General features: G+C 37.1%; 4 protein-coding genes across 5 annotated transcripts in view; 2 read left to right on the plus strand and 2 right to left on the minus strand.

The window, feature by feature from the left end:
• The first annotated feature begins 10908 nt into the window (after positions 1-10908).
• LOC129255906 (fibrillin-3-like) lies at positions 10909-86522 on the plus strand. The gene is made up of 31 exons (XM_064097939.1): positions 10909-11203; positions 31488-31580; positions 36535-36657; positions 40889-41005; positions 43708-43842; positions 45123-45254; positions 51205-51366; positions 53258-53386; positions 55986-56105; positions 60732-60914; positions 63677-63805; positions 64868-65047; positions 66430-66561; positions 67289-67462; positions 68023-68154; positions 69287-69457; positions 70369-70500; positions 71184-71354; positions 72162-72290; positions 72747-72917; positions 73386-73514; positions 73997-74176; positions 74397-74525; positions 75512-75664; positions 76439-76708; positions 77238-77369; positions 78213-78326; positions 80967-81152; positions 81866-82055; positions 82180-82433; positions 83584-86522. The coding sequence occupies exons 1-31, from the start codon at positions 10909-10911 to the stop codon at positions 83820-83822; spliced, it is 4986 nt and encodes a 1661-aa protein (XP_063954009.1). The 3' UTR covers positions 83823-86522.
• A 224-nt stretch (positions 86523-86746) lies between these two features.
• Positions 86747-93502, minus strand: LOC135153522 (uncharacterized). Its single transcript, XM_064096375.1, has 2 exons — positions 92838-93502; positions 86747-90304 (listed from the first exon to the last, which is right to left on the minus strand). The coding sequence occupies exon 2, from the start codon at positions 90263-90265 to the stop codon at positions 89552-89554; it is 714 nt and encodes a 237-aa protein (XP_063952445.1). The 5' UTR covers positions 90266-90304; positions 92838-93502; the 3' UTR covers positions 86747-89551.
• A 4263-nt stretch (positions 93503-97765) lies between these two features.
• Positions 97766-118432, plus strand: LOC129257830 (uncharacterized). 2 transcript variants are annotated; one of them, XM_054896241.2, is made up of 20 exons: positions 97800-98054; positions 98793-99167; positions 99475-99522; positions 103806-104126; positions 105128-105210; positions 106555-106675; positions 107805-107879; positions 108191-108353; positions 109037-109110; positions 109971-110054; positions 110663-110733; positions 111054-111131; positions 111695-111755; positions 112313-112415; positions 112886-113148; positions 114054-114278; positions 115196-115529; positions 115921-116066; positions 116686-116820; positions 117448-118432. In XM_054896241.2, the coding sequence occupies exons 2-20, from the start codon at positions 98817-98819 to the stop codon at positions 117622-117624; spliced, it is 2913 nt and encodes a 970-aa protein (XP_054752216.2). In that variant the 5' UTR covers positions 97800-98054; positions 98793-98816; the 3' UTR covers positions 117625-118432. The 2 variants fall into 2 exon arrangements, with proteins under 2 accessions (XP_054752217.2, XP_054752216.2); XM_054896242.2 differs by lacking the exon at positions 99475-99522 and having other exon boundaries at positions 97766-98054.
• Positions 118433-120203: 1771 nt separating this feature from the next.
• LOC129255905 (uncharacterized) overlaps positions 120204-144179 on the minus strand; it is a 27184-nt gene continuing 3208 nt past the window's right edge. The window contains exons 3-18 of the mRNA XM_064097940.1: positions 143862-143964; positions 143260-143334; positions 142081-142243; positions 141032-141108; positions 137449-137532; positions 136617-136693; positions 135954-136031; positions 134933-134993; positions 128414-128489; positions 127119-127292; positions 126131-126306; positions 125517-125619; positions 124318-124433; positions 123701-123763; positions 121101-121235; positions 120204-120614 (exon numbers count right to left, since the gene is read on the minus strand). Of these exons, the coding sequence (XP_063954010.1) occupies positions 120477-120614; positions 121101-121235; positions 123701-123763; positions 124318-124433; positions 125517-125619; positions 126131-126306; positions 127119-127292; positions 128414-128489; positions 134933-134993; positions 135954-136031; positions 136617-136693; positions 137449-137532; positions 141032-141108; positions 142081-142243; positions 143260-143334; positions 143862-143964 (1699 nt within the window). The 3' untranslated portion in view covers positions 120204-120476. The remainder of the gene's footprint in view (positions 120615-121100; positions 121236-123700; positions 123764-124317; positions 124434-125516; positions 125620-126130; positions 126307-127118; positions 127293-128413; positions 128490-134932; positions 134994-135953; positions 136032-136616; positions 136694-137448; positions 137533-141031; positions 141109-142080; positions 142244-143259; positions 143335-143861; positions 143965-144179) is intronic.

The raw sequence follows: 144179 nt of genomic DNA on the forward strand, positions 1-144179 counted from the left end.
CCGAATGTCTTCGAGGTGATTTTACTAATTGCAGTCGGTATCTGTCAGGAGCTTTGCAATCAGTTTCATTGATCTGAAGGCAGTATACCTCTCGCGACACTATAGTGTTAACAGGGAATGTTGTTGCAATTCCCTGGTGCTAATCTTCTATCTTGGTTTGGTTTGCTTCGCCCTCAAAGCCAGGCGGTCTCCCATTCGATCGGTTGCGGAAAACTAATGGCCATATCGGGACCTTCCGATTGGCACCCGAATAAACCCGAAGATCATCGGTCTCGTTGATCTTGATTACGCCGATCAGTCATGCCCACTGGGTTTGTTCAAATCAAACACACTCACACTGATATGTTTCCATTCGGGAATGACTGACCGTAACTTGGCATCACCGAAGCAGTCTCTTCGGACCGATGACTATACCTGATAGTAAGATCAAACCTTGTGATAACCAACGATTAGTCAATGATCCAAATGCTGAAAACCCAATGGGATGGAACCTGTTGGACGATTGTGTTTGGTGGTGGCACCAAAGAGTGACCTGGTTCTAATAATTGTCTTGATAACTTAGAATAATTGTTTCTTTTTAGGACAATCAGACGTTAAGAAAACCGGACACAATTCAGTCAAATAAAGTTGTATATTTGCAGATAAAGCTTAATATGGAGGAAGATTTTCAGCTGGATCCTTTGCATCAAATCTGTTTCCTATGAGTCTGATAATTGTCAAAAGTAGAATAATTTTAATATTTGCAAGGTTCATGGGAAAAATAATCCTAACGAAATTGTAAAGTGTGCTGCTTTCCTCTTTTTGCATTAACTCTGGAACTTGGACCATTCTCCGTTTGCTTTTGAATGTCAAGAGCATTATCTCAAACATGATTTGTTTCTCCCGAATTTCCCCAGACACCATTATTATCCTATGTTGGAGCTTCTTGATGTTTCGGGTAGATACCTCGATCTGACCGCTAGCACTCCAGGGACCTATCCAGTTCGCCGCCCGACGCTCTTACCACGTCCCATGTAATCAGTGAGATGTGAGTCAGGCCAAGATGTAGGTCTCCAGCTTTCCAAACTCTCCTCGGCTGATGATTCCAGTTAAAGTTACATGTTGCTCTCATGTAAACATGAAAATTACATACTCACTCTCTGGGATGTCTTGGACGCTTGGTGTATATATAGAGTACAATTTTTCTCTCTAAACAACGAAAGCCGAATCTCCAATTTAAAATGACGTAGGAGTAAGAGTTGGATCATTAAAATTTCGCCAATTTCGAAAAGAGGTTATAGGAGGAAATTCGGTAATTTGTACTATTTTGTGTGCTCCATATGATAAATACGAAATACACCTTTAAATTCTAAATTCTACATTTGTCTGTGCCGCTTTCCAACATTTCGAAAGTGTGATCACAATTATATAGGCCTTGGTAAATCATATTTACACTTTAAAGGGACTGTCCTACAGCTGGATATTCTCAAAATTAATGTTAGATTCTTGTGCTTGAGAAATGGGCATATGCATTTTGATAAAACTTGTAAAAAATATACTATAAATTACGTTTGGTGAGAATTAGAAAAGGGGAAAGTTTGAAGGTGATTTTTGAGCCTTTCGTTTCATAGCAATATATTAGCGGTATGAGAGTTGCAAAAAGTAAATTGACAAAATATTTGTGATCATTCATAGGTAGGGTCTGTATGTTATCAGATCACATCCACATCAAAATGTTGTATTCTGGCATTTCTGTGTAAGAATCCATAAACAAGCTCTCTTGACATTTCGGGACAGCCGATGTTATTCAGATGTGATTGTGACAAATTTCCTTCGAGTTTTATTTTTTAAGTGTAACTGAAAGAATGTTGTGACAAGGACCTCCATCATTCTATACATTTCTGCGTTACACAACTAACAAAATTTGTAATTACAAACTTACGGCACTTTTTATGATCTACTACCCCGGGCTATGCTTTTGTCAATAGACCATAAATGTCAAAAAATTTGCCGCCACATGCTCATTCATCTTAGCATTTTAAGAGATGTTACGACAGTATTATGATGCTAATTTTTTCTGCCCTGGTTTTCAGTGCTACTGTTTGCAAAAAGTGCATTAATCATCTCCAGGTTATTAGATTGAATATATAGGACACACAAAGCTCTTAAGGAGGATTTAATACCAGTTGATCTGAGACGATTGTGGGAGTATTATGACGATGCGTCAAATGGATTATCCTGCCTTTTGCAGGCATACTACAATGATATCCACCAAGCTTGTAACACTGCCGTCTCAACCGACAAAAATCTTGCTTTCCAGACGAAAAGACATAACGAGCGCAAATAACCCGAGGGCAGGACCCCGTGGATATTTTCATTTCAATATTTTGCCGTAAATATCCAAAAGGTTGTCCAGGTCAAATCCACGAACTCCGTCCCCAGTGCAGTCGTGAATAGATTTCTCGAGGCTCAAATCCAAATCTATCTTTGATCTTGGAGTTGTAGAAACAGAGGGGCCTGATAGGTCACAGGTGTCATTCTTGCCCCCACAGGTAGACCAGGGGTTGAGGATATACTTTCCGATATAGGGCCTAGACTTGGTAATAGTAATAGATTCGGTTGGAACTTACGAAAGGATCATGGCCAATTTCACGAGGCTTTAATTTCATCCACCGATGACTGCACTTGATGCGGAAACTAATGATGGTTTCCGGACGATCAGAGTTTCTTCAACTTCCTGCCGAGTTGAATTGACATTTCTTATTATATATACTGTATATATATATATATATATATATATGTATATATATATATTATATATATGTGTACGGCGGCCGTAGGGGAAATGTGACTGCAGCATAACTTGTTAAGGCACGTTGAATGTATAGGTCGATCATCTCAGTGACCATAATCAGTAGCAGCTCCTAGTCCTTGGAATGGGTACACCGGATGGGTTGCTATACCGGGATAGGTTGGTGAAGGCGTTCCCCCCTAAAAAAAATAACACCCGGATACACATGAAAGTGCAGCTTTCATGGGGCTATATGGCGGATACAGTTACTTTTTTAATAAAAAATTGCACATTCCCCCCCCCCCCCATTTTTGACGAAGGGGACAAATCATAGAGGATCAGTATTCCATTCGAAAATCACAACCCATATCATGCATATTAAGCGATTTCGCGAGAAAAAAAAAAGAGAGAAAATTTTCAATATTAGGGTGGAACACTCCCATGTACCTCGTCTCTATACACTATATGCAAAATAGCTATTCTGGTCCCTAATCACAGTCCTCTCAGATTGAGACCTGGGACCAGTCGTTTTCGAGTGGGATTTACATCTTTTGAGAGTGCATTTAAGAGTGAATAGTGTATTTTCCCTCCAGAAAGAGGTAAAATGCACTCTCAAAAGATGTAAAGATGGTCCCTCGTCTCACTGTGCAGTAGCAACATATACATGGTTACACTTCGTAATTCCGAAGCTTTGTAATTCCGAAGGTTCTTTATTCCGAAGGTTCGTAATTCAGAAACACGTAAATTGCCTATACCTCGATGTTCGTTAATCCGAAAACGAAAAAGGGTTCGTTAATCCGAACATTTGTGGCGTTATTCCGAAGGTTCGTAACTCCAAAGGTTCGATAATCCGAAAACGAAATAAGGTTCGATGTTCCGAAGGTTCGTTAATCCGAAAACGAAATAAGGTTCGTTAATCCGAAAACAAAATAAGGTTCGTTGTTCCGAAGGTTCGTTAGTCCGAAAACGAAATAAGGTTCGTTAATCATTTCGTTTTCGGACTAACGAACCTTCGGAATTACGAACCTCATTTTGTTTTCGGATTAATGAACCTTCGGAATTACGAACCTCATTTCGTTTTCGGACTAACGAACCTTCGGAATTACGAACCTTATTTCGTTTTCGGATTAACGAACCTTCGGAATTACGAACCTTCGGAAATACGAACCTTCGGAATAACCGAACCTTCGGAATAACGAAGCTTCGGAATTACGAATGTATGCGCATATGCATTAACCGAACTTGACAGAAGTGTGTTTATTCCAAACTATCATGATCCATGTCTGTAGCTGTGAGTCTGAAGGTTATTCACATGGTTACAAGGCCCAGTTGATCTTTCATAATCATACCTAAGGGGCAAGTTTACATTTAGAAAAAAAAAATCCCAAGTTATTCGTCTGAACAATCTGCCTCCATGGTCGGAAGTAAACGTTCAATCTTCACGCTTTGTTGTCTTTTCATTCGATAGAAGAGCTCGGAGGGATATGATATTGCTTGAAGATAAAAGAAAACATTCCTGATCACCAGAACCATACCCTAAACGAAGATATGATTGTGATTGACTGCATAGTGTTGTCATGGTAATGGAGAAGAATGATTGGCGAAAATGATATGTGAAGCTGTTCTGCAACGCATTAATAATGGTAATAAATGAATGTATGAACGAATAAATGAATGAATGAATAAAAAAATAAAAAATGAATAAATAAATAGATACATAAATAAATAAACCAAGAGAGTATGAAAAACGACGAAGAATGGTTCAGGAAAATATATTCATATTGATTTAAGAATGTGAATATGAGTAGAGAGAGCTAGTTTGCAATGCAATTATGAATGAATGACTGAATGAATAATGAATAGATGAATAAATGAATACAGATAGAAAGGATAATGATAGAAGGGTGGTAATGAAGAAATACAGAAATAAGGGAAGACATATTTCACTAAATCTTTCTTCATCACTAGACTTTTTTTATACAAAATGGACAAAATGTTAGACAGCCAATCAAAATCAAAGCTTTCATAGTAGTTAGATACCATTATCATTGGTAAAAAGCATCTATGAAATAGAAGAGTACATTTAGACATACATTTCTAGATTAAGGTTATATTTAGTCAAGGTGTAATAAATCTTCAGTGTACGCGTAGGCTAATGTGAGTCTGATAGACCGACAATCGGTTTCTTCCTACCGAATATATTTATTCTTATCAAATCTGCAATTTGATTTGTTAATTTGGTATATATACTCTGGTATATATTCATGGTTTTGCATGCAAATGATTGTATTTTTATTTACAATGATTACAACGTTATTGAGCAAAGTGAAACCTTAGAGAGCTGTTATTAAATGAACTCGGTGAACTGGCCTTAATCAAACTGTTCCCGTCATCTCGATGTGTAGCCTTGGATAAAATCGACATTGATTCAGCGGTGATTATCAAATATAAAAAATGCCGAATACATAGGAGAGAGAGAGGAGGGGAGGCATAGGGAGGAGGAGGAGGGGGGGGGGGGTCTGGATCTGGAGAGGAGAAATGGGTGTAAACAGTATTTGTATAAGAGTGTTTCATTTACGAAAAAATACGAAGAAGAAGATGAATAGAGAAGAGACAGAGTCTATACAGTTGCCACCCTTTTTGCCCTTGGCGCCTTACATTATACAGGAGATCCCAATCTCTGCTCTTATGGACCGACAATTGTATTATTCGGATCTGGTAAGAATCAAAGGCAACCTACCGTTTGGGACTGCCACACCTGTTTCAGCCAGCGTTTGCCGACGTTCTTTCCGTGTGCCCAGCAGTTTTCTCCTTGAAAACCCACCTCTTGCTATCAAGCATACCATTCTTGAATTACATTCTGTTAACAATACAAAATACCAAGAATTAATTCAAAGTCTCTATAATTATAAAGAATCATTTTTGTTGATAACGAAATGCAGTTCGATGTGAGTATGAAATGGGGCTTGTCATAGATACATATATACGTCGGCAAAGACTCGGCATACGATGGCTAAAATGTTCAGGTGTGATAGATAGTCCCTTCAAGCCCAAGTTCAAGTCTTTTTTAAAAATCAACATTTGATTTATCTCCCCTTATCATACAAACATTTTGTTGCAGTGTTTATTTACTACCAATGAATTGTAACTATTCAAGTTGTCTTTACAAAAGTCATAAAAATCCATATTTTCTTCGGAGATTGAACTTGAATGGATTTTGTTTGAGTGTGAGAATGCGTCCCGTATATCTTCAGGCCTATTTATTGAACTGGATCAGCCCCGGAAATATGTACCACAAAGCCAACCCCCAATGATTTATCATCATTCCCAAACGCCCGTGCCCTTTTCTATAGATTTTTGGGAATGATATTCTCTATTTTTATCCCACCCATGCACAAACAGCCATACCACGCAGTCAAAAGCCAAGTCAAGTTTTGTGTTCGAAATCTCCTTTATAATACACAAGAAAGAAACAAAGAGTTTTCAAATGTATATATTTTTATTTACGGCTCAGCTATTTTTTGTTGTTCTGGTTAGAGCATTGAGCCTGATTGATTGCCTGTAAAACGGCTCATAATAATGCACAAGAAAATTTTATTATCCAGCGGTTTTCATTCAGGTAGTGTGTAAGAATATTTTGTATTTTCGTCGGCTAATCCCCACCTGTCTCGCTTTTGTCTAAAATATTGAAAATTGTAGCAAACAGTAATGTAAGTATGTAACTTTTTTTTTCTTCAAAGTTTTATTTTCAGCCAGATGTCATAAGACATAAAATTCTCATTATACGTTTGGTATTGAAGTAATTAAGTTCATTGACGAATGACGATTCTACAGCATTCCAACTTTACTTATAATACTATCTAAATGCAAAGGAGCTTATCTGGTTCCTGATCACACTCCTCTTAGAGTGAGATGAGGGACCAGTTCTGGTGGAATGAGATTTCAATCTCTCAAGACAGAACTTTTACCTTTTTTTGGAGTGCTTTCAAGAGTAAGTTTTTACCTTTTTTGGAGTGAAGGCGTGCATCTTTTTTCACTTTCACTCCAAAAAGGTAAAAATTCACTCTTGAAAGATTGAAATCTCATTCCATCAGGACTGGTATCTATTTCACTCTGAGAGGATAGACAAAGACATGTCTCCATCTTTAATCTTTGCCTTGCCTAAAAACACAGAGGGTGGGTAATATGAAAAAAAGCTCTAGCATGGTTTATGCAGGGAGTTGGTTTATGATTCGGTCACATGGGTGAAAGTAAACCCAGACCTACAAAGCTATAGTACGTTACTTCCAATGTCATACTCTCGGTCGGTTTGGAATCGGTTTCGCTGGTGTGACTGTAGTCTTAGTGACCCGATTCTCTCTCTTCCTCGCTCTCTCTCTCTCTATGGTGTCTCCACTGTTACATTTTTCATCCACCTTTGATACTGTCAAAAATCAGCTGGTTTAACCTCAATAAAATGCGATGACCTGATCTCCGACCGTTCACCTTTTTTGTTGTGTGAATCACGGAATATATACATGCCATCAACCACAAAGAATAAAACTTCTGTTCATGAATCTATTTGGTGTTTTATTGATTTGTGGGCGACTTCAAGGCATCCCGAGATATAAAAATATTTTGACTTCTTTATTTGTCACCATTGACTTTTTAAGTCTCATTTGCTCGTGCTCATTCGATGAAACCTCGACCTTTTAATCGCGTCATTAATAAGTATCTGCCCATACAATATACACTACCACGAGTGGATCGTTGGTCATCAATTCATACTTAAACATTTTTAAAGGGTAAATTTGGATTTGGCCCTTCATCGATTGATCAAACACAGCAATAGATTTGAACAAATGATTTAACCAGCTAATCTTCGTATTTGACATTGATCGAAAATGAGCAAAATAGAGTTTGAAATCATTGTTTAAAAAAATACAAATTAGGGCCGTCTGCACCATCCCGAGTTTTCAAATTAGCGCGCTATTTCTGATCCGGCAAATTATCCCGATCTGAAAAATCTCGAGATAGTTGGCGGTGCAGACGCAATTATCGCGCTAGTTCGTAGGATTAATCTCGAGATTGCAATCCCAAGTCAACTCGGGTTTATTTGCAAAATAGCGCGCTATTTTACGAATTATCCCGCTAATTCGTCGGTGCAGACGCACTCGAGATTGGACTCGGGGTAATTTATTCATGACGTCAGTCCATAATGCAATTCGCGTTCCACTTCCGCCTTGGTCAAAACATAAACACGTGCGAAAGTCAACTTTATACATGCGAATAGCGTTCATAAGCAACGATGGTGTCCCACCAGTGAATGGATTTTGGGAGAGACCAGACCGAAGGGGGAGGCGCTCATCGACGATGGTCATATTCAATAACAACACTGACAGCAGTGTTGTCTTATTCCTTCGCAAAATGTGAGCAAATAGCATTTCTTTCCTCCTTCTCTCCCTCTCTCTCTCTCTGTCGTTGCCTCCTACTCCGCCATCATATTTAACGAAGAATACATCACTTCTTCACTCGCTGAGCTGAGAGGATTGTTGCATAACACCGGTTGAATTCGGCGAAAGCGCTAGTGAAAGGAGTACATTGCTTGCATATCGCGGGAAGTTATTCAAAAGCGCGGGCCGTTGAAACTCCAAGATCCGAAAGTGCGCATGCTCGTAATATCGGGCTTGTTGCCTCGCTCGAGCAGGAATCGCTCTTCGTGGGATGGTGCAGACGGGGTTTCTTGAATCTCGAGATTAATCGCGAAGAGGGCTGATCGGGCTAAAATCTCGAGATTGAGCAAACTCGGGATGGTGCAGCACCGCCTATTGTCACGATCATCATGCATGGTCGTTCTACTGGAATGCAACACCAAAATCTTGGATCCTACGAGGTCCATGCATTGATGAACCTTTCTAAAAATACATCAACTTGAAGAAAAAAAAATTCCTTCCATCACCTTATTTATATTGTGTTTGAGGGAGGGGGGGGGGGGGTTCCCGTCTTTTAATCGTCATTTTGCGACAACCATGATATCTTAAAACAAACGACTTTTCCATTCTAATGCCAATCGTTGTGATAATGAGACTGACCTACGAGGAACAACCGGGGGAGAAAAGGCTAGACCATTTTACACATCAATTGTATTTTATATCGATTTCTAAACTGATTTCATAGTTGTGTCCTTTGATAACTTTCAGAGGAATTATTGAATGACACTCACGCGGACTGCTGTTATGCTACTTTGATGCTGTTATTAAAATACTGGTCATTGAAGTTGTCTCTAGTAATGTGTATATCAAAGGTAGTTAGCTAGATGGTTTCGAGTATTACTAGAAAGGACGGCTTGTTAAAAATATTCTTCGGCATTGTCTCTGAAGATATTCATCAATAGAATGCAAACCACCCATGTTCATAACATTATTGAACATAGATGTCATGTTTAACGAATTCAGACAAACAAATTAGAGAAAGCAATGCCAGATATTCCGTCATACGGCGAAATCGCACTTTACCCGGCGTGTGGCGGCTCGATAGACCCCATTTTGGTCAAAAATAACGCCCCATCCCGCGGCTTTGATGGTTGGGTAACATGCTGTGTGTTTATGGTAACAATTATCGGGGCGGGTTCAAGAACGGAGTGGGAGATTGCTGAATCGTATAAAAACATATTTATGTCAAGTCAATTGTTCTCAGCTATTCCTCGAGGGCCACATCTGCTTGAAGCGTGGCCATCTATGACCTGGATTAGCACAAGCTACTGTCTTAGTTTCCTGTAAATCATTCATCGTGTTTTTAACGATGCAACATTCCCTTTTCGTTTGGCTTTTGTTGAAACGTGGTTTGATTAAATATGAAAGTTAAAATAAAAAATGGAAGCTGTAAAGTATTTACAGTAAAAAAAAATGTCTTCCAAGTTTCCTTGGGAAACGATTTTCAGTCTCAATCAAGATGAGAGCAAAAGTTAATGTGTCTGTTTCTCACGTACGTTAATAAATACGGGTGGCGCCTTGGCTATCGGGGGTAGATGTAGAAGTAGCGAAAATAGAAATCATTGTTACCATTACCCATGCATCATTGGTAGCAATCTGGTTCAACTTTGCAAGGTTTTGGAACGAGTAATCATCTTATTCTACAATATTAATTTGAATTTATACTTATATGTTTAAATATGCGACGACAACAATTACTACTACTACTTCTCCTACTGCGGACTTTGGTCAGTTTAAGTTAATTCACGTCGGGTATGTAATACTTATCAAATATATCTGTATTCTGCTTTTATTTTTATTTGAAAGCTTTGTTTCAATTTTCCTCAATTGGTGATTCTCTACCGGCATAATTTATATAATAAATATAGCTTTAATACCTACATGTAAGAATACGATGTATTTTGTATATAATATAATACGCTTTTTTAAATATAAATTACACATGCTTGTTGTCATACCCATTGAACTCTTATTGACCGTAGTTTTCTTCATTGAAGCTCATCATTGGTTCATAAGATTCAATAACTTATCGACGAGCTTGAATTGCGACCATGGGCTTGATAGGTTAAGCATGACTTGTAAGGTCCAATTGATAGAAAAGTCGGAAAGATTTAAAAGGGGGTAATAAACTGAGGCTGACCCGATTGCTTGCTAGGTCATTCCACATTTTTAGCAACTATTTAGTAATTGGTAGTTGCTGTGGTTCAGATCCTTTGAAAAACAAATATTTCTTGATATATAATATTTCTTTATATTATATTGGACTGTTATCCTTCGATATTTCGTTGACACGCGGTGACAGCTCAATAAAATGACTGAATACAAAATATTTAAGGCAAATAAAAGGGGACGAGTTCGATTTATCTTTGTTCATACTTTTTATTGACAATTCGATTGTTATCGAAATGAAGTTTTTGATAATACCATTTTTTGCTCAAGAAAAATAGCAAATACAAATATAATATATACAATGGTCAATGAATTCAACAGTTAAAAAATAATATAAGATAAGTGGAAATTTGTTATTGCACCAGGTCCACTGCTTTCGTATATATATATATATATATATACATATATGTTTTTTATGCATATTCACGACTAAATATTTGCTTGCTTATCAACCTATTAATTTATTATGATATTTTAGATGATTTGAAATGTTGATTGATGAGTACATCACTGTCTTCTTTGTTGATTATTATCATTAATATTAATATTAATATTATTCTTATAATTATTATCGTTATCTTTTCATGTTTCCCCAGGGGAGTATTCAGCGTTTACAACTACCGCCATGTCCCCGTACACCGCAGCTCTGCGACCGTTCGAAGGGTCGGCAACGTCTATGTCTTTCCATACTACAGTGCCACCAGGAGAAAGATCCATCGGTGCGGCTACGGGTCCTACAGACTCGGGTGCTGCGCAGGATGGGTGAGGAACAGTATAGCAGGGACTTGCACCCGTAAGTACACCTTGATAAAGACGTAAATAGAACGCATAAGTCTTTTTAACAACCCCTTTTATTGATAGAATGGATATAAGCTGATAAGGGTTATCTTTATCATCTTACGGTGCAGATATTGGAGGGGGGCATATCACAGGGACACCTTAATTCTCTCCCAAGTTTTAAGAAATGTAAGGTTCAGTGCAATGTCATTAACTACAATAAGTTATTATCGAGGAACCTGATCACATAATGGGAAAATGAACCAAACAAAACAAACAAGAAAAACGTCTTCTGTGTCTTTTAACACAAAGGTTAACGATTTATCTTACGCTTGGTTTTACGATTGTACTCAATGCTAGCAATCGTAAAAACATGTTCCACGATAATTTTAAAGCTTTGTGTTACGGGCCCTTGGTCTACCTTTAAGCTGTTGCAACAAAATATGAGGTTTATTTTTGAAATTTGAATGAATCTGATTTACTCAGTTCGAAGCTACCAAAATTGGGAATATTCTCTTCTATTTAAACTCAATTTATTAAAGCGGATCATTTCCACCGACTTCATCATGTGGGAAGTGGCATAAGCACTGACTTGTAATGAATATCTGTATAGACACTTGCGTCATGAGCGTGTATTCAATATTCGTAGGGAATTGCCTTACCGACAGTAGCTTGATTCCGTTGAAATGAGGTCTGACACGTTATACCGCTCAAAAGACACGCTTTCCACCCACGAACTCATCACCGTCTTTAGAAAAGGATGCCCTGATCTCTGTATCCCTGATAGATGTCGACACCCCCATCACATGCTTCTTCGTCTCTAAGAAAGGATGCACTGGGGCCCCGCAGCATAAAGGTTTACGATGAATTGCTAAGTATGAAAGACCCACTCTGATTGGTTGCTTGTCAGTGTTATGAACAAAATGCGCATGCTACAATGATCTTGATTGGCCATTGGTATTTGGCGATTTATTGCCAACTTTGATGCTACGCGACCCTGCTCTATGTAACCCTGATAGATCGCGACATCCCTATCCCATATACCTCGTGCACATCGGTTTGGTATAAATTCGACGGTTTTTTTTTATTAATCACTCACCATCAGCGCCATCATTTCAGATGTATCAAGTTTCACGAGGATAGGATGTTTGTGCAAAGTCAGCAATCAGGCAATGCACCCACGGTCTATCTGATGTTTCATCTACCCTTGCACTTCCGAAAGGTGGATGTTTATGTAAGAAGAGGAGCGGAGTTAGGGAAGGGGAACTCGGGGTTGTCAGAGGTCTAAACACGTCATGTTACAGGATTGAGTTTCCTTGAACATGTCCATTACCATTAGAATGTCCCTTAATTGCACATGATCCTTGCTTAGTCATTGAAATAATTAAGTTAAGAGGAATCTACTATTGTGAACATTACGTGCTTGTAATAGTGTTGGTTATTCTCTTGCTGCCATTAAAACAATATCTTCATGGATACTAACACTGGCGTATTGACGAGGATCTGTGTGGACTGTTCCCCCGCCCCCATTTTTGTAAATCATTATATATACATATATATATATATATATATAAACAACAATTGTGTATTGTATTTTCTACAATAATTGTTATCGAGTGCTCTAATGACATCTGGCAAATTTGATGTTAATCTTCCCAAACTCACTAACTTGAACATACATGATAAAAAGTACATAATTCATTTAGGGTTTTCTTTCTTCGCTCCCTCTCAAATCTGTCAAATTTCTCCACCATAATACGGCACGGCCATTCAATATTTTGCCTCATTACGGGCTGCCGGTCCTTGTTATATAATTCGTTTGTCTGATGTATGGGAGTGTTTGACGGTGGGGGGATGGGGGCCTTCCTACCAAATTTAACGATTTAATTAACCCAGTTTGGGACAAATCAATACGTGATTATTGGATTAAAGATCTCATTTTCTCTCAATAAAATAACCGAAGGAAATCGGAGATAATTGCTTGGAAGTCCCCTACCTGGGAGAAATCGGGGGCCCGTGGAGTACCAGACGATTTTTTTTCTTTTCTTTGCGGTTTCTCCTGGTCTGTATTCTTTCTTTTCCCTGGTTCTTTGAGGTTAGGGTTATTATCGGATATGTCCACAAAATGTGAAACCTAATAACATAATGAGATTTCCCCAAGTCTTGTTATTAATGTAATAAGTATTGTGTGATATAACCTGTACTCATATAGAAGCATAAATATTGATAATTTAACATAGTTAAATGCGCTTTTATTTATTTATTAATTTATTTATTTGTTTATATTTATTTTATTTATTTTTGTTTTATATTCATTATTATTATTATTGTTATTATTATTTGTTCATTTATATACATATTTATTAATTAATTTATTTATTATTAATTTTTTTTTTTTGGGGGGGCTACAAATTAATGAATTCACCATAAACCTAATAGGCAGAAATAATAAATTTACTTCGTTATGGTACCGTTCATTTTCCAGTTCTTTGGATTTTCGTGCACTTCTTCTCACATGTGAACTATATTTTCACGCTTCTCATTGAATAAGAGCGCCCATAAGAACGTCCCCATTTTTTTCGTTCATTTAGAATTTCTTTAGTATGCTAGCTGTACCCCTTTTCCTGAATATCATTGTGTGACATTTTGACAGCGTCTGTGATTATGGGACGGATAGGTATACGCCCACCTAACCCATAATCTGATTTTTATTAACCATCTCGGTAGAGTTGTGAACACTCCAACGTTTCCGCCAATCCTTTATGCATTGCGGCTATGTAGGTTAATAATGCCTATAGAACTGCGGGGGCTGGTGGTTCGGAGTCAAAGGGGTTAATAACACGATCATCTCCTATGCTATGTGTACAGTCACACCGACTAAACCGACTCCAAACCGACCGATGGTCTCTCATTTGTAATAACGTTGTAGCTTTTGTCGGCCTGGGCGTCGTAACACAAAGGTTAGCGATTAATCGCTAAATGAAATGACCAATCAAGATCCTCGTTGCATGCGCATTTTACTAAGTAGACTGACTATGAACCAATCAGAATTGTTCTTTGAAATTAGCAATCAATCGCTAACCTTTGTGTTACGGTCCCATGAGTCTGTCTAGTCTGTGTGACTGGATCTGGAGGATAGTGAGATAATGAAGTCATACATCTTCATGCCAATCATCTGCAAGGGAAGCACACGCTGCGATAACCCAAGGTGAACCCAATTATCATGCCTCTCATCTTCAACAAGGAAGACTAAACACTCGAATATGAAGGAAATTAGTCAAATCCCAGCAAAACGTCAAAAATTATGCTCGAGACATCTCCCCAAGTCAATCAGACTGACTATTCCGCAAACATAATTCCTTACTCCTTCCTTGAATTTGTTGGGGAGTTAAATGGAATCGGAACCGGATGGTATCGTTACGAATAATATCTGTTGCTATAAACAATCAACAATGTCCATCTTTTGTGATTTTTTAAAAATAGTCTCTAATTTACAACAAATTGCTTCCTACTGTGACCGAATGGGGTGTCATTATAGATTGACCTTTTACTGAAACGCAGTTATGCGGGACTACGTGCCTTTTCGCCAACTGGTCAATTTAACATCGATTTTCGGTCATGGAAATTCTCCCTTTATTAGGTTTATTCGAATTAGACTATGGGTTATTGTGAATACAGTTTTGTCTACAAAGGAAAAGGATCGTTATTTTGGTGTATTTTAATGACACGAATTGGGAATTTACTTGTAGACGATTTTTATTAAGATTTCCTAAACAGCATGTCATATTCAAAATTTGCCTGAAACAGACTCGAGTATTAGAATGTAGCGAAGACAATGCTGATATTATATTTTAGTGCCTATTTTTATTCTTTTCAAACTCTTCGATATAGTTATTTTACCACATTAATTTCAATGACAAATTAATCTGCAAAATGCTCTCTTGATTATTGTTCTTTACTCCAAATATCTCATTTTATGTGGCTCATATATCAGTCTGAGAATGATGATAGTTAAGGTTTGAATTTTGATACAAATCAGGTGACAAAAGTCCGTTTTCATACAAATGAAATTCGTCTTCACATTATGCAAAATTTCAGCTCAAAATTAATATGGCATGCAATTTTTACCTTTTATTACATTATGAAAACCACCAATCTTGTTCGTATAATTTGCCTTTCATCATCCCGCCCTTTTACTTGAATGCTCCCGAGTTTGGCCTCATAATTCTACGACTACAATATATTCAGCAGGTGTCGCCTCTCGTGTCTCGATGATTATTACGAAACGAAATATACCCATGCCATCTTTCGTCTACTCCTGATATTAACTCCCCGCCCTTGGGGAGTGTCGGCCCATCGCATCGTCGTCGTTTCCCCTATTCCTCCCTATACCGCTCTTTAAGCCATTAGTGTGATCATGCCTGTTACGCACGTACAGTTTGTGAGATCGTGAATGATTGATGTAGAAGCGATCCGACCGCTCGGCTACTAGCTTTCCTCGATCTGCTAATTATTCACGCATCTCATTTCAAGCCAGGAGGAAAATGTTAATGATTGGAGTATTTATGGTTTAAAGTCAATATTTCGTTAACACAATGTAATAAACTTGGGTGTTAAAACAAACACCAGTTGGTGTTTCTAAGGATCACTCTCTGAGGTGTTAGAATTGCACCCTAGAAATTGAGTAAAACACCGGTCTAAAAGTAACAACCAAAATCTTGCAGTAACGCTTATGGGGGTGAACGAACATAAGATATTTAACACGTGTCTTTGGTTGTACACCAATCAGCATGTCAACACGTAGTTTTCTGTGCGTCGTGTTTTTATTTATTTTTTTTCCATTTTGAATCAAAATATATCAGGCAAGATATATTTTGTGCGGGAAAATAAAGGATAATTTACTATAAATGGTGTGTGCTGGATCACATTAATAATGCTATTTCACGTCCTGACATACAACCTGTCCATCCAATTCTATATCGATTTTACATCGGTGCCAAAATGTCAGCGATGGTGCGGTGAAAGGGGTGATCGATGATGTCGTAATAATTTGACAAGTCCTATATTTGGGGGTACACCAAACAACATGTTTTGCTTATGCGAGAAATGACAATGAAAACGTAATGTGAACTGAAATCTTGAAATTCAACAGGATAGTATTGCAGTGGTTTGAACTTTGATTACGCCCATCTAATTTCCAACCAATATGACCAACTGTTGTAGTTTAGCTATCACTAACTTCGTCCCCCTTTAAATATCCAATTTCGGATGCGAGAGACTACGTTGCAATAACCCAGTCCTTGCATTCGCGAGGAATGGCGCTTTTACTGAAGTCGTGCTGTTGATATTTCCAACTGCACGCCTCAGAAGGACTTCTTCTCTGTCTTTACCTTCCATTACTGTGGAAACCTACCTGGATATTAATATCACACTTCCGGTCCTCTATTTCTTATAGAACAGAGATTACAGGATATTCAGAACTTAATGTGAAGTATTTTGAGGGCAACATATGTATCTGTGTTAAAATTCATAGAGTTTTCACATCGGCATTGATTCGGATATTTCTTCAGCTGAACCAGGGGTTGGGCAAATTAAAAATGGCGAAATATTGAATTCATACACGGTTAGTAACAAAAAATCAGATAGAATCAAGATAATTATGTTCATTTTCATAAATCATTTTTTGAAGTATGTATTCTTTCGAATACCCCATTCATGGCTTTGCATTTAAATTCAAAACGTCATTTGTAAGAAATGGAACGACTGTGAATTATCTCACCTGTAATTACAATTTATTTTCAAAGTCTGCCTGTCGAAATATACATGCAATCGATCACTCACTCTTTAGCAAATGATTATCTGTCTCGCATCAAGCAGTGTTGTCATGGAAACGAAATGTCCTTCAATAATGGCTTATATAATTGGCAAGAAGAGTCATTTGGTCGTGAATTATCCTTTGCTCTTAGTTGAGTGGAGCAGAAAGCTATATGATAATTCCCCAAACCCATCCGATACAGCTTTTCGAAAATAACAAATCATTTCCGATATTACTGGAATATGACCCCCAAAAGATAATTTGGATGATTTCTAGAGTAGGGGCATCCTTAGATAATTTTTTTTATGTAGACCTCTCTTTCTTCCCTTCTCGCCATTCTACATGTTATATTTAAACATTGAAACACTATTTTAGTTTGTTTTCCTCAAGCACGTCTCTGACTAATGATGCATTGTTCGATTGCAGTCATGGCCGTACGCAATATTGTTTTCCTGGGGGAGGTGTGTGGCAACATTTTCGAAGAAACTCGAAAGCGAGAGGGTGAAGCGACCTAGCTTGTCATGGGGGCGCTTTTGTATTTTCTAAAGTATGATAGATTTCGTACACGCGTTTTGGTGAATTTTGTAAAAACATTCAGTAAAAAATGTAAGTTTTTAAAATTTCTGAGGGCAACTGACCCCTGCCGCCCCCTTCCCGCTGCGTACGGCCATAAATGCATTATGCCCTTCGACTGTTATTCTCTGTACGCGTTAGTGCCTCGTGGATAATGTTTCATGATGGCGAGACAAGTTAACATAATACCACACAAATCGAAAATGTCGACATGATCGAAAATATCCAGTGGCCCGTTGCACAAGAGATACAATCAAACGCAATTCCAATAAATCAAACGTAACTTGTCTTTTTTAACCAATCACAGATGCACATTTCGGTCTTGCCTATAATGTTTAAACGCAACTTTCTCTGTAACAGGCCTTATTACATGACACGGACGGTAGTCAAGAGAAACTCAAAGCTTACTGAGAGTAGATATTTTATCAGTCGGGAGCTCGGGACAGGTTACACCGAACGGGACGTTCAATTCATGAAAAACGGGATTTATATTTTATCAAAATTGTCTCTTTTTCGTGAGAGCTTCTCAAGATCTTATTTTTTTAATTCCATTTTCTTTCAACCACTTAGTATTACTCTACAACCTGGGGCCCGTAAAAACAAAACTTTGCAATCTTCGTAGAACACTTTTTTTAAACGATTGACTGCATTGACTACAATGTACAATTAATCGTAAAAATCAAGGGTACGATTAATCACGAACCTTTGTGTTACAGGACCCTGTTCATGATTGCTATTATTAGCATAAAGATACATTTTCCAAAATATATCCGTCAAAATTACTAGTTAATCGAGTCAGCTTGATGGAACTGTTATTCCAGCCATATTTGACTATTTTCTATTCGTATTTTACTAGAACAGAGTTATATCTGTCTGAAATATACGTCAGAAATGTGACTAGACATACATCAGTTGCACCTAGCTGACTACCACTCTAGCCAATTTGACTGATTTGTTTTAAGAATGTAACAAGGATGACTCTACACGTATTGACAACGCATCTCAAAGTGATTCATCTAAATACTGTACATCTGAATTTCCAATGCTTAACAGATTCCTATAATGATCCCGGTAATAATTACTTAAAAAGATGTATCAAAAGCATGAGACAGTTTTTTGTTCTTTCACGATTTTTTTTCTTCAAATGCTCTGAGAGATCAGAGTTAGGAGAGATCTCAACTGTCTCTTTGGGGATATAATCTGCATAATATGATCGTAGTCATTGTGGATTTCATTGGATTGTGCGAAATCTGTCGTGGGTGAATCCATTCCCAACAAAGTCATGAACGTCATCTTCTAAAAAGACAGATGTTTGGTTATCTACGCTCATGTTAGCAATATTAGCAACACACTTTCTTGATTTCTTGCTCTTTCTGTCATGTTTTCTTGCTCTATTAGCATGCTAAGATTGGGGAAATGTCGCGAACCTTGGTCCTATATTCCAGGATCACTTTACGTTACACTCGACATGGTACCCGCAAAACGCTTTTCCCCATCAGTAACTAAGAGTAATGAATTCAATTTTGAAACAAATTCTATAAGCGTCAGCATCTAACATTGATCATCATTTTTTTCTTTTACTTTTTGTGAGAGCACGGACGGGGTAGGTGTTGGGTATGTGTCCGGGGGGTGCCAATTTGTTACATTACAGAGATCGTGCGTTTCACACCAAAAATCATCCATGTGTCGTTCTAGTCATCCTCCTGTTACATTCCTCTCTTTACTAAAAGGCTGTGAAAAGCATGAGAATGTCACCTAGTCAGGAAACCCTTTGATGACTGTCGCAACGAAATGTTCGCAATTTTGCTGCTCTATTTAACACTATTTTAACTAGAGGCACATATAGATTTCCTCATTTGATATTTCTGCACGCAGAAGCAAGAATGTGTCCAATATGAAAGTCAAGTTTTATAGGCAAAGACGGTTATTTGGTGAGATTTTTTGTCCATCTAGGGGGAGGGGGCAGACAATCCTCTCACATAAGCTGCTGTATAAGAAAAATGAAATCGGGGGGGGGGGGGTGACACGTCACCCCCGCCCTCGGCATTGCCGCCAATGCCTTATATTAATCTTAAAATTAACAAAAAAGAAACACCAGTAAGACACGAACAAATTCTGAAGACTTCAAAGCTTTCATTGGCCAACCCCCTCCCTAAATAACAATGTATACTTCATATATCTGGCTTGTAGACCTATCTTCACATGCTATTCGAGGGAATACTACTCAATAGTTTAGTGGATAATATTTCTGGCATTGCCTTCGCGTGGAGCTGTAACGTGGATGGTGTCCAAATATAGCAGGTGCCTTGGAATGGTTAGCGAGAAATGTGGCCGTGATTTGGACGGAGTGGTGAAATATTTCACCGGCCTTGAACTTGCTCCATGTGCAGATGCCTTGAACGTATAGTATTCAATCAGAGATATTCATCATTTTCTCACTACCATTCATCCAAACAAAATCCAACTGCCACATTCTGTCTCTCGCTACACGTCATGCATACACCGTTTGCGCCTTCTGAACGGCACGGGCTGTGTTGTGCTCAGAAAGTGTTTTTATTTTGCTACGTGTCTATCGGTTACATATAGAGTGATTGTGATTGGATAGAAGTCGTTGATTTCATTAAGAAAAGCAGTCCATGAATAAATATACCTTTGTGTCGATTGGAGTTTGTTTTGTCAAGCAGTAAAATAGAACCACATGATGTAAATAAAGCGGAAAATACAAATTAATGTTCCAGCTGAAATGTGATTTCGATGTTTGTAAATGAACAGCCCAACATAATTAAAAGATAGAATAAATATCATGAACATAGCAAATTAAAAATGAAATCATTCACCCGCTCTGATCTGATTTCGACATTGATCATGTTAATAACTGAAATAGAGCTAAGTGTAACACAACATGATTATGCATCGATCAAGTGCAGCTTTTGAACTGTCAAGACAAAATTAGACTCCGATATTTGGCATGCGGTTAGCAAACCTCTCTAACCCATGTTTTGTTTAACAGTTGTTTACCGTCAATGTTAATGATTTTCTGTACTTAAAAAAAGTGAGGAGGAACTATTGGTATCCGAAAAAGAGGATATCGAGATTCGTTTCAACCTCCAATTCATCCTCGTCTTTTCCACTTCCGATATTTGGCATTAGATATCCTACCACAACAATCAGGACAGTCGTGACAATAGACAGTTGAAAATTTGACAACTTGGGTTGACGGTTAGGGTGAGGTACCTCTGTTGTCACGTTATGATGAGTTTGGTTTATATTCACTTTGTGTTATTATTGGCTTAACTCTTTGGCTCGTATTCTGAACTCGGGCTAAATTCAAATTCCGGTCTAAAAATCTCGCATTACAAGTTCAGTTCATCTGCTCATTTTGACACTCAAATCATTCATACATCAGTCTGGAAATGATATTACTAAAACTGTTTTCTTCACCATGAATGCATGAGGAAAGTGCAAAGTAAACAGAATACACAAACTATTTGAGGCAAACTTTTGATATTTTCAGCGTCCCATATTAAAGTTTTAGTAGAAAGTTAGACCATGGTCTAAGTTAACCTTGACTTCATAATGCGGGCCATTTGGGTCTACTATCTATTGGTCTAATTGCCGTTTGGTCTAAACTACACTTGGTCTAGAGCCCAATCGGTCTAATTCTCATCGTGACTTATGCCCAGTTGGTGTATTTTCCACTTCGTCGTCTATACTAATTTCTACATTGTTTAAGGGATATCTGGTGTGTATTCATCTAATCACCCTACTGGTAAGAACACAGTGTCCCACAGTGTGTTCACAGTGTGGAACACAATGTGAACACACCTTCACACTGTTATATTTGAGCATTTCAACAGTGTGAATCTCATATTCACATAGTCGATCATGTGAACACGTCGTGAACAGTCACACTGTCGAGGTGTCCACAGTGTGAAATCACCTTCACACTATTATATTTGAGCATTTCAACAGTGTGAATCTCATATTCACATAGTCGACCACGTGAATACGCTGTGGAACGGTCACACTGTCGAGGTTTTCATAGTGTGAAAATATAATCAAACTGTTGAATTTGACCGTTATAGCAAGTGTTAATAATATCTTCAGATAGTACACAATGTGAACACACTGTGATCACACTGCGTGACACTGTGTACTTTGCAGCAAGGCATATAGACGAAGTGGTGTTGGACCAAGAGGATATGAGCCGAAATGGGTATTGACACACTGCAAAATAAGACATGGTAAATGGAGCAAGTGGCAATCGGACCAAATGGTTATTAGACCAAGTGGTTGTAGACGAAGTAGGATTAGCCCTTTAGGATGAGACTAAATGAAAAGTAAACGAATTGGCCCGTATTCTGAAGTCAGGTTTTACTTAGACCATGGTCTAACTCTGTGCTAAAATTATGGAAAGCCAAAAGTGTCAAAATGTTCCTTGCATCGTTTATTTCCTGTGATTACCGTGCTCTTCCCTAACTTGTGTGATGGTGAAGAAAGCTATCTTATTTATCCTTCCGAAACGGTTAAGAATGATTTGAGAGAAAAATGAGCTGAGACATTGAAATTATATACTGTCAGAGATTTATGCCACGATTGGCTATCCATAGTTAAACCATAACTTTAAACCAGAGTTTAAAATTAAACCACTGATCTGAATGCTATTGAGATCAGTGGATTAACCCTAGCTTAAGAATACGGGCCGCTGGATGTAGACCAATTGACAATGTACCTTGATCATCATGAGTTCTTATACATCCCCAAAAGTGGTTGGTTAATTGTGGATCATCTTCCCCCATCGAACGGACCTCGTCTCGACATGGCTATGGAGGTTAACCAATTTAGAAGGAAACATTCATTAAGAAAAATAAATTTGTTTTTGTGGAAGATTCATTACAGAAGGAACTGCTAAAAAAAAGAATTCCACATGATTGAACCATGACATTACAAAGTCTAGTGGATTTGAATCCAGCTCACATGAACACGAGACGTCTGCTCTGATATTAAAAATTGTAAAACGATTTTAAAATTTGAAGAATTATATCCAAAATAATGATTAAATAATTACACTGATCTGATCAGAAATGAATTGCAAATTTTTCAAAGCAAACCTCGATTTTACTGTTCATTTATTTCATAATCTTAATATATAGAGGGAAGTTAACTCCCACTTCCACGACTTCCCTGATACTTCATGCACGCAAATTATGATTTCGTATTACCATTGACACGAAACTTTTGCTTCTTGTAATTAGGATTATGTTTCTCGTTATTGAGCAATAAATCATTTTCTACCGTGTAAGGAGAGAGGAACGCAATTATATGATTCCAATTAATCAGTAACCATGTATTTGTAAGGGTGGTATAAATCATAAATGTAATCATAAGGGGGGGCATTTCATGGAAAATCAGTAGTCGGTGATTTTCTCTGATAATTTGTTACAAGCTACTGAAATCTTTCCACCTGATTGATTAAGAGCAAACGTGTACTTTTAAATCATGTATTTGCAAGGATGCTATAAATCATGATGGCAATCAGGGAGTATTTCATGAAATAAATATTGTTATAAGCTATTGAAATCCTCGCATCTGATTGGCTGAGAACAAACATATCAGTAAAAATCTCTGTCTATTTGTTTCGTGAAACAACGCTATTCGATTCCGACTTCCCATCGGTCCGACTGGGACACATACCCTAACTCGGAAATTCGAAAATTGGGTCAGCGTGACATGGTATTACCGATGTAATCTTGTTAATTATGGTCTGCTTTAAGCTTTACTTAAAAAACTCAAAACCATTCCCGTTCATGGTCAATATTGAGTCGAAATCCTATGATCACCCGTTCACCTTTTATAGCATTTAGAGTATAACATTCGACACGAGATGAACAATAGTGCAGCTATCAGGGGAAAATATAATAAGAAAATAAGAAACTTCATATATTTAGCCAATTTCGTTCACTCCAATCTGCTGCAAGATTTCACATTAATTATTCTCTTCACTAATAATTTCATTTTTTGTTTTGTGTGTGTGAGCTTTGTTCATGCTCATGATGTTTTTCGAATGTATTGTAATTTAGCTTCATTTTCCACGTTAAATTTACGTTCAATTTCAATTTCGATTGAACTCAATTACCGTTTATTTTTATCTATGATAAAACACATACAAGAAGGATGCCATAAGCCTATCATATAAGCCTACATTTAATATGTAGAAGATTTTTAGAAGATATTAGAAAGAATATCAATTACACAATCATTATTGCATTTAAATGATATCGACATAAATTCGAAAGAATAAAAGCTTTGAACATACATTGGGAATGCACTGCTCGAAAACCCATTTTTAATTAAGCGTTCTCGACATAATGCGCAGACCTATTCCGCCCACGTTTGTTATGACACAAATACTACGTAACGAGCAATCAAGTCCATTAGTCTTATATCAAAAGTCAGGAACCTTTCAAGATATTTGTCAATAAATTTCGAGACGACCAGTTTCCGTTTTCAGGTTGCTGTCTGCTTTTTAGATGTTGAAGTGGGGAAAATAATATCTGTCCCTGTGAAGTCGCTTGAACGACCTGTTTGCCCATCACGCCCGTCACATAGGATGCAATTACAAAACAAGAAATAAATACTGATGCATAAGATTAAGGCACGCAAATATTAGTCAAATGTCATAATCTAAAACGTATACTTATATATTTGAGATTATGCGCCATCTTGGTAAAACAGTTGTAATCACTGATATTCACTGATATAGTTATCAGAAGAAATAAAATAACAAAACGTTGTGGCATCTAGTTTCTAAGAAAGGAATTAATCGATGAAAATCCTAATTAACAGTGATACGACTTTGTCATGCGATGGGCCCATCCATCGGCGAAGCGAACATTATTCGTTGCAGGGCATGTCGACTCGAGTGGAAATCTAAAATAGGGGTTATTCTTGGAAATCGAAGTAGCATTCATGACGTATTGAGGTTTGATGATGATTTCAGCCAATATTTGCTCTGTCTGTGTCGTCATGATAAGCACATCTTCCCGACAACCGTTCGTACGGTCACCATAATACGTGCGTACTGTATCTTGGTACTTTATTGGAGGAACTGGTGCCCGTAACACAAAGCTTAGCAATGATCGTAGAACTAATTTTCACGATTGATTGCATTGACTACAATGTACAATCAATCGTAAAAATCAGGCGTACGATCAATCGTTATGCTTTGTGTGACGGGGCCCAGATGTTCTTAGTAAAATGAGAGATTGTGACGTCATTATTGCGATTAGCATCCTGACTTTTGCTTTTATAACGCCTCATGATTGATCTTTCTACCCGTTTTTCTAACATGTCTTCCATCTAACATGTCTATTTTTCTCATTTTTTTTTTACCATCTCTTGAATTTTGTTTGCCTAACAACATGAATCGATTTTCTGTGCCACCCCCTTCCATTATAACATCCTAGATCTGGGGGCCGTAACACAAAGCATAGCAGTTGATCGTGGATCATTTTTCTACGATTGATTGCATTGACTACAATAGACAATCAATCGTAAAAAATCAAGCGTACGATTGATGCTAACCTTTGTGTTACGGGCCCCTGGTCTCCGTAACACAAAGCTTCGCGATGAACAGCAAATATGAAAGAACACTTCTGATTGGTTCCTGGTCAGTATTTTGAGCCAAATGCGTGTGTAACAACGATCTTGATTGGTCAGTTCATTTAGCGATCTTTGTGTTACGGTCCCCAGGTCCCGTTAAAGATGAATATTCAATCATCTTGTAAGATTAATGTAGTTCATGGACCGATCAAAGTACATCAGATGATAATGTTGACTGTCCCCTCCCCTCACATCCCTACTTCTTAAATTATCTCAAATAAGAAGAACGTAATTTTCCGTCTGAAAGATGTATTTAAGAGAATCAATTCTGCATTCCTATATCATTTCAAATGGCAATCGATCGTATGTTAAACATAATTATATAATTCATATATTTAACAAAGATATTCTGATTCAGTGGCACGAGATATTTCATGTTGTTTCGGTGCAACTCCGTGCCGGGAAATATGTCGTTTCGAATAACAGGTGCTGTGTTGTCATGTCATGTACATGAAAAAGAAGAAAAAAATCTCTAAAAATATGGGCCTAATTGAAAACAGCCCACACGCATTCATTGTATTACGATTAGGTTCAATTACAGGGTGAAAAAGTTTTCTAAATGTTAGGCTCGTGTCGTTAAGTATGTTCAAAATGGTGAACGGTTATTTTCTGTTTTATAACTCCCATGGAAGTAATTTTTCTTGATAGGGCGGAGATTTGGATAGACATATATCTTTACAGAAATCAGATAACAGTAAATGATGTTTATTTGTTGACAATTCGAATCACTTTTTTGCTGTCAGAAATTTAACTGGTATCGAAAACGAATATTGTGGATATCGGGTTGCATCTGTATGCAGTTATCAATCATTCCACGAAGATCTTAAGACTGTCTTTAATTACTCTTGCAGCTAATAAAGGCTACTTTTAGAGATTGGAAAGAGGATGTTATGACTTGTCTCTTGGGGTTAATATTAATTCCAGTCTGGTTACGAACATTCGAAACAGACTTCAGTTGTTCAACGCAGTTGAAGTGGGAAAATGCCAATTCGTCTACTGGTATTGCAAACTCGTCCACTCATCACATGGTCTACCTTCATTTAGTCTAATGCTATTTCGTCCATCAACGTTTCGTCTAACAACCATTTGGTTCAATACCCATTTTCTTTTCATTCATTACGCCCAAATAACACCAGTCCAATTAGACCGAATGGTATATGGACTAAATTGGACCAACGGGTTATTAGACGAAATGGTGAGTGGACGAAATGGTAATTACACCCTTTGGATAGTGGACGAACTGACGGTAGACCAGATGATAGTGGACGGTTTAGTAATTGGGCGAATTGGCATTAGACCAATTGAAAACAAACCGCTTAAGTTCAGGTGAGGTAAATGGGTACCGGTAGGAAGTAATTCCTTAAAAAGCTGTGTGCGCTATGAACGCCTAGCTTAGCCGGGTAATATAGGAGCGCCTTGAGCACCTAACAAGGTGGATATGTGCGCAATATAAATACCCTATATTATTTTTATTATATTATTAAGTTATCCTTAATTTTTTCACCATTGCAGTTTCTATCATGGCCATGCAGATTGAGGGAGTGGGGGGGGGGGGGCTCCTTAAAAAAAGGATGAAATGTGATGCTATTTATTAATATGTCAAAATCTATTATAAAATGAGAATTTCATATGAGAAATGTTTTGGTATTCCCCCCCCCCCACACACGCCATCATGTTGCGCTCCTCATTTATTATGATTACGGAGTGTCGATGGTGGTAGCACCATTGGTGGTTTTCTCGATGTCTCTGCAGTTTCTCTCTGGACTATGAATATATGACTTAACACACCTTCTAGAATCTACCACCTGTTGTATCGATGTCATCTCCCACTCTCTTTATTAAGAAGAAAAATATAGATATTGGAATGATTCTCGTGTGGGACGTTGGACCCAGAGGCGTATCAGGTATCAGGGAGCGGCGAGTTAGCTCAGTCGATAAGGCGTCTACCCGTCGAACCTGTGTATAAGCATGCCCTTCCCCTGTTCCATAGATGCCGGCTATATTACGGTGGAAACCATTCCGTCCCTCTGATAGGACGTTAAATGGAGGTCCTTTGTGCGTTAAGAACCCACTGCACTATTCGTATATTAGAGTAGGGGAAAACCCCGGTGTAGTGGTCCACCTGCACTCCCCCATACAATCAGTTAGGCCTATATCGGAGGAGAGACCTGCGGGTTTTGGTGATTCATTTCGCTTTTCGCCTCCCAGGCACAGCTGACTCCTCACAAATAATAATAATAATTCAAATAACTAAGGGGAGGCCCAGGTTACCTTAAAAAAAAATCCCCCTAAAACTTTTCGTTTCGTAAAGAACGTAATTTACGTCATAAATTGTATTGATTCCAAGCGAACGTCATTTACCTTTTTAACTCCAAATCGATGGTGGTGGGGGGGGGGATTGTTACTTAAAGGGGGCATGTTTGATAAAAATCGGCATTTTGGGGCAGAAGCGCCGTGCCTCCTGTGCCCCCCCCCCCCTTTCACCACACGATCAGCGCCTGATGTGCAGATATGGGCTTAAATGTCGAAACTATATGTACGTGCTAATAATTCACAGAGACAATGTTCATGTTTTTTTCTGATCACGATAACCTACCCCAGGAGACTGATAAAGATGAAATTAGATTCTGTGGTACTGTCTGTAACATTGTCTGTGAAAGCTCTCTTTTTGGGGAAAAGATTGTAGGGGACATAAATAGGCATATGGCTATGATCTATGTTGTATAATCTATTTTCTGATATAAACCGAATGGGAACACCGTCTTACACATTATTTTAATTTATTTGTAGCTATGGGAATACGAATGGTTGACTTTCACTCTCAAACAGAAATAATTAGAAATGAAAATTCTTTTTTTTTAATGATTTGTCTCAGCGAAACAAACCTTCCCTTCACCAAGTCCGGTTAGACATGTTAGACCACTCCCTCGACGAGCAAGTGCGCCAAGGTATTGGACAACCAACATGACCAAGTGCCAACTTTGAGATTTAGAGGACCAACACACATATTTCCCAGTGTGGGTGCGGGTTAAGGTCCCTTCCCTCTAACGAGGTGCCGTGGGGTAGCCGTGGGAGTGGTCTTGCGGCGTCTTGCTAGACATTTGAGAGTCTGGGGTTCGATCCCCGGCCATGTCACCCCATGCTCGTGAGCAAGGCATTCAATCGACAGTGCTCTTTTGTCCCTTTTTCAAATAAATGGAAATGTTATATGCATTTTTGGTAAGTAGGTGTGTACTGATGTGCGTGTGCGCGAGTGTGCAGGTTTATGTGGGTGTGGGTACGGTGTGCCCGCGCATCGGGGCGCATTGTGTGAATATTTATACTCTTCTCCCAGTTTCCTTACATGCTTATTAAATTCAGTGATAAACGTGGGCATGAATTGAGTTGATACAATCCACTGAATGAAGTATTTTGATATGTGGTTTCGTATTTCCTTTATTCAATTTGTGGACTTACTTTAATTAGTACTTCGGGTATTTTCTGTAAGTTAAATCATAAAAAAGATTATTGAAAAGCGATTGATGTGTGTACGAGGATTTTGGTGTGGATGGGCTGTAACCATGGTAACCAACTATCTCTTCCCCAAGAGAACACCGAACTTTCACCACATACGTCTTGATACACAATATTGATTCACAGTCGAAATACATTTGCCGCCGTGATTATTATTACTCCGTGCTGTTTTATGTGGGTTATAGTTTTGTCCATTGATTCACCCCAATCAGGAAATACCATGAAATGGGGATCATCCTTCAGAAAACGTTTTGAAATGGCTCGTCTTTAATCGAAAGCGATCACTGACTTATGGTTTTAATTTTTCAAAATGACACCACTGAGATGTCCTTAATCGTCATTTAATAAAGCGTGTGACCTAACATGACTTGCAAGATGAGGCCATATATTTTTATTGTTTCGTCACAAGGGAAGAGTTGAAGATTAAATGAATTTATTCAATTTACTTTTTACAGATATATCTGATTTGATGATGTGCCAATATTTCTTTACATGTATCATGTTTATGAATCTTTCAAAGAGATTACATTTTGGTTTTAAAGTCACTTCTTAACACGCTCCTAACATGCCTAAGCAGAGGCGGGATACTCGATCGGTTACTGGTCGCAAAGCTGCTCAATTGCCAATGAAGACTCATCGATTATATTTTTTGATTAAAATGGAATATTGCAGAAAACAAATTTTACGGAAAGTAATATATAACGAAGCCCTTTTATGAGCTGACAACTGTATACAACACTTACGATTTTCATTGCATTTAAGTACACAAACAAACTCGTTAACTTATTGGTCTTTCCTTATGATTCTTTGGCACATTCAATGCGTTCATTAATTTTTTTGTTCGATTTTTATTTTACACAGAAACCACACAACTAAATAGACAGCAAATGAGCTGTAATCACTCCTTTCAAAGTCGGAAGCCTTTCTGTGATTTATCAAAGGAAATAATGAAATGCCACTAAAACGGTCAACTTTTCGAAAACATTGCCGCGATAACGGTCAGTGTTGTCAAGTGAATGGGCATACACTGACCACATGTCGCCAGGCAGGCATCGCTGGACAATGGTTACTGCAGTCCCGTGTAATATATTTTCTTGTCTGGCCATTGCCGCTGAAATAGTTGTGATTGTCATAACGGTGGTCCAAGAGAGTGATTGTAAAGATCATATATGATAACGAGATGAATCAACCATTGCATTGTCTAACCTGCTACTTAGATGTAAAAAATCAACAAAAAACCCTAGTCGTTTTGATCAAATTGACACCGTTAATTATGGACATGCTAAGTGGTTTTCATTCATCATTTGTCATGTTTCCGCTTCCCAATCACAAGCCTCGACAAGTCTCAATTAAATACTTCATTATTATTTTTTTGATTTCTCCAAATAAATTTTCGGAAAATAATCGGTATTTGGCATGCATTTACCTCACAAAAAAATACTGTTTTCTGAAAAAAGAAAGAAACTGTCGATGTGAGGCCAGTGGCACAATACGCATTTAACATGTTTAAAACAAGTTTATTTGTCTCATAGCCCACTTTAGAATACTATACTCGAGAGAAATAACTGGATATAGTGGTATAATCTGGACCGGAAGCAAATTCCATACAATAAAAATATTAAGTTGTTATCGAGATAAGTGATAGAATTGTTTGGTTAAAAAATGGATTTACGGTGTGATTGAAAATGACACAAACTGCCAATAGGTTTGACCTTAAATATGTATTTCAACTTCGTCGCTGATTGGGAACATATGCAAGTGGCTTTGTGGTATTTGTGACGAATCAGGATGAGGATAGGGATGTACCATGTGGAAATAGGCCCGTATTCTGAATTTGAGTTTAATTTTTAACTTTGTTCTAAAATTGTGGCCTAACTAGTTCGCCAACATTAAAATAACCAAATTGTATAATTTCTGTTTCTGTTTATGGAAACTCCCCGTAGGAACTTGGCAGGACAGTTAGCTTCTTATTTTTTGCTGTAACCACTTGACCACACGACTCGTTTGAAAATAATGAAGAGTCATGAGGGCACCAGTATTTATATATGTTGCAAATCTCTTTTGATATCTATTCAGAACCTGGAGATAGGCCTATGTGCTTCGTTTATATAGATGAATATTAAAACATATTCACAAAAGTGAGTCCTGTGGTCGATATTATGAAATCATTTTATCTCTTAAAACATTTCTGGTTTACAAGATGTTACCTTGGGGGTCCCTCCGTGCATTCCCGAACCGTTTTTGCTTTCTCATCAAAACACGTTTCCATGTATCCTGTAACTTTTTTTTTTATTTATTGAAGATGAAGTTGTTGTTGTTGTTAGTTGGGGTTTTCGTTCTTTCATAGCAGATCGAAGATGATGAAACATTTCATTTTATAATCTTATATTGTTCAAATTGAGAAGAGGAATTTTTATATTGTTGCACTTATGATTTATGTTGGTAAAAATTAACGTTGATTTAACATTAATGATCGTTATAAAGCCATCATTTTTATGATTACTTTAGTTGAAATCGACCTTAAATTTATCACAATATTAATTTAGTACTCGTTCGTATTATTGCCTATATTATATATCTGAATTATATTTGGTCATGACTGTGATTATAATGTTTTCTTGTACTATGTTGAAAAACACATCCTTGGATTGTATGGTTACTCATTCATTGCATTTCTTGAAAAAAAAATGATTGAATAAACATGAATAAATTTTTCCATTTTTTTCCACTTTTACAGCAATCTGTGAATCGGGCTGCGTTCATGGGACCTGCGTTGCACCAAACCAGTGTCGATGTGATCCGGGATATGCAGGATCAAATTGTAATGCAGGTAAGATATCAACTATAGGAGCCGCGCCCAAGTCATGGGGTGTTACATAAAGCTTTATGTCAGTTACGTACAACGTTACGCACGACCGGTAGACGTTCTCCGGTGCTAAATCATCCCTGCTGGAAAGAACACACACACTGTAAAAAACACCAGTGTTGATTTAACACCAACCCGGTATCTAAATCGGACAACACCAGGGAAGTGTTAAACAACACCAGTTAAGAATCAAACTGATATTGTGTTTTTTAACACTGATAAGTGTTGTTTAAATGCCTATCTGGTGTTAGCCTAAAGTCAAAGTGATGTTGCTTCAACACCTCTCTGGTGTTTTACGATATAGATACCGAGCTGGTGTTAAATTAACACCGGTGTTTTTGCAGTGAGTGTCACACAATGTGATCACAGTGTGTTCACATAGTGGACTATGTGAACATTTTATTCACACTGTTGAAATGCTCAAATTCAACAGTGTGTAGATATTTAAACATCGTGGACACCGCGACAGTAATGTTCACAGCGTATTCACATGGACGATATCTGAATGTATGATTCACACTGGTAAAATGCTCATATTTAACAGTGTTAATGTGATTACACATCGTGTTCCACAATGTGAACACACTCTGAGACACTGTGTTCCTTCCTGTAGGAAAATTTCCTATCATTTAGATCCTCATTGGCTGAGTTTGAAATCCGAATTTAACACATTAGAAATTAAATTTTTAAAAATGAGAAAACAACACGATCTCATTTTGTCACAAGGACTGGTCACCGCTTGTGCATGAAGTTGCGCGTAACATTTCAACAGCTTTATGACACGCCAAATACAAACATTTTGTTGTTGTTTTTTTATAATTTGAAATCTGACATTTCAGCTATTGTCGATCGGAGTTTTTTCAATATGCTAATCAAAATTTGAGAAAAAACCCTTTAATAATTTTCACAATTTATAGAATTGAATTGCTCTTTGGCTACGGTTAACTTATTACATATAACCTCATCTGCTCATGTGAAGAAGTACAAAGAATTACAAGTAAAGAAGTAGCATACTTGTCTGCAGTGACGGTAAATATTAAAGGTATTGGTATACATCCGATGATATCTGCATATTATGATCCTTCACGAGAAACGTAAAATTCTACGGAACTCGTCGCGGCATCATTACGTGCACGAAATTTGGCGTCCCTCATTGGTTTATCTGACAAAATTCGTTACAGCTATTATTGGATTTTATTACGTAAACAAGGAGTATTCTGAATGGTGAAACGAGAGCTAGACTTCCTAAAAGCTTCGCTAATCATGTTAATTAGTCTTTGCCGAGACCATTGACACTAGAAAATCTCCACAGTTCCCGCGATGCAACCATTCAAAGTATATGACATCATCGTGTCTGATGTGGCGCCATTTTTAGTGTCCATTGTGTAGTTGGGTAGTTCGGGGCCCATTACATATTAAAACTTGTTATAATAACAAGTTTGCAACAACAGTATAATTAAAGCTACTGAAATTATTAAAGTGGCTGATAGTTAAGTTAACATTTTTTACAGAAACTGTGCACATTTTACAACAACGATCCGTTATTAAAAAAGACCAAGGTATGTCATTTTCAGTTTTAGACTGGTGGCGTTGCGGTCATGATAGAGTATTAGGGAGTTTTGCTCCGCGACGAATAGAGGATTCAAGCACGGATCCCTGATTCAAGAACACAGTAAATGTATTGAAAATGCCTGTCAAATGACAATGAACAGCTGGAAGGTCCTTGTCGAAAATAGGTGAGCCTGAATAGCAGTCCGTCCTAAGTTTCAGATCGGACAAAAAAGGGAAATGTGTCGTTTATCCGAAATCAAGGATAGAATTGCTGTTTTGACTCGCCAATTTTCGGCAAAGACCTCTTGGTTGGTCATTGTCACGAATGGCATTTGACAATACATTTTCTATTTGGTTGAATCCGTCGTGCGTGGTGGAGCGACAAGTCCCTATTAATGTGAGTACATCTCTCGATGTCGATACGAATCATTCTGCTTCGATCGAGAAGGGGTTTATGACACACATTCAGACAGTTCGACTGCGGCAGTCAGGAAATTAGGGTCGATTTTCATAGGGGTAATTATCGTAATGGACTTCCTTGAGCCTTAGAGTGACGTTGAGATACCTTACCGAGGAGAGAACCGTCCTGTATCACTAACGAAAATTAGACTATTTGCGATGCATTTCATCCAGGCATGATTATCATGGATGTATTTTTTCTTGTATATATTAACATAAGCTTGTCATTGGGATCCGTTAGAGTGTTTTTTTTTTCGTGCATCATAAAGCAAAACTGACATTTTGGTCACCTGACATGCATGAGGTGCATAAAAATCAGAACTTAAAATCTTGGAATCTAATAGCACCTGTTAAACAGAACTTATTCAGTTAGACTGGTCAGCATTTAAAATGTTTTATTTTTCTTAATTCCATACTTTGATATATTGCTTTTTGCCAAAAATATCATAACAATTCCCCCTTGATACTCTTCCCCATTTTAGCACTTCATTTATTTATTCATGTTTAATTTATAACAAATGATAAAATAAGGTGGAGGGTAGTTCGGTTCAGTTATAAAAACTGATTTACAACGAACCCTCCCCTTTAATAAAAAGAAAATAGAACATAAACATGATAAAATATACATAAATACAAGTGAAAATCAACATAAAATACAACAAAAGTTATAATATATGAAATAAACATAAAAAAAAGAGGAAGGAATACTAGAAAAGACTTTGTTATAACAAATGTTTGGCAATTGGTAACCTCGTTTAAAAGAATTGATAAGAATTCACCAATGCCAAAGAATTAATAGATTATTATTATTAAACGGATTATTATTGTCAGACTGTTTGTAGCGAGTAATGCAAGAGAATTAAGAGGATCATGTACAACACTTTTTAGTATTTTCATCTGAAGTTTTTCGAAGTGTTGTGAAACTTTTGTAGGTTGCAGGACACTCGATATTCTGATAACAGTGTGGAATTCTGTCAGACGAACGTAAGAAAAGGTTCTAAATCGAATAGTTTCCGTCCCCCAGTCGTTCATGTTGACCAGATTTGTCACCAAAGAAGGGGGATAAAAATGTCTTTCATTCTTCCCATAACAGAATGCCCATTACGCTTTCGAAGTCGCCCACTGTACGACTCTTTATGGGGGACCAGTGTGGAGAGTACGGGAAGCTAATTGGATCGAAGATGCTCACAGTTTGAAAAATCATCTGCAAAAATAATAGGATGGACTGTCAATGAAAGGCTGGCAGACACCCTCCTATGAATATTTCCATTTTTATCAAGCACATGATGTCTAATGAAATGATATCACGGAAGGCTCTGTGTTTGTTTTTCATACTGTGCAAGTAAATGAGTAGGGGCATGAGCCATGTGAAGATGAATAAGAAAATTGTCACGCTTGTTTGACGGATTAGAATCTCACCATCTGACTGCGATAGTACCGGCCTCGAACTTTCAATGCGCATATTTCATCTTTTACATTAGTGGTGACCTTGGTCTTCAAAGCAAGCTATCAAAGATATCATTTACAAAAATATTAATTTCTGTCACGGTATGTGATTCATTAAATTTTACCTTCACGCGCTGGCTGGTTTTCCCATGAATTCCTACTCAAAACGATTTTTAAGAATGAAAAGTGATAATCAAGTTTAAGAATGGCGTTTACTTTGAACATGTTGAGCAGGGAAAATATAAACTTTGACCGTAGACCACAAGTGCACTTACATGACCAAGTTTCGGTTAGAAAATGTATTTTAACAAGGAGTAGCTTTGATAGCTCTTAATCCCATTTCAAACCTTGGTTTTACTCTTTACTTTGACCACGTTGACCCAAACATTTGTCCCAACTGTGCTCCAACTGTGCTAGTTCCATTACAAGATAATAGCATTGAGTATTTCAGGTCACAGCTGGTTTGTTTGTTTGTAATATCACACACATAAGTGCAAAGTGCAGTCAGTGTGGGCTGCTAAGAAAGAATCCTTGAGGATGTGGCCGTAGACCCTGCTAAGACACAGCTAGTTCGTAATTTGCTTATAACACCTTGTGTAAGAGTCATCAGGGTGGGCTGCCGCTGCTCAAAAGAATCTTTGAGGATGATGCCGGAGACCCTACTATATGGCACAGCTGGCTTGTTTGCTTATAAAACCATATATCAAAGTGCCACTAAAGGCGGGCAGCTCAGAAATAATTTGTCTTGAAGGTGTAGCCGTAGACCCTGCTAGGACACAGCTGGTTTGTTTGCTTATAGTAAGTGCGATCAGGGTGGGCTGCTCTAAATGAATCTTTGAGGATGTGTCCGTAGACCCTACCATGACACAGCTGGTTTGTTTGCTTATAACATCATACATTCAAGTATCATTAGGGTGGCCAGCTCAAGAAAAATCTGTTTGAAAATGTTCCCCTATAGACTCTACACAGTTGGCTTGTTTGCTTTTAGTAGGTGCCATTATGATGTGGAGCTCAGAAAGAATCCTTGCTGATAGATGTCTTTGAGATGATGACATCGGTTGCTTGTGGAGGGTCTTCTTCTTGATTACTGAGTTCACAGCTTCTTTTATCTCGAGACATGACAATCGGAATGCTGACACAGCAGTTGTCACTCTGGTTTTCGTACTTACAACATGTCAATCGAAGGAAAATCGATTGATTATCTGTTTAATTTCGAGTCAGATCGAGATCGCTTTATGGGTAGTTGTTCATACATCTCTGTAGCTGTCAATGGTTTGAAGTGTGACTATTTAGTAAAAACCTATTGTCTAAAAATAATTGTCAGGAGGGTAAATATGACTCTGATACTACTATATAGAAAATAATATTTCGTAAAATCTATCAAGTACTTTTTATGCAATGTATTTTAGATGTGTAATATACTAATTTATCTTTTATTTGTCTATATTTGTCTTATTAACAGATCTAAATGAGTGTGGATTGGAACCTCGGCCGTGCAATCACAGATGTATTAACACCCTGGGTAGTTTTAGATGCCACTGTGAGCAAGGTTATCTTTTAGAAGAAGATGGAAAGACCTGTATACGTAAGTACTCAATCAAGTACCTCCAACGCCTTGTTTCCTCCCGGGTTTAAGTGTACTAAACATTCCAATTCATCAAGATGTTCAATTAATGTTTGTGAAATCTTGACGTTTAACTTCCTTTGGCAACGATGCATGAATTGTCTAACGAATTGTAGTACCTAACTAGCTAAAGGCGTTTCGATATATATTTGTTTGGATTTTTCATGTAGTTGTAAAAACGAAGGGAAAAAAAGGAAAATTGGAGAAGAAAAAAAGAACCACAAAGAGCCTTTAGGTCGGTTACCTTTATACTATACCCTCACCATTTGATAGAGATAAATAACTACACCTTTAGGTCGTTTGCCCCCTCCCCCCTCCATTGAAATACCCTGGCGCCCTCCTGTAGATTTATAATACCTTGATGAAAGATGGCTCATAATAGCTTCTCTAATTGAAAACTCCTAAACCAAGCGGCCTGACATGGTGTTAGCTATTGCCCCTTACCCCGACAGCGATAACCTATATGGTGTTTTTCATGGGATCCTCATGTCCTTATCCAAATCGAAAACGATACGTGTACTTTCCCTCTCAGATTGTTCGGTAAAGCTCTTCTGAATAAATTTGAAACCCATAACAAAATCTTACATCCAATCACTACGATTCAATCAAAGCAAACATGAAACCTCCATAAAAGTCAGAAAGTAAAAAAAAACCAAAACCTCATCATTTCAGTTTTTTTTATATTTCTTATAACGTATTCCAGTGAAAATTCGTACCGTTTGGGTTTACCTACTTACAGTTGTCTAGAATTTGTAATTGTAATCAAATATATATGAATGTGTAAATACTTCGTTTAAAAAAATTCAATGGTATATTATAATAGTGATAATATAATGCTCAGTGTTTATTTTCTTAATATTTTAAGTTACCCTTACATGATAAAAAGCTCTGTTATTCAATATCTCAAATCAACTTAAAAACTTTTATAACCTTAATTGTTTGTAGTAGGTTGTAAGGTTGTCAAACAAGTGACTTGTATAGCATGTAAACAATGTAATATTTATGAGCATATTATTTTAATGCCTCCAAGTATCTTGAAGTCTGTTTTTGGATGGTATATTTCCATCTTATTTTGCCTACCGCACTTTAAAAGTCCTTTATTATGTTTCTTTGAAAGTAGTGAGGGAAGGGTTATATAATGAGTACCCATACACGGCTTCAGTTCGAAGAAAGACCATTGAAAATATTTATTTTGGCACACCCACTTTCATTCCTCTCTCTTTTAGATCCCTTTATTTATTTTTTCCTACTATCGATCTCTCTTTCTCTCTCTTCCTTGTCCCTCCTCTCTCTCTTTCCTTCCCCTAATTTCCCTTTTCTTTTGTTCTCTTTTCCCCCTCCTGTTTATAATTTTGTTATGCAGAAAATGAAATATACATATTGGAGGATTTTATTTCGTTAGTTTTAATTTGCGTTTTCATTGGGGTTGTACCTCATTAGATTGTCTACATCATTAGATTTTTCTACATCATTAGATTTTCAAGTTGTGTTTTTTCCATACATGAAAATACCAGATATAAAAATGTTGGCCGAACACTACCCCTTCCGAGACACCGTCCTTGTTACCCACATTCTATTGGGTCTATCCCCAGGAATGCCTGACATTTCAGTTACCTTTATGTGTGCATATTACTGGATTTCACCTCTTTGCAAAACTATGAACGCTTGAAGGGTGATGAAAAATATATCCAGTGAAGACATTTTTTTATCTATCAACATTCAGTCACCACCTCATCTCAGCCATCTGCTCATCATGCCCTTTCAATAAACATTACAATCATATCAATGATAACATGTCGGTATTTGGCAAACGTTCCTATGAATGTCACTCAAAATGTGACAGGCTTTCTTCTTAGAGCCAAGAAAAGGGAGAAGATGCCTGCTTGACTGTTTAGAATCAAAACAGGTTTAAGGCATTTGATGGTGATACCCGTTTCTGCTGTTGTATAAACTGTCAATAGTGGTTATGGTTCTTTTGTATGTTTGGGGGTTAGGAACTTGCATGCCCCGAAAGCAATGAAAAAATAGTCTTTCTTCTTCTTCTTCTTCTTCTTCTTCTCCTCATTCTTCTTCTTGCTGTTGTTGTCGTTCTTCTTCTTCTCCTTCTCCTTCTTCTTCTTCTCCTTCTTCTTCTTTATACCCCCTCCTTCTGCCATGCCTGTGGTAATCCCTTAAGTTCTATGCAGCTTGTCATGAACATGTAATATCTCAGGATCATGACGATGTATCATTTAAACAGGGTCCCGTATCATAGAGATTAATAACAAATGCAAATTTATGTAACAAGTTTGCTATTATCCAATCAAATTGAATGATTTTAGTAGCTTGTAACTGTTATTGTAAATTTGTTATTATAACAGGTTTTGTGAATCGGGCTCCAGATGTGAAAAGGAGCATACCCCAAGTGGAAGAGCTTGGGTTTAAGTGCATCACTAAAATGACCCCGGATCCTTTTTGAGGTTAACCCCCATTTAGGACTGTGTTTTCCCTCACTTGCGAGCATCTTTCATCCCCCAATAGAGTCTGAATCACAGAGTTGGAGTGTTTTCGTAGGGAAGTGATTCAAATTCGGTAGTAGGAAGTGCCTCGTTTGAGTTCATGTGATTCTGTTGAAAAAAATGATCTTGATAGATAATGAAAGGAGCTTGTAGCAATGAAGGACGAGCCTCCTTAAATCCTAATGACATTCGAGTATTTCCCCCCTCTTCTACATCAATCCCTCCATCATGTTCTCTCGTTTTCTTTTACTGTAGTTTTTCATATCATATCATTTTCTTATTTGATTTCGCTCATCTTTCTTGATTTATTGTCTCCGCTTCGTTTCCTTGTTTCTCCTTTCCCATAGCACTCTCTTTTCTATCTGCATTTCTTCCCATCACTCCCCCTCTCTTGTCATTAACCTTTCTGATTATAATTATGATCTTTTCATCGAAAGAAGTATCTAACTGGTATCAAATGCCACATAGGAATTAATCTTTGTAACATATTTTAAGGTAGTCTGTCTAGGTGACTTTACATCATCCACAATTATCTGTGATTATGGGTATTAAAGTCTGTTATAAAAGTGACAGCGGAAGACTTTGGAGATTTATTTTTCGTGTAATCTCTAAGAAAGTACTGAGTTCACTTATAGTTCAAACTGTATATCTTTTTCAGAAGCAAAATGCAGAGACGGAGACAAAAACACAGGGACGAAAATACGCTCATAAAGTACTTTCACGGAATCATCGGAATTTCTATCCTCCAAACTGTTTTTTTTTTAGTCATAAAGTCAATCATGGAAATCAACAAATAAAACATATACAATACAACTGTTTTATTAGAGTCTCATAGATTTCCACATCAAACCGTTCTTATTATCACAATAACACCACTCCTGGTTATTTAAAAGTAAAAAAAGGTATATATTTCCAATCCGTACTCTTTCACCATTGGTTACAAACAAAGAGTTTTGGATTATCTTTTAATCATAATACAGCCGTTGGCCTGGTTAAGACGAGCTTTATTTTTAGCTTTCAAGGTTTGCTCTAAAGAATTAGAAATGAAGTGTTTATCCTCCAATAATATTCACAGTCGTCTAAAAAAATCTCCACTCAGTGAAGTGGCTCTAAAACCTAGGGTTTCCGACCATTTTGCATTGCGCTTAAAAAAAACAGGCGTCGGGCCGTTACGGATTGTTAGGGATATAAATCTTCGATGGAGATGGATAATTCAATCATTTAAGTGGAAGATTTATCGATTGTTGACCTTTTCGGCAGCCCGCCCCCTTACCATTACTTGAACTCTCGATAGTTCTTTCCATGACCCGTGAACTCTGATATGCACGAGCTTACCGATGCATGTAAGCTTTTTCATTTCAGGGGTGTGTGTGATAACAATATACTACTAGTATTACAATACATTATATCAGTGTCAAAATGTTTTGATATCATTTGATAATAGAAACGCCCCTGTTATCATAGGATTATAATGTGTTTATATATCTTTATTTTATATTGTATGTAAACCTCGTGGATATCTAAAGAAGATGTATGAATGCCACCTGCTAACCCAATGATTCGTTTTGCAGCCCATCACTTTATAGTCCGGACTCCTAGACCACCATATTCTTGACCCTCCCATTTCATGTCGGCCATATCCTGGATAATTTGTCATATACTTTTAAGAATACTCCGTCTTTTTCTTCTACTAGGTGATGGCCGGTGTTATCCAGGCAGATGTGCGTATGGGTGCAGAAAGAATGGTCTGCGATTGGAGTGCATCTGTCCGGCAGGTCTGAGGGTCGCGAAAGACGGTTATCACTGCCTAGGTAAGTGCGCTGAGCCGTCTCCGAATGGGGTGACTTGTGTGGAAGAATGAGAGAAAGGGGATAGAGGGAGGGGAGATAGATCGAGAGAGAGAGAGAGAGAGAGAAAAAAAAAAACAGATGGAAAGAGAAGGGAAGTAAAAGAGAGAGATGGAGGGGTATGATGAGAAAGGGGGGTGATAAAGGAATGAGGGGTAGGGTTCTGAGAGGAAGGAGTTTAGGCGTTGAGAAGGGGTGGTCAAATTCATTTTAAAAGGATAATGCATTTATTATATACATATACATGTACATATTTTCTATTCTATTTTATTCTCTTATATATCACCCCTTATGCCAAAGTACCATCTTCTCCATTATATCCGGACGTCCCCTTAATGTCTGCACACTATTCATTGTAATTAAAACGTATTCATGGATGATTGGTTTTCAACGCTTTGTCGGATTTCAAACTTTTCTGACTTTCTGAACTGTGAAAAGGATCATCATTAACACCCCTCACATTTACTTCTCTGGAACTAACCCGACCTCGATATTTGTTCATAAAAGAAATGAACACCAGTTACAACAATCCCACAAACCTGCAATAATTCGGTCTTAATATGTATAATATCTATATTAATTTGTTTATGTATTTCAAAGAAGAAGAGGAAAATATTTTAACCGACTCATCTCATTCAAATGCATGTAATATGATTGATATTCATGACAATGTATTTTCTCCCATTACCGTGATTAAAATTACTTAATTAAAAAAGTGATGTATGCAATAATTGCACATTTCCAGTGAAAAGCGTTTGCGCTTTGCGTGTCAGTTTTTCGAAAGTGGGAAATTTGTTTTAATTAAAATGATTAGTTTGCAATCCACGACCATGCATCTGGTCGATCGTTAAATCATCATGATTATCACAATGGAGGCAAAGCGCTTTTCTGTTGTTCCTACTGATACACGAAATTAATAATTAGAGCTATATTTAGAACATAAACATGATTTTCTTGAATGGATTTCCGATTGATGACTCAGAATTGATTATAGTTTTAATTATATTCTGCATGTTTTATATATTAAGACTGACTTCAAGTCAATTGCATGATACATGAATGTTTTGAGTGTGGCATTTAATGCGGGATTACATTCAGGGGCCTTCGTACAGCGTGAAGGGGACCAGTTTTCATATTTAATCGCTGTGTTAATAAAAATATATGAAACGGTTCTGGTTTGATTGCGTGTCACAGCGGGTGAGATGGAAATAGAACAGCCAAACAGTTGTTCAGGGGCTACCACCAGATGCGATGTTTGGTGCTGTTAACATGCTAAACATGCTAAATGAGTGAATAATTATGAAAGTTTCAAGAGCTTTGCTGAGAGGGTCTCCTGATGCAAATTAAGAGATTAAAGAACGGAAGCTGATATTATAGGTATCTTAAATCGATCTTTATATAAAGTATGAGAGGTATGGGTGAAGAAAAAGGGGGGTTAAGTATGTATACTCCAATAGTGCAGGAGCCCCCCCCCCCCCTCTCAATCTGGTGCCCTCTTGATGAAAAATCCATCGATTGGAAAATAAACTGTGAACAAGTAAAGTGTGAAAACAGCCAATTTTTTTCTTTTCGTAAGACACCCCCCCCCCCCTTTCCCCTGTTGAAAATATCGCATGTACTGATGGGGCATCATAATGCGTCTTTTAAAAAAACGGTTGAACAATTACTTTGTGCATATTGCGAACTTCATTTTGATATGTCAGTGTGTGATTTATGTTAATAAATAGATGTCGTCATTGGTTGGGGAGCAAAAGCAAACATCTCTCTTTATATGATGAATTTGTACAACAAACGCGAACATTAAGATATACTTCTTCGAATAGTACGTGAATGAATAGATAAAGTGAATAAAGAAAAATATTTTTAAAAAAGAGTAAAACAGTAAAGTACCATTTTCCCTATCATATGAAAATATGAATTATGAAGAACCAACTTACATGTATTCGCTCGAAACAGGATTAAAAGATCATGCTATTGATTTCGAAGAGTCGAGACAGCTAAGCACATTGAATCCTGATAGTAAATGTTGTCTCGTCGATTTGACAGGCAATTTAACAGTTATTTCTGCATTCTGTGCTCGTTATTCTGTCGAGTTGTCTATCCATGGATTAAATCAAAAGATTCGAAGTCTGATTGTTCTTCCCTTTTTGGAGACCTGCTGTCATGTCTGTTACCGTTACTGTAGTATAAAGAAAGAGGGCGTATTATAATAGTTATAATGTTATTTGGAAAATTCAAAGAAAATCTTCCTATTCTCACCAAAAAGGTTTTGTTAGAAAATAAATACGACGTGAATAAATGCTTTTGGAAATGCTAAAATGAAAGGACTTTCCATGTAAAAAATCACGAACGCACTTATTAATTACTCGATAAAAAAGACGGGTGTAATTTGTGAAGCACTGACTCCTCCACAGACGGATGGAAAGGAAATGTACATAAATCATTTAGGGATGTGTGATTTCTTCTCTCGGTATCAATTTTTATTTCCAACATTGAATAAAAGAAGGAACTTTGAAAAAAAATGAAATGAATAAGAGATAAAATAAATATACGGACAATCCATTTTAAAGGGCTAAGCTACAACCCGACGCATGTCCCTATCATCTTCCTAATTCTATTTTTTACAGCACATTTTTTTTAATCTTATTGTTATTATTTTTTTACAGATATTGACGAGTGTGAGGAAAGAGCTGTCCAATGCCCTTCAGATCAACGATGCGTCAATACGTATGGGAACTACATGTGCCTCTGCCAAGAAGGATACCAGTTTAGATACATCGACGGCAAGCTTAGGTGTACAGGTAACGTAACTTATGTAACGTAACATACATGCCATAACGTCTACGAGACGCTACATTACGTTACACAGATGAATATGATCGTATACATGATACAGACAACTTACATGTGCGAGTAATCTACTGTAGCTTATGTAATAATATTACATAACGTAACGTTACGTTACTTAATGAAAATGATGTATTCATGGCATAGATAATGATCACATAAACAATATATGGTTACTTTTTATGGGATGTGACAAAATGTTTATCCTACGAGACTGTGCCAATTACTTATATATCTTTTTTTTTTTTTTTTTTTTGGGGGGGGGGGGTTCCTTGTAAATACGTGCTTATACATTGAAACATGGGTGATTGATTAATACTTCCATTGATCGCTGTTCCTATTCGCTTTCCTGAATCCATTTTTTTATTTTTTTTGGTGAACAATGAATCATAATCCCTTCTTTAAGTTAATGACTGGTCAATATACTCTCCATTTCCATGATGACAATAACAACTTCAGAGACGGTCACTTTCCCAAACCATGACCAATTGAATGAATTACTACAATTGTCATTGCTCGAATTTCCACTAATATATCCCTAATTGTTCGGTTTAGGAGAAAGTCTTATCGTGTTGAAATCTTAACCTTGCCAGTTTCCTCATAAAGCGGGTTCCAAATCGGGTTGTTGAAGATCAAATTTGGTCAACTCTGAAGGATTTGTTTCTCTTGATCGAAGTTATTATGTTGGTATAAGCCAATATAGTTATGCATGGGGAGTGAACTACAAAAGATCACATCTTAAAACTAAGCACTGGATAAATATATTACAAGCATTCTTGTTTTGTTTTGTTTTCGTTTGGAAGAGAATAGAAGGCTTATACGCGTGAGATGTGTTTGATAAATATGCGGTTCGATGTTGCATAATTGTATTGAATCTAATTCACGCTAACAAAGTATACTTAGTTACAGAAAAGTCTGCGTTGTTAATGAATATAACGGATGACACGGGTACATGCAAAGATACCGTAATGTAATAATGATGTAGTATATGTTTGATATGATAAACCGCCTTTATACTTTTATTTAAAAAATGAAAGAAAATGTTGTTCAAAACTTATTGCGTATCTTGCACTGCCATGATGATCAAACATTCGTATAAAGGGGGTCATGTACATATTATGTACTGGACGTTCAGAAATTGTTAGACTATCTTGTCTGAGACTGATGTTGGATATCATTTAAGATGGAGGTGGGTTCCAGAATATAATTATTTTATCATTTTTTTCTTCTTCAGAATCTGAGGATAGATGTGCCAATGCCGGACAGATCTGTGATATAAATGCCAAGTGCCAAGATGGCAGCGGCGTGGTCAAGTGTGTGTGCAATAGAGGTTACGTTGGCAACGGAGAGGAATGCACTATCGTCGGTAAGTTGTCAAGAACCATTAGATTTCAATTATTTTTATCTCTATTTTTTTTAAATTAGGAATATCGTATTTGATCCTGTGCCTAGAAGGATCTTTATGAGTTAGACTCTCTTTAAATTTACAGATGGTCCTGATGCTGTTGCCATGGTAATCACACTTATCTAAAAAGTTACCAGAAAGTTGAACCCCACCCTTAACTGACCAGTGCCTTGTTCTCAACATGGTCAACGTTGAATCGATGTGTATTTTTTCTACAGATGACAGCTCTTCTACGGTCGCATTTAAAACCTACATTATCATAGTGTTACCTATAAGGCGTTAAGTAATTTCAAATGACAATCAAACCGAAGATGACTAATGACATATATGTTGTAATTTGAAATCAAATGCATTTACGTTTCATTCTCCTTCTAGGATTTACCAGTCAGATCCTGGATTGCCTGATTTATATCTCAATAAAGATTCATTTATATGGATTGCCATTTAAAATTGCCCACCATATTTTCATGCCCACGTAGAAAATACATTTGTCTTCTCTGCACATGCCTAACCACTGTCAGTCACGACCGTCCTTTGAGTCAGGGCGATATGATTGCTGCTAATAATAATTGATAGTATCGGTCATTCCGCATTTAGAAACAAATCATAACGGTTATTGGGACACAATTTGATGAGCTTACTGGGTTTGAGTGAGTGATGTTTTTGATAAGTTTGAAAGCCATCGACAATCAAAATGATTTCCGATATCCTAATGAGATTCTGTGAGTGATATATGAATGAATGATTCATAAAGGGATGGTGTGTGTGTGTGACGGGAACTCCTGCTTTCAAGAGCCTTGAGTCAATTTGATTTTTGGCATTTCAGGTAATCATATTTTGACTGGAAATTTTGGAAATGGAAAATATGACATCATGGTGCTCATGGCAATTCGAGAAAGTAAATACGAGCCCGACAACACCGGATATGATTCGTGATGTTGATTCGAAAGGTGGTTTGCCCACCCGATGGGCCAGAGGACACAATAGTTGGTGTCATCTAAAGATCGAAAAGCTCGCCTTCAAGCTCATAATGCAATTATTGTTTTACAAATTAAGAGGAAGGTTCGTTTCCTTTCAAATTTAAATCTTTTTAATTGAAAAATGAAGAAAATAAATTGGTGAAGATGGCATTGATGATTACGATGACTATTGGCGATGATGATGTTAATGGTAGTGCTGATGTTGATGATTGTTGTGGTATTGTTGGTGGTGATGACGATGACGATGCTGACGGCGATGATGCTGATGATGATAATAATGAGGATGATAAAGATGATGATGATTGCGATGAGGATAATGACAACAAATATGATGATACGATGGTGATAATGATGATGAATGTGATGGTGTTGTTCATGAAGAGGAATGGACGAATGATGAGTACGATTACGCATAACTTTCAAAACCGTCCTTAAAGGAGAATGAAACCCTTGAAACCAGCTGAATCCATATCAAAGAGAAAAATCAAAGAAACATATTGTTGAAAGTTTGAGGAAGATTGAATGAATAATAAGAGAGTTATGAGCATTTGAATATTGAGATCACTAATGCCATGTAGATCCTCTCATTGGCAATGCGACCAAGATCTGTGATGTCACACACGTACAACTCCCTCATTACTTGAGTACTTATTTCACTTATATTCTAACTTTTATAGAGTCTATCACAAGGTGAGGTGTTCTCTTTATGAGAGGACAAGTACAGAGGTTTCACAACATTGTATCATTGATGAATCGTTTGTCATATGATTAGAATGAGCAAAAAGAGATGTTTTGGGGTATATTTTCAGTGTCCAAAAGGGGAGAGTTGTTCATCAGTGACATCATAGATCTTGGTCGCATTGCCAATGGGAGGATCTCCATAGCATTAGTGATCTCGACATTCAAATGGTCATAACTCTTCTATTGCTAGTCCTATTTTACTCAAACTTTTGTTGATCTTATTCTTTGATTTTTCTGCTTTCACAAAAGCTAACTTGCTCCAAGAGTTTCATTCTCCTTTAAACTTCAAAGACAGTCGCGTAAACTCGTTGACTCACCAATCACTTTCCAGGGTATACCGATGATTATGACTGATTCTTTAGCAGCTGTTTTTGAGAGATGTTTTGTAAACTCACAAATTTCTTCCGTCCTCCTTTCTTTGAAAATGTGCATCATCATCCTCGGCGGGAATAAGTGTAACAGGGTAGTTCGTTGTTCCGAATACCAAGGTATACCCTTTCCCGGCCCAAGCAATATATACATCTCTTGAAAGGAACTTTCAACCAATACCAATCCTTGACCAGTAAACCTGTTATCCTATATTTCACCGAGGCCTAATAGATATTTCTACACAATATTTATAATTAAAAAAAACAAGTGCACATCTAGTTACCATGAATGTGTATAGCATTTTCATTTATTTGAATGCAGGATAAAAGAGCATTGTCGCTTAAATGCTTTGCTCACGGGCACAGGTGTCGCGGCTGAGGATCGAACCCCAGACTTTCTATGTACAGTCAGGCGCATTAGATCACTCGGCCACGGCTCCTTTATGATGCTAACAATCATGGACCTACATGTAACAAACAAATATCGTTCAAATCGGTGATATAACATTCTACCCTCAGACCCACACCCCGAGAAACTAGCTCCAATCCAACTTTACCAACTCAAGTTTAATATCAAGAGTCTTGTCAATGTGGCTCAATTCTGTTGCTCCTTTTTCGCTTTTCCCTTTGACATTATCTGATAATGTTGCCAATTTTTTTCTTCTTGTCACTTTGAGAGATCCCCCATCTGTTAAACATTTGTTGCCAGTCTCTCACTTCCCTCGACCTCTCTGTTCTTGATCATTGTTTTGGTTTTGAATTCGAAACATTTAGCCAGTGATTCACCGTCAGGATGATTGGGCTCTGACACCCATGGTGTCACGAAAATGGAGGCACCGCCTTCCTCTGTGCCAAGAACGTGAAGATTCGCGTGGATCGAGTTTTAGTTGCCATTGCTTCATTGGCTTCCTCCAGAAAGCAAAATCAGTTATTTTCTACGATCCCTTTGCGTTTTCTTGTCTTTACGAATCTTGGTATAGAAAGGGGTTACGGGAAATCAAAATCAGAGCAGCAATTAAACTTCAGACAAGGATGATTTTGAGAGTTTATTTCTCGAGGCTCGCATCAATCTGTACCTATGTTGAATTGTACACTTTCATTTCTCCCGAAGATGACCATAGGCCTAATGCTCTCGTGAAAGGAACATTATTTTGTTAAATTGTCGATTTATTTTCGATAGCCGTAACATTACTGTAAGATGATTGAATATCGAGCTGCTTTAACTAGGGCCTTCCAAAGACAAGGTGGAAAAGGGGATTTTAGGTAACTCTGGAATACTGTCGAGTCACGGGAGGTGCAGTAGGATAGCTCGCGACAGTTGTCCAGGTTCTGACTTTTCACGTCCAGTCATAACTGTGCACTAATTTTCAGATCAATTTACAGTACCGCCTCTTTTCTTGGCTAGTTTGAACTAACAAGTTACTTTGATTTCTTCCTGATTGAATATCCGGGCTGGCAAGAGAAAAATGACTTCGCTGACAGTCGCAACGCGGTTAACACGCAAGAAAAATAATATACCCCAGGGTGTGTGTAAAGATTGTCCTTTCCAAACCCTAGGGAAATCTCGAATGGTGTTACTCATAATTGTAATGTTTACTTTTGCCGCTCCCGTAACATTGGTTTTAGGGTCCTATTTTTGTGATGAGAAACTTTTAAAAAATGACAATAAAGGACAGAATTATAATTATGTACGATCCTATTTTCCTCATTTGAATCTCATCTCAATCAAATGAGCTTAAAAGCAGACTGATTTGAGAAACGATGACAGAGTATAAACAATACCATTCATTGAATCAAATGTCAAATAAACACTTTTAAAGAACCCTCGCCTTACCCAGCCAGACATTCTCCTTCCTCTGATCTTATGGGTCGTCAGAAACTCAGAATCGCACCAACGGACCTATAGTGAAGTTCGTGGGAGCATTTCATGAAATGAATAGACTGTGACTTTTCGCTGACAAGTGTTAAAAGCTTCTGAAACCCTCGCATCTGATTGGCTCAGAGCAAATTTGTGGGTGAATATCACTGACAAAGAGATACATGAAACACCGTTTATCTTGAAATGAAAAACAAAGAGAGGTATTGATGGGGTGCACCATTAATGATGAGACGTTATCTATTCAAATGCGACATCATGTTTTGTTACCTTGAATGTGATGGGTATGGTCAAATGTTCCTGAAAATGTTCTCCGTGAGGTATGATTAATGTGACCGTAACATGAGGACCAAGTGTCACCGATCGTTTTTGTAATGATGTAGGTCATGTTGTATAACCCTGCGTGATGTGGCTTTGTTAACAGATAAAAAAAAATCAACAATGTAGTGCAAGGTCATCATGTTTACGAAATATGAGTCAATGTTGTAGGATTTGTCTGTCCGTATGTCTGTCTGTCTTGTTTGAAAACAAACAAGGGGGGAAATGGGTTATGGTTCTCGAAACGGTTTCCTAGTGGCCCAAAGGAAAGTGTGATGTCCTTCTAGGCATGTTGTAAAGTTACTGGTTGCGAACATATAGTTTTAACAGCGACACCGTGGTCACGTGAAAATGCTCCATTAGTCGAACACCAATCAGCTGCTTGAGCACATTCCAGTTAAAGCACATGCAAGGTTTTTTGTTTGGATTAAAAAACATTGACGACGGGCAACAGAAGCGTCGAGATACTTCGGCGCTAGACTTCTCTGATATCCCAAAGATAGCATAATGTGCACATTTTGCATGTATTAAATAACACAATCTTTAGGTAGGTAACTCTGATAAAAAAACGAATGTTTGTTTTACAAAACATGTTCATTTTCTTGCAAAACGAAGTAATTTGACATACACACCTGTTTGGTACTTCTGGGTAAGATGTATTTATGATCCTTGCCGTGATATTTTGACCTTTAGGTCTCTTCTGAAGTTCAATCCTAAACAACGAAACTATGTAGGAGTCTGAGAGTATGTTTATAGTGACAATGCGTGTGTAGTAGTTCAGAGCTCAATATAAATGATTATTATTTCCCCACCAAGCGAAACCAGTTGTTGTGATAAAATAAATGGAGAATTATTCTAACGTAAGATAAAAATAGTATAACCATCGCGATGCTTCGTTGCAAACTTCAATCGCATCAAAACATGCAAAACATCATGCATGGTCATTACTTTCGTTCCAAAAATAAATATTTCTTTGTAATTAATATTAGCTTACAGACGAAAATGAGCGTAAAATAATCAGCTATTAATTTGAATCATGATCGTTTCTACATTACTCGTCGTTATGCATTTTACAATGTATTGAAAATATAGTTATTGTTAAAAAACAATGAAATGATAGGAGAGAGCGGTGCTAGTCCGTCAAGGGGCAAGTCCGCCCACTACGCGATTCTCATCTCGCGATGATTGGACGACTCTCTTATAATGATAGTGTTAAAGACAGAAAAACAAAACCATGACATAATAGGAGAAGACAAATAAGTTTGACAAAACATGTCGACCAAGCATGTCTTCCCCCAATGTTGTATGAGAATGTGGTCTGCGTTAGATTTATCAGTTTATAAAAACTGGGGAAATACCCTTTTTGTCATTTGTTTGGAAAGTTCAGTAAAACAGTGCCTGACCCCCGTGAGTCGTATCTGCTTCAATCGCATCATAATAGATAGAAGGGTGAGAAGAAAATATGGCGGACACTTTCCACTCTACCCTATCAGTTCTTCTCTCAAACGTTTCATGAAATCTTTCTCATGAAGTGGCCCAATGAATAAATTCACTGGGTAAAAACATAAATGTTATTAACATATAGTATATATTTACCCAAGAAAATATTTGTTACATCTTTTATGCAGATTTGAAGACATGTTCTCAGCGGCCATGTTTCCCCCAAGTCACGTGTGCAACCCAGGAATTGACATCGACCGATATTCCCTACCCAGCCGACGGAGTGGTCAAACTTTATGAATGTGGACCCTGCCCGCGTGGTTACCGAGGTGATGGCGAGACTTGTGAAGGTGAGTTGATTAGGGGTGATAAATGGTACCATATTTCAAATTCAATATTTCTTCATTATTTTCGTACACCTGTCATCAATTGTGCTACCTTTCTGCTCTTGTTTCTTAAGTTGTAATTTACTTCTACTTCTTGGACAAAATAATATTTCCTACTTTTTTCGATAATCATCGATCGAGTGGTACTTTCTTGCTACTTCTGCTCTTCATGCTCTTAAACTTCTTTTTCTAGTGCTACTTCTAGATTTTCTTGCTTTTTATGTTATTTGCTTCTGTGTGAAGTAGCGTCTTTGCTTGCCTTGAAATTGATATAAATGTATATACCTTTTAGATTACTTAAACATCTGATTTATTATCGTAATTTTCTCCAATGTAACTCCCTGGCGCACTAACTTTCTTCCCTTCTGTTCCTCTTCTGTCTCTTTCTCCTTTCGTCTTCATTATCCTTATTTTCTTTTCTTTCTTTCTTTCTTTCTTTCTTTCTTTCTTTCTTTCTTTCTTTCTTTCTTTCTTTCTTTCTTTCTTTCTTTCTTTCTTTCTTTCTTTCTTTCTTTCTTTCTTTCTTTCTTTCTTTCCTTCTTTCCTTCTTTCTTTCTTTTTTTCTTTCTTTCTTCCTTTCTTTCTTTCCTTCTTTCTTTCTTTCTCTCTTTCTTTCTTTCTTTCTTCTTCCCATTCTTTTTACCTTCTTCTTATAATTATTATAATACTTCTTCTTCTTCTTCTTTTTTTTCTTCTTCTTCTCCTTCTTCTCCTTCTACTCTTTCTTCTCCTTCTGCATTTTCTCAAAATTCGATTTTGAATTTATATTTACAATATCAATCCTCATATCACTTCAGTCTTCGAACTAATTCTGTAACCTATAAATAGATCGCTACTCAAGTCACCTTTGGTGTTACAAACATGTTTATCTATTTCTTACCTATTCAACCATTAGTGCAAATCATTCTTTCAAACAATCATTAGTATTAAAAAAGGGTGTCTTTCAGGATGTGCAGGGAAAAATAGTTTAAGAAAGAACGAAACTTGATAAAATCGTCATTGGATCAATGGTTTTCAGTCAGGCGAGGCATCAAAATAGTCTAAATAGACACAGTATCATTGTGGCTACGTGGTTTATTGCTATTTTTTCATGCTTGATCGCAATGAAAGTCTCGATATCGAACTACATTTTGAATATGCCCGTCAACCCAATAATTGTCAAACGTTCTCCATATTTTTTTCTTTATAATACGACCCTGAAAGTGGTTGCATTTGTCTATTATTGTGGTCTAAAATGTAAACATGGTTAGCCCATCAACCAAATAATTATCAAACATTCTCTCTTATCTTCCTTCATGGTAAGACCCTGAAAGTGGTTGACTTTGTTTATTAATGTGGCCTGGAATGTACAAAAGGGCAAGGAAAAGCACGTCTCGTATTGAAATGTGACTGATTTTATCAAATATTAACTAATAACAAAAGAGGATTTATTTGCACTGTGGTTAATCTTTGTAAGTAATATATAAAAGTTATATTAAATCGTATAAGGTCATCTTGAATTGAAATGATTGTTATACTGTTGTTTATGCTTTTGTCACGTTATTTTCCTTCAATCAGTTATTCCCTTTGCTGTTTAAAAAAAGTGGGCCAATGTCAACATTATTATTTTGTAGACAGAGGTAGAAAATTTGAGTGGCGTGTGTTTACATCAGAATAATCTTGTGATCTTCTTTTGGTCCGTTTGAAATTTTTTCAACAAACTTTGCATATTTCCATTCTGATTTTGTTGAAAATCATATAATTGAATTTGGGTACAGAGGCTTTATCTTGTGACTATTGTTATTTGTTCCCTACGAAATTTTTCGACAAACTTTCCGATGTTTTAAAATTCACCATCTGATTTTTTAAATCCCAGATATTGATGAGTGTGTCGAAGGAACGGATTTGTGCGACGAGGAGGCAGTTTGCACAAACACTCCAGGGTTTTACAGATGTTCTTGTAAGGAAGGTTTCACAGGGGACGGATTCTCGTGCACACCTATCGGTAAGACTGGGCAATTATTTTCATTTCACTTAGCAATACTTTTTTGTGGAAAATGGTTGGATTGATGTACCAGGCTACACGGATGTCAGATGTGGATTTTATTCAAAAGAGGAGGAAAGGGGGTGGGGTCGGCCGACTTTGTTTGCCCCCCCCCCCCCAAAAAAAAAGGTGTTCACTCTCCTCGAAAAGGGCTTATTTTCTCTCCAAGAAAAGTCAACATTCTACTCTAAGAAGAAATAGATTTCCTCATTTTACACAGGGTGGGGCAATATCATCTCGAAAGGGGGGGGCACCTTTCATATCAACTTGAGGGTGCAAATGCCCCTCCCCACCCCCTTTCTCGCTCCTCTTGATCCGTGCCTGATTATACTGTTGGCAAGGCTTGAAGGCATTTGATTTACCAAATGACCTACGACTTTACATCCACTGAGAGGGACTTGAATGGTTATGACAATGAGGTATAGGGAGATGCCAATTACATTAGGAATCTTCTATCCTTGGCTGCCCCTACGTGGATTTATCGTCATCAGTATTCAGTTTACTCTAAAAAGTACAAAAGGCGGAAACGGTAGAAAATGATGTAAAAGGTCCTAAGAGTGACAGCCTTTTCCACCCTTACTAAAAACGCTGTCAACTCCTGGCCCCTTTTCAACCTTTTCATTTTTAGCGTGTTGTTATGATTATGACGTTGAATGTACCTCTTTATCCTGTCTATTCATAAAAAAATAATTACCATAACATGTACGCAATTGCTTGAACATCCCTATGATTGATAACAGGTCCATGGTGACACTGTCTTCTTGTTTTATCCCACAATAGTTCCATTGCGTTTCCTTAAATATCCTTGATGAAGTTTGCGGCTGTTGGTGGGCCCTCTTCGTTCATTTACATTGTTTCCATGCAGATCACGTGATCCAGCTGTCCCATCAAACACCAACTGTCTCATAATTATGTTGCATGTAGCAAGTTTTTGCAAGTTTGCAATGTTTTTTCACCCCCTTCTTCTCTTCGTCCTCGGTATACTTGTATGTATCCTCATGTTATGTAACTTTCTGTAAAATCATGTCACGTGTGTTTCTTTTGTTATTTGACGTAATGTGAGTTTGTCGTTCAGAGAGAGAGAGAGAGAGAGAGAGAGAGGGAGAGACTGGGTGTGTGCATGGAGGTGTGTGTGGATGTGTGTGTCTGAAAGATAGAGAGAGAGAGAGGGGGGAACCACTTTAGTCTTACTTCCAGTAGTTCGATTACGGCATTTTTGTGACTTAGGTGTTTGTTACTTGTTTGCTTAACTTGTTAGTTCAATCATGGAGCTACTCAGCTCCATGGTTCAATCGTGGTAGAAGATGGGATCTCGGATGGTGGTAGGTGGAAATACTCATTTTTCAAATGGAATGTAAATCCAATTGAAGAATTTTCTTATTAAGTTGCGGTTTATCAATTTTCATTTGATTCCTTTAAGGATGATGATTAATTTTGTCCAACCTTACAGCACACAAATTCTAAATCCTGCACAGTTTGTTCATGCATTTGTCTTAATGAAAAGTATCATTTATAATCACAGATCTAACATGGGTGGGGGGGGGGGGGCAAATGACCAATCCGGTAGCATCTAGCAACAAATTACTCGCATATTGTACAACACCCTGAGTCAAATCAAATATCAACAAAGTTGGTATTATCTTTCATAAGTTTCTTCTTAAAGAGAAGTAGAGCATCCATATAGATATATTATGAGATGAGTCAAGTGGGACCTCTTTCACCACATTGAACTCGATTGGCTATGTATCATGAATAGATACACATGGATGAAGAGTAAGTGACAAGGGACGGTGTCCGGTTACCCCCTCTCAAACCGCTGAAGACCGGAGATAGAACGAGGTTAGCGGGATGACAGGAAACCGGATGCGGTCGGGGGGGTGGATAGGCAGAGGAGATGGAGGAGGGGGGGGGTGATGAGAAGGAAGGGGAGGGGTCAGGGGTGGGAGGAGGGATGATGGGATGGGGGAAGGGGGAGGTGGTAGGGAATGAGGGTAGGAGGGATGAAATGATGGAGAGGATGGAGAAGGAGATAGGGAGTAAGGAGGAGGAGGGGGATAATGAGGATAGGGAGGAGGGTGGAGCGGGAAAGAGGCAAAGGGAGAGAAGAAGAGGGGGCGGGGGAATTGTGACCATGGCCTGTGTATTTTGATTTATTTTTTTAGTCACATGAATCTTTAATGGAAATGAATCTGTAACTATTGCAATGCAGTGATTATTCCAACCGCACCTTCAATAGCAATGAAATGAATTTAGGCCTATAAGTATTTCGGATGTTCGGATGATACGAGGGAGATGAAGAGATGGTGCCCTTGGAGTTGGGAACAAGATGACTTTAAGAGAGGGGGGAGAGGGGCAAGGTTGATAAGAAATTGACTTTCGACATGTTCTCATGGTGTCCATTGCAAATCTTTCCATCTTTGACATGTTTGAGAATAAGGTTGAAGAGTACAAAATGAAAAATAGCTAATGGTAAAGCAGAAAAACAAAGAAAAGGGGAAAAAGTATTAAGTATAACCTGTATACAAAAAAAGTATTATTGAGAGGTTATTTTCATTTTCAGCGTATCAATATCCCTTGGTACCTGCCCAAGACGTGTGTTTCCGTAACCATGGTAACGGTCAAACATGTAACTGCACTTCTCCTCCTCCCGATTTACCCAAAATGCCTTCTTTTTGTCATGGTGAGTATGAGAGATTCAACAATGGACGACAATGCCGTCCGATATCGTCTCACTAACATTTCCTTGGTAAAAACATGAATTTAAGTTTGATAAGATGCTTTAGGCCTACTAGTGATTCTTTATAGTTTCCGCGCATACATAATTCTTGTAATTCCTTCAAGATCACGGTTAAATCTGATAAATGCAATAACCATTATTTTGTCATAGACCTTAATCATAATAGACTTATACATTCAATCCAATAGAATGATTCATGAGCGCTTAAACGAGGGTGCTATAAAGACGGAGGAAGGGGGCTACCCCATGGATGGGAATGGTTCCTGGGGGACATATCTGGGTGAGTCCTCGAAGCAAAAACAACTTCAGGTAGAATAAAATGAACCTGTAACTCAACAGAGATGACACACTCTATTCCGCCCACACAAATGCCACTCATAGCTCTTTTTAGATTTGTTTATAAGAAACGCCTCCAACATGTCCAAGAACATCGAAGAAGTGCCTCGTGCCTCCAGAACAGATCCCAGTTTCCATCAGAAATAAATAAATTACCGCCTGATTACTGAAACAAGTTGTCAAATGATTACAAGTTTATTGATATCCTGGCTATGTTGCTAGCTGATTAAGTTTTAACTGATTAATCGATGATAATCTAGCCATATTATTTGTCACTTAATTCTTAATTAAGTGATTAATTAATTAATTGTTACGAAGCGCCGTTGTCTACAGCTATTAGGAATCACGGACTACTGGTCATTGCTCTGGCAAAGCGGCGCCGAACGAGAGGTAATTGTCATCGTAAACTTCGATTACTTAGAATTGTATCTAACGAACTTTAGCGGAAATGAGTGTATATGTTTATTTCTTCACGTGTCTCTGAATGACAGGATAATTCTGAAAATTTGTCGTTTTGTATCTCATCATGATAATTAATATAGCTACAACTATCAGGAACTTTACAGGCACGTGCTAAAAAGAATCAGTTCCAAGTCTGAAAAAGTTCACAGCAAACTGGGCTGAAATCGAAAAGAGAAGTAACAAAAAGGCCTTCAAAATGTAATTGAAATCAAATTGACAATCGTCGCACTTGTATTTATTCATCATTTAAACTCGACTGGGTAAGTTAGTTGGTTTAGTCGCTGACAAATGTTTCCCCAGAGTCTTCCAACGGCATTACTGATGACTTAAAAACCGGTGCATATGAATAACCCATCAAAGTCGAAACACCATCATTTCCACCTGCCTCCAATCCGTTCATACTGGCAGCGCGACTGTTCGTTAAAAAGCAGTTCCATAGTGCAGACTTTTCTGAAAATAGGATCCGTATCGGATATAACTTTTACCATAATGGCTTCAGAGAAACATTTTTCTTAAGTCATGACCTTGACATTTCCGGATTTACCCTGTGTCATGTCATGGATTAAGCTGTGATAGACAGTGTACATGCGCTTTTTCCGCTTTCCTGAGATAGACCTGTCATAGCATCCTTTAATCACTGAAATACACAAACGCCATAGACATGTGAGACGAATTTGTTGAATTCCGCTGATATGATCTTTAAGTTGAACGAGGGCCCACTTGTTACTTTTAAAATATGTTAGGTTATAGATCACCCCTGAAGGTAACATTAAAAGTTGATAAAATTTAGATCTTCAAAGGTAAATCCCTAGGGTGATTCTCAACTTAAACTTAAGCCGTTTAATATATTCATTTTATTCATCCTCCTTTACAGTATTGTTTGGTGATACTTATTTCCTTATTTATAAAACAAGCCAATGTATTCAGTAAGAATAGAAGCTTCCCCTAAATATGATACTAATGATAATAACAATAATGATAATAATAATAATAATAATGATGATAATGATTATAATAATAATAATAATAATAATAATATTAATAATAATAATAAGAATAATAATATCAATAATAATGATGGTAATATATATAATAATAATGATTATAATAATGATAATAAAAATAATAATGATTATAATAATGATAATAAAAATAATAATGATAGCAAAAATACATAATAAATATTTTTTTTTAAGTTGAATACTTTGAAATCCTACCTTATTGCCAGGTCTTTATTCAAACCATATTCGGTGATCTATCCTTAAGACTCCTTTCCAATTCCATAGGAAATATCTCTATTTGTGAATCACAGTTGAAGGTCAAGTTTAGAATTCGGAAAATCCGTCATCAAATCTCGGGAAAACCGCTGCTTCATCATTCTAGGGTAACATTTCACCTTGCGATCTTCCCTTGCTGCAACGAGGGGAAGGGGGGGAATCCTTTCTTTTTAAATAGTTCAACTCCGAATGTTTTTTTTTTGGTAGGGGTACAGGTTTATTAAATCCGAACTTTTCAGGGGGGAAATTTGTCCGTGATTATCAATATATGAGGGTTTTTTGTCAGAGGGCGTTTCCTATCTACTATATTGATAATGATAATCATATTTATCATTAATTCTATTAATCAATTCATGCAGTCCTACAATTCAGATGAACACGACGAGGCTCTTATGTATATTATCAAACTTAACATCATCAATCTTTCCATGCCTTCCTTTACTTTTTCAATGATAAGCCACATTTCATAAATCTTGTTATATCAATAACAAAATTATAAAGGGATTGTATGACAAATTCGCTCATTGGCGACGTCTGGGTAATTTGATATCTGGCAAGACGGCCTAAAGTTCATGTCATATTCATCCATTTAGAGTTTCATAAGTCTCTTTAAATAATATTCTACGTCTTTGTCTCCTTTTTCTTCATTTCGTTTATCTTTCTTCTCTCTTATTTTCTTTTCAGTTCTATTTTAAAATAATCGCAGGGGCGGTAGTACCATAATTAGCTCTTAGTCAATCAAATTTCACGGACTCATTATAGTTCATAACCAGTCGTTTTTGTGCATTTAGAATTGTCTCCTAAATGTATGATGATTTGAGATTTTTTCCTGCTTTGTTTATATTTTCGTAATACTATATTACATAACTTCTCATTATGTATTGATGTTTTCCTGTGATTTTGCGAACCGATCTTGAAATAGAATACCACAATAATTATCATTTTGATTAGTATCATTTGTAACTTGATTTAATGATTTATGAAACACATCTTTTTGTGCATGGTTATTGTCTGTCTGTTTGTCAGTCTGTCTTACCTGTCTGTCCATCCTTTCGTCTGTCTTTCCTGTCTGTCTGTCTGGTTGTTTGTTTGTTCTTCTGCCTGTCTGTTCGTACGTCTGACTTTCCTGTATGTCCGTCAGTCGGGCTCTCTGGCTAGGGGCTGTTTATTCCCACCATCCTGTGATCATGAAGACATATATCATCCGTTTCTTCATCATCATCATCATCATCATCACCATCATCGAGTACCCTTTCCTCCTCCACTAATGTCTCTTCCTTTATTATCACTCACTTCACCACCTTCCCACATCATTTTCTTATCCCTTGAGCAGTTTGGTGCACATCAGACAATAATAGTTTTCTCAAACAGAGGTATAGAAGGCGTAGTCGCGGGGAGCAGAGTTTGAAGCAGGAAACGGCCGCAGGGAACGAGGAGAAGAAGTTCAAAGTTACGCCTCCAGTCACACGCCAACGAAACCGACTCCAAACCGACCGATGGTACACCATCGGCAATAACGTTACATCTGTTGTCGTTCTTGCGTCGGTTTCTCGAGTGTGACTGGGGCATACGAGGAAATCATCTGGATATGGCATTCAGACTGGCCAGGAATCTTGGGATAGATAAATTTGTCTTTTGAAGGGGAAGGAGAGGGGCAGTGATGAACGGAAAAGGGTGCAAGGGCGCCTAGAACGTGATGGGGGTCGGACAGAGTTGCCCTAGTTTAAATGCTCATATCAGGAGGCATCTCTCATCAGATAAAAACAACATTGTTCCTTGTGTCAACCTTAAACAACGCAATTTCATTTTAATATTCATGCGCCTGGTGCGCTTATATTCCCCCATAAGATGCCCTATTTAATGTAGGCCCTATTGTAATGTAGATGTGAGAAAATTCTCTACTTACAATGTTGGATATTGATTTTTCAAAGCATGAACAAGATTTATTGAATTTCCTTGATTATTTTAACCTGCATATGCAGAAATAAATGCATTGGAATTGAAATTGAGTTTAATAGCACATCCAGATGACGATAAGGTCTTTTTTTTCCATACTACATTTCAATATATATATATTTTCATATTATTTTTAAGTTCTAATTCTAATATTCATTATCTGTTTATTTCAAAAAGAATATCTCCATGGACAGGCCAGACAACTTCAAAGTTTCATCGAAACTCGCATCAAATATCACCATGCATTCGAAAGCTAAACTCTGCTCTCGGTTTTTTTTTTTTTTTTTTTTCAAACTGTAATATGGCGCCATAATACCATTGCTCTCAACGCTCATCTGAATCACCATCATGGTCATCATCATCATCATCATTAATTATATTATTTTAGTTAATTGACTATTACATTCATTCGAATCCCCATTACTATCTTTCTCCTTAATTTCACCTGATTTCTGCTTATTCTCTGACCATTCACTTCACAAACAGTTTTCTGAACTTATTTCACCAACTTGTGTCGTCCCTGTTTCCTCATTTAAAGGATGCGATCTCCCTGGTATCGTTCCCAACGGTGAGATAACGCCGGACCCGAATGGACTCAATGGCCAGTATACCGATGGTACCGTCATCGCCGTCAGGTGTCAGTCTGGGTACAACCTACAAGGGGCCGCCATTAGCACCTGTCTCAAAGGAATGTGGTCCGCTGAGCTTCCGGTGTGCGCTGGTAAGTTTCACATTTATATGTCGGGTAGATGAAATGAAATGAAACGGAAAGGAATGGAATGAGATGAAATGAAATGAAATAAAACAAAACGGAAATGAAATGAAATTAAATTATTTGAATTAAAAATTTGATGAAATTTAATGTAATGAAAGTTAAATCAATAATCAATAATAAAATCAAATGGAATGAAATGATGTTTCATTATGGAGAGATATTTTAATTTTCTTGAATCATTCCTATTTTTAAGCAGTTTGAATATCTAGTATTTTCAATGGGTGAATATAGAATTAAGACTGTTCAAAAGCCTGTGACAGTTGTATATTTTTCAACATAAACATCCTGTTACTTTATACCACTTCCTTCTGTAGACCTGTCTGGCATTATACACATTTGTTATGGTTTGCCAAAGGGTTATCACAATTGAAGTACGATTTAGTATACTAGTATGCACTCACTTGTACCCCTACCATAAAGGGAAGCCCCCCCCCCCTTCGCCCCTAGAAACGATAGTTGTTTCATCATTTGTTCGGCGGTATGTCTGTCATTAATATGCAATAACATTGGGTGGGGTTCTCCATGCGAACAGTATCTGTCCGCGTCGTTTAGCGCTGCTAAAGCGCCACCCGTCATACTAAACACCGCTAGATAATAACAATATCTTTTAAAGTATGATAGTATAATCAAGGGGTTCTCCTTGGTATTCTTCAGTCAACATGCATCAAGTGCCCACATTTTTACACACACGGTCATTATCATTATCAAATGAATCTTTTAAGTTTATATTTTGCGTGTCCCTTCTTTGTAGATATTATCACAGTATGTGTATGCTGGAAAATTATTATTTTTTCATAGACTGTGTTCTCCAAAACGATCCAACAGATTGACCATGATAATTGTTTCCACACATGTTAATATATGATTCATAATTGATCATCTGTTACTGTTTGCAACATTTGCAAAGTTGTAGGCCTATATGCAGTACCAGTCCGCGATTAATGTTTCTTCTGGTTAGTATTTCAATGATAACGATGGTTACTATGATGATGATGATGATGATGATGGTGGTGATGATGTTGATGATGATGGTGATGATGATGAAGATGATGATGATGGTGGTGGTGGTGGTGATGATGATGATGGTGGTGGTGGTGATGATGATGGTGATGGTGGTGGTGGTGATGATGATGGTGATGGTGGTAATGATGATGGTGATGAAGATTGTGATGATGCATGATGGTGCATGATGACAATGAAGATGCAAATGGGGATGATTATGAGGGGCATTGGCGGCGGAAGCCCAAACATTTAGGGGGGGGGGTTCACCTGAAATTTAGGGATGGACACAGGTAAAAAAAAATTATCAATTTATTCTAGGGGGGACCACAAAAATTTAAGGGGGGAGACGGAGGAAACAAAATTGGTAAGCAAAAAAAAAGGGTTATCAACATAAATTTTAGGGGGGTCCGTCCCCCCACCTCAAATAACCCTAACCAGGTAACCCCCCGCTTCCGCCGCCTATGATGAGGGGATGATGATGATGCATGGTGATGATGGTGATGATGATGATGATGAAGATGATGATGATGGTGATAAAGAAGGGGATGATAGCGATGATGATAATAATATTTATATTGATGACATCGTTTCATCGCCATTGTGACTGCTCTATAATCTCTAATACGTACTCACATAATTCTGCACTTTATCATGTTCTATATCCCTCTTTTTCAAATTCCGGAGTCCATTCGTATTAGAGGATTACAAAAGGGGGTAAAAAGGTGCTTTCTAAGAATGTCATCCTACCCCTCTCCCGATCTTGAGAGACCCCCACGCGACATCGCGTGCACGGCACAAGTAAAGCATCCTCACCTGACAAACGTTAATCACCATTTTGTAATCCTTATCCTATTCCTTCCCTGTATTTCTAGGAACAGGAATATTAACATTGAAACATATTTAGGGTGATACGAGATTGATTTAAAAAAACCAAACCACACAGGAAGTGGATAGTTTATTTCTTGGTTAGTGTGTCTTTTGATTACCTGGATTCCGCTGGATTCTTCTGAAAGAACTGTGTCACTTGCTTTGTTTGTGTCAGGACCCGTGGCTCGTGGAAACATTAATGTCACTCTCAATTATCATAGACTGGATGTCGTGGTACACGGCGTGACACAAGTATGGAACTGCTCAAAAACTCGAGATGAATTTTTCTAATGCGCCTCTTCATACCTTTTATGCACCTTCGATCGCCCCTCTCCCTCTATTCCACCCCTTTTCGTTCTCTTTCTTTTTAAAAATACTATTTCCTACCCTCGTTCTGTGTTTGTCTTTCTGTGTTTCTGTCTGTCAGTCTGAATCAGTATACCATTCTGTCGATCCTTCAGTATCTCTCTCTGCCATCCTATGGGTGAAATTGAACACCTTCTCAGATGTCCATTATCATGGCTTAACTCCTTTCATTCCTCCTCTATATCCTTGACGTTTGGGTGAGAGAGGGAACTCGCCTAATGTTCTGCTAATGCTATAATAGGTGGCCTTTTACACCCTCCCTCAAGAAACTGGGTCACATTTTGAATGTTTTCGACCTTTGATATTATTTTACATAATTTGTCACTAAATCCTTCCTGATTAAATTTCATTCACGAGCGATCCCCCACCCTCAGTGTTTGATGCATTGTACTCAAGTATCAATACTTTCTTACTTTTTAAACCTATTTTGATTTATTGTATAATTATTTTATTGCTTTAATATCGTTTTGCAGATATCGATGAGTGCCAAACGGGAGGCGGTGCCTGTCACGAGCATGCCACCTGTGTGAACGTTCCGGGCTCTCACAATTGTGTCTGTAACGACAGGTACACGGGCAGTGGCATCGTATGCTTTCCTCTATGTAAGTGACATTTAATTTTCCCTCAGGTGAACATAGTCTGTTTCCTTTAGGTCCCAGACACACCAACTTCACACAGACCATTGGTATCATTGAAAATCATATGGAATCTTTGATCAATCTGAAGTCTGTTGTATCAGTGTGCATGCGACTTTTTGGGGTTGGCGCAAAAGATGATGAAATAATCCCTCAACAATTAACATGTTACTGATTCACTTTCTGGTTAGGCTAACATAATCTGAGCCGGACTCCTATGGCATCTTACAATTGGTGTTTTTTTTTAGTAAGAACAAGTAGAAATGTCAGGATGTTTGTGCAGTTTTGTATAAAGTTATCAAGGTTCGTAAATCTTTCTTAATCTATAATTTTAATCATATTGGAAGTGCTTCTTGATAGCAAAATTTAATATCACTCAACCTTTTTTTTCCAGCAGATTTAGGAAATGCTCACCATTTTAGTATTTTCTGCAGAATTGCAAATTAATTAATGAATAGGCATAGAATAACTTATTCATAATGTAATGGGATGATGATCAAGACTCACTTGATACTTATTTTCGGATGAGCTATCGTGGTAGGGCATTGATAAAGATTAAAAAATTAGGACAATGTTGATTAATTAATTTTAGATGGATGGATGCTTTTTGTTGAACTTTTTTTTTTTTTTCACGATAGTATCTATCTTTAGAGTGGCAATCATAATTATGACATTTAAGACAAACATTGACCCAGCAATTTTAGATGGATGGAGGCTTCTCGTTTAAACATCAATTCGTTTTTAGATTCCTCTGTGGTTTCTACATTTGGATTGGCAATCATTATATTTATGGAACTGAAGACAATATTGACATAGCCATTTTCAGATGGATAAAGGCTCTTTGTGGGTGAATAATATTTAATTTTCACTGCGGTAAATTTTCAGTTTTCACTTTGGTGTCTCTATGTTCGGATGGACAATCATTTAATCATGGAATTGAGGAAAATATTGACCAAGCAATCTTTGATGGATAGAGGATTTTGTTGAAATAATTGAATTTGTTCATTTTTTTTTAAATCTCAATTTCAGATTGCACCATTGATGAGCCGATGGAGAATGGTAGGATGGTGCCAGCCGCCGTTGTAGGAGCGGAATATAGTGACGGTGAAGCCGTGGTTTTCGAATGCAACGATGGATTCCTCATGGTTGGCTCCCTCATTAGCATGTGTGAATTTGGAATGTGGTCGGATCCATTCCCTCGGTGTGTTGGTAAGCGATTCTCTTTCAAAATCATTATTCCACATGCATTTTGTTCTGCTACACCATTCTTTAGAAATATTTTTTAAGAAGTTATGGCTCAGTGGATAAATCTCCAGATTTTGAAACGCAAAGGTACGGGGTTCAAATCCCACCTAAGAATGATCCTCCATATTTGCCACTCTTTGCCCGGGTTTTAGTAATAAATGATTACCCAGTATAGGAAGGATTTCCTGTAGTGGTTGGACACGCTCCTGACCATGGCAGTCGTGCTAATTAAAGCCGGGGTAATAGTATGTAGTCCTTAAAATTATTGTATCTAGCGCTATTTTCCCCATCAAATTGGATGTTACAAAATGACTATGTAACAACATGACTATAAAATAAATGCATTCGACAGAATAAAAACATTCTATATTTCCATTTCAGATGTTGATGAATGCACCTTTGATGCTCTCAGTTATGTGATTGCATTTGGTGGAAATAAATAATCCTTCATATTTGTTGTAACTATTAATGAATGCACATTGGATGCAATGAATGGTGCTAATACGAACGCTTTCAACAGAAATGAGCATTGTGTAATGTGTATCTCTGTTTCAGATATAGCTGAATGCACAACTGATAAAACTTTTGATTGAGATATGACTGCATCCATAAAACAGAAAGTTCTAGATTTTTGTTGCAGTTGTTGAAAAGGGGGTCACTGAAGTAGCTTTTGACTCGGATACTCTCTAAATCCAAAAGAGCTAATCTAGTCCCTATAATCTCACTCCTCTTGGAGTGATGACCAATCCCTTTGGAGTTAAATGTTCATCCTTCTAGAGTGCATTTTGACTACTTTTTTAGTGAACTGCATGTGTCACTTCTTGACATTCACTCCAAAAGGAGTCATAATACACTCTAAAAGGATGTACAGCACACTCCAAAGGGATTGGTTCTTAGTGTCACTCCAATAGGAGCGTTATTAGGGACTCTCTTTTGCATTTAGAGAGTAGGAATTAATGTGTTCAATGAAATAGAAGTTCTTAATTTTTGTTTCAGATGTTGATAAATGCACCACTGATGTTGATATTGGTTAGAAATATAATGCATTCAATAAAGAATGAATGTTCTTGATCTTTGTCGCAGATGTTGATTGATGCCCCAGTGGTGTGGCTATATCGATAGTGATCATTGATCAATCAATGTTCTTGATTCTTGCAGATGTTGATGAATGCACCGCTTATGTTGCTATTGATAAGTGTATGAATTCATTCATTCATTCAAGACATACATACTTATGTTCTTGATTTTGTTTAAGGTGTTGATGATAGCAAAAATCCTGTTGCTAAATTGATAGCGACATGAATGCATTCAATAACAAATCGATGTTCTCTTCATTTCTGTTGCAGACGTTGATGAATGCGCCACCGATGCCACGCATGACTGTGACGTGAATGCATTCTGTATCAACAATCCTGGTTCGTTCAGATGTGAATGCAATCTTGGCTTTTTCGGCAATGGCAAAGTTTGCATTCCGATGGGTAAGGAATTTACTTTTTTTGGGAAAAAATATGATTGCTCATTATCTTAAATGTATAGTTTGACTACCTAGACATATCAGGAATATTATCAACCCACATTTGGGGACAATACTAGAAGTTTAATAATTATTTCAATTTGAATTTAATTTCCTTTTAGGTCTATTAGATACGTATAGCAGTTATACTGTTATAATATCTGAAATGTCCCCCCCCCAAAAAAAAAAAAAAGAAGAAGCATGATTGCATAAGTTTCATTAAAATGGAAGTTGCATTCATTACCAGAGAGAATGTGCTGAACTTCAAATTGAAAGATATTGAAAGATTTTGTCTCCAGCCACGATTTCAATAAAATCACCTACATTAATTTAATGTGTTTTTTTTATGAAAGTAACCACATTTACCAAAGACCTCCAATATATGTTCTTAAACCGTTTCTTGGCATATTGATAAATATTTGAATGATAAATTGTTGAGTGACAGTTTTAGTAAACTTCTGAATGATATATTTCACATACAATATGTTTTAAACGAAATTAACACCACTATTACTTAGATTACATTTTCATGAGCATGATGTGGATATATTTTAAAGCAAATGATTCACACAAAATTATTGTTTGGGAAGTTGGAAAGCCCTTCGTGACGACATGGATAACCTTCTATAATTATATTCCATGTTAAGAATAGATATTTCCTGGCCAACTTATGGTTTATTCTCTGTCTATAGACATGACATCCTGCGCTGATCAGCCCTGTTCAGAAGGTGTTGTCTGTACGGACCTCGATCGGGAGGTCGTCCTCGCAACCATCGACCTCAAGAATCCTACCACTGACGTCATCACATTTTATAAATGTGGCGACTGTCCACCAGGTTACCATGGCGACGGGGAGAATTGCGTTGGTAGGTCGGAGATTGGTCTACCACATATTCATCATTTTCATACATAGTAAACTTGAAAAATCGAATTTTGGTGAAGGTCATTTGGAGTAAATATGTTTAAATGCGTTAAAGAGTCTTAAAGTGATCATTCAATCAGGCCTGTAACCATGGGGTGGGGGGGGGGGTCGAATTAAATATTCTCTAAGGATTTTCATTGCTTTTCCAACATCCTTTTCAAATTCATGAAGTCATCTTAATAATATTCTGATATGAATCAGGGATTTATTTTGGACAACGAAGCTGGTTGATTTGAGCAGCAAAATATAATTGTATTTTTACAGTTCTCATTGATTTTGTTTTTGGGGTCAACAGTTTAAATGGTATTAAATGTATTTATTCCCTTTTTTTAAAGATCATATCTTTCATTTGAATCCAAGTATAAATGTGCGAATGGGCATCTGTAACGATTATCAGTAATACAAATTTTTATCATATAGAAATGAATTTATACAATAGACAGCAAATATTATTTATTTGATAAGTTATAGTTGAATGACCATTTTTTACTTGAATTTCTTCAGATATTGATGAATGTGCAGATGAGAGTACATATCAATGTGACGTCAACGCACAGTGCTTCAATTTACCTGGTACTTACATGTGCACGTGTAATGACGGTTACTATGGGGATGGCAAAGTCTGCATAAGAATAGGTAAGTTTCACCACTAATAATATCAACAATGAAAACAATGATTAGAGTGGTAAGCGTTGCAATAATGAGGAAAGCAATGAAAACAAAAATATCAGACAATAGAACAAATTATGATACCAAATGCAGTTAACACAGAAATGGCAACCAAAATTACAACCGTGATAACAATGATGACAGGAACATTGGGAAAAACAGTACGACAGTGCACAGAAACATCATATCAATACTTACACTGATACATAATAGGATGATAACAAAAACAAAGAAACAAGCTATTGGTTTACAGTGAGAGGGGGGCATAAGAAAGTGTGTGTGAGAGAGAGTTTGTGTGTGGGGGTATGGATGTAAGGGTGTGTGTGAGAGTGTGAATGAGAGACATGAGTATGAAAGTGAGAGGGGGAGAGACAGAAAGCGGGGTGAATGTGTGTGTGTGGGTGTGTGTGAGAGTGTGAATGAGAGACATGAGTATGAAAGTGAGAGGGGGAGAGACAGAAAGCGGGGTGAATGTGTGTGTGTGGGTGTGTGTGAGAGTGTGAGAGAGAGACATGAGTATGTAAGTGAGAGGGGGAGAGACGGAAAGTGGGCTGAATGTGTGTGTGGGTGTGTGTGAGAGTGTGAGAGAGAGACATGAGTATGAAAGTGAGAGGGGGAGAGACAGAAAGCGGGGTGAATGTGTGTGTGTGGGTGTGTGTGAGAGTGTGAGTGAGAGACATGAGAATGTAAGTGAGAGGGGGAGAGACGGAAAGTGGGCTGAATGTGTGTGTGTGGGTGTGTGTGAGAGTGTGAGTGAGAGACATGAGAATGTAAGTGAGAGGGGAGAGACAGAAAGTGGGCTGAATGTGTGTGTGGGTGTGTGTGAGAGTGTGAGTGAGAGACATGAGAATGTAAGTGAGAGGGGGAGAAACAGAAAGTGGGCTGAATGTGTGTGTGTGGGTGTGTGTGAGAGACATGAGTATGTAAGCTAGGGGAGATACAAATTTTGAGGAAGAGAGACACAGGTATAAGATATGTAGATCTCGCTTTACTTCTCAAACTTCAAGGTTTATGTATTACCAAACTTGAATATTCACCCTTTTTGTATAATGGCTGGTCAAACTGAATCCATTCTCTTAATTTGTCCCTTTTCTTGAAGATCCCACGAGGTGTTCCGACCAGCCATGCTTCCCCGGTGCACTGTGTACAGATCTGAATCGTGGTACAGTCCTCGCCGGTGTCAACATCACGGCTCCGCCACCCGTCATCAGGCTCTACGAATGCGGTGATTGCCCTCGAGGATTCACTGGCAATGGCTCATATTGTGAAGGTATATTCTAGCATTCTAAGGTGGATGGAGGGGGGGGGGTCATAGTACCCACCCCTGACACGTGTTGGTAGCCTCATGTTTTTTGCATGTCAGAAATTTTTAAAAATTGTTTAATTCTTCTGCATCAGGTGGCCAAGGTATAAGACTGTTTCAGAAATAACACAGTTTAGCTGATTTATGAATAATAAACAGGTCATGTACAAGTATATACTTTGTTGTTAGATGAAGGTTTCTCAACCTACCCTGACCTGGGTTGAAAGATCATTTGTCCACTCATTCTCTAAAGATGTGGAACAGCCTTCCTGAAGACACTCATTAATGTTTCACTTCTGAAACTTAAAAAAAAAAACACCTGAAAACTTTGCTAATCAATTTCCTTTGAAATTTCTTGAAAATCACCTTGAGCACTCAACAGAGTTTTTTTTTTCGCGATATAAGTCCAATGGGGGAAAGGGGTGAATTAAAATATTTTCATTGCTTTTTCAACATCCTTTTCAAATTGATAATAATAATAATTAAAGATTTGTATAGCGCACATATCTGTCGATGACACTCAAGGCGCCCAATTTCATGAAGTCATCTTATGAATATTCTGAAATGATTTCAGGAATTTATTTTGGACAATGAAGTTGGTTGATTTGTGCAGCAAAATATAATCGCATTTTTACAGTTCTCATAGATTATTTTTTGGGAGGTCTACAGTTGAAATGGTGTTATATGTATTTAATCCCCTTTTTAGAAGATCATGTATTTTATTCGAATCCAAGAATAAATGTGCGAATGGGCATCTGTAACAATTGTCAATAATACACATTTTTATCCTATAGATATGAAATTATACAATAAACAGCAAATATTATTCATTTGATAAGTTATAGTTGAATGACTATTTTTTACTTGAATTTCTTCAGATATTGATGAATGTGCAGATGAGAGTACATATCAATGTGACGTCAACGCACGGTGCTTTAATTTACCTGGTACTTACATGTGCACGTGTAATGATGGTTACTATGGGGACGGTAAAGTCTGCATAAGAATAGGTAAGTAACATCAACAATGAAAGCAATGATTACAGTGGTAAACGTGGCAATAATGAGGAAAACAATAAAAACAGCAATATAAGACAGTAGAACAAATTACGATACCAAATGCAACCACGGTGACAACAGTGATAACAATGATGACAGGAACATTGGCAAAAACAGCACGACAGTGCACAGAAACAGCACGTCAATACTTATACTGTTATACTTATACGTAATAGGATGATAAAAAAAACCCAAGCTATTGGTTTACAGTGACAGGGGGACATAAGAAAGTGTGTGTGAGAGAGAGTTAGGGTGTGTGTGTGTGTGTGGAAATAGTGGGGAGGGAGAGAGAGAGAGAGAGAAGATTGAGGGAGATAGAGTTTTCAGAGCCAAGTGAGAGGGGTAGAGACAGAAAATGAGTGAAAGTGTGTGTGGGTGTGTGTGAGAGCGTGAGTGAGAGACATGTGTATGTACGCTAGGGGAGAGAGGGTGAGTATTTTTGTGTGGGGGGGGGGTCAGAGAGAAGATGGCGATACACATTTTGAGGTAGAGAGACACAGGTATAAGATATGTAGATCTCTCTTTACTTCTCAAACTTCATGGTTTATTGAATTAACAAAATTGAATATTCACCCTTTTTGTATAATGGCTTGTCAAACTGAATCCATTCTCTTAATTTGTCCCTTTTCTTGAAGATCCCACGAGGTGTTCCGACCTGCCATGCTTCCCTGGTGTACTGTGTACAGATCTGAACCGTGGTACAGTCCTCGCCGGTGTCAACATCACGGCTCCGCCATCCGTCATCAGGCTCTACGAATGCGGTGATTGCCCTCTAGGATTTACTGGCAATGGCTCATATTGTGAAGGTATATTCTAGCATTCTAAGGTGGATGGAGGGGGGGGGGTCATAGTACCCACCCCTGACACGTGTTGGTAGCCTCATGTTTTTTAATGTTTCACTTCTGAAACTTAAAAAAAAACACCTGAAAACTTTGCTAATCAATTTCCTTTGAAATTTCTTGAAAATCACCTTGACAACTCAACAGAGTGGATTTGGCGCGATATAAGTCTAATTACTTGTTATTATGTCTATATTTTTAAATCAAGAATTCCAATATTTCTAGGAATGAGGCACTCTAAAAGCAAACTGATCAAAGTGAATTAGATTTAAATCATCTGTTGCAGAATTTATTTTCGAAGTTTGAAGAGATTTATTAATTTTGTAAAAAAAAATCTGATCCTGCTGAGAATTATGATTTTTGAATGGAAAATGAATAGATTATGTTTAAGAAAATGAAAGGTATCTGTTCAAGCATCCCCCATCGTCACAATAGCAAATTCTAGATTGAAACCCTTTTTTTCATGTAGATATACACAACACAAGTGCAAAATATGTCATCCTACTCGTTTCTAGCACTATAGGGGTTAATTCTCTCATGCCACTGTGGTCTTCATTATAAAAATCATAAAATATAATCCAGTAGTAAATGCCTTCAAATATTTGTTTCCAATGAAATACAACTTCAAAGGAAAGACACTGCTGGTGTGGAGATCAAGCGAAGATGCTTTCTTAATAAATAATTCCACAGCAGATTTCCTGCATGCCCCAAAATTGGGAGATTTGGAGTTTCTGGAGTTAACCTAGGTAACGTTTCTCTTCGTTTTGTCTCCAGATATTGATGAGTGCTCTCTGGGAATTGACGAATGTAGTGAGGATGCAGTTTGCAATAACACACCCGGACTTTACAACTGTGTCTGTGACAGAGGTTTCTATGGCGACGGCCGAGTCTGTATTCCTATTGGTAAGAAAAGAAATAACAGCAATGTAATGGTTATATTTAATATTGGGATTCATGGATGTTGCTTGGTTAGATGTCTTTGGAGTCATTGCACTGATCATTTGAAATTATGACGATGATAAAACATATTTTGTTATATAGGCCTAGTGCTTAACATTTATTTTATCAGGAGTGCTTTACAGTAATGCGGTTTAATTAACCTGGCACTAATGGAGGACCTGTTACACACATTGCATTTCAAGGAATTGATTTCTGCCAGCCCCCCCTCTCATTTACCTAACTTTAGAGGAAAGGCAAGTATTCTAGCCACATTCCTCTAAATAAGCATCGGATTCACTTCATATTCTTTGTTTTTATGGGACATATGAATATTAACGTAACAGAATCTCGATGTCCAAACTTGACTGGGTTTTCATTGAGACGCCCTGAAATTGATTTCTCATTTCCCATGTTCTTTAGACCCAACAACGTGCAGCGATGACCCTTGCTACCCGGGTGTTCTATGCACTAGTCTAAGTCGTCGCGAGACTGTTGAAAACATCGACCTTGACAATCCTCCCGACATCATTCGTCAGTATTCCTGCGGACAATGCCCACTAGGTTATCGTGGTGACGGTATCAACTGTGCTGGTGAGTTATCTATCCACTCTCCTTTTCTTGAAAAGTAATTCTCTATTTTTAGAGGATGAAACCAAACAATCAGAAAGTACAGCCAAGAAATGGAGATTCTTGTTATAACACAGTATTAATTTGCTGTTGGGAAACTGCTGCATGAGTGATCCTTTCACCTTCTTTTCATTGTCTTTCTGTATATAGGATATTTCTTTATAAAACAGGTAGGACGAAATTTAATGATTTTTGGATAATCATTGTTGAATTCTGTGGTATGATGCACATGATCCAAGTGCTGTCAATATCTGATTAATGCCGTTCCTTAGAAAAAAAAGTGAGTGGAGGGCTAAAATGATTAAAAGGAATTCTTGAAATGATCGGTCAATGATTTTAGCAATTTTCTCAGACAAACTGCTATAAGCTTTTGAAATCGGCCCCCTCCGGACCACTATGGCTTACATATTGCTTATGCTTTGGGTTTCACAGATATTGATGAATGCGCCGAGGATCTCTATGAATGCCATCCCTTCGCTCTGTGTGTCAACCTTCCTGGTGCCTTTGAATGCGTTTGTGTGGATGGTCACCATGGTGACGGCAAGACTTGTATACCAATGGGTAAGAGAACCTCTATTGATATCTAACCTAATTATCACTTTGTTACTGGGTGTCTATAAAGTATTTGATGGACACCGAGTAGTTATTGTAGCAAATTTTTTGATTTCCTTCTAAAAATAGAACTATGCCTAGCAAATATGAGATTAGCTACCCGACTTAACAAGTATATGCGCTTATTGTATCAAGTTGTGGTCTAACTGATTGCCATAATTGACTTCATTAGGACCGAATGTAAATATCTTGAGGCTGTGTCAATGTAACAGCATTGTGTTCTAGTTTGCTCAATAACTTCTTAAAAATGAGTCTAAATGGCTCAAAATTTATAGTAGAATGTATGGTCTATTAGTATTGAGTTATGCTTTAATGTCACAATTTGTAGTAGGGGTAGTAGTTGTAGTAGCAGTAGTGGTAGTATTTCCTTATTGCTTCAGTGTATCAGTGGTGGAGATTTTATTCTTTTGATTGAAATTGCAATCTTCCAGACCAAACCTTCTGCACCCCTGATGGCCCATGTTTTGAAGGTGTTGATTGCACCAACCTGAGTCGTTCGGACGTCCTCAGTAAGATCGATCTGTTGACTGCTACTCCTGAGGACATCATCAAGTTTTATCTCTGCGGAGACTGTCCTGGTGGTTACCTGGGTGATGGTGAAGTCTGCCTTGGTAAGTTTCCTTTTAATCCTTGTTCAATCCTTTCATTCTATCTGTATTTCTTTTTCTAGTCCTGTCTGTATTTTAGTTCTGTCTTACTTTTTCCCCTTATCAATATGTCAGTTTGTTAAATAATCACTTGCTTTTTTCATACAGGTACTTTCCCCACGTAGTATCTTCAAAATATCAAGATCCTCTAGTTGATCATGTCGTAATTCCATTTTTTCCTCAGATATCGATGAGTGTGATACTGGAGATTACGATTGTCACAAGAACGCTTCGTGTGAAAATGAAATCGGTGGATATACCTGTGTGTGTGTTGAGGGTCATTTTGGAAACGGGACACACTGCGCTCAGCTCGGTAAGTAATGGTCATTTCAAACCTTGATGAAACCTAAATCTTGCAGTAACTGATGTTATACATTCGCATTGCATGATACTTCCATTCAATCTGAGTGTGTCCAACAATGCTAAGTATACCCATATGTATACTACCTCTATTTCTCAGCAAATATCTGCAGATATTGTTGTTAAATGATACAAACAACCGACTCCATGTATCTGATCGGATGTGGGCAAAACTTGCAGAGGAAAACCACGGACAACATGCTTTGTGATCGAAACATTACCTTAAACTTTTAAATTGTATATTGTATTCATTTGGAATGATCTTCAATACATTGACTTGATATCTAATTATGCATTAATGAGTATTACAGCGATTGCACCCATGACTGATTTAGAATTCCAGTATATACAAGATTTCAGTATCTCTGTTCTTCATGAAGCATTTGCATCCATAGGTCAATATTTAGAATTTCAATATTTCGAAGTCTTCAGTGTATTTTGATCTTCATAAAGCATGATATGCACTGTGTTTAATGCTACGGCCACACCAATGAAACACCAATGACTCCAAACCGGCTGATGATATGTCATTGAAGAGAATGCAATAGTTTTTTATTAGTCTAGGGGGTGTTTCGCAAAGACCTAAGTGTGACTTAACTCTTTGTGAGTGGTGCTTTAAGACCAGCGCACGCATGTTATTTAACTCTTAATCTGATTTACTGATATACAATAGTGCCCGTCACAATCTAATGATTTACATCACATTTAAACATTTGTGAAACAGTCCCCTGGGGTCGGTTTCACAAGTGTGGCCGTAGCATAAGTCAGCTCAATCTTGCTTTCATTATCTCACATACTACTGCACAGAAGAAGAAAACACATCATTATTTTCATGTCTCTGTATCATATCTTGTAATAATATACAAGTATATATATATATATATATATATATATATATATGCATGAACTATATATATGTTTCACCTATATACTACCCAGATGATCGGTCATGTGCGGATAGCCCCTGTTTCCCTGGGGTGGAATGCATGGATGTTGACCCTACCCTGGTCGACTACACACAGCCGTTTGTAAGGCTGTACGAATGTGGAGAATGCCCTGAAGACTATTCTGGCGATGGTATCGAATGCATCAGTAAGTAAATCTAACCTGTCACCTGCATTGATGCTAATGATGATTTGATGCACTTTAAAAGTTCACTCGGGACTCATATTTTCTGCCAGACATTCACATGCTTATTATATTTGCGGGTCGACTACGCATCTTTTGATACGGTTAAACAGCCAAATGGTTTGATACGGATGCTGTATTTGGAAATTTAGCTGAATTTTCATTTTTAGGCCATGAGGAGGATATGACTGTCAATTGGTCTCCCAAAACATAATTTTACCAAAGGAACTCTCCAAAACCCATATCACAATATGATGACATTTTGCATTCTGTTATTGTTTGCAACTGTACATGATTTCTTGATTTGTTTTCATTTTGTTTACTTGTTCATTTGGTGTGAACTCTTGTATTATATGGTGAAACATTTGTAAATTCAACTGTCAAGTTGTGATCATATAGTTTTATTAATCCTGAATAAAATCTTGAATGTCTTATTCACACACACATGCACGCATACACACGATGATATACCATCTGATTTATCACTTGAAAGATAAATACTATATACAGGTTGTAAATTATGTTAGTCAAGATTCCAAGGTAACTCTATTAAAACTTGCATCAATAGCAAGTTACATGCAGTTTCCGTGTTAAAGATTGATTTTATGTTAGCTAGATTTTCAAAGTAATAAATATCAACTACCTATTCTGAGCAGTGGATCATTGAGGATCTTCCATTTTATTGACAGTTGTCCAACCCCACTACAATTTTTTCTGTGCTATTTTTCCCCCATGTAGAAGACTACGTACCTCCGTTGATCAATTTGACGGTCATCGCCATCAGCCACGAGGAACCGACAGTAGACGCCCTGGCGCAGGATGCAGAAATCCGAGTATTTGTTGCTGACCCCTCCGCACAGTACGGCACCATGGAGGTAGCCTCTGCGTTCACTGGTCCTGATGGCATTGCGACGTTGATGGTCCCTCACAACCAGTCTCTGATCGTCACAGCATTTTACGATGGTACCCTGGCCAATTCAATAACTACCAAGGCTAACCTTAAGCAAAGTGAGTGGAAACAATGCTAGCTTTTATCGAGAGTTGATTGAGTCGGCCCTCAAGTAAAGTAAATGAAAATCAGGTTGCTCTGGCACTGCAGGTTGGGTTACTCTTATCATGGAGCTATGTTTTATAGCTCCATGCTCATACTTGACGTTAATTGAGTGTAGCCTGAGGTAAAGTGTGCAGAAAATGATGCTCTTACTGTGAAGTTAATTGAGTCTAGTGTTAAGCAACGTATGTAGAAATGATGCTCTTATATTGAAAGCTAATTGAGCCTAACCTTAAGCAGAGAAAACGGTAAACAATGCTTTCGCCGTGAAAGTTAATTTAGCAAAACCTTATTCAATTTAAGTAGAAAAAAACGATGCTCTTATATTGTGGGAAGTGAGTGGAAATGATGTTCTTATATCGAAAGTTAACCGAGTCTAGCCTCTAGTAAAGTATGTGGAAATGATGCTCTTATAGTGGAGTTAACCAATATCCTAACCTTCACTATGTGATATTCCCTGTGAATATCATTCAACCATTTCTGCAGAAAACGTTGTGACGATACCGGTTGCTGCCTTTGAGGAACTGAATTTGTTCCGTTGGTTACCATCCAGCTCCAACACCTTTGCTTTCGGAGGCGTCGAGGGGACATCACAGTATCAAGTCTCTATTCCTTCCGGTAAGTCAATTAATTGACTTCATATTCATTCAATTCATTTATTCACCTGTTAGCTGAATCTTTTAATACAGGGTAGCTTTGGTAGTGGCCTTACATACACGGTTTTACAGGAAGCTAGCCCTGTTTAACAAATAAATACATGATTAAATGAAATTGCTTTCTAATTATTTCATATGCTTAGTTCGCTAGCGATTAAACACTGAAATTGTATAGATTGAAATCAAGGTTCGAATGAGAAGACTCGTATGAACGTTTCTATGATTCATTACAGTTTCATGTCAGTTGATTAAAATGATAATGTACTTGGGTAATGTTGGTTTTATAACTATGCTTCATATCTCATCATCATTAAATGGAGCAGAGGTATTGTACACTCTCAGATTCAACTCTCTGCATATCTCTTTTGACATAACTTTGAGGCATCATGATGTGTATATGGTTTGTGATCTAATTTGAGAATGAAACAAATTTTCATCTTTTCACAATCAATTTGGTTTTTACCTTGTGAGCTTCTGCCTACCCGTTTCTGCAGGCTTCTACATGGAAGCTGGCCTTTATATTCAAAGTCAAGATATTTGAATAAATATTTCGAATATTATAAATAGTCCATTTGCTGAAATTCAGATGCCGGTGAGCAGAATAACTCAATTGTAATGTTGTTGCCAATATAATACTTCCAAAATTTGGGTCTCAAAAAGATAAATGCAAATTTGCACAACACAGACTAGGTATAAGCCATCTGGAATGAGTAATAAGTCGAGTATTACAAGTTGATAGCAGGTAAAAAGAATGTATCAAAACTGTTTTTGTGAAGGAGGACATTTGTTTTTTAAATGTTTACAGGGGGTCTACGTGTTCGAAGAAGGGGCCTCGTTCAAATCGAGTTCTATGGAGTGAATCTTACAGTTCCAGAGCAGTATGAACACGCTCCAGAAGCAATAGGTGTGCTCAATTCGGGTAAGTTAGTTTTTTTGTGTTATTTTATATAATTTGAATAGACCAGACAAAATTCTCAACTTTATAATTCTTTGATCGATTTTCATTACACCTTCATAAATTTTACTCAAAAGTTTCTGCTTAGTTTTATTAAAAATAACCTGTAAACAGGGTGAAATTTCCCTTTAATGCCATACAAATAAAATAGGGAAAGGACAATTTATATCATAAACGTGTTGAAGATGTAGTTATATTTATAATCTATTTTGTTATTATCATTTCAGGCTCCAGGCGGGGAGATATTGGAGCACTCCCTGGTATAGAACCACATAAGTTCTCTGACATGACATCTACCATTTCAATTTAGAGAAAAGCCATGTATTATGTTCTTTCAATGTATAATTTTCCCTTTAACTATAACACACTGCTCAAATAGTGGACTATGCAAAGTATGATTCAAACTGCTCAAATGCGCCGATTTAATCGTGTGGATACAATTTCACACGTTGTACATCTCTACACAGTCAGTGTGTCACAGTGTCTTTGTAGTATGTTCAATAGTGGATTATGCAAAAGTGTGATTCATACTGCTCAAATGCTCAAATTTAACAGCGTGGCTATAATTTCACACTATGGGCATATCTACAGAGTGAGTGTGTCACAATGTGTTCACAGTGTGTTCAAGGGACTATGCAAAAGTGTGATTCATATTGCTCAAATGCTCAAATTTAATTGTGTGGATACAATTTCACATTGTGGAAATCTCTACAGAGTGAGTGTGTCACAGTGTGTTCATAGCGGGTTCAATAGTGGATTATGCAAAAGTGTGATTCATACTGCTCAAATGCTCAAATTTAACAGCGTTGATATAATTTCACACTATGGGCATCTCTACAGAGTGAGTGTGTCACAGTGTGTTCAATAGTGGATTATGCAAAAGTGTGATTCATACTGCTCAAATGCTCAGATTTAACAGCGTTGATATAATTTCACACTATGGGCATCTCTACAGAGTGAGTGTGTCACAGTGTGTTCACAGAGTGTTCAAATAGTGGACTATGCAAAAGTGTGATTCATACTGCTCAAATGCTCAAATTTAACAGCGTTGATATAATTTCACACTATGGGCATCTCTACAGAGTGAGTGTGTCACAGTGAGTTCAATAGTGGATTATGCAAAAGTGTGATTCATACTGCTCAAATGCTCAAATTTAACAGCGTTGATATAATTTCACACTATGGGCATCTCTACAGAGTGAGTGTGTCACAGTGTGTTCACAGAGTGTTCAAATAGTGGATTATGCAAAAGTGTGATTCATACTGCTCAAATGCTCAAATTTAATCATGTGGATACAATTTCACATTGTGGACATCTCTTCAGAGTGAGTGTGTCACAATGTGTTCACAGTGTGTTCAAGGGACTATGCAAAAGTGTGATTCATATTGCTCAAATGCTCAAATTTAATCATGTGGATACAATTTCACATTGTGGACATCTCTTCAGAGTGAGTGTAACAGTCTGTTCACATATTGGACTATGCATAGGTGTCATTCATACTGTTCAGATTGTCAAATTTACTCTTGTGGTTATACCGTGGACACCCCTACAATGTGAGCATTCACAGTGTGGTCAAGTAGTGGACTATACAGATGTGATTCACACTGCTCAAATGCTTGAATTTAAAGTGTGGATATAATTTCACATTGTGGACACCCCTACAGTGTGTGTTCACATAGTGGACCATGCAAAGTTGTGATTTACACTGTTCAAATGCTGAAATTTACACTTGTGAATATACTGTGGACACCCCTACAATGTGAGTGTTCACGTTGTGCTCACACAGCGAACTATATGCAGATGCAAGTCACATTGTTCTAATGCTCAAATTCATTATTTTAGATATGATTTCACACTGTGAGCACTTCTAAAGAATAAGTGTTCCCTGTATGTTCACATGTGCGAATCACACTGCTCAAATGCTCCAATTTAACAGTGCGGGTATTATTTCACAGTGTGAACACGTCTACAGAATGAGTGTGTCACAGTGTGTTTCCACAGAATGAGTATGTCACAGTATGTTTGCATAGTGGACTATGAGGTGATGTGATTCACACTGTTGTAATGCTCAAATATATAATTTTAGACACAATTTCATACTGTAGGCAGCTTGAATGTGGGTATTTACAATGTATTCAGATAATGAAAATTGTGAATATGATATTCACGATATTAGATTTTAGCTTTTCACAGTGTGCAGATGATTTTGAAGATGATATTTTGTTCCACACTGTGAACATTGATACACACTGTGATTCACTGTATTCACTCCAGCAGGGTTGTTCATTTTCATTCTTTGATTTGCCTGACATAGCAGCTACTCTGCTCAAGTCTGCATAATCACATTGATTTTGAAATGGAGCACCTTAGGACATCAGGGGCTCATTTCATTTCGAGTTACAACTTTGGGCCATATTATGCCAACTTCTATGGTAACAGTGCTCAACATCCAATGATGATCAAGGTTACCATGGTAGTTACAAACAATTACCAAGTTGAAATAGTTGCAAGTCTTTATGAAATGGGCTTCAGAAGATCGAAGCAATCGTTATTATCATTATTCTTTGACTGTTCATGTTTTTATTATTATCACAATATCACAGCAAGGGCAGAACTGGTTGGTCTTGAGGTGATGGGGATGATGGAGTTGAATGTCTTTGCAACTACTTCTCCATTGAGTCCTGTAATTTTGACTGATGATGTGACTATCACCATACCTGTTACCAGTCCTTCTAATGATATCAACGTCGGCGATTCTGTTGATGCATGGTACTTCAATCCAGACCATGGTAAGGGACTCTTTTACGTCACCTATACATTGTTTCAAAGTATGTTTTGTTTTGTTCTTTGTACTTTTGGGGCCCGTCTTACAAAGAGTTGCGATTGGTCCAATAAATCGCAACTATGGAAAGCCAGCAAAGTCAACATATAAAATGCGTGTTTGTTTTAAAAAAAATTCTAGATATGAATGTATATCCGTAAAATCATTGATTTATGGACAATTTGGTGTGTTCTTCTTTGTTTAAAAAGGACATTTTCCAAATTTCCTGTAGGAAAATTATGACACTGATGGATTTCCATAGAGTTAGTGTCATAATTTTTTCTATAGGAAATCTGAACAATGTCCTTTGTAAACAAAGAGAAGCACGGTGAATTTTCAAGAAAACAATGAAAGCATGAATATACATCATAATTAGAAAATATTTTGAACAAACATGAATAATACATGTTGACGTTGCTGCCTGTCCATAGTTGTGATTGATCGGGTCAATCGTAACTCTATGGAAATCCATCAGTGTCATAATTTTTTCTACAGAAAATCTGAACAATGTCCTTTGTAAACAAAGAGAAGCACAGTGAATTTTCAAGAAAACAATGAAGGCATGAATATACATCATAATTAGAAAATATTTTGAACAAACATGAATAATACATGCTGACATTGCTGGCCGTCCATAGTTGTGATTGATCGGATCAATCGTAACTCTTTTTCATTATGCAGGTGTGTGGGTGAAGGATGGCTCAGGAATCATTAGGAGAGACCCTGAATCGGGACAGTTGGTATGGGAGTACGAAGCAAGGCACTTTACTTGGTGGGCAGCGGCGACTGTACAGACTCAGACTAGCTGTGTGAAGGTCAAGACCTGTCTAGATGGGGCATGCAATATTCCTCTACCTGGTGTTAGAGTACAGTAAGTCATTCATACTATCAAAAAAATTCAAGCACAAAGGGATGGTCTGAACAGAAGGCCAAATTGTAAAAACATGTTGTTTTATATGTTTTTAATTTGTATATTCTTTTTCTTTGTTCTTTAGACTTACTGGTGAGGATTATGCTTTCATAAGCTCAAGAACTACTGACCGGTATGCAGAGGCCTTCTTTAACTTCAAACATGGAAGAACTGTCACTCTTGAAGCAGTGTGTGCCATGGAGAGGATGACAGTGGCCAGTACCACACTAGTTGGTGCCTTTGACAATGCAGATGCGGACATACCAGTAGTCAACGTCGATCCACTTCTACCATTGGATGTCTGCAGGGAAATTACCATCACCATCCCTCTCCAATTAAGTAAGTGGCAAATTCTTAAGCTTAAACAATATTGTTTTCCAAAGCACAATGCTATGAAAAATTTTGACAGCGTGTTTTTAATCCGTGTTATAAAGTCATGGCCTTGTCATCTCATTATTAAGATCCCCTTTAGACCTATACATGTACCATGAATGGTCTGGTTTCCTACATTTTTTTAATGTTTGCAGTGGGATATGGACCCGTTCCTTTGAAATGAGTGGTGCCAATTACCTTTCGGTCTATTAAGGCTACCACTGGACCTGTAAACTTACCTTAAATTGTCTGGTGTTTCATTCAAATATTGCATGGTGGCAGCAGTGGGATATGTCTGGTAGCCAGCACCTTGTCATCTATTATGGTCGCTACTGGACCAATAAACTTACCTTAAATAGTGTTGTGTTTCTTTCAACACTTGTGTGGTGGCAGCAGTGTGATATAAATGGTGCCCATTAACTTTCGATCTATTAAGTAAGCCACTCGACATGTAAACTTACCTTAAATGGTGTGGTATTTCTTTCAACACTTGCATAGTGGCAGCAGTGGGATATGTATGGTACCCGTTACCTTCTGATCTATTAAGTCAGCCACTGGACCTGTAAACCTACCTTAAACAGTCTGGTGTTTCTTTCAACACTTGTGTGGTGGCAGCAGTGGAATATGTATGGTACCCGTTACCTTTTGATCTGTTAAGTCTGCCACTGGACTTGTAAACTTACCTTAAATAGTGTGGTGTTTCTTTTAACACTAGTGTGGTGGCAGCAGTGGGATAGAACCCATGCCTCAAAATGTCTAGTGCTTTCTCCAGATCCTTGCTGAAATCCTAGGGGTTGTTGGATGCCTTTTAAGCTCTGTCCCGAGTCTTTGCAGATTTCATGTCATTACAAAATTTATCATTATTTTAGTGTATTTCATTATAATTCATTCAGTAAATGTTAGGATTATTATTATGTTGCTTTTTGTATAATAATATTGTAAATTGATCTTAGGCAATTCGTATCTTCATACTTGCAAATGATCTCAGTTTAAACCATCTGTTTAATCATATTTGAATATGATCGAGTTGCTTAATTTTTCTTTATTTATTTATTCATCTATTCATTTATTTATTTATCTATTCATTTATTTATTTCTTCTTTGTATTTTGCTCCAGGTAATATCACATGCCCGGAACCCGGCGATGTCGAATTCTCCACCCGCAACCTCAGGGGTAGGACTTACTCTGATGCTGTGCAATATACGTGTGACATGGACCGATTTGCCGAAGAGGGAGAGTACAGAACATGTCTTGAGTGCGGCTTGTGGTCAGGTCGACCTGTCCAATGCATAAATAGAGCAGGTTCTGCCAAGAAAAGGCGGCGACGTCGCTCAAACAAACAACCAATTGCTTGATTTTTAACACTTATTAAAATTGTGTAAACAAAAAGATGTAACCAGATCAACATATTTGTTAACTTTTTTATGTAAAGTACACGTTGGTGCTAAATAACTTCTTCGCTGAACCAAGTATTGCTCAAACATTGTTTTTTTTTAAAAGAGAAGCAAATCGTATAGGTTGTGATTGTGTTGTATCTATGGGAGTAATGAGCCTATTTTTAATTACATACCCGTATGTAAACTTATGATTTTGATATTATAATATCTAATTGGTAAAGGGTCACGAAGAATGTTCTATGTGCTTAGGCCCTCCTGTAAAATCTGTAAAAGTAATAATCATATTATATACATAGCTAATAAGATAAATTAAATAATGTTCAGATGTTTCTGTTTAATCCTAATGATTAAGTAATGAAGAGATAAATTCTTAACTTTTTTGTTTTATCTATCAGGGAAAACAATTTATCTCTATCATTTTTCAAAAATTTATCTTAACAAGAATAGATTTATTGAGATGAAAAAGCTACTGATAATTCTTTTTTGTTATGATCCTTATTACGTGAAAAATGGTTATTGGTTTCAGTGATTTTTTTGTTCATGTAGATATTTCTGTACTATATAGTAAATATTTCACTAATTGTTGACAGAATTCGATACAATGTATAGCTACTTCTGTCAACAAATATGTATAGATATGTTAATGTACAATGATATATCAAATACAATGTGAAATATCGGTGCTTGTTTATTTTTAACTTTTGGATAACTTAACGGTATTTGTCCCAGGCATTACTGCAAAGAATTGTATGCTTGTACAGCCTTGGGACTAACAGATAGTAATTGAAGTCACATATTCAGCACAAATATCACATTATACAATTCTTCAGTAGCAGTAATGTGTGGGACATAATGTCGGAAAATATTTTGAAATTGTCCTTTTTACATCTGTTATTTTTATCATTTTATGGTGTGTATGCAACAAAACAAGATTTTATCAATACTATCTATTTATCATGCTGCAATGAAATATAATCTGTATTGGTAAATAGTGTTATTTAATATGTTATTCATTCCTGAACTATAAATCTGAAACATAAGATCCTCGGATGTCATCATGGTTTTAAACAATTGTGATATTTTGTGTAGGTTTGACTAACAAAATATTCAATTCAATATAATGTGTTTTTATCAAAAGTGCTTTTTGTGGTATTCATTCCCTAGACACATATAAAAAAGGATATCATCACATATTTTTTATTTATCTTTTTGAGTCTACTGGCTAAAAATCTTTAATTAAAAAAAGTAATGAAAATATTTATCAACATCAACAACAACATCATCATCATCACCATTATCACCATCATCATCGCCATCATCCACTTCATCATTGTTTTCATCATCCAACATTAATGATACTCTGAAACACAGTGCCAACCCCCCCCCCCCCCCATTCATATAGCTATTGCCTTTAACACGTGTTTTAATAGAGAAAAACAGATTAACCAAAATCACCAAAATGTTACATGAAAAACTGAATCAGCTGTTGTATAATTCATATATGTGCTATTTTGTCATGAACTTCTATATAATATCTTATTTGGTGCACATTTCTCTTTATGAAAATCAAATTTATTAGTTTTGGCCCCCATATCTTAAGCAAACATAAATGATAAAAAAATGCCAAACTCTTTTCTGTGTGATGTTTATTATTTGAATCAGCATTATTGCTATGTATATAATAAGTTATAACTATTGGTTCTGTTTGCGTGCTGTATGTCTATTATGTTGGATTATGTAACTAATTTTGTCTATCATATCAAAGTTCTTGCAATCTTATGCGTGCTAGAATTGTCTATGCATTGAGATTTTATGATTTTTTGGGGTGTAAATCCTTTGTTTTAATTAATACTACATGTATGTTATTTTCATTCTTGTAACTAACTTTTTTTTACTTTCAATCAATGTTCCTTGTTTCATAACATTTACTTATGTCAACTAAAATGTGTCGCACCCTCTTACAAAAACTGGTTATTATTACTTTGGATTTTCCCCGAAACATATATTCGGCTTTCACTGAAAGTATATTGCTTCCTTGTATAGGCGCAAGTATGTGCCCCTGTCAGTTTTGCCTAAAGGGTAGCTCCAATTTGAAGCTTCAAAATTGAACATCCTAGCCAAATATTTAGAAATATGTTCTTTTATTATAACAATGTTCTGGATTAGACAATGTTATCAACAAGATTTTCTTATTTTAAACATCGTACTCTGTTGGGAAATTGCAAATCGTGCTAGCACATGCAGCCGACTGTAAGCAGTGGTTTTCTGGCAGGGAATATTGACCTCAAATGGTTCTTGGGTGCAGGGATCCTTCATACCACTATATACACACGATGTCTAAATACATCGACTGAATTAAAAAAAAAGGTTGATAAAATACGAAGGGAAAGGTGCTTGATGGAAAAGAAGAATGAAAAATGATCAGGAATGAATTGATATTATTGCAATATAATAATGATAATAATAATTGGATTGGTGTGTAGCAATGCTTCTGAGTTGGATAAATACTCAGCATCAATCGGTATTTCTGAGATATCGAGCTTGATGTTGAGGGGTTGATATCCAAGAAGGGGCGGTGTCTGAGTCTATTTTTTATTTGTAAATTACTACGATTGTAATTGCATTGCATTAATAAATTATGAATATCTAACTTTAAAATCTTTGACAGTGTCCCGTTCAGTCTATTTTGGAGGTTGTGTAACAAGTGATTACAATGCTCTGCTCTTGGTGTGTTTTTAGAGATATATCAAATTCTGCTTTTCTCCCCCCCCCCCCTCTCTTTCCACCCCCCCCGCCCTTCTCCTCTCTCCATCCCCCTCTCTTCTCCCCTTCTCTCTATATATACACGCGCACACATTTAAATCCTCAATCCAACATTAGAATTTAGAATAAAAACGACATTTTAATCACAATCGGGTAAAGTAAGAAATTATAGGTTTTCAAATATTAAATCTTTGCTTTAAGTTTGTGTAACGGTTATCCGGCGTGCTGACATGAATATACAATGAGTGGGGGATAATGAGACAATCACACTTTCTTCCTTTTTAAAAGATTTATAGGGAGATCCACCCCAAATGAAATGTTGTTTTTAGACCCAAAAAAGACGAGTAGAAAATTGAAAGCTTGAATAATAATATTGGTCAAACAATAAGAAAGTTGTAATTTTTAAACAGTTTGTAAAACTTGGTAATCACTATACATATGGAGACACATATGGTGATGTCATAGTGATGTAAGGCAAGGGCTATTCTTCCATTTACTCCAATACATAAAATGGCTAAAATGTCATTTTTACAAACTTTTACATCAATTTTTTTTTCATGAAGACGTATAACAATATGTCACATTGATTTGTTATATTTTCTGCCCCAGGGGAATAGGTACTTGGGATAAAACCACAAATTCCTGGTAATTTAAAACAGTCATAACTTTTTTATTATTTGTCCTATTTCTTTCAAGCTATTCACCATTCTACTTAACTTACATTTCGCCCATCAAGCAACATTTTATGACCAAGTGTGGAATTCCTTTAATCCCAACCATTTCGTAGTTTCCCTCACTGAGCAAGAAATTTATCCTCATTGTGCTGCACTCGACCCAGGTGAGGTCACATGGGTACCTGGCCTGTAGGAATTAATTCCTTGAAATGCGTGTGCGCTGTAAGTAATTACGCCTGCCAAGCCAAAACCGGGGTAGTAATATACCCAAATCCTTTGGAAGCGCATAGAGACGTGGGGACGTTATAATCATAATTATTATCATTACTATGTGATATTACAAAGACTTATTTTTTTCATAGAATCCTCTTCCTTGTAACTAAATAATTGGCAAGAATGGGGATCTTACCATTAGATCGGAAGTAAATCTTTATTGTAAATTCTTGTGATAGAAAAGATGGAAAGATAATACGATCACAATAGGTAGTTTTTGCAACCGCGAAGCAAGACGAATTCAAGAACACAGTAAATGTATTGAAAATGCCCGTCATGTGACAACGAACAGCTATGAGATCTTTGTTGGCAATTGGTGAACCGGAAGAATAGCTTCGTCCTAGGTTTTGGAGCTGACAAAAAATGCAAATATGTCGTTTGTCCAAAGTCCAGACCGAAACTGCTGTTTTGATTCACCAATTTTCGACAAAGCCTTCTCGGTTGCTCTTTGTCATGAACGGCACTTGACAATATATTTTCTTTTTTCTCGAAAGCCCTCTGCGTCGTGGTTGCGAAAACTTCCTAATATACAAAAGCGCTTAAGATATTTTTCATGTTTTTACTTACACAGGTTCGTACAGAGGTAATCAACGGTATTTTATTTCCATTTTAAAGGGTATTTCTCTCACGGAATAATTTCAATTTATTCATCTATCCTACATCAAACTAACAATATATACATTTATATGTTAATAGATAGTTATAATCAGGTATATGCCTAATTCATATTTGTCATCTCATTTGTAAACTTCTTTTCCTTGTAAGCATTATTTTGTACTTGTAATGCACCAGTGAAAGGCAAATTTCCCGTCAGGTGATAATGAAGTTATAAATTCATTGATATACCATCATAAGCTCTGACAACGGGGTATGGCAAAATGATTCCGCCCCCCTCGACATTTTTCGCAATTAATCCGCCGCGCGAAACTTTTGGACCCCGCCGCTCACTGACTTTTTACTTTCAAGTCTCGCGCAACTTTTGAGACCAAATTTGCGTTGCCCGGGTACGCGGTTACGAAATAACGCAACATTATGTTAGTGCATGTCAGACCCCAAATTGTTCAAAAACGTGAATTCATGTACAAATCCAATGCAAATTGTGTATTTAGCCAAATTAATAAATGTATCATTATTTCTACTTTTACTGATTAAAATTAATAAATTTTGTCTTTTTTATGATCAGAATTAAGTCTGCAACAATTTCCATTAAAAAAAGTATAAAAAAAAAGAAATACATAAGAAATTTTAAAAAATAAATAAAATACATTTCAAAAAGTCTGTGAATAAAAAAATAGCAATTTGGGGGCCATGATAAGTTAATTAGAGCAAATATTTTATTTCATGCATAAATTAGCATAGTTAATTTAAATAAATCTTCTTTTTTCAGAAAAATTAATCATACAGACTTGTAGATTTTATCGCACACTACCACCGTGCAAATTTTCGAGGCACTCGTGCGATCGACGGCTGAGATCTCAGGGGGTGGGGGAATCCGCCCCCCCCCCCTCGGCTGTGAGATGGGTCTAAATAACCCGGCTCTTTTAGGGTTAAGCAGTGTGAAGATGATTCAATACAGTGTTCACATTGTTCGAAAAGGGCTACAATCCTTGATTCCACATATGAATGTGTTGCAATGATTTCGTCATAATTCACGTAAACCATCTTAATTAGTTACATAATGTTGGTGTAATTACATAAATGGAAGACTTAATTGTTAATGAACATAATCGCATTGTATAATTGTGTATAAACGCAAGCTGATAATGTACCAGGCAGTCCAGCAATGCATAATGAATACATACTCACAAAAAAACACTATACACATACACAGACGAAAGCCTTCACCAATTTTGCAAGCATATAGGTCAGAGATAATATGATAAATATTTTAGGTCAGCTAGTCCGTTCTGCAACCAGATAACTTCCGACAAATTCACATAAATATCTAAATAGTAAACTGAAAAAAATAATTACTCTCTAGAAAGAGAATACGGCGATTAGCAATATTGAAAACAAAAGCGATGTCCAGCAAACTTGCAGGCGATATCCACTTCCTTTTCCCACTACCCGTTTAGGAGTAATCTTTGACGTACCCTTGGTGCCGCCTCCTAAGCCACCTTTCGTCGTGGTTGTCGACAACATGTCGACGACGTCAACACCGTTGTCGATGTCGCACCCCCTTGATTTTAACCTGTAACCCATGTGGGAGCCGGACTTCATGGTATCCGAGAATTCGGTAAGGAAGGAAGTCTGGGCCATGACGGCGGCGGGTTGGGAGTTGATCTCCTGTGGTCGCATGTTCCCGCCGCTCCATTCTCCGATCACCCAGAAAATGTATTCTTGGTTGACTGCGATGTCGACCTGCGAGGTCGGGCACTGTACCATGGCGGGGTTGAACCCGACGACGTTCACGACGCCGCTGTTATCGAAGATGTTTCTTGCGACGGCGCTTGCGTCGGCCAGGACGCCGAAAACGCACGAAACGTCGACCTCGGCTGTGTAGAACAAGGGAGATGCGTGGTGTTGGAAGATTGGGTAGTAACCGACTACCGTTCCGACGACGACGATGTCCGCTCGCTGTGCTCTTTGCGTGATATTCCATGGCGCCCAATCTGCTGTGATCGAGCACGCTTTCGTATTGCCGATGACGTAGGAAAGAACCACAAGCACGGTGAGCAATGAGGGCGTCATCCTTATATAATTCTGCGTTGTTGGGCAGTCAGATTGGAACTATTGAAAGTGAATAAGAAGATAAAAAGAGGAAAGAAATAAGCAACAACCGAAAAATGAAGAGGAGAGAGTAAAATTTAAATCAATATCTCAGTCGCAACGTTCAAAGCCTAGGGTTTAAACTTCAAATTAAATTAATATGACGGCGTATACTACTTTCCCATGTAGAAAGTTTACCATACGCCTATTGAGTCTGTAATACCCATATAACTCGGTCTCGAGCAAGGGCGTATAGGGGAGGGCCGATAGTGGTGATTACGTGCCCCAGGCGCCACTTCAAGGGGCGAAAAAATAAAGAAAAAAGTAAGGAAGGGGAAAGAAATGAAGGGGCATGGGAAAGTGGAACTTTAATGTGATGAACGACAAAAGTATGTAGAACCACGAAATTTAGAATGGGACGAATTTTACGTTATCCTTGGCGCTTTTCCCTAGATATGCCATCGGTATTTGGTTTGCCTCCACTAAATGTGGAACAATGCTCATTCATATCGCCAGATCAATTATGTAATACGATTAAGCTATTAGTTGACGCCCGCTAATTAATATACATCGTTGTAAACAATAGCTTCCGGGAATGATAGCGTATTTTGGATCACCTTGAATTTCTCCATGAAACTCACGCCACCAATCGACCTTTTTGTAACACTGCATTAGGAAATCATTAGATATGTAAGAAGGGGTGGGGGTTCATTCATGAAATTGTCCCGCCCCTCCCCCAACAAAAAGATTAAAGAAAATAGATTTTTAAAAAGCAATGAATGCGATCACGACCAAAGCAACAACTTCGGGACCTTTTGATCACCGTATCGTCAGTTAGACTTCCCAACCTTGACAAATCAATTTACCATTGAATTCTGTTGTGTATCGTTTATTGTGAGACTCCCGTGAGTTTCGGCGGAGGAGCCAACATCACTATTAATTTCTGATTTATGAAAGAACAGTTAATAGTTTTGTCGATTTGACCTTATTTTCCCCAATGGCCGTATCCTTGGTTTGTTTCCATGCTAATCAATCTAAATTTGCTCTGTATATTTTGAGATGCTATAAAATTATTTCACTCATTATATTTTGCCGCTTTGATTTTCTCGATAAGAATAAAATTGTCTTTATCATCATATTCGGCCTTCAGTTTTCAAATCGGATAGCTGATAATGAATAGATGTTATCTACTGTAAATTAATCGCTAATGATATTAAAACTCATAATAAAAAACATAAAACCCAAATTATAGAGGGTAAGTTTGGTTCTTTCACCAGCTGGAAATTGTGGTCCCTCTCATTGATGCTCCGCATTTTCAAATTTCAAAGGATAGTAGTATAGCAGGCTATATATAGGCCTGCCATTAATTGATTTATTTTGCTGTCATCATTATTATATAGCCATTACAACTTACCGCATATATTATTCATTAAATGTTCATAATTTTCACAAAAGTTTATCAATATAATTATTTCTACTTTACTACGAGCTTGTTTCTATGTGCTTGCAAGTAGTAACTTAAAGATTTTTAAGATTGTGGGAAACACATCTTTATCACATGATTGACTTTTGACAAATATATACCAAATTATTCCACTCGCATGGCGAAGAGTTATAATTCAGTGTTTTGCCTTTTCTACTTTTATTTATTTATTAATACAACAAGAATATGTATAAGAGGAAGAAATTTACCACCGACTAGTGCCCGAGGATGACTAAAAGAAAAACAAGTTTCTGTTATGAAGCTCTCCTCACTAGTCGGGGTTTACAAATAAATAAAAAATAAAATCGGTATAAAATGGCAATATATGTTTAGATGCATTACTTATTAAAACAAAGAACTTAATAATAAAGAGTGTTTGATTCCATGTGCAATTATAATATCCAGTCAATATGAAATGTTCATGTATTTAAATAAACAACGTTATGCTATTATCAGATACTATCAGACACTATTAAGATTAAAAAGCATTTTGTAATAGTTCATGATAGTGAGATCATGGATTGATGTGATTTAGATGTTGATTTTTTTTTAAGTAAAAAAGATAGAAGTTCTTATTCTTAGACGATTTGTCGAAATACATTATTCTTTTCATGTTTTTTTTTTCATGTTTTTTTTTTCATTCAATTTATACATTCTTATTCATAATTTTGATTTATAGGTGAAGATCCGTGATAATTCAGTCTTCCAGTTAGTCCGCAACCCGTCCGAAAGTGCTATATTACGATATTTGATTTCTATTATAAACCAGCTATATATCTTTCTTGAATTGAAAATAAATAACGTGTTTAGGTCTACACACAGCACCATAATTCATTAGCATATTAGGGACCGACTGTGCTGTTTTGTTCCAGTTTATTAAAACAAATCGCAATAGAGGAACGCATGCAGTAACAATCAAAGACAAATATATTTTTAACATTTAAAAAACAAATAGCAAAATAGAGCACAGAACATGGTCGTTTAACTGATTTAAACTGGACAGATGAAGATCAAAACAGCTACATAAAGCACTAGAGAACTACCAAGATGAAATTATAACGGAATACTCACAGATCAGATGTTCGCTCTAGTCTGCCCTTCTCGTTTATCCGATTGCCCGGCGATCGTACGGACCAAAGATCCAGCAAAGTTATATGAAGCCAAAATGAATTTGGTTCAAGATGGTTATTCAAATGAGGTAAATTCAAAGTCGTCGACCTGCAGATGATCAGAGTTGGATATGTGGCATTAATCTTTCTTTTTTCCGAAACACAAAGTTTGTCGGAACTTCCAGGGCGGAGTAAACCGTGCCAGAGAGGGACTTGGTTCACCGCAATTAGGTCAGAGTTTGTAAGCTAATAGTTCTATATCCTGTAACATGCACTTGGAAATGAATATGAATTACCAACGGGCTCTGCCAAGTTCCACCAAGAATTGAAGAAAAATGAATGCTGTTCCTGCGACTGAGTGGCAGAAGAATTATAACTTATGGAAGCGGTTAGTTATTATCTTACTCATCTCTGACAGCCGGCATATCAATCCTCTTGGAATTCCTTCCTGGGTTAGTATAGGCGTTCATTTAACTCACACCTGAGAGGCCAGACCGATTATTTTTTTTGGATCGTTCTCGAAGCAATTAGGATCACAGCATGCGCGGTATATGGTCTGCTTTATATCTTGGTCAGTGCTGGTCATTTGGGTTTGTTATGACTGACCAATGATACCCTGGTCTGATTACTGACGTTGACCGTTGACCATCCCGCTGGCCGAAATGTAGGGTAGAGGGGCGTGGCAGGGTGAAGACTGGATAGGGGACACGGGAGGGGTTAAGATGGGGTGGTTGAGAGGGGGTACGAGGGGTACATAATGATCAAGAACTAGAAGTGTCAAGTGAGATGGAAGAAATAGCGAAATGAAATAACAAGATGGAAATACATAACACTGCATAAAGGGAGAGGAGGCGGGATTCGTGAGGGAAAATATGGGAGTAGGAATCGGGGACAGATGTACATGAGAGGGATGCTTTGAAAATGCATGTTGGAGAGAGAAAAAGGGATGGAATATGAAGAAATCTTTATGCGGGGGAGCGGGGGAGAGGGGGGGGGGGTAAAAATCCACCGCAACCCAACCAACCCCTCTTTAAATAGCCACGTTCGGTCAATCAGGAAAATTGTTGGTGCAATATGAATTGAAAAAAAAGTTTTTTTATTCTCAGATATTTTTAAAGGCCAACATGTTATATGCTTGTTGTCATGATAACAGTGTAAATAATTCTGCATGGAAATAAACCAGTAATAATGGAAACCAAAGATGTATTATGTCCCGATTACGTCAAGTTTGCATTTCTGTAAGTGATGCTTTGATGGAATGATATTATTTTTTTGTGAAAATTATGTATTAAATTTAATTTGATCTTATCTATGGTAGCTCAATATCAATTCACGCTAAAGCATTCTTGGCAATCGTTCAATTGCCCAATAATATTTCTGTCAGTTGAGTCATTTTACCCTTAATATATAGCGTTCGTGTACCTTGTTAATTATCATTATTGATCATGATGTATTATCAATTCATCCTTTACTTCCTCTTGCACCATTCCCCCTGTTTATGTCATACGAAGACCCCCCCCCCCCGCCCCTCGGCCGCCCTTTCGACAAAATTAAGATTACAGATTCAGTCTGGAATCTCGCCCTTTAGCCATATGCACAAGGTCGCATGAGGTCCTGCTAATCGGGTGTCATTTTCACTTATTTCGACTTGGCCTTTCTCTAGGTCAACAGCCGACAGTGTTTGTAAACCGTGCTGTTATGTCGGGGTGTCCTCTGTCGTCGTCTGCTCTTAAGATGTAGCACCGGTATCGATAAGTCAAGATGGAGGATTTATTAAACGGCCCTGATTTATTTTCCAATTGATAAAAGTCAACCGGCAGGACCCGTCTGTGACAGCTATTTTGCCTGTTTAATTGCAGGAGGAGAAGGAGGAACGAGAAAGCGACGGATGACCCGCGAAGGTATTTAGCAAGTGCCCGAGTGTGATATTGATGATAATTGTAGTAGACCAATATCGATACCAAAAAATGAAGATGGTACGTAGAGTAGGTGTGGATAATGATGATGATCTTTATCATCTTATCTTTTCCATTTTCATAACCAGAGAGACTTGAGCACGTTCTCTATCACACAAGGTTATTCGGATTGGGGGAGGTTTTATGGCGTTTTTTCTTTTATTGGAGGGCTAACAAAAGATGATTGTATGTACTGACATAGCAATGCACCTGGCTCATTGCATAATCCCTTTGAAAATGTTTTTATTCTTCTTTGGAAATTATCCCCCAGTTACAACCGCCATAACTGACAGCCAGTGCACTGAAGTCGAATTCATTTATAGTTTGGTGTCTACCGTGTCTTGCACGCCGTGACGTTTATGTCTTTCGGATAGGCAAGGGGTGTACATTGACGCGCTCCACCCAGGTGTATACGATGAGGATCAAAATGGTAAAGTGGCTTTAACCTCGCTATCTAAAGGCTTGTTAATCTGTACTATAAAATATGGACACAAATTATTTAACGTATATATGGGGTCTATACATTTGATGGTAATCTCTACACGACCATACCCCCCCCCCAAAAAAAAAAAAACAACAAAAAAAAACATGATTTCTGGAAGGAAGAAAGCAAAGACGGGTGAGAGAGAGAAGAAAAAAAAGTGTGGAAAAGGGGGTGAGAATGGGGTGGGGTGTGAGTAAGCAAATCGGGGAGGGGCGAACATTAAAGCTTTTAAGTGATATAGTACATAGATGCATTTTATCAAATTAAAACATCATACCTTTTCTCTTTTCCTTGAACTACTTTCATCGAATAGAAAAAGACCCCCTTTCTATGTTGGGCCAATTTACTGGCTTCAAGTTCAGTTATGTTGCTAATTCACTTTTATTACGTTTTTAATACCAAAATGTAATATAAAAATCATAAATCGCATGCACTCTTTCAAGACGCTGACGAAAGAGTGACACCAATCGCTCCAAGGCACCGTTACGTTTCATACACGGCAAGGTTAATAGAATAATAATTGGTTGTGGTCAGTATAGCGTCCAATAATTCCCTCCATCGTTTAAAAGAAATATCCGGCAATATCCTGCCGGAACGCATCAATTGAATAGTCAACTCTGAGGTGTTGCTCGATCGTGAAAGAGGATTTATTACATTCAGAAAAAAAAATCTGCGAAATAGCCCAAGGAGACCATTTATTGTATTGTTAAAAGCCCTTGACTTCTGCCTTGATACACTTACAAGTCTGGTTTAAGAAAATCTTGGAAATTTGACTCAGTCAAGAACGCTTGAAGATGATTGAAAACACGAAATGCATTGTAATAAAAAGAGAGGAACTCACTTTGAGAAAAATGGTTTCATTGAAAATTATTCCGTGCGAGGTATAACTTCACATAATAGTGGCTAAGCTGACAGGTCTGCTGCTGAGTATTTGTAAATTTTCATGAACATTTTCAGTTAGATATTATTATCACAATTATCAGTAAATGTATTAAAATGAATTTTAAACAAATTTTTTTAAAAGTCGCCTTTCACCTTATTTTAGAAGATTATTTCATTTTAAGTTGTTTCTAACAGGATGAATGTTTGTTTTGGTATGTTAAAATTTTCACAGACACGGGCGTCTGGTTGGGCAGCGATTCCCGTGAATGGTCGGCTCGTGCCCCTGAAAATTATATTTTTTGTTTGATATTAGGCGTCCATTCACACTGAGAATATTTATGCCATAAAATCATTTTTCTTGCTCTGTATATTTAAGTATTTATGAGCGATGAAATTATATTCAGTTTTTGTAAATATATATGGTGTTTTTTTCCCGTGTATTTGCGGAATGTAATCTCTCTTTCACAGGACCTAGCACTGGAACCGCAGACATCTTCTTACCAGACAGGCATTGTATGTTGCACACGCACTATCATCATGATTATGATTATACAGCACTAAATAAGAAAGGGTTACGCGCCCTCCCCTCCCCTTTTTACGATTGATTGCACTGGCCATAGCAATTATTGCCCATAATGAGCAATCAGTTGTTAATTTTTTTTTACATCCAAGTGATACCTTGGATGTTGTCTCGTAGAACCTTGCGATGACGCTTGGCACCACCCTTTCCAAGACCCTTTCCTCCTTTTCCGCGACCTGACATCTTGATTTGTTAAATCATTTGTAAAATCGATTACAAAGTCAATCGCTAAGCTTTGTGCTACGGGATCCTGGTAATTACTCTGAAAAGAGCAATGCCTTTTAATGCCAACATCCCATGTTAACTTAAACAAATTAAAACGAATTATGATCAATCATCAGCTGATCGCACGTATAAGCCCTCTACATTTTAGGCTAATTATTTCAAATTAGATAGATTTCTGTTGAATAATTATGAGATTTCCTTGATGAGCACGGTTGGTAATTTTATGACCCCAATTGAACCCATTTGATAATTGAATATTATTCAAAATTGCTTGAAAATGGGATTATACTGAATGCGCGTCTTTTTCTTTAACTATTGTATATTGACTGTATGTTATATTTTCTATCACTGTGTTTTTGCATTTTTAAGTGTCTAAAAATCATTGGAAGCATAACGCTCACATGATTATATGGGACAACGAATTAATTCTGTTTCTTGTTTTGTTTGGAATTATAGTGAGAGTGACAAAAAAACATAATTCATAGGAGATTACGCGCTCGGCTCTTCATGGAAAATTAGAGAGTTGCTTGCCTTATACAGTCTCTGGCCTGTGTTTTTCTTGTTCACAGTAAGTGGGAAAACAACTAAAACAGCACCAACAAAGGCGTGGGGGCAGCCCTTTCATTGACTTTTCGCGTTCAAACAAAAAACTGGGGTGGAAATCGACCAGGTATTGTCTAAATACATAAAGCGATTATTGATTCTTCTACAGTGTATCGATATTATGGCAAGAATACAATAGAATACAAACATGTACTTCTCTTATTCACGGTGTAAAAAAAGATCTTTTGATACGGTTGCACTAAAGATAGACAACGAGATAATGTAACCAATACAAAAGTCGTGTTGGTTGGTATAGCAGTGTATCCTATAACCGTTTTATCAGGTATGGAATAGTACATTGGGGTTCAGAAGATTGTTTCAACACAGATGTTTAATGAAAACATTGGAAACTATTTTGACATCTGGTATTAACGACAAGGAATGGATGCACGAAAGCAAAGGGTGATCATTCAAGGAACGAAGCGTTAGAGGAAAGTTCTTGCGAACAAGGTAAGCAACTGATACTGGATCGGTCAACTTGTTCGGCATTTTTGTCTTAAAACTAAATGATTGTGTAATTTTTAAAGCTTATACCTTGTTCATTTTTGCCGACATAATACGCATTTTTATAACAAAATGAATTTGACAGTGAATATGTTCAGCGAAATTGTTTGCGTTATATTTTCTTGATTTGAGTATGAAGCTACTAATAGCCATAATTTGATACTGACTGGGTACACATGCTAAAGGCGATTTCTGATTTGGGTGTTGTTTTATGGTAATTTCTGACTGGGGACTTCAGGTATGCCTAACAAAATATAATTCATGTATATACTGACATAGCGACACTGCCAACACACCCGGGTTATTGTATAAGCCATTGAAAGTGGTTTTGTTCTTCTTCGGCCCCCTACCCCGTCATGGTCGCCATAACTATAGTGTTCTGAAGTGGAATTCTTCAGTTCTGTTGGCAAAAGGTATCCCTTTTATACGCCGTTAAACTGACAACCAATTGCTAAATTCTCTTTATTTGTTGTCAATTACATGGTCATATGTCACTAATAAAATGTGTTTACATCCGTTGCGATATATGTACATAATTGTGTAACGTGTGTTGTACTATTGGATTCCCAATTTATTTTTTCAAATCAGAAATGGTAAATCGTTTTTTTCCCCAAGTATTCTAGATCTATAGTATTGTTATATTCTGCAATTCACAAATCCTTTTCAATGTCTGTTACTTCCCAGCACGGAGATCGCAAGACTAATACCATGATGGCCGCGGAATTGCCCCGCGGTCGATTTAGACACCGCGGAACAAAACAAAGAAAGGACCCGATGATCCCGTCAATGAAGAAAACGACGACGACCACGGGATTGGCATCGTCAATGGAACTCCCTGCCCTAGTTCGACCCGGGCCACCCTCGGTGGGAGTTCGACATGTACGCCTTGCCTTGGGCGGTGTCTCCAAGTTCCGCCAGGCCTCCAAATCGATGCCGAACGCCGTGATCGATGACTTCGAGTCGAAGAGGAGACAAAAGCTGAGAGGTGTGATTGCGATGATGGAGATGAGTAAACGACCGGTGAAAAGAAAGAACGACGTCGAAACACATCTTAGTGAGGTATTTTATTTTCTTAAAGAAGTATATGATATCAAATTTGTTTCAATTAAGGAATCAGGTATACATGTCAACATATATTTCTGACTGCTTTATATTTTTAAAAAGGATTTTATTTCTTTCAAATCGTATATTGTAATTTTTTACCAAAATATACACAATTTATTGTCTTTTGTCAAGAGAAACTAATGTTTTTTTCAAAGACAATACGCAGAGCCCAAGGATCAATTGACCTGGGTCTTATTCCTTATAATCGACCTGGTTGAATTATTCATGTTTTATTTTATTTTCAAATGAAATTGAAACGCAGACGAATTCAGTGAATGTTCACAAACAGCAGCGAAAGGCAGATCTCAAGGTAAAAGCTATGCCAATCTATATTGTTTCACCACCTATTCATTTCATCATCATCATCATCATTCATCGTCATTATGACGTCACATCATGATCATCATTTCCTATTTTCGTGCAATTGCAATTTCACCAAATCGTTCATTTATTGTATCACACCTAGATGAAGAAGTTCACTTTACTTCTTTTAATCTTACATTTCAATTACTTTACCGAAAAAGCTTCAAAATAATTCTTAATTTTGTTAATTTGAAGAACGTGGCCTTTCAAGATCTCAATATACACCCGTAATATTAAGTTGGATTCGAAATCCATAATAATTATATTAAAGAGTCAGAAGATAAAGCAAATAATGTTCGTCTGAGAATTAGTTTCGTTTAACACATTTCACATTAATAAATATTATTGAAATAAACTGTTACATTCAATCAAGTCATTTGCGTTCTTTTTTTCTACGAAAGACTTTTATTCATGTTATTGCTGCCACCGAATTGCACATCACTTGCAAAATGGCAACATTTCTTTTTTTTGCGCATTCCATAATCTGTTTCATTACTAAGACCCACCCCTCTCTTTTTTTTTTCTCTCTCTCACTCCACCCCCCCCCCTCTCTCTCTATTTTATCGTCCTTTCTTTATTATCTAACGAATAAACTCTCTTTCCATTTTCTATAATTTCAAATAAAAAAATAAAATTTTGAACTTTATTTTTCAATTTTATTCTTAAAACTTCATTATAGTCAGGCAGCATATGTCATGATTTACCGGCTACTTCGACAAATTGGCTAAGTCTGATTTTTCACTTTTATGTGATTGATGACATCACAAGGAACAACTTTCAACTTGGTGACAAATTTCTAATGGTCATCTTGACTATGTTAGGGGTCAAAATAAGGTCAATAGGGGTCGATTCTTTAAATTGCCCCAATTCTGTCGAGTAACATATCAAATTATGTGTCTTGTTATACTTAACAAAAATGTGTACACAACCATATACTCTTGATCTTCCGTTAAAAAGTTATGACCAGAAATGTCAAAGGTCAACGAACTTCGTTATATGGGAAATTACACTGTAGGAAGCTCATTTTTCCGTGTTTTTATGCATGTGTGTACTTCTTTATTTTCGATTTTGATAAGTCCATCGTCAAAAGTCCTTATCCAGAAGATATAAAGGGTCAAGACAAGGTCAGGGAAAGGTCAAAAGGTCAACAAACTTTCATTAAAGCCAAAATACACGTCTAAAAGCGGTTAGAAGTTTAGACGTCTTATTTTTCGTGGGTTCTTTATTTTGAAAAGTCTATATCTAAGAAGACATTATATATAAAGGGGTAAAATGTGCTTATATAGGAACAAGATAGATAAACAGAGATAGACGTCGAATACATTCAGTGTGGTATCATTGTATTGCAGGAATACCTTGAAACGACTTGACAAACCCTTATGCCCTTAATAAAATCTTATCATCTTCATGGTGTGATAATTAAGTGCAACCAGGGAGTTTTTTTTATTTAGGAATTCAATTCAAGTTCAATTCATTTTCAATTTACTAGTCTTTGATATGTAAAGAAGTATTTCCTTCATTTGCTTTGTACAGAATATTCTAATTAACAGAAATTATTGTAATGTTGGGGTATAAGTATAATACTATGTTAACAGACTAAACACATCGATTGATCAGTGCTCCCAGCTTCTAAAGTTGCTTAACATTTCATTTGGATTATCTTGCGAATAAGATGCTCGATCTCTGGAGCCAAGAAGGACTACACATATCTGGTGCATGAACTGTTCTGAGCTTACCATTGGGGCCCTTTTGCATTTTGTAAAATGAAATTTAAGGATTTCGTGCATACTTTTTGTCAGTTTTATTTATTTTTCAGTAAAAATGCAAGTCTTCACAATTTCTGGTGGCAGCTGCCCCCCTCCCCCTTCCCGCTGCGGTATGGCCGTGGTTTACTTCAATGAGATATGTGATTATTCTTTCTAGTAACATCCAGGTAGTTCAGCAAGTAGGAAAAAAACAAAAACGACAAAAAAAACAAAAACAAAATCTGCATCTAGCATCTATGCACATCACTATCGCGAGAACGGGTATTAAAGGAGAATGAAACGTTTGGAACAAGATAGCTTGTATGAAAACAGAAAAATCAAAGAAACAGATCAACGAAAGTTTGAGAAAGATGTGTTACGTCACCAGTGGCGTACCTAGGATTTTCCACAGGGGGGCAAAACCGCCGCCCCCCCCCCCCCCCAAAAAAAAGGTCTTCAATCACAAATAAAGGATTTCTTACCAGAAATTGACATGCAAAAAAAAAAAAAAAAAAAAAAAGGTCTTCAAGCTCGTCAGGGGGGGGGGGAGCAATAAAGGTCTTCAAGCACGTCAGGGGTGGGGCAAAAATGTATTTCACGCTCGTCAGGGGGGGGGCAGGGATACATCCTTTGCATGGGTTGTGGCTCGTCAAGGGGGGGAACTGCCCCCTGCCCCCCCCCCCCGTAGGTACGCTAGTGGACGTCACTTGTGAACAACTCTCACCATTACTTTAGCTTATATTTCATTTAAAATGCCTCTTTTATCAAATCTATCAGCAGATCATGTGTTCTTTCTATAGGAGGGCATGTAATACAGATTTTTAAAGAATACATCATGGATTATGAGTTTGTATCACCACAAGAAAAAGCAGAAAGAGATATTTTGAGGGTATTTTATAGTTCATCAACGGGAAAGTTGTTCACATGTGACATCACACATCCTTGTCGCACTGCCAATGAGAGGTTGCACTTATAACATCATGAAGATGATACGACTTTTAAGGGCATTAGGGTTTGTCAAGTCGTTTCGAGGCATTCCTGCAATACAATGATACCACACTGAATGTATTCGACGTCTATCTCTGTTTATCTATTTTGTTCAGAATAAGCACATTTGACCCCTTTATATATAATGTCTTCTTATAGATATAGACTTTTCAAAATAAAGAACCCACGAAAAATAACTTCTAAACTTCTAACCGCTTTTAGACGTGTATTTTGGCTTCCAATGAAAGTTTGTTGACCTTTTGACCTTATCAAAATCGAAAATAAAAATGTACACACATGCATTAAAACACGGAAAATGAGCTTTCTTCACACCTTCAGTGTAATTCGCCATTTAAAGAAAGTTCGTTGACCTTTGACATTTCCGGCCATAACTTTTTAACGGAAGGTCAAGAGTGTATAATTGTGTTCACTTTTTTGTTCAGCATAACAAGACAAACAATTTGATGTGTCACTCGACAGAATCGGGGCAATTTAAAAAATTGACCCATATTGACCACATTTTGGCCACTAACATGGTCAAGATGACCATTAGAATTTTGTCACCAAGTTGAAAGTTGTTCCTTGTGATGTCACCAATCACATAAAAGTGAAAAATCAGACTTAGCCAATTTGTCGAAGTAAATTACATATGCTGCCTGACTATTAACAATACTGCACAAGTTGAAATCAATCAACGATAATTATATACCTTATGAAATTGTGCGTCTTCTATTTATCTATTAGAATTCTTGTTTATGCTCCACTTATGCAGTAATGAAACAATTAAAAAAACCTGTAACTACGCATGTTCTCTCGAAAGACGACTCCATTTCTGCATTTAGAAATAAAACAAACAACACGGATTGATTCACTATCTAATGATTAATGAATCTGATTTTCTATCATCATTTTACATCGTTGGGATCTTATTTGTTATTTCCTTCTTTGCTCAAATTCATGGCTTTATTCTGTATTCTTCATGGCGTGGAATATTGAATCAAACTGTATTGTACAATGAATTGATATGATATTTAAAAGCTATCAGCTTACACATATTTTCAAACTGTATTGTAGGGGATGCGGAAAGGTTTTGAAGGGGGGGGGGTGGCGGCTAACCATGCAAAAAAAAGCACCACCAGGGTCCCGTAACACAAAGGTTAGCGATTATCCATACGCTTGATTTTAACGATTAGTTGTATATAATAGTAGTCAATGCAATCTATCGTTAACAATGTTATACGATGATTGCGGGCCCAGAGATGTCAATTTTTACGTTTTTTATTGAAAAAATTAGGGGGTCCCGTGTTCCCGTTCTGCGACCCTGTTTGTTATAGTTCCATGATGTAAAGGTGGTTTTATAGTCATGTGCCATTGCGCAACCCCTGAGAGATTTTACTAGTCTCTTTGGTATACTTCCTAATATGTATATCATTCACAAGCATCTATTTTGTAAAATGAATACTAAGAATGCCGGATACCTCGAATATTGATCTTTTAGCGTGCAAAAGCTACGGAAGTATCCAAACGACGGACGAAGGCAAGAGGAAATCAAGCAGCAAAGGAATCTACAAGTTCCACCAACGAAAAGGGCGATGATGACGACAACGACGACGACGGCGACAATGCGAATGGTGACCAAGGCGATGTTGAAGGAGACGTGAAGAAGCGAGCCCTTGAAACGATGGGCAAGTGGCAGAGTTTTGTTCGGAGGAAGAAGGTTTTGACGAAGGGACGTCGAGCCGGGTTTGCAGGTCGTTTGCCGATCAGGAAAGGAAGCGCTGCTTCGAACAAGAACCAGGACGATGAGAAGGAGAAACAGGTAGGTTAGGTCAGATTTTTTTTCATATACATGTATATCACACTTTCAGCTGCTGACATAAACCCTACTGGTTCCTTGGGAGCGTTTAATCAACGATTAATAATAATAATAATAATAATATTCCGCATTTATATAGCGCTTAACACGTCGGAACGACGTCTCTAAGCGCTTTACAGATATATTATTACCCCGGTCATCGGATCCTTGCATGCTCGCATACAATGTATGCACCTTCTCCACTCCCTTGGGAGCATTCCAACAAGAGTTCTAAGACTCAATTACTAGGCATACTACATAGGCTTTCGCATCCTACCGGGTACCCATTTAACACCTGGGTTGAGAGTGGCAAATTGTGGATTGACGCGTTGCCAAAGGACGCTAGGCCATGGTGGGATTCGAACACACGACCCTCTGATTACAAGGCGAGAGTCAGAACCGCTACACCACGGCACTTAACATGGTTAAGCGTCTTGACTCTGGTTTTGACAACGAAATTGTTCTTGGCCGATCAGCTACTTCTTAAGAGTTGACACTGAATATGTTTGACTGATAAAAATTTCTTGAAATGTTCTCCTTTCTCGAAACTCATGCATGCAGAAGGCATATTCATCATGTTCATGACCGTTCAACATCTTGCATTTCATTGATCGCATGATGCAAGAACGAAGCGTCCATCTAAAGCCCATCTTACTCTCCTAAAATAAATCAGTCAAATTGACTAGATCAGTAGTCAGCTGGGTGCAACTGATATGTCTAGTCTGACGTATACTAGTATTCTAGTGAGAAATAACTCTGTTCTGTTCTAGTAAAATACGACGAGAAAATGGTAAAATATGACTACGTATAGAATAACAGTTGCAACAAGCTGACCCGATTAGCTGGTCATTTTGAGATTGTAATTTCTGACGTTATCTTATTCTTATTCATACATGGGTTTATGAAAACATTTTTTTTGTTATTAGAACAAATATTAATCTATTCATCTCAAATGTTTCTTCCAGGAACCCAAGACTCTTGGACGATTTCGAACGGTAGTGAAACTGATCATTTACCTCTTGAGACTTAGCAGAACCTATATCTACAAGTAAGTAATGTCCATTTCATGACCTAGTGTTCATATAGGAAAATAGAACGTAATAATAGAACATAATCATATCATAATCATGCTTGCCTATACAATGTTGCCGAGTCATATTAGCTGTCAGATTGAGATCAATATGACATCAGCCATTAGATAATAAGCTTTAGCATAATGAATTTTAAAAGCTAAAGGGTCAATTCCACCCCAGAAAAGGTTGATTTTAATTAAGAGAGAATATTTAAATTCTTTACAAATAAGGACCCTCCTTTTAACCACAAAATGTTAAAACAATGATAATTACACATGCTCAAGGAGGAATAAAACTTTTACATGACAATGAGGAGAAGATTAAAATATTTCTCATTCCGTGTAATGAAGAAATAGTGAGTGGATGTTCATCGTCTCTTAATTTGCATTCCGACTAGGATGTGAATATAACTAATTCGTGAAATTAAGCAAAACGTAACAATGTCATCAATTTCTTATTTTTCACCTGATTTTGATGAAAGTTTCAGTGTTATGCTTGTTTAGTTTTTCTCTTTTTATTCAAACCAACATTTTGGGGGGAATGGACTTGTCCTTTAAGGGGGCACAATATGGAGCCTGTTGCAAGTTTTTTTTTTGTTTTTTTTAAGTCGCCATCAAGCGCCATTTTTTCCTTATTACATTGCTAATGTACCTTTGTTATTGGATTTGTCCTAAAACATGAATAATAGAAAAAAAATCTGCGATAATTCACACTATGCTTCATTTACTTTTCTTTTTCCTCTTTTTCTTTGTTACTTTTTTGTCTTGTTTTTTTTTTTTGGAGAGGGGAGGCTTAACACTACAAGCGCCTCCCCCATTTATACGCCAGTCATAAGCGAGCAAATCAGAATCTCTCTGAAAATCACCGATTGACCCTTTCAATACAGTGTACTTTATTCGTACGAAAGCTTATTATTGAGATATAATATGATATAAAGAGACTAAGGGGGTGTTGCAAGAAAATATTTGCGATCAATTGCAGATATTCTGTTGCAATTTTACAATTGATAGATCAACGTTATTCAGATTATTCAAATCAGATTAAACTCCTTGTTTCATGGAGCAGATTAGCAATCAATCGCTAATTTACAATTAATTGCAAGACATATGATTGATTTAGGGACCAAAAATAGACTTGCAATTGATCGCAAGTTTCTTGCAACACCCCCATTATTGTTTCCACTTCGTTTTGCTATAACCAGATGACACGCACTTTAGAAGTAAAGTGATTTCACTATTCACTATACTCTGCTTGTTTGAAACTCACCATATCTTCGACGAAAATATAAATGCAATTTGACTTCAATCTTATTTTCATAGAGAGAGCGATGCCCGGATGGTGTCGTTGTTCAATGACATCGATGCAGCCCGAGCCGGGGATCATTTCAAGATACGAGGAGATCTCCTTTATGACGTCACCGAATACAAAGCCCTCAAATCAGTGAGTATCCTCTTCTCTCAGGGGGAATTGCAAGAAAATATTTGGAATCAATGGCAAACTTATGTTAAAATTTACAATTGATGACAATGATGATAATGGTAATGATGATGATGATGATGATAATGATAATGAGGGAGACTGATGATTTTGAAATCATTGATGATGGTGAAAGTAACGAAATGTTTTGTTTTATCATATAGCAATTACATCAGATTGTTACTGCAAACAATGTAGTACATGTATACTACAAGATACAAAACATTTATTTTGTCTTCGCAAACATGATGATTACAAAGAAATTTGTTTTCCACTGGTGTAATATTACATTAGACATGCATGAACAAAATAAAACAAAGAAACAAATAAGTTATTTAGGAATGAAGCAGATACAATAAAACAATTACAAAAGTTTGAGTCGTCCGGAATACTTATCAAATCTAACCACCCCTCCCTTAAAAAAAACCCAATGATTTTCAAAATAGTATATAGGCTTGTCGTAAGAGTTGACTTAAAGGGATGGTCCGGGCTGAAAATATTTATATCTATATACATAGAGTAGAATTCACTGAGCAAAATGCCGAAAATTTCATCAAAATCGGATAACAAATAATAAAGTTGTTGAAGTTTAAAGTTTAGCAATATTTTGTGAAAACGGTCGTCATGAATATTCATTAGGTGGGCTGATGATGTCACATCTCCACTTTACGTTTTCTCATGTCATTACCTAAAATCATATTTTTCTCATTATTTCATACTTGTGTGAATAATATGTCTCTCTTATAATGAAATAAGTTGCAGCTATAAATATCTAATGCACTAAATCAGTTGTCAATCCAATTTTGCTAGATCTTGGAGGAAAAAATTTGAATAAACCTAATTTCATATAATAAAATACAAAAGAACAAGTGGGGATGCGACATCATCAGCCCACCTAATGAATATTCATGACGACTGTTTTCACAAAATATTGCTAAATTTTAAAATTCAATAACTTTGTTATTTGTTATCCGATTTTGATGAAATTTTCGGCATTTTGCTCAGTGAATTCTACTCTATTTATTAAGCTATAAATACTTTCAGCCTGGACCATCCCTTTAAGAGAAAGGTTTTGTATTTTCTTTTTTTTCAGCAAAAGATCTCCAAAGACACAAAACGAATCCTGCTCATGGATCCCAAGAAAAGATCCAAGAAAGACATCCACCATGTAAGTAAAAATTATACGACTTTCAAGGGTAATTTTCCCCGAACTATTATTTACCTTCGCACGTTTCCCTTCAGCAAGAAATTTACCCAAATTGTGCTGCGCTCGACCCAGGTGAGTCGAATGGCAGGATTAATTTCTTGAATGCACTGGGCATTGGAAGGCAGCTCGAGCAATAGCCATGCATGGTAATGATCACAGTGCGCCTCGGAATACATTATATCTAGATAGAAGGTCCTATACAAATACCTATTCTTATTGTTATTGTTATTATTTTATGAAATGTATTTTATTTATCATTATTTTACTTTTAGGTAATGGTGGAGCTGCAACAGATGAAAGGTATCACCCAGTATCCAGTAGACATGCAGAGGGGCCTGGTATCGAACTCCTGGTACGAGGAATACCCTACTGGTCGGGTCATCATCCGATATGGCAGGAGTCCTCAGGCATTCTATGTCATCCTTGGTGGATCAGGTAAGCTAAAGCATTCCAACTTAAACCTGGCCCCGTTTCATAAAGTTTGAAATCATGATGTCTGTTTGAAGCTACCGAAATTGGCGCATCTGATTTGGCTTATAAAAGTATACTATTTGTTATTAGAATAAACGGTAAAAAATATCAAGAGAATAAACGGTGAAACTGTAAAGAAAAGGTGGAAAATTATACGAAATCAGAATCATCCTGTCAATAGGCCTTCCACTCCGAAGGAAAGTGGTATTTTTGTATAAAGCTATCTGACCAAGTTGTAGTAATATGGTATTCCCCAAATTGCCACGAAGAGATTGAAATTTATTTCCGCTCGCAATGGACCTTATATACATTGACGTCAACACGTCGCCATCTCAGAGGCTGACGCCATTGCCTTGTATGCGTTGGTGATCTGCAGCTGGCGCATCTTCTACAACTTCGTTTACGCGCATTCCTAAAGCCTCTAAGGGAGGGCGCTGTGATAATTATGACGTCACATGTACAGAGTCTATGATTTTTTATTTTATTATTATCATGTATGTATTTTATGTCATCATTTTGTTCGATGTGTAATAATTTGCTTCAATAATATTGTTGAGAAAAGAAATAAATTTTAAACTTGAAAAGGAAAAACTTGTTTAAGAATGACAGAGCCTGTAGCGTTTTCTTTTTTTATTCTTTTCTTCCAGCTTTACATTTAGAGGGCGATCCCAACATTCCAGGCAGGCATGTAACATCACTCAACAAGGGCGATATGTTTGGAGTAAGAAATTAACAATTTGATATATATATGCATAACGCTGTATGCAGGGCAAGATTACATGTGGCGATTTTTTTCAATGAAAAAAGAAGGGAATAAAAGAGAAAAAAAAATAGGATTGAGTCGTAAAAATGATCAATACCCTTATTTTTACGCCATCCCCTTCATGGCCGCATAACGTTGATATCAATTGAATCTTTGGAGTCCTATATTTCATTAGATATTGTTAGTGATTGGCAATTTTAGTTCATCAGAAACCTGAATGTTTTTGACGCCAAGTTTCTATTTTTACATGAAAGTACGTAGTACACCTTTACAATGTTTATGCATCGGATAAATGTCCCGAATGTTTATTAGCTTTTTGGGACCCACTTTTGCTTTATCCTAAATTTTCGATAAAAGTACCCATATCTGTGTGGAAAGTGTAAAGAAAATACCAATCAATTTTGGAGGGGTGTATTCTGGCCCTCCCCGTCATATACATACCAATTTTGTTTTACAACGTATTACCGCGTTGACTCTTAAACCTCAGGGGCTTGCCTCACAAACATTCTTATTGGCAAGACCCTTCGTTTCGTGTGTATTTCAAAACTTATTTTTGATTAGGTTAGTTCTATCTAGCCATGTTGTGATTGGCACGCTTTGTGGTACATTTGATTTTGTAACGTTATGTCACTTGTATTTCATGAACGAGAGACAATTACAAATAAATACAGATATAAGAAATAATATAAGTCTATTTGAAGTCAGTTTCGATTGCAATTTGGGTCAGGATTAATTTATATTATTATATAATTATGATCATTTTACTCCATCGCATGCGATACACCATTGATATGATCATTTTTCTTTGGTTTTTCTAGGAACAAGCGATTGCCCATCAGAACAAACATGTCTATACCGTCATTTCAAAGGAGCCCTTACAACTCATGTGTCTTGCACCAGAAGTAAGTATACTGCAACATGATTAAATATGCTGTATTAAAATGGCAAATACTAACATTTGATTCTAGCTCCTTTTTGTCTGGTAATTTGATATATAGATATGACTGACGTGCTCCGAGCAAAATATGATCCTAAATATGATAGATATCGGTGCAATATACATTAAGAATGTCTTGATTGAAAAAATCTGGAACCAGACAAAATATATATAATTTCAAATTCAAAGCATAATTTCTCTTTGTTTGATGTATAAAACCACTTTCCAAACATGACTGAAAGCGGTAAAAAAATCCGCCTTCTTGGATACAACATTTTTAATTTCTCATCAGACATGTAATTACCCAATTTGTAGGATTCACATAACTGAACCATTAAGAAAGCTTAATATCAATTTTGAAACCGTCTGTCAAAAAAATGAAAACCGAAAGCTTTGATATACTTTCTCCAAGTTCTTTTTCGTGAAATCACTTAAACTGTCATAGATAATTATATTGAGAACGCTGTTTAAAATGAAAAAAAAAATAACCCAAATGAATGATAATGATTTATGATATTTGTCATCCATCAAAATTTTGTTACAAAAAAGTGCAAATCTCTTGATTTTTTTCAGGACTACAGTCGTATATTTTTAGCTGGAGGTTTGGACAACTTTAGCGATCTCGGTGAACACAGTTTTGTGAGGTAAGCCGGGGGTAATTGTTGTGTGAAACAAAAACGAAAATGACTTAAAGCGAATGTATAATAGATAATTTCTTTGGAGAAAATATATTGCCTTGGATCATGTATCTAGATTTTTTTATTTATAATGTGAATAAATTGGCCCGAAGATTACATTAATCATGTTTATGAGCAAAAGTGTGTATTTTTATGAGATGATTTCGGCTATTGGATGTTTGCAACTCTCCTCTTTCAAATTGTAGCATTTTGAAACAATTTTGATTTTGTATATAATTATGTTTAATCGTTTTGTGATTTGTGTTTTTTTTATTTGTCTATTACAGATCGATCTCCCTCTTTAAACACTGGCCGATTCACCTCTTAAAGAATAATCACAAGCAAACCAGATTTCAGTATTTTGTGTAAGTTTCATAATTTTAGATTTTTAAGACCTCGTCCAAGTAAATGTTGTAGTTTTGACGCCAAAGTAAGTCAAAGTTTAGTCAAAGTTATAGAACCTTTGCTAAAACAATTATTACCAGGCATACCTATCTCTTTGCTTGTTGTGTGTTTGCACTATTAGTTTAGTCTTTAGCATTCATACTGAAATATAATAGAGTTACTTTCATATTCACTGTTTATTTTCTAATTTCAATTAGTAAGGATTACGCTATTCACGTGCTTTAGGCTCTTCCTGGACACATTCTAAGCGGAACGGCTATGTATTTTTTATTTTTATTTAAATGAGGTGAGCTTAGTGAATTTAATCAGAATTGAACTATTTTTGCCCCTTTGTTATCGATGCATTATATTCATTTTTCATCAAGGAATCAAGTTAGGCCAACTCTGTTTTATTGAAGTATCATCGTCCAAAATCATGAGCGTAATCATAAAATCTAAATAAATGTCTCTGCATTCACTGTATCTGTTTTATGTGGGAAATGCATGACTAAAAATATATGTTTACATGCCCTTATTTTCCCAGACATGGTACCACAATTGTCGAAGATAGCACCAAATCAGAATGGATTATCATCGTTAAATCGGTAAGATATTTTAAAAATCATTTTGGCATAATAATTGCCGTTGTTTTCTGTTTCTTTAACTCAAGATAGGTAGGATTATATACATCATGCCTATCATATACGAGACCCAACGTTTGCAGGTTTCAATGATATGTTTACTATCTTTTATACTGAGCATTTCTTTACAATATCTTTCAACATTTGTATGCATTACTAATCTCTTTAGGCACTATATTCCATTGTCTATAAAAAAAATAATGATTTCACATTGATCTCTCTTATTTGAATGGAGCTTGAGTAAGTAGGCCTATTTTTTATTCACCACGCCGGAAACCGTCTTCATGTTCACATATAAAATGCATCGTGATCATCACGCATATTTTGCAATCACAAGAACTAAGTATTTACAATTCTGATCAAAGATTAACTATAAAAAATTATGTTAATAATAATAATAATAATACATAGGATTTATATAGCGTCTTTTCCATTTTGATTAAATTCAGAATTCATGTTTAGTAATAATCGTCGTTAAATATCGTTACAATCGTCGATATCTTGCTTTCACGTATGTATAGGGAAGCTGTTCAGTTCTAAAGATGCTGATTGACCCTACGCAGAATGACAAAGGCCTCTCTGCGACAGTACCAGCTATCAAAAGAAAGAAAAGCCTTGTACCGAGTAAGTCTAAAGCCATGTTAATCTTAAAACTTCATTTTTAGAGGGGGGTGTCCAAAAATACAAAACTTCCATTCAGTATGTAAATTCAAGAAACCTGTTCAAGATTTGAAAAAGAGCAATGAGAGTTGCATTGAAGAATTCATTAAAACGATTATCAAATCTCCGGGATATGATTTATTGAGTGTGAATAAACCTTCTTTGACAGGGGTTCAAATTAAGTGTGATAATTGAAATGATAATTCATCTGATTTGGCGTTTACTGTGGTTGTCGTCTGAATTGTTGTAAGGGATTCACTTCGCACTCTGTCTTAAGCACTGTATTTATTCAAATTTTTATGAACTTCACTCTTTTTGTTTTTGAATGATTGTCAATCAACCGTTGTTAGTGGCTGATAAGATTGACTGTAATCCTATCAATATTTAAAACCATCGTTTTACCATACATTATTCGTCTTCCTCAAAAACTCCAGCTACGCGGTACAAACGTGACTTCACCCCACCCGCCGAGACTCACCAGGACATGCTGACCCGGAAGTTAAAGGAACTCCAGAGGAGGCGGGCCAGGTCCATCAAGAACAGCCGATGGAAGCGCTACATCAAGAAACCCACCAACCTGCTGAAGATACCCCTCCATGACGACCCCTTCCACGAGCCGAACATGGCGGAGGATTACCGGGGAGAGATGGACCCGATAGCTGCTGAAATGTATCGGAGACATCAGGAGAGCTTGCAGGTGAAAGAAGTCTCCTTGCTCCCACATTTTATAAAAAATTTCTTGACTGTTTCTCTTGCCTCATCATGTATGCCTATTGTCATGGAGTTGGCTGTTGGAGTTTCCTGTTGAATGAACACAACATTTTCCCATGCACACTGTCACCAAAAATTCATCTGCAATCCCTTGTTGTTCAAATTAAGAATTGTGAATCTAATATTCACAGAGACCCACTAAGTAAATATACTGTGAATGCTTATACGCTGTCGAGATGTTCAGAGTGTGGAATCATCTTCCCTTTATATTTGAGCATGTGTACATTCTGGATCACATTTTAATTACACAAACAATGTGAAAATGTGATCTTTCCAGCAGGAATTATACCCTTGATCAACTCACTTGTCTGAATTTGTCTCTAACTTAATGAAACTAGCATCATTAACCTTAATGATAAAATGTTTTTAAAAAATCTTGAGAAAATAAATCAATATGATGCATGTCAAGTGCCTAAAAAGTATATTTTTTCTCCTAAAGTGAGTATAAAGGTAGGAAATTATAAACTTCTACTCGACTGATGTCGTCCACAATTATACATAATTATGATTATGAGTAATGGTCTCCAGATCAAGTTTTATAGCCTCACAGCCTCCGGTGATCTGTCATTCCCTTGGCCATGTTGGCTTGGTCGTCAGTTCATTGTTTCTTGAGGCAATGTCTGTCTCCACACTAGTCACTCCATTTCATTTCACATCTAATCAAGACAATATATTGTTCACATCGAAAGAAGGATAATTTCCCACTTCTCATGAAATATTAATCAGGAATAGGCCCCCTGACCCATTTGTTAAACGGATTCCGGGTTTCAGGGCATTTCGTTCTCTTGGAAACTGAACAAACCTCTCTCTCTTATTATTACACTCTTATAGGCGTCGAGGTCAAAACCTGATGACAAGTCAAAGGATCATGACCTCATCGAAGCAAGCACCTCGGGTGCTTCCACAACGGAAGGAGATGGTGGTGTTGAAGGTGCTGATCAAGATGAGATGGGGGTTGGTGAACATTTCTATAACTCTGGGACGTCTCACCAGGCGAATCAACCTCAATCGGAAGAGCATGCTGTCTTGGGAGGACGGAAGCAATCTTTTGCAAAGGTTAGTGACGACGTCATTCTTGGAATTTCGTTCTTAATCTTAATCAATCAGCCTATTTTGGTATATGATTAACATACTGTATAAGTATGTTCTACTTAGTACTCGGGTAAAATCATTATTGCGCATGACGGATGACCCTTTCTTGTACTAATTAATCAAGATACCCCCAACATTTCCCTGTTTTTAGAAAATGGCAGTGAACTTTCATGATTCTTTTGACAAAATAGCAAAATTTGCATTCAAATTCAGGTTAACGAGTATGTTTAATTAATAAAGATCTGCGGACTCGGATGAGAAATATATTGAGAATCTGATTTAGCACAAAAAATGGTCACCATTCGCTCATAATATCGTTCGTTACTTAGGAATAGCTTTATGAAATACTCACCTGGGGCTGTTTCCTAAAGCTAAAGTTAAGAGCGACTTGAAAGAACAAGTGATGATCCTTTCTTGTGGTAAATGGTATAAACCAAAATGTTCATTGGCGATGGTTAAGCGCGTAAGAAAGGTTCACCAGTTGTTCTAAAGGTCGTTCTTACGAACACATTAACGAAACGCCTTCCAGGTGGGATAAGGATTTCTTATGTTGAAATATTTTTTGTCTATGCCTCGATGAAGGATATCATGGTTCCAAGATATTATTCAATTGTTCCTTACAAACCTACTTTTCAGAAGCCTGTACAATATGGTGCTTTAAATAACGACACCACCCATTGGAATCATTGTTTCTCACTCTGCCCATAACCAGGGGTTCCATTCAGCAGCAAAGCTTTGGCAACAGATGGTCCTGTTGAGAATGAAAATGTTACGAAAATCAAAAGGATAAATGATCTTATAAATCCTATTTAATCTCCTTCACATCCCCATCAAGGTTTTTTTTTCACTGCAAATAATCCATGTTACTTTTCTCTAAACAGGGACCATTTATGACACATCGGTCTGCTGGAATCCACCCAGTATCCGCCACTAAACAGATTGACGACTCCAATACGACGAGTACGCGCATTAACCGCGGTGCGCGGAGAGATAGCATGGCGCAGTCGGAAGGAGATGTTCCAAAGAATGCTGGGTTGACTGACGGACTCTCACGAAGGAGCAGTCTCACAAGGAGGGAAAGCGTGCACCGGATGCGAGAGGGTACGATGAGGAGGGATAGTCGTGCGCTGCTGGAGACCACTGCTGATGGAAGAGAAAGCGTTACGCAGGACAGTGGCATGACTGATCTGACAGAAGCAACACAATATGAACAAGGTACTAATTTGCACTATTTCATTTTTTTAGAGAGAGATAGAGGATCATGACCCAGATAGCAATGCTTAGAGCGCTATGCTTATTCGAGACGAGAACATACATGGGTACGAATGATAGCTATTCCATCTACCAAGAGGGTCACGTAGATTTACACCAGGGACGTGTGCATTATGATATTGACCTTAGAAAAGATAACATTTGTAACGAGTAAAATTCTCTCTTGAGTTGGCTAATTCCATGTCAAATGCATGGTTCCAACATTTGTATGAGAACAGATTGATATCCCTTAGAGAAAATTCAAAAGACAAAATGTGCGTTTGGTATTCTGAAACAACATGTAAATGAACCCTAAATATCACTTTATAAAACCATCGATTTCTTTACCCATCAGGAGAATCACGTGCTATTGAAAAAGAAGACGAAAATGAGGAGGAGTATGAAACCGACGATGATGACAAGGATGAACAGACGAAGGCTCACTCAGAACCCGTCAATAAATTCGTAATGATAGATACCTTAGAAAAAGGAGGAGTTTTCGTAAGTAGCAGTTCTTTTTTAAATCTTGAGTCGCAAACAAATAAAATGAAGAAATTGGCTGGAGCCCCACTTAATTCCGCAAAGACCTCACGCTAATCTCACTATTGAATTTCAGTCATCCTAAAGAATCGGTAAATAGATTTATTGTGATAGAAGCCAGAGAGAAAGGAGTTTCATGAATAACACGATTTTTTATGTAACCTTAATTGTTGTTTTGGAAATAGTGAATGAAGACTGAAATAGTAATTGCTTATTGGTACTGCTTGCTTTGAACATATAGCCTTCTAACTGAAAAGCGGTAACACTGGGAATGGTATTAATTTCATTGCATATTGGAAGGAACAAAAGTCCTTGATACAAAAAATGAGATAAAGGTAATGACTGTTTTTTTTTTTAGAATAGTGGACATGAGATATTCATAATTTTGTTTTATCATTAGATAATAGTACGCATGTACAGTTGTTGTAAGCATGTTCGCTTCATGATTTTTATGTAAATTGAATTGCATCCGTGTTTGATTTTGAATAAAATCTTTCTATGAAAGAAAAAAAAGAATCTGATCTTCTGATGTTTACCATGTTAACCAAGATATGAATCTCGTATCTATTCATATTTACAGGGTGTTCTTGATATGGCATTCGGTACCCAGCCGTGCTTGAGCTTGGTCAGCAATGGGGCCGAGTGTATCATGGTAAAGAAGAAGTTCTTCAAGAAACATTGCAACGATAAAACCATCTGGAACATCGGCCAAGTGGTAGGTTCCAATAACAACGTTTTAATGATTGTGCACCCAGCTAGGATTATGATTCATAAGCAAAAGAAGCAAAGAACGGTGATACACACCAATGTTCATTGCATAAACACCTGACCCACCTCACAAATTCAAATTCAATTCAAATTTATTTATTTCACTTCCATCAATTGTACATACATGAATTGTATACCATATATAAACATAAATATTTGTATACGTTGCAAAAAACATCTCGCTGTCTCACGGATACTACTCCCAAACACACGGAAAATAATACTTGCTCCATAAACATTCATTTCTTTAAAAGTACTTTTCTAAAGTTACTTCTCAAGCTTTCCAATCGATATGGAAACCTAACTCTTCTGCATGTATAAATTTATGAGCGCATTTCTCCAGCAGATAGCAAGGACATACATCCTGCTGAAATGTTGAATATGAATGGTAATTTTAGAACAAAAAATGTTCCCGCAAAAGATTACATGGTATATTTTTTAAAGCTTATATATATTGATATCTCAAGTTGATTGCAATTTAGATGCGTTATTTATATTATAACCACGGTGAGCTATTAAAGAATGATAGAAAAGAGAAAGTTTTTTTTTTTACAATTCCTTCCTCTTTTTCCAGTTCCGTCCTTATCCTGACGAGGACACCCTGACGAAGGACCTTAAGGAGAAATTGACTTGGAAAGATCACCGAGATGTGACGCTCAAAGAAACGGCTCTCAAATTTAAGAAGATGAGAAAACGACTGGCTGATCCACGTCTCCAGCGGCCCAGCACCATCGTCGAATCTTTCACTTGAAGGGAATTCGTAGAAAAGGTCAATGAAGATTCATGAAGAGGAATTCGAAGAGATGTTGACTTGGAGAGATCAGACCAAAGATCAGGGATGCCAAGCTCAAAGAGACAGCTCTCATATTAAAGCTGTGAAAATTTCTGGCTTTTTAAGTGATCTAGTCTAGATCTGGTCGTTGGTATTAATATGAGTGAATGAAAAATCGGAGGACCTGGCATATCGGTGTGTACTATGTGAGGGTAGGGTTTTCCGAACAAATACCTACCAACGTCAAGATCGAGACTACGGGCAACCCAGCACCATTGTTTATTTTTTTTTATTTGAAAGAGTTAAATGCTTCGTAAATATAATTGCTATATAACTACCAACAAACTTTGCTGTTGCATATCACTCGGTGCGAAACTTATCCAACATGTCTATCGGTGATTTAGCAAAGCTTCGTGTATAGAACTGTTAAAACACCGGCAAAATCTGCAGTTACATTGTTAGTTCACTATCATTCTACCACTGAATTATATATTTTTTGTAACAGGAAATTCTTTATCTTGTATGGCTATTTTGCTAAAATTTGAAGCATTTTCGTCAACGTTTATCACTGCACCGTATTTTGGTTTGTATGTACAATGACCGGTGTTAAATAAACACGATACAAAATACAGAGTGACAATATATTCTGAGGATACAATTGTGCTCAGTTCGCTCTCTAATTTGATGGCAGACAAGGGTCAAGTAGTAGATTTGCATTTCTTATGAGCAGCTTTCAAAACTTTGGTTAACACTTATTAGAGTTTGGTAGGTATTGGTCTAAAAACATTAATCAAATGTTCATAAAAAGTAGATTTATCGCCTTTAAACAGTAAAATCTGCAAATGCCTCCTAATTGGATTTATAAAAATGACTTGCAGCCAGCAAGGAAATGTATTGGGCATCACCATGTAATTCCAAAGTAACAACAATAGATTTTTTTTATTCAGATTCTAATTAATGTTTAGAATGATTGTTTTAATAGGTAAGTTGGTACGCTGGGTTATTGAGCTCGTCATATCTATTGATTACTTTCTCTGTTAATTCAACTTGTAATATGCTTAATCTTGCCAATCTAAATCACGCAATTTATTCAAACTGCATTTTACAAATGACGTAACCGTAATAGTTTGGATATACATATTAAACATATTTATATATGTGAATATATTCAAGGATTGAGTTTGATGTTGGAATTAAACTTAATAAAATTTGATATTTTGCATTCTCAGGGTGGTTACGTGTCTTGTTTGTTTTTTGTTTCAAGCTTTTACCTTTTGATGTTTCCTTATCATAAAATGAAAACACTATTTTTGTTGCCCTCTGCTGTATTCTGTCACATTCACAGACTTAGTAAATATATATATATATATATAAAACATATTGCGTTCGAACACAAAACATCAGTCTTTCAAGAGAGAGTTACATGGTAACACATTTTATTAAAATTTGGCACTAATTCTCGCATTTAGATAAACACATGATACAAACACATTATTTTTTTTTCAAATGAAGTACAAATCAAATATATTCTATGATATACAATATTACATATATAAATAATATACAAATACAAATAAATACAATAATAAAGAATTATCATTTTCATTATGTACACTTCCATTGTGGATATATCTTTTACCACTGGTAAATAAAGTGTCCGGTTTCGTATGAAGATGTCCATTGTTTTTGTATTTTCATTTTATTTATCTTTAGAGTAGCAATCTACTAGATCTAAGTTCATTTTCATATTTTAGAGCAATTCTCAAACATATCGAAATAAGCAGACTTTTTAATTCAGAATCGGATGCATTACATGCTAAAATTAAACATTTTGATTTAGATAGGAATAAATCCATTTTTTTTGTTGCAAATTGTAAGTATATAGCTATGTACATACAAGATGAAGAATTCATTATTATTTCTTTGACGACGTCAAATATTGAATCCCACTTCTACCCAACAGAACCAATTCCAAATTCTTGGTAATTACAAAAGTAGGTATCTAGGTCAAGTTCTCTAAGACACCAGGGCCCCGTTGCATAAAAGTTACCATTGTGGTAACTTTTATGCAATGGGGCCCGGGTGAGACCAGTCACGTGAATCCAGAATTCGATTCTAAACAAATCTTGCCATTTATAACAATCCTTACAATTCACGTGCTTTTTTAACGAGAATTGTTCCCGAAGAAGCTCAGAATTCAATACAGCTTGTGAGGATTCATTATGATTGAGAAACTCATGTTGCAGAAGAAGGGGTGGGTCAGTCGGGCGCCAAAGTCATTCCTAAAATACAAGTAAATTTGTGAAACAACACCTGCAATAAATAATTGCTTAAATGATCTCAGTTTCTATGAAGGAATAGTCACTTTTGTTTACTTTCTTCGTTTACTTACTTGTGGCTTCCGCAACAAGTCAGAAGTAACCTACGTGGCAGAAACGCTTATATTGAGCACTGTACACTTATGAGTACCATCGTTTAATCTAGAGTGGATATGAAACCATTGCTTTTGGTTTACCTGAACAGAGTTGCAGACATATTATGCCTTAGAAGCTTGAAGCTATATCCTCCAACGCCCATATTCAAGGAAACCAAATGATGTTGCATACTAACTTTTGGTTCACTAACAGATGTGTTGGGACATAAATTTTCCTTTCATCATAATATACTCTCAAGATGGTATATAATACATTATCATACTAGATTCAAGAGGTAGCCTAGCTTAGCCGGGTAATAATAGCAGGGCCCGCTGGGAGAACAGTTTTCGAAACTGAAGTGGCTACCCTGGGTAAATATACCGTTATTATTATTCACAATAAAATGATATTTTGATATCATCTGAATTTCGATGCTCTATCTCTAAGTTTGCTTTCCTTGAGGGTTCCTTTCAATGTATCGGTCTTGTAGAGGTCCCATTTGAGTTTGACCTCTAACCCCATCTGTAGTTCTTCTTCCGGTGGGTACCGCTGGTACTGGAGGAGATAGAGACAGAGAAAACAAAGAGAATGTATATACCCCTTGATACATGAAATTATTTTAAGAATGGGCAACATGACATGACCCTTGAACATTATATACAAACAGAACAAGAAGAAAGAGCATGTTTTATGATTTCCATAGTTTGTACCCCACCCTTAAAAAGTGCGTTTGGAAATATTACCAGAAGGGGGGGGGGCATTTTATAAAGAAATATACTCTTCTTTATTTGCGATTTTGTTCGTCGAATGATCGGACATATTTTTCATTATATTTTTTCAGGTCAATCAACCTAAACTTCAGTCTTTCTCTACTCTCCCCCCCCCCATGGATGTATCTTTTATTTTGCAAATATCACAGTATAGGCCTAAGTATTTTTCATAATCATTCAAAGACTGTGTTTTGAAAACATAGGTAATAATATTATGATGAACTGAACATCTTGTCATGTATATCACGTGTGAAAAGTGAATCACGCTTACCTGTGTACGTAATTTACTGATCATGCGCATGCTGGCGTGTTCCATATAGAGTTTCTTGGAGAGGAGGATGCACTCGGCCCCATTGCTGATGACTGCAAAACTTGGTTGGGACTCGTACGCCATGTCCGCCAATCCCTGGAGTGAAATTAGAAATGATTGCATAATCCTCAGAGATGCTCACGTTTCTTAATGTGAAAATCAATTTCGATTTAAATAACAAATCTCGAAATATTATCACGTACTCTCTAAATAAATCGAGTGAATAATCATTCCTTGGAGGGAGTGAATAAATTTGACAAGATTCAGAGTGACTTTTACTTTTTGCTGAGGAAATGTTACCCTTTTGAAAATGAAATTTGTGTTAAAGTTCATCTGTTCACTCTAAATGCACTCAAAATTGAGGGATCCTGGATGTCATTTATCAAGGGGAGGAGGCCTAAAAGCGAGTGAAAAATCACTATTTACAGAGAGATTGGTGATTTTGATCAAGCATCAAAGTGGTTCTGGCGGGGATACAGATACAGATTAAGGCAGTTTTAGGCACTTTCACTAGAGCATTTCAGAAAGCAATAGGTCCATGTTTTTTTTTTATCCATGAGAACTGTTATCATCTACCGAACTCATTCATACTTTTGCTCCTGATTTACAAAAAAGTACATTTGAAAATCACTGATCTCAAAGGGCTGTTTCATCAAAGACGCGACACTTCCCTAAGTGGTGTTTCAAAAGCCGATCGTAAATTGCGGAGAACTTTACGCACACGCGGTGACCCAATCTTGTGCTATATCAGGTCCTCAAACTTTGCATTCCCAATTTCACATTACCGGGAATTGAATTAATTCCGATCATTTTGGATTGAAATTCCCATTTTTTAACAAGCATTTTGACTTCAAGTCTGAATTTGTCAGGATTTGATTAAAGTTATAGATATTCTCTTATGTGAAAGAGGGTCGTTGGTGGCAGACTTTAGGATCAACCGTGATCGTCACCCAGCTATCCCAGTCATACAGGTGAGCAAGAGCTTTCTTGGATTTCTGTGTTAAATTTGTTATTGTTATAATAAGAATGATATTAAATCGACATAATTGTCTTTGTTGATCAACACAATAAATTATGATGTGAGTGGATACTAGTAATTGTTCTGGAGATAGTATCTTGTTGTATAATGCAAATTGGGTGTGATGGTATGCATCGTACTGTTGATCACGTTAAACTGCAATTACTGAGGGTCCGTCCCGATCCCACAAGCAGTCAGACAAACAGCCATGTTGGAAAAAAAGTGCATGAATTGAAACCATGACCAATCACTGCTTCATGGTCTAATAATGCACAGGCTTCCCATTGTTAAATGTCCTCCATGTTGGAACCCTCTTTCCATGAATCCCCCCCCCCCCACTTCCGAGCAATGTAAGTTAAGGCGGACATAACTGAGGACTTTCAGCGAGGAACAAAAGTACCTACAATGGGGGTTATGCAATGAGCCAGGTGCGTTGCTAAGTCTATTACGTAAATGATCTTTTGTTATAGTTGAATCTCCCGGTTCGAAATTGCAAAAAGGTATCCAAACCGAATTTGGCCTTGCCGACATGAATGCCTAAAAGCGTTTCATGCATTGATCATGAACGTAATCGTATATATTTTGAAAAGTGATTGACGCCATTATTATGGTATCGTTGATTGATCATGTATACTGGTGTAAACATTAGAGAGTGATTTTGCCAAACATATAGCGGTGGTATTATGGCCCGTATTATGGTAATTGTTTTCTTATTTGTCATACTGATTTTATTTTCAATTTTAGTGGGGTGCATATGGAACTATTTACATGATTGTTAAGTTACTTTGATTGGGTTGCATGCCCTGACTGGGATTTATATTCAACCAATGTCTTATACTAATTTGAATAGTTTGTACTTTTCTACATTATGAAAATGAAATGAAAATATGAATAAACTTATATGCCATGATATAAAAACAAAAACTATTTATTTGTGAGACTTGATTATTTATGACCCCACTTTCCCCACTTCACAACAGTGTATCCAGATTGAAAATGGTTCTAGATGAGAATAAATTGATCATTTCCCACTTGTTTCTATTCCTGTGCACGTTGAACTATCGAAAGAATTTACAAAAAAAAAAAACGTCACTAATGCAGGTTGGGTGTTAAATATGCAAATAATGTTTTTCATGAATAAATTTGCATATTTTATTCATAATAAAAAAAAAAAACTATTTTAAGATTTTTGTATACTAGCCTGTAGTTTATGTTGTAAAGAATGTGCGTGCCAAATTTCGGCGCGAACGGCGGCCGAGATCAGAAGGGGGAGGGGGCATCATGCCCCCAGTCCTCAATACATCTCAAATAGCCCAGTCCTTTTAGGGTTAAGCACCCACATGATGACGTCATAAAGATGCATTTTCCCTGAAGTATATGTTACAAGTCATGCCCAGTCACATCAACGAAACCAACTCCAAACCGACCGATGATATGCCATTCAAAATAACGTAATAGCTTTGATCGGTCAGGGGTTCGCCTCGTTGGTGTGACTGAATCCATGGTAGCATTTGTGATAATAAAGCTATGCGCGTATACTTACGAATACAGATCCCTTGATAAGCGTCTGCACTCGAACCCATATCGGCTCTGTGTTTTCATCCACCTGAATAAGACAGGGAAAAAATCAAAACTTAAATTAAAAAAAAGTCGTCAGATTTCATAAGAATTAATCATGTTTAAAAAAAACTAATTCCTTTACCACATGCTTCACGCCTAGTCTGCTATGCAAACCCTACACTCGAGTTAAGGGTCTGAATGTGCAACCTACTCATGCCTTGTGTACAGCAAGTTTTGTATGTGCTTGTCTTTGCGTGGAGACACACTTGCTGATCAAAGCCTTAAATCAGGGTCTGTGCCTGCAGACTACTTCACGCCTTCTTTCGATGTTTATTGGATTTTGGAGAAAATTAATTCAAAATACGTGTATTGTAGGCCTACCGTACAGGATAAATTTTGATGTAAAAAGAACATCTATAGACTTTAATAGGGTCTACATGTAGCATTAAACTGATTGCACATAGTGGGGTAAGTTGCGCAATCACATGTAAATGTTATATCACCATGGCTTTCTTAGAGTTATTATATAAATGGTAACAAACAAAGGCCTACTATTCTGTGTCTATATATTGGGATGATACATAATATGAGATTACTCACGTCTACGCCTTCGACATCGGATCCGCCGATGTCGTCGAGGAGAGTTTTCTTCTTTCCGACGTTCGATTTCTGTTTATCAGCCTTCTGCTGCACGTTATGGAGAAACAAGATGTCCGCTAAAATTTGAGAGAGAGAGAGAGAGATTCATTTCCAATTTGCAAATTTGAGAAAGTGTCGAAAAATAATAGGTACACGAATGAAAATTCGAAACATTTAAGGTAAAATATATGAAGACAAAATCTAGTCAATGAGAGTAGGGGGAAAGAATGACTTGATGTGGATCCGGACCATTAATGCATGGGCAAAAATCCCAGGGGAGACAGGGGGACGTTCCCCCTACCCAAAATAGTAGGGGGACACAATATCAAATGCCCCCCTACTATTTTTGGTATTTTATGATGGAAAGAAAGAAATTGAATAAAACATGTATTTTGGACGAGATGACCTTACTTATTTTTTTTTTTGCTTGTCAATTTTTGCCAGCCCCTGGTCCCGCTACCTTTGAATACAGGTTTCTGCCCTTGCATTTATGTACCCCCCCTTCCAGCCATGAAACAAAACCCATGCTTCCAGCGTATTACTCAGTCAGTGGTGTAAGGAGTAAAAATAGGAGGAAAACATGGCGTATGGGGCAAACTTCTTTTTAAAAAATTGCGAGAGAGCGAAATTGCCTTTTTTTAAATGAAAATCTAGTTTGCGATAGATTTAAATATGTGGGAGCGTCGTGGTCTCGTGGTTCTGACTCTCGCCTTTCAAACAGACGGTCGTGAGTTCGAATCCTAGCCGTGGCGTGTTTTCCTTCAGCAAGAAAATTATCCGCACTGTGCTGCACTCGACCCAGGTGAGGTAAATGGGTACCGGCAGGAAGTAATTCCTCAAAAAACTGTGCGCACCAGAATCGGTAGACTAGCTTAGCCGGGGTAATATAGGAGCGCCTTGAGCACCTAGCAAGGTGGATACGTGCGCTATACAAATCCTATATTATTTATTATTATTATTATTATTATTAATATATCATTCTAAATCTAATTTTGTGATAAATTTGAACATAATATTCATGTTGTATTTTACCGTTCCCCCTTACAGATTATATTTCATTTCTATTCCTCTTGTTCATATTTCTCCTGTAGCTTTTTTTTGTGGGGGGAGGCGCACACGCCCACAACCCATCCCTGTCACCTTAACGTCAATAACTATACCTATTGGATTAACTCCCTCTTCAACTCCATTGTCTTCCTCCTCTTCGAATAACACACTAGGAACACCATCCATTGACTTGCTTCTTTTCCTTGATAGGTAGGCCTGGATAGACATAATAAAATTACATTTGGAATAAAAAGTCTATATGACGATTGCATATCATTTGAAAATAAATTTCTGGAACCAGAAAAATTGCCACAATGAACACGACACCTCCACACACCCACACACTCACACCCCCCCCCCCAAACACCCTCAGGCACACACCAATATACCCACGCAACCTCCCAGATATTATGCTTACTCGATCCACAACCACACACAAAATTTTTTATAGAGCATTCTTACCTTGGAACTTCAAGATGCAACCGTTAAAAGAATCTTTAAAATACCGAATTCAATATAAAACGTCCCTTTGCAAAGTTTTATTAATTCGGAGTAATGTATATTATTTTAATCATGAAAACAGTCATATCAAAGACAATGGCTATGACAATGATCGATCGTTCATCGACCGTATTCGATATTACGAAATACGAAACGATAACACTGCAGATTATAATTATGTAATTAATTAATTGGTAGGAGTGTAGCATTTTCTCATGGTAATTACCGATTTAAGTTTAGTTGGAGTATTCTTATCACCCATTGGACTCTTTGAATTCGATGGGGGCGCTGTTTCCTTGTCGTCTTCATCACCAAAGTCGATTTCTTCCTCAGCCCATTCATCGTCGATCTCGACGTCATGCTCATCTCTCTTGTCTGAGTCGTCTGATGATGTGCGTTGTTCTGTGAAAAGATAATGCAAGCCGTCATGCGAATTTCCATGGATTAAAGTAAATTATATAAAGGGCATGCGTACAAACACTAACCAAGCAACTAGCTGCATCCGGTACGCGTACCCCCCCCCCCATACTTCCAATTTCTCCAGACAAATGTAACAGTTCAGTGGTTCATCTATCTTCTTAAACTTCTACAATATTATTATTTCGAAGATTCTCATTGAAATAATATATCGAGACTGATCTGTAACCGCTTGGAAATTGTGTTCAAATGCAACCCAACCTTGTCGAGATCGGGCATCAATTAACATAATCATGGATTTTAATTTAAAAAAATCATAACTGCTATAGTATAGCATAGTACAAAAGCATACCAGTCTATGATAGATGATGTAGTGAACCAAATATCATGTTTAATACAACCAAACTGGTAAAATCACACAAACTTTATTAATCATGATTGCACATGTGTGGTTGTCATTGTATATGGGTGAAAGTACCAAATGGAACTCATGTAGTGTAACGCGTTTACTATGCAGAAGGCTCAATACCCTTCCCCCCCCCCCCCACCCCCGAAGAGAAATAAATAAAAGCGAATAAAATAACAATATGATATAATAAAATAGAAAAATAAAAAGATAGAAATGAAATATGAATAAATTAATTAATACATAGATAAAAGAATAAGAATGATAACATTGAAAATTTGAAATATTATAAAATGTAAATATAGAAATTTTAAAAAGGAAATAAAAAGAACAAAGGAAAAAAGAAGTATAATAGATGAATAAATAAATAAATAAAATAAATGTTATCCACCTCCTCGATTGTGAGACTTTGCTGAGCCGTCTTCGTTGACGTTGAGGTCTTTCATGAAGTCTTCGAACTCTTCTCGTTTCTTGCGTTGTTCAAAGTTTTCAATGAGGGTCCCAGCCATGGCCTTTGATGTCAGACGGTTCGACCAACGTTTCTGTTGTTTGTTTGCTGCGTCGTCTGCTGGATAAAAGGGAGAGACAGCGGAGATGAATTACATTTTAATCAGGGCCATGGGAACGATTTTGTGACTGGGGGTGCTGAAAAGCAAAGCAAAAAAAAAAAGTCAAATTGTTCCCGATCAATTTGAAAAGCAAAATGAAAAAAAAAAGGGAGATCAAATTGGTCCTGAGAAATTTGAAAGAAAAAAAAGGTTTTACAACAAGATGAAGGTCATTTTGGTTACAAATTTCAATTTTTACACATCTTCCAGAATACCTGGGGTGTTGCCTAATAATACACGCAGCACCACAAGGATTTTTTTTTTTTTTTTTGGGGGGGGGCTTCCTTCAGCACCCCTTGCACCCCTGCTGGCAGGACCATGATTTCAAGTGGTTTCAGCGTGTGTTAATTGCAAAATTAAGAGAGTCGAGGTTCGGATTTTGAGGTTCCAGTTTCAACTTGAGAATCGACTATCAACTTTTGAGTTTTGAGTGGGGAGTCTTGAGTTTCGACAATTGATTATTAAGGTTTTTTAGTTTAGGGTTTCGAATTTCGAGTATCGAGTTTTGGGTTTTGAGTGACGAGTATCTAGTTCTTTGTTTTGAGTTTCGAGTATCGAGTTTTAAGTTCCGAGTTACTACTACTACTACTACTACTATCAAAAGTACTATTACTTCCATTAGTACTACTACTACTACTACTACTACTACTACTTCTACTACTACGACTACGAAAAGAAAAAAAGAGAAATTTCTTTTCAAATTTCCAACGGGTAAAATGTGCCACCCCTTTTTACAAATCCGGGATCCTGTAGCACCCCGTAAAATTTCAACTCTGGATCCGCGCCTGACGACTACTACTACTATACTACTACTACTGCTACTATTACTACTACTTCTTCTTCTACTATTAATACTACTTCTAACTTCTAGGCATACTGCGGAAAAACTATTATACTACTTCTGCTAAAGCTTATACTCCTACAACCACTAGTAATGCTCTGTAACTTTATGATTATCTGCGCTTTATAGGGTAACATGATATCATTTTTATTGCCCATCCCGACTTCGTGAAAGCCGTCGATTACATAGGCCTATAACATGTATGATTTATAACACACTTCAAAGGGATATACCTACCCTCTTCGTCTGCAGTGTTATTTCGCCTTGATTTGGGCCTTGCCTTCCGTAGCAGTTTCATAACTTGGCAGCTGCCCTGGAGAATGTAAAGAAATCAAAGTAAACGTATGAATATTAGCTCTTTCTTTTTTCTATTATGAGGACATCTGTATTTCTTATATTCAAACCTCCAAAAGGGGGATGATGTCATACTAATTATGTTCTCTTAAGAAATAATACTTTGAAAAGGCGCAAATCGCTTATATTAGTCTTTACTACATCAGTATCTTTGTATCTCATTTAAAGGCACAATATAAATAAATGTAATGTGTTATTACTATTATTATATAAATCTGGATTAATATTTTCCAATCGCTAATGTGATGGATATGTGGAGGATGGTGATGACGATGATGTGATAAAAATTGAAAGCACGTGCAGCAATGTACGTTCACATTGCATTGAATATTGCATATTGAGAGAGTTTAATATTCTTTTTTGACGGCTGTATACATATTTGTAAGCTATCCAATCGAACTGTGGATGACATGCCGTGGCTATACATGGAAAGTCCTATGCCCGTGAGCAAGGCATTTAATCTACAATGCTCTTTTATCCTGCTTTCAAATAAATGGAAATGCTATATGCATTATTGGTAACCAGGTGTGCACATGTTAAAAAAAATAAACAAATAATAAAAATAATAAAATAATGAAAAAACGGGGGGGGGGGGTAAAAAGAGTAAAGGCCTGAGCTCAACATAAAAAACATGATTAAAAAAACTTTTAATAGAATGAGGCAGTGTAAGCTTGCAATCGGCAGTGCAAATAAAAACAAATGAATTACAGGCTTACGTGATATAATTTTTGCGCAATATGATAGCTTAATAGTGGTTTGAAAGAAATTTTGATGACAAAACTGGTAAAAATGAACAACATGAATATCGAGAAGCAAAAGGGGACTGCTCCGAGGAGCCAGCACAGACGCAGTTCCCTTATGGAGGGATCATATCTTCTGTATGAGAGACTTGAGATGCATTCTGTGCTATCCGTGAAATCATGCATCTTTGTTATATAAAGACAGCATACGACGAAATCACAATAATTCTCGTTAGTGAATATCTGACGTCTTTGTGCGATCACAAATATTCATGTCACTTGCTGTCTCCTGAAATGAACGTAGATAATGAAGAAAAAAAACCTTTCCCAAATTTGTATCGATTTTGAAATTGTTTAAAATCAATTTGAAACAAAAACCACCCCGAAATGATACAGATTCAATGTTCTATTATACATGAAAGAAGTGTAATCGAATCTCATGATGCATATTCATGGTTTTATTTGAATATGCAGCTGCTGACTGAGAAGAATATCATGTTGTACCCCGACAGCGGGGAATCCCATCGGATGTGATCACAATCACGTCATCAATGTTAATTATAAATGTCGCCCTCTTGCGAGATTAGGATAACGAACTTCGTCCCGGTATCTGGAATTGGGAATAATTTCATATTTAAAAAAAAATCAAATGATTCTACATGCTGCAGGAAGCACCTGTTGCTGCTACGTTATTTTTTTAGAGCAATCCTTTTTTTTTAAGGAGTATTTTATTCTTCCATCAAATGAACAGAGTATTTACATGGTCATATTTTCTTTTAAAAATTTATCGTCACAATCGACAGAGCGTATAATCTAGTGGTAGACAGACATATTACTATGACGGAAAAGTAATGTAATTCTAGACATATTTTTTTGTAATGAGCAGTTCAATATTCGAATACCCTTCAATGTTCTTACGGCAAAGTTGGAAAGGGGCCTAAAGTTGTGAACGAAGGGGCCGCTGACGTTGATATAATTTTGCAGTGGATATCCAAACATAAACAATAATGGGATTTTATTGTTACATTGCATATCGCATCACATACTCATGTTCACATTTTGAAAGAAAAAAAAAATCTCCTTTTTAAGCATGTAGACCTGTTACAAATATTTCTATATAAGCAAATTCCTGATTTTCTGAGGGAAATTGGCGTGGAGAGGTTTTTTTTTGGATTACTACTGATTTTGCAATCATGATTATATAAAAATGATGGTGAAGATGATAAATGAAAATTCACATCATTTTTTGGTGTTGTCCAAGTGTATTGAATACACATTTGGACAAAAAAAGATTGGTCAAAAGAAAAAAAAATGGACCCCCAAAAAAAATTTGGAAAAAAAGTTCTAAGCCGTTCAAGAGTTCATACAGGCCTATAAAAAGTCGGCAGATCAATAAAAAAATCAGGATAATGGTTTTCAAGGTGCTCACAAAATTATATGTGTCTCAATATAAAAATCTTCATATTTTTAACAGGCTATTGGCAACATCAAATCTGACTATCGTCGCTACAAAAAGAGTGGAATAGCATTCAAAATATGATAAAATACAGCGTTTACACATGACATAAAAAATAAAATTACTGATTGATTGAATATAATTATGATTCTACATAAGACTTTAGAATCATTTGAATAATAAAAATTTGCTCTATAGAAACTTAAATAAAACAATAAAAAAAAAATTGAATGAAATTATAAAAGGGGAACTGCTCCCAGCCGCCAGCACGGATACAGTTCCCCAGATGAGGAACCCCAACCCGTGCAAGAGACTAGTTTCATGCTACTGCTCATTAGTTATCAATGTAGGCTTGTTATCTATATTGCCACAAACTGATATCACAATGTTACTCGTTAGTGAATTTTTATTTCACGTTATAAACTAAAACCGGATTCAATTATTGCAATTTCTCAAAGGAGATTTAGAAAATGAAATAATAACTGTTTTAAAATCATTGTTATTGATTTTAGTGTAATCTATAATAAACGTGAAACAAAAAACACTCCAAATCTGCGATTGATTCAGTGTCTACCGAGATTGGTCGTCGAATACCATACATATTCATGATTCTATTTGAATATACTATGCTACCCGAAAAGAAAATCATGTGTTGATCCCGACCGTGGTGGGGATTTCCCGACTCGATTATTATGAATATGCGAAAGCGTCATGATCACGTCATCGAGCTATTGAGTATTGCGCCCTCTGTGGATTAAAAACAAGCTCATTAGATCCATACAACTTTATGTAGAATTATAGACCTATCGAAAGGGGGAACGGGCCCGGCCCCCCCCCCCCGGGGGGGGGGGGAGCACCCAGTATTGAAAAGATTAGGTGTGCGCAGCCCCAATATACCCTTAAGAGATGAAGTTGCTATGAAATGAGGGGTTTAAGAACTACATGACCTCTGCAGATGGGGATGCTTGAACATGTTGAATTTAGAATGAAAATTGGACTGTCGAGAACCGACATCTGAAAATGAAGGGGGCTTTGATATATAGGAACGGGGGAGAACGGGATGATCAATTAAAAATAGTAAAAATTATATGCTTGGGAACTACTGGAAAGGCATGAAAAGCTAGTCTCTTTGGCCGCGCATATCCACTGTCATTACACGTGAGTGCCCCCCCCCCCCCCTACTGGAAAGGGGAGGAGGGAGGATCCTCGATAAAATATTGAAGGAATAATTAAATTTCACTCGTCGTTCAGTGAGATTCGCTGTGAGTGCCGGGGCAGGAATCTGAAGAGTCTTAATCTCGCCCCTTTTTTTCATTTCTCTTTTTTACTTTTTTAAACTATACATTCAACTGGATTTATGCTCAAATATTCACTATGTTGTACTCGTTTTTTAATGTTTATTCTAGTTATACGAATATTTTGATACGAGGCTGCACTCTAAGAGCTCCGCTTTTTGGCAGCCTCCTCCAACCCCAACCTGTTTTGTGTGGTTATCTTGATTATATTGTACATATAAATCTTATTGCTTGTCTGTGTATCAAGATGTATGGAACAAAACATATTGCCCGACATATTGTAACTGTTGGAAATGGAAATGAAATAAATGAAATGAAATGTCACCCTTTTGACGAGTGGAAATTTGTATGAAACGTTCATTTTTATAATTATGTTTCACTCCAAATCGAGTGATCCTTGACATCTCAGGACAAAGGGGAGCGAAGGGCTACGAGAGAGTACTTAAGTAAAATTGCTAAATTTTCTATCCAATTAAAGAAGTTCTAAGTGCATTATTATATAAATGAACCAGAATTATGTGTTGTAATGTGTTAAATTTGATTTTTTTTTTCGCTTTTGATTTTCAAACTTGTAAATCAATGTATGTAATGTGCGTTTCCAGATGAATAAACGCATGCTGATGCTCCTGATTATTTGGCATAATAATCATTTCCACTGTGTCGAATGTCGATTTCGCTATACAAAAAGGCGCCTTTTAGAGCAGCATTCTCAATCGAGAACATGTTTTCAGTTTACACTGCTTCATAATGCTTCCACATCATCCCTTTTTGAGAATCGTCTCGTTCAATATAATAAACACAGCATTTATTGTGCGCCATTTATCTAGTAAACTATTCCGAGGCGCGGAGGGATGGGGGAGGACTTACAGAAAAATAATGTTTGTTTATAGCTAGATTGATAGTATAATTATATTGATGAACTACGGCAGTGCCATCGACTTGTATAGGTGGATTTTATCTTGCCAAGTCGACATGAGAGCGTTATTAGTCGAGTCGTTTGTCGGAAAAAGATATAAAGCCATCTCTACAAGTCGATGGTACTTTAAAGCTTCTGTAATGGAGTAATAAAAAGACGATCCAGAAGGTACAAGCAGCGCGAGATCTCATTTTCATCAGCTCACTACCATATCCGTGTAGTAAATCCATGGTTTAATCACAACCATAAACGGCCAGACTGAAAACAACGACACATATCCTCCAATCGCCGTAGGGAATATAGGGGAGCGATTATTAAATACACTTACTCTGTGACATGAACGATAATAACGGTTACAAAATGGCAAAATCACGCTTAACTTAAGAAAAAAAAAACTTTCATTTACTGGAATTTATAATTTTGTAATTGATAAAAGCCCAACCATTATTAGAGATTTCTGACTTGTCATACCTGCATTAAAATCGTAAACATTCTAAAACAATGGCGTGAAGTTGATAATATCTGGTAATCGATCATGGATTATTATCATGAATATTCATGACACGGGAACTTTTTCGATTTTGGTTTAAATCTTCGAACATCACTCTCTCCATTTTCGTTTGATCTCAATATCAAACAATATCATTAAATAACAGTATAGTAATAAAGCTTTAAAGGGATCGTTTAACTTTGTGAGCAGCTGATTTAAAAAATTCTCAAACTGAGTTGAAACGTGCGTATGAGTGCCTGTATTTGTCCTCAAAAACCCTGAAACAGACCACAATATAGGATGAAAAACTCTAATTTAGATACAAGTAGCAATTTATTAGCCTGATTTTGAGAACCGTCTAGTAGACGGGTTCTGCTTATGACCAGTTTTCTCCAATTCAAAAAGTCCGTTGGCTATTTTGACTGCCTTCTGTTGTGTGTATCTCCTATACACACACTATTAGCTGCACTGTACATTCAGTGTATACCTTGTACACACTGTATGTAGGTCATGCTGTGTTCATCTAGAATTAATGGGTTGTGGTGCACAGATTCCCTGTATACACATAGTCATTGAAACCAACTCCCAATTATTTCAAACTTTGGTTTACATCTCCAAGGTTTTAAAATTGATCCTGTAAATATAATACTTTGAAACTTTGGGGATGGTATTTTTACACTATAAGCCTAATGTTTAGCCCATTTTCAGGAACCAAAAGGAGAATTTTTTAAATCAGAACAAAGTGAAATGATCACTTTAAAGGCTTTCAGGGTGAAAGGGAAGCGATGAAAGGAATCTGTTCTGAGCCACTAAACCCCAAATCGTCGGAAGAGAATACTCTCTGACGAACAGTATGACTATAATACCACTTATGAACTATACTAACGTAGTCACACAGATCCCCACTTCAGGCAGATCTCAAATTAAATTTAGATAACGCGTTAAGAAAATACCAATGGAACAACAACAATAGGGGAAAAAAGACCCGCAGAAAAACCTCTATCGATTCAATGTACCGCGTAGAAGCGCAATCGACGCTTTTACATATTCATGATTTTATTTGAATTATCCTGATTGAATAGAAATTCATGTTTATCCCGATCCTGGGGAATTCCCAACTTCCAATATGCAAAATACCCACGGTATTATGACGTCATAAAACCCCTGCATGAGTGTAAACCGAAGTCAGTGTGTTGTGCCGTCTTCGCATTTTTTCCGAATAGATGGGAAGACGGGGGGGGGGGGGGGGGGGTGGGCAACGAACTGTGGTAAATAAATGTGTGGAAAATGTTACAGAAGTGGTCTACATACTAGGCACCTGACTACACAGTAAAGTCCGGGTTCGAAGCCACAACAGCAGAATTTCCACAATCCATATGTACCTGGTACCTGAGTAAGGATACTCTGTGTTTATCTACATTTTCACGTCTTTTGGATAGCAAGTTATATAGGTATAAAAACGCACAATTTTAGCAATACAAAAATGGGGGGGGGGCAAGACTCACTGATTTTACTATGATGATCCAATCTGATCTCCTACTTTCTCGAATAAGAACATCTCCCCGTCTGAAAAACAAAAAATAATATTATTCTGTATGAAACTGTATTTTTTTTAATATCATAGACATTACAACGCTCTTAATATGTACCTTTATAAAAAAATTTATTGAACTTTTCCATGCATGATTTCAGTATTGTGTACCATTCATTTTGTTTTAGTGCTAAAATAAAATTATCTTTGTATCAATGTCACTTATTAATTTATTGATCTACTAAATGAACAATTAGTAGTTTTCATTTAGGCACTACTTTTATCTGTTATCATTAATTTAGTTGTACTTTTACGTCTTAGAAATATATTTTTTTGTCTTATCTGCAATGGAATGTCTTATTGCTTTTATGCGGGTTAAAAAAAAGCTTTATTGAGTAAACGAAAACATTAAAAAAATCGCCTTTCACTTCATGCAGTGCCACCTTTTTACAGTACTTTTCTTTGTTTCTTTCTTTCCTTCTTTGTTTGTCTGTCTGTTTCTTTCTTTCTTTCTCTCTTTTCTTTGGCCACTAAGCTTATTCGCATAACTGTCAATCGTCTCTAAACTGTAATGTCTCGTTGTGTATTTTGTTGAATCAAAGTGAGTTTTCGCTCGAGATGAAAGTAAACTGTATGTAACTCATATTTTTCCATGATAACGTATTTATTATGAATATAACATGATTAACACAAAATTACAAAGAAATAAAAAAGATTACGCCCATGCTTAAAAAATCAAACCTCCTTTTACGAAAATGAGCAGAAAGTTCGCCTTTCTTTTAGCGTCTTTGTATTCAATTTCTTGGTAAGGTATAAAGCAAGCAAAGTTGGGGATCTTATTTTGAAATTTGCAGAGATAGATAAAATGTTTTAACGATAGGAAAATGTATGAGATTAGAAAGTCTCCGCCGTGACATTCTTTCAAAATCCGAAGAGAAAATATTGTTCTTCTTCGTCTATAATTGATTAAATCAACCGTTTTTGCCACAACTTACTTGAAATAGGAAAAGATGCATTTCTTTGGGTTCTCTGCGAGCCGATGGAGAGGCCAGCCTTCCAAGAATCGTAGGTTTCTGTCAAAACAATGTAGCGACAATATATATCTTCGATCCATATTTTATTAATTACGTGCTAATTTCTATGCTTGTTCATTATGCAGGGGCCGCGGTTCAACGGTTTTGAAAGTGGGGGTCTGGCCATGCAAAAGATCACAATCAGATGGTCATTTTTACGTTTTGTACACGGTTTTAGAAAAAAAAAGGTGTGTGGGGCCGGGGGGGGGGGGGCTGGGAGGGCTGAAGCCCACCCAGCCCCCCCCCCCCGTTTCTGCGGCCCTGATATGTCACGGTCATTCCACTAAAATCTTCTCCAGACCAGCCAAAGCTATAACATCATGCATAATCCCTTTTTTTAATATCATGAAAATAATGCTAAATTTCTAGACTTAATTTAAACAAAACTTTCTGAAAGCTGTAAATTGAAAATGCGCTATAAAAAGATAATCAATGATCAATACGATAGTAGTGATCTTTGCATGTAGTTATTTGAAATTTATACTATATTTCATGATGAAGTTGTATGCATGTATGCGTGTCGTTCATTTTGTTATGCCCCTCCCCCCCCCCCCAAAAAAAAAGGAATTGCAATAAACTTCTTACCTGACAAAAGCATTGTCGTTTTGTTGTGGATTGAGAAGAGTTGAAAGACCACCGGCCATAAAGATTCTTGTGTAATCCTAAAGAAAATTATAACAAAATCTAAATTGATGATGTGGAAGAGGTTCATCGTGGTGAAGGGTTGAGTAGAAGAAATAACCAGTTGTCTCACGATGTTTGCTACATCGTGAGACAACTGGTTATTTCTTCTACTCAAAATCTAAATTAATTAAAAACTCTATTCACAAATCCGTTCATTCCCTTTGTATCCACTTTTTTTGCTTTTATCTTCATATCTTAAGTTCTCATTCGTTTGATATAAATTTAGGTAAAAAAAACCAGTAGCTCGGCTATAGCTATGTTAATTATACTGCATATAATGTAGATCGCTTATAGACTTCTGATAGGTATTAGGCAATTACTCCCCCCCCCCCCCCCATCTTCGTTACCATAACTTATCCAGCCTTTTTAATTCTCTTTCTTTCTTGGCCTCGATCCCGTGTCTCCGTCTGCATCTAGCCCCCCCCCCCCCCCACCCCCCTCTCTCTCTGTTCCATCAGCTCAATGCCTAAGCGACCCCCTTTCTCTCACATTCTCTCCCTCTCTCTCTCTCATCCCTCATTTTATGTTCATAAACAGTAATAATTTCTCATATTCCGCATCTCATTACGATAATTTTTAAAAGGGGGTGCCGATATAAAGTACATGATATAAGGGGATTAGGGGAATGTCGATCTCCACTGGTTTGGGGTTTTCAACATAGTACTTGAAATAAAAAAGAACCAATATAGAACAAAAGTATGAAACTAAAAATTTCTTCCAGAAATTAATTTACATTTCCATTTATAACGATCATCTCTATGCGTTCCCTTGCGATGACTGTAGCCTGCCTTTTTGCTCGGTTGACGAGGCCAAGTTCCTGTCAGAAAAGGGTGACAAAAATAATACTTTTAAGAAAAAGAGGAAGTGAAAGCATTCATTATTTTCAAAGTTTCTTCCTTGAACGATTTCTGAGCTATTCTGTGAAATATTTAAAGGAGTAAGGTAGCTTGAAGGATCAAAATAATGAATGACCCTGTTGCCGAGAATCATTGGATTTTTTTTTAATCATCTTTTATTCTCTTCTCTCATCAAACACATTTTAACATAGTAAAATATTACATTCATGATCATAAATTCAAAACGGTATTAAATCAAATTACACAATAATTACAGAGCTTGGTTAGAACGTATAATAATTATTGTGATCAACACATTCTACATACACTACTCAAAAAAAGTTAAGGACCACTTTTTAAAACGTACATAAAGATTTTATACAAGGTGTTTTATTTCTGGAAATACCTCAGTACAACTGTCCTAAATGTCCTTAAACACGCTGTAATCAATTTCACGCATGGGTGGTTTCAGTTGTTGCACAATGTCTCTCGCATCACTGCACATCCTGAAAAGTGGGCCCCGAGGGGTATCAGCTACCGACATGAAGTGGTAAAAACGAATGTCTGAGTGTCTTTCAGGCAGTTCAGTAACGAGTGTGACCACCTCCTGCAGCAATAACGGCTTCACAGCGCTGTCTCATGGAGCTGATGAGGCGATTGATGTCTCTGACGTCCAGTGCATCCCATGCAGCCTCCAGAGCCACACCCAGCTGCTGCAGTCCAAGTGGATGGGCTTTGAGCTGCTCGAGACTCCTCCCCATCATGTCCCAGACGTGCTCTATCGGGTTTAAGTCCGGGGACCTCGCTGGCCACTCCATACGCTCAATCCCCTGGCCCTCAAGGAACTCGGTCACCACCCTAGCTCGGTGGGCACGGGCATTGTCATCCATGAAAATGATGTTTTGTCCCACATTTTCTGCAAATGGCACCACTATAGGTTCAAGGACCTCATCCCTGTACCTCACTCCTGTCATTGCTCCCCCTGGGACCACGTAGAGACGAGTACGGTTGGCGTAGGTGATGCCTCCCCACACCATGACGCTGCCTCCCCCATAACGGTCATGTTCTGCAATACAGGGGTCTGCAAATCTCTCTCCTGGTCGCCTCCAGACTCTCGAACGTCCATCATTGTGGTCAAGGGAAAATCTGCTCTCATCTGTGAACAGAACTCTACGCCATTGCTGTCTGGTCCATCTGACATGCTCCCGGGCCAAGACACCACCTAAGTGAAACAGATGTAGCCAGAGCCCTAGGGATGCTGGAAGCTGGCCTCAGTCAGCGAAGAGTAGCCAGAATGATGGGCGTGTCACACAGTGTCATTAGCAGAGCAAATCAAAGACACCGAGAGACAGGGCTATACTCCGAGAGACCTAGAGATGATCGCTACTTGACGAATCTCAGCCTCCGCAACCGCTTTCACAGTGCACGCCGCCTCAACAATGACTTCGCTGCAGCAACTGGAGTGATTGTTTCCACTCAAACAATCCGTAACCGACTTCACAGAGCCAATATGCATGCCAGACGGCCAGCTCAGTGTGTCCCACTCACCCCTGCTCACAGAAGAATTCGTCTCAACTGGGCCCGGGAGCATGTCAGATGGACCAGACAGCAATGACGTAGAGTTCTGTTCACAGATGAGAGCAGATTTTCCCTTGACCACAATGATGGACGTTCGAGAGTCTGGAGGCGACCAGGAGAGAGATTTGCAGACCCCTGTATTGCAGAACATGACCGTTATGGGGGAGGCAGCGTCATGGTGTGGGGAGGCATCACCTACGCCAACCGTACTCGTCTCTACGTGGTCCCAGGGGGAGCAATGACAGGAGTGAGGTACAGGGATGAGGTCCTTGAACCTATAGTGGTGCCATTTGCAGAAAATGTGGGACAAAACATCATTTTCATGGATGACAATGCCCGTGCCCACCGAGCTAGGGTGGTGACCGAGTTCCTTGAGGGCCAGGGGATTGAGCGTATGGAGTGGCCAGCGAGGTCCCCGGACTTAAACCCGATAGAGCACGTCTGGGACATGATGGGGAGGAGTCTCGAGCAGCTCGAAGCCCATCCACTTGGACTGCAGCAGCTGGGTGTGGCTCTGGAGGCTGCATGGGATGCACTGGACGTCAGAGACATCAATCGCCTCATCAGCTCCATGAGACAGCGCTGTGAAGCCGTTATTGCTGCAGGAGGTGGTCACACTCGTTACTGAACTGCCTGAAAGACACTCAGACATTCGTTTTTACCACTTCATGTCGGTAGCTGATACCCCTCGGGGCCCACTTTTCAGGATGTGCAGTGATGCGAGAGACATTGTGCAACAACTGAAACCACCCATGCGTGAAATTGATTACAGCGTGTTTAAGGACATTTAGGACAGTTGTACTGAGGTATTTCCAGAAATAAAACACCTTGTATAAAATCTTTATGTACGTTTTAAAAAGTGGTCCTTAACTTTTTTTCAGTAGTGTAGTTGACGATCGAGCATGTGATAGCCTTTAGAGGGTAACAGTCACACCAACGAAAAATACTCCAAACCGACCGATGGTATGCCATTCGATATAACGTTGTAGCTTTGGTCGATCTGGAGTCTGTTTGGTAGGTGTGGCTGAGGCAGTAGCTTTCTATCAACAACACAATCTAACATCAACAGCTAAAAACAAAGCACCTAAAAGAACAACAAATTCTATCTCAGGGGCCGCGAAACGGTTTTGAAAGATGGGCTTAGGATGGGGGGGGGGGGGCTAATCGTGCAAATAAAATCACAATCACGATCACACTGTTAGGCCCTCGAAGAACCCCAAAATTAATTATTTAACAAGTTAAAGGAGGTACTGCCGGATTTTATGAAAATAACTAACAAAAACAAATTCCAATTGATGTAGCAATGACATGGATATCAGCAAAATATGTGTTATAGGAATAAGTTATATGTATGCGGAGAGACTGAGGATGCTTGAAAGAAAAGAAATGATATTATGCTTATGTATTTGTATATGGGTGTATTAATGTATATGTGTGTATATTTATGCATTGATATGTATCTCGCATCCAACATTTCATCCAAGATTGGTACTTTTTTTTTAAATACCTCGTTGTTTCTATGTTATGCTTATGTTGTATTATTTTTTTTCTTATGTTTCTTTGTTTTTGATGATGATCCTTAAATGTCAGGATTTTATATCAAACTTTTGAATTTGAATTTGATGTTAAATTTTACGTTCTTGAACACGTCCCCCCCCCCCCCCCGTTCCGTGCCCCCTGTTTGTTTGTTTTGATGATGATCCTTCAATTGTCAGGATTTTATATCAATAAACTTTTGAATTTGAATTCGTCTTAAGAAACTGTAGCATATTAGAAACTAGAGTTACTTCATGCATATGGTCTTATTTTGATCTAATATCTTTGTATAGTGTACACGTAGTCGGTCAATTTCCCCATCCAAATCCATGCATTCAGAAATATAATAGTAAGATGGCGACTTACCCCGAATGTTTCTCCTCTGTTCAGATAGACTACAGTTCGATTCTGATGCGTTCCTTCATCCATCACACTCACCACCACTGGAATATGAAAACAAATATTCATAAGATTCACAAATCGCTCAGATATGCCATTTAAAATATACATATTACGGGTTTCCGACCTGTGATTTTCTTTGGGGGACCACCTATTTTTTTTTTTTTTTTTGGTAAAACCCGCCGAAAGAAAAAAACAGAATCATGATTATATTTTAAGATATACTTGACGACATTTAGTATCGATATATAATTTTTTAATACTATTTTTATTTAGAATATTTAAGTTATTTTCTTATAAAGTTTCAATGCTTTTATTTTTTGTGCTTTAATGGCCAGGCCGAGGAGCACGATTCTTACAATGACATTTTATCATGTGTATTGTACCGTATGTTTACATATGTTTGTATTTATATATATATATTTGAACCAAAAAAAAATGCCTATATGAACAATATTCCAGCTACGGCTGTTTTTTTTCTTCAATATTCACCTCATGTTTGCATATAAAAAAGAAACTATTTTGAATTAAACTGAAATCAATGGTAATCTTGACTCGACATTTCCTTTTCTTTTCGACCTGACCAGGTGGGTGCTGAGTTAGTATGCATAGTGATAAGTTTTCACCTCCAGGGAGTGGAGAAAGTGCATACACTGTGTAGGGGCAAGCCAAGATCAATTCTCGTTGTCATAATATATGTGTAAAGCGCAATAAGGTTGGTCTGATGATGGATTTGACGCTATGCAAAAAATGTAATGTTATTGTTTTTAGTATAGACCTTCTGCCCTGACGTCATCGTGCGGCCATCTCAGTCGTTCAGGGCATATAGAGGTAGCTAAAATAATCTATCCACCTTTATGGTTCAGGGCCATCACCTTGCGAGCGTCGGTGATCTTCAAGCTGGCGCACCTCTGACAACTCGTTTTACGCGTATTTCTATATCCTCTGAGGGAGGGCGCTATTATATTATGACGTAACAAGCATATATAGATCTGTTCTGAAACTTCCGTTCTTACCTGAACCGGAGAGTATGAAGTAGAAGTTTTCTGCCCAATGGCCTTGCCTGAGGATGATCCTTTGTGCTTGATAGGACACGTAAAAACCAACACCCACAATCTGTTGCTGCATTGCCAGAGGGTACTCGCAAAATGTCGGGTAGTTCCTCATCGAAATCAGTACCTATATAAAATTATGTTGAAAGATTGGTTAATTATCGTTCTTATTGCATGGATAAGTCATGTGGTGAAGGTGGGGCGGGGTGTCCTTCATATTAACATTCTTCATCTAATTTTCACAAAATATAATTTTTCGACAATTATAATATTGGATAAGTACAAAATCAATTTGTCGTGAACTGGTATAAAGCACATAACTGCAGCATATCCTGAGTTTGTAGGCAGAATAATAAAGGCGATCGGACGGGTAAATACATGGGTAGGACTTGGGATGGAAAAAAGAATTAGGGAGCGGATGTTTCGCAGATACATATAACGATTGGGCTTAAAAGTCAAGTTTAAGGTCATTGGCATCCCCCCCCCCCCAAATAAAAAAAATTATAAAAAAAACAGAGAGAGATAATGTTTCACATGGATTGTCCAAAATGGTGAAATTGATGATGCGACACATTGGCAACCCAATGGCTAACTCCACACTCGAGTACAATTTAACAAGAATATATATCCCATGGATTTTTTTTTAAATGTTCCCTATGAAATCTGAATTTCAAATAAATGATTCTATTCCATTCAATAATTTTCACTCTTAAAGTAGTAACGTCACGGATCTCCCATTGTATCTCGGCATATTCTATCGGTGTGTACTACAGTATGTATAGTTTAATCGGCACAGTTGAACTGTAGCTTGGCTTCTATATTCGTATTGGTCATGATAAACTAGTGATTCAATGGTGAAATATTTCATTCTAAAAAAACACGTTTAGAGTAAGATAACTTCATTATTTATTTAACACCAGCCCGGAATCTATATATGTCCACACCAGAGAAGTGTTAAACAACACCTGATTCGTGTTGGTCTAACACCAGAAAGATGTTTATACAACACCAATTAGTATTAAAACAGCATCGGTTTGATTCCAAACTGGTGTTGTTTCAATACTTCTCTGATGTGGACATATATAGATTCCGGGCTGGTGTTAAATCAACACCAGAGTTATCGCAGTGTGGTGTTAAACTCACATGATATGTATCCTTCTCCGTCCTGTTGCTCGGCCGAGTGGACAGGATTCTTCTCGCATCAGCGGATATTCCAGACTGAAAAAAACCCAAAAAATTGCGATATAGTTTTCGCATCCATTTGGTTAATTAGCATTGATAATACCTTGTCCGAGATTGAACGAAGGAAAAAGTAGGTCTGCATCAAGCTATTTTTATGCCAACATTCGATGAAAATTAGATAAGTAGACCTATACGGTATAAGAAATACCCACCAACTCCAGAACCCCCTCCCGGGGAAAAAAATCAATGATAAATAAATAAATGAATAAAACAAATGAATAAGAATAAGTAAATAAATAAATAGATAAATAAATAAGTAAATCAATCAATCAACCAATCAATCAATCAATAAATAAATAATTGAATGAATGAATGAGTGAGTGAGTTAATGAATGAATGAGTGAATGAATGAATGAATGACTTAATTAATTAATAGATAAATAAATAAATAAATAAATAAATGAAAAACGACCGAATGAATTAATAAAATAATTTCAATTGTTTCGTTAACATTATGTAAGTTTTAAATCATTGATGTTCGAGTTTGTATCTTAAACACTCACCTCCTTGTTGGCTCTGAATTTTCTGACGTCAAAGAGAAGTTCTTGTTCAGGCTCGTCCAGTAAACCATGAATGCCTTGGAAGTCGGAACTATTGGTGTTCACACTACAAAAACACGATTCATAAAACAAACCGTAATTTTAACCAAAGAAAATATTCAAATAGTGTTAACTGTGCTTTTAAAATTATTTTTCCATGACCTTTCTTGTGACTTCTCAGTTCTCTCTCTCATTAAACCTGGATGGGGGCATATTAGCCACCAGTGTTCATTGACGATGCCCTTTTTATGAAAAGTACGTGTCCCCCTGTCAAAATGTAAT

This window comes from Lytechinus pictus, chromosome 3 (genome assembly GCF_037042905.1).
Source record: "Lytechinus pictus isolate F3 Inbred chromosome 3, Lp3.0, whole genome shotgun sequence".
Lineage (NCBI taxonomy): Eukaryota > Metazoa > Echinodermata > Echinoidea > Temnopleuroida > Toxopneustidae > Lytechinus > Lytechinus pictus.

Coding starts and splice junctions, on each gene's coding strand:
- LOC129255906 (XM_064097939.1), top strand. CDS start 10,909: ATGAGTACATCACTGTCTTCTTTGTTGATTATTATCATTAATATTAAT. Junction 56,106..60,731: donor AATGCCTTCTTTTTGTCATG/GTGAGTATGAGA, acceptor CCTCATTTAAAG/GATGCGATCTCCCTGGTATC. Junction 73,515..73,996: donor CAAGACTTGTATACCAATGG/GTAAGAGAACCT, acceptor GCAATCTTCCAG/ACCAAACCTTCTGCACCCCT.
- LOC135153522 (XM_064096375.1), bottom strand. CDS start 90,265: ATGACGCCCTCATTGCTCACCGTGCTTGTGGTTCTTTCCTACGTCATC.
- LOC129257830 (XM_054896241.2), top strand. CDS start 98,817: ATGATGGCCGCGGAATTGCCCCGCGGTCGATTTAGACACCGCGGAACA. Junction 105,211..106,554: donor AGCAGAACCTATATCTACAA/GTAAGTAATGTC, acceptor TTATTTTCATAG/AGAGAGCGATGCCCGGATGG. Junction 110,055..110,662: donor TCATGTGTCTTGCACCAGAA/GTAAGTATACTG, acceptor GATTTTTTTCAG/GACTACAGTCGTATATTTTT.